General features: G+C 40.0%; 4 protein-coding genes across 18 annotated transcripts in view; 1 reads left to right on the forward strand and 3 right to left on the reverse strand.

Moving 5' to 3' along the window:
* Positions 1-9,569, reverse strand: part of HECA (hdc homolog, cell cycle regulator) — a 23,795-nt gene extending 14,226 nt beyond the window's left edge. The window contains exon 1 of the mRNA XM_065833831.2: positions 8,888-9,569. Coding sequence (XP_065689903.1) covers positions 8,888-9,119 — 232 coding nt within the window. The 5' untranslated portion in view covers positions 9,120-9,569. The remainder of the gene's footprint in view (positions 1-8,887) is intronic.
* Positions 9,570-29,696: 20,127 nt separating this feature from the next.
* Positions 29,697-41,483, reverse strand: ABRACL (ABRA C-terminal like). 4 transcript variants are annotated; one of them, XM_065834573.2, is made up of 3 exons: positions 41,145-41,483; positions 31,358-31,424; positions 29,697-30,242 (listed from the first exon to the last, which is right to left on the reverse strand). In XM_065834573.2, the coding sequence occupies exons 2-3, from the start codon at positions 31,416-31,418 to the stop codon at positions 30,058-30,060; spliced, it is 246 nt and encodes an 81-aa protein (XP_065690645.1). In that variant the 5' UTR covers positions 31,419-31,424; positions 41,145-41,483; the 3' UTR covers positions 29,697-30,057. The 4 variants fall into 4 exon arrangements, with proteins under 4 accessions (XP_065690645.1, XP_071662580.1, XP_065690646.1 ...); XM_071806479.1 differs by lacking the exon at positions 41,145-41,483 and adding an exon at positions 36,710-36,862; XM_065834574.2 differs by lacking the exon at positions 41,145-41,483 and adding an exon at positions 33,808-33,960.
* Positions 41,484-54,683: 13,200 nt separating this feature from the next.
* On the forward strand, positions 54,684-121,119 carry REPS1 (RALBP1 associated Eps domain containing 1). Of its 9 annotated transcripts, none has more exons than XM_065834293.2 (20): positions 54,684-55,033; positions 69,687-69,810; positions 75,732-75,928; positions 85,194-85,347; positions 92,188-92,315; positions 92,798-92,960; positions 93,261-93,324; positions 94,180-94,334; positions 96,197-96,318; positions 100,768-100,848; positions 103,735-103,822; positions 104,396-104,497; positions 107,103-107,175; positions 109,452-109,570; positions 110,316-110,380; positions 113,138-113,323; positions 114,774-114,869; positions 115,475-115,623; positions 116,245-116,350; positions 117,692-121,119. In XM_065834293.2, the coding sequence occupies exons 1-20, from the start codon at positions 54,881-54,883 to the stop codon at positions 117,758-117,760; spliced, it is 2,394 nt and encodes a 797-aa protein (XP_065690365.1). In that variant the 5' UTR covers positions 54,684-54,880; the 3' UTR covers positions 117,761-121,119. The 9 variants fall into 9 exon arrangements, with proteins under 9 accessions (XP_065690365.1, XP_065690366.1, XP_071662582.1 ...); XM_065834294.2 differs by having other exon boundaries at positions 107,106-107,175; XM_071806481.1 differs by having other exon boundaries at positions 100,771-100,848.
* Positions 121,120-135,842: 14,723 nt separating this feature from the next.
* Positions 135,843-143,498, reverse strand: CCDC28A (coiled-coil domain containing 28A). 4 transcript variants are annotated; one of them, XM_065835847.2, is made up of 6 exons: positions 143,343-143,490; positions 142,315-142,509; positions 139,271-139,434; positions 138,168-138,322; positions 137,570-137,592; positions 135,843-136,555 (listed from the first exon to the last, which is right to left on the reverse strand). In XM_065835847.2, exons 2-6 carry the CDS (start codon positions 142,470-142,472, stop codon positions 136,501-136,503), a joined length of 555 nt encoding a protein of 184 aa, XP_065691919.1. In that variant the 5' UTR covers positions 142,473-142,509; positions 143,343-143,490; the 3' UTR covers positions 135,843-136,500. The 4 variants fall into 4 exon arrangements, with proteins under 4 accessions (XP_065691919.1, XP_071662587.1, XP_071662589.1 ...); XM_071806486.1 differs by lacking the exon at positions 143,343-143,490 and adding an exon at positions 142,972-143,238; XM_071806488.1 differs by lacking the exon at positions 143,343-143,490 and adding an exon at positions 140,313-140,457 and having other exon boundaries at positions 142,315-142,427.
* Positions 143,499-144,069: the final 571 nt, after the last annotated feature.

Consider the following 144,069-nt stretch of genomic DNA (forward strand, 5'->3'; position numbering starts at 1 on the left):
GCCATCAGTATAGTTTTATTTTAATTGAAATCATACAATATTATCATCCTAACACTGCAACGCAGCTGTAGAAAATTAACCACCGCCGCAACAAAACAGACTGAACTGAAAACTTGTGTTAACTGTCCAATGTGTTTACTTTGGTGAACCCTGGAATACAATCTAATACTCAAAAGATAACTAAGACGTGACAAAATGGTATTGCCATACACATAACTAGCTAAACAGTACAAAAAAATATGGTAATACAGAAATGATCAGCCACCTTCCTAAGAGCCTGAATGCAACGAGAAAAAAATGTTTCAGAAGTGGATCCAAAAGGCAAGCCTGGATCTTCACTGCAGCAACAACAACAACAAATAACAGCTGACAAACAGTGAGAGAAATCTTTCAAAACAGCTCAGCTCATGGCTTATATATTGATAACACTCAGTGATGATGACTGATGTCTCTCTAAAACTTCTTAAGCAATCTTCATGGACTGCTCAAGATGAAAGTTTTCAGTCATTCTCCAGAGGGCAGAGGAAAAAGACAAGACAGTACTACCTGGTAAGCTGCGTAAAACACAGGTTTTCTCCTGCGTCATGAGACTCCCTGTCATGTTCTTGGAAAGAGAAGACAACACCAGTAACCCATCGTCACTGAGCCACGGACAGAGCTCGGGCTGGTATGACACCCAGCACAGACCTACGTGAACCACCCTGGAGGAGCCATCGACTCCAAGCAATTCCTCATCACAAGAGGAGTCTGGCTGATGGCTTTGCACATGTGAGCACCTACAGATTGACACCTACATGCCAGTCTGGAGCTCAATCCTACCTCCAAGGACCAAGTAGCTGCAGTCAATGTTTAATGCTCAGAAGGGCAAGGTATCACTAGTTTTATTAGAAGAGTAGTCACATGAAGTGATCATTTTTCCCTAGAAAAGACTTCAGGTAACTTGGAGCTGCTAAACCATAGTTTACCTGGGAATTCAGATGGCAGGACTCCTGGAGGGCTCAGTAGGTGCTAGAACGATCTCCATGCACTTTCACTTAGTTGACTTCACACTTGGTCTCTAAGGGAGTCTCTTTGTTCACAGAAAACAAAACCAAACCAAAACAAAAAACACCACTACCACCACCACAACACCAAGAAAGGCCTAGCAACTACACAGCAGTGGGGAGATGCCATATAAATCATGAAAGCTTAACTCATACCTGCCATGTTAACACCTCCTAACTTACGGCAGAGTCAGAGCTGGTGCCTGTTTATGAAATCGACAAGTAGCACGTGGCTCTCACTCAACCACCCACTCCCAGCTCAGCCATTACCTCACCAAAGTAAGCCAGAAAGTCAAGAGCAAAACTGTACAAACTAAGGGGGACAGGCATTTCCATGTGCACAGCAGCTTCACGGTTTGTATACACAGCCATCTGTGCACCAAGCTGGACTGACTGCCTACACAGCTGAAACCCGTCATGAGAATTCACACAGTCATGTAGAAGTCACCATAATCTGTACAGTTATCATCATTTAATACCTGTCATCCAAACACAGAGAACAACTCAAGTCACCAGCTTTGGCTTTTGCTTAGGATGTAGAGACCCTCCCTGCATTGAAGAAATCTTGCCATGGCTGCACTGTAATACACTCAGTCCAACTGAAAATATCACCAGTTCACCACACCAAAGAGAACAGGCCTGAGCTTCTACCTGTATCAGCACCAAGACAACCAATTCCAACACACTCCTGATAATCCCATGTGAATTTTGAATCGGCTTAACCAGATCAGGCAACGATGGGTCCTCCGTGCCACAAGCAATCGCACCTGGGCCAGGAAGACTCCTCACACTCCTCGGCGCAGGGTGGATTCTTCTAATGACCTCTACTGTGGTGAATGCAGAGATCAGTGACTATGTCAAGACCGGTGGGCATTAACACATTTTGAACACTGGTTGTTGCTTTGTCCGCACATAAATTGTCCTCACAGAAAAGCATTTCCACCATTCAATTATCTCACTGTAGCCTTCCAATAGTTTTAATACCTTGAACTGTTACAGAAAACTAAACGTGGTACTTCAAGAAATAGATGTCCTAATAACTAAAGCAGACTCTAATACACCTGCCCCAGCAAGTTTTCAGTGGCAAATTCCAAGTCATGCTGGTAATAAAGAGATAACTGTGGCAAGCAGTAGATGCCCTAACAAGCACAGATGTAAACACTGCAGGCTGGACTTGCCAGATTCAGAGCCAGCTATCCACCAGACGCAGTCCAAAAGCACAAGAAGGGAAGAGAAAAAAAAAAAAGAGAGAAAAGTGGCATCAGCACCTCTTTTAGTTTCAAGTCAAGCGATGTTTGTATGATTGGTCTATCCTTCCCAATTTTCAATGTGACAGACAGTATTTTTATTTCCTGTGCTAAAGACTAGAGAAGCTGGTAGAAACTCAGTGGGAAAGGTGAGATGCAGTCACTCCTAGCTGCAGTACCTGGCATCTCTGCAAGACAGCAGCTCCTGAGTGTGGAGCTCTCGGTTCCAGTGGACGCCCCTGGGCTGCTTTTGGCATCTGTGCAGAACACAGAGACCTCAACTGTGCATGGCTCCTGAAATCGGTACCGGTAGCACAGAAATGGAGACAGGGAGTGCCTGGTACACTTAACAGCCAGGCTTTGATTGAAGCTCCCTCCTCTCCCAGCAGGCTTTTAAGACAGAATCATAGAATCACAAAATAGTTTGGGTTGGAAAGGACCTTCAAAGGTCATCTAGTGCACCCCCCTGCAATGAGCAGGGACATCTTCAACTAGATCAGATTGCTCAGAGCCCCGTCCAGCCTGGTCTGGAATGTCTCCAGGGATCTACCGCCTCTCTGGGCAACCTGTGCCAGTGTTTCACCACTCTCATTGTAAAAGATTTCCTCCTCAGGTCTAGCCTGAGTCTCCTTTAGTTTAAAACCCCTTGTCCTGTTGTAACAGGCCCTGCTAAAAACACATAGTAGAAGTGTGCTCTAGTTACCTAAATATACTTTTTTCAAAGATACTGAGCACAGTGTGGTAGTTTGAATAGATTACAAAGACTAAAATATATTTGCCGGCCAGGAACAACAGCAATATCCTTCTCGAGCCCTAGAAAGAGGACTGATAGACTCCACCATTGCAGGAAAGACAGAAGGAAAGAGATAAAGGTTAAAGTGAATGTTCTCAACACAAATGTCACTGAAGTCTACCAGGTAATGCCTTGCTCCACTCAAAATCCTGCAAGCTTTCAAAACAGAATTACCCACTCCAGTAACTAGATTACTGCTTCAAGAGGCCTCTTTGAAATTATTTGAATTTCTATCAAAACTGTTTAAAGGAAGCCCATGCCCTACTAATGCCGTTGTAATTTAGACATCCTGAAGAATAGCTTGAGTGTTTTACCGTGAGCTGGATTCAAGGTTTACCTCTGTTTTTTCCCCTCACATACACTGCAAGAAGAAAAGCAGAGGATGGATATCTGCCAGTCACCACAGCACTTTAATATCAAAGGATGTCACAATATGCAAGGTTGTAAGTGAGGTTGAAAAAAACTCACAAATGTATCCAAGGACTAGAAATCATTTTGTCACTACTTGTTAGAGGGAGGAAAATACAGGATGAGTACAGATGAAGTAAAGCAATCAGTTCAAAAACAGTATTTCCTCATACGAAACAAACATCAAGCCCAACCACTACTCATGCAGATGCTACACTTAAGCAAATGACTAATCACATGAACACAGAATGCCATCAGGGCACAGATAACCATTTTGATAGAAAATAACTTAAAAAAAATGTGTACTTGCATGCATGAAAGGATATTATTTATTTTATTCAGTAATACCACAGACGTGATTCCATTTGCAAAGATTTGCAGAACATGGATTGCATTTGCTACAAAAGCATCTAACTGCATACTCTCAAAAATCCTAAAACAAACATTCAGGTCCTTTCGAACCTGATTTGCATTGATAGAGACAGTGAAATTTGCATTCAATTGATTTCTGCTGTTAGAAGAACTCAATGGAGTTATGAAGCAAAATGGTTTTCCTTTAGAAAATTAACAGGTATTAAATTCTGTACTCACTGGAACAGAATAGAAACTTAATTTTCCAGGTGGTCTCACTGATATCAATGGGACTTCCTCAAGCTAAGTAATAAGAAGGTGCCAATACTGAACATCACTAGAGTGCCAAACTAGAATTGGATGTTATATGCAGCAGGGAACATTTGACAGCAAATATAAATTCATGCTTAAACACTGTGGCAATTAACGCTCTAAAAATACATTTTCAAATTAAATATTGCACTGACAAATTTTCTGGCCCTCTTTAACTATCCCACCTCCAGGATTTTTTTTTTTTTTCTGTAAATCTTAATTGTTGGCCAGTCACAGCTTTCAGTATGTTAATCACTGTTGTGCTGACTGATTTTCTTCTTCATACAGTCGTCCTACATTAGCATTTTTATTGGAAAGTAAATCAGTCTTACAAATTTGTGAAACCCAGGTGAAGAGCAGGCAAAAGCACAGCTGGCCATTTCAGACCCTGGTAACTACAGAGGAGTTCAGAGCGCGGCCAGCGCGGCGGGCACTGCTCACACAGCCCCTCAGCTGCTGGGGCAGGGAACTCCATCCCTGCAAAACCACCCTCCACTGAGACCTACAGCACCTACCTCCACCAGTTCCCCTGCAGCCTTTTTTTTCCCCCAGACTCTCATGCCCCTGTACAAATCTGACCTCCGGCAACTCCACCTGACAACTCTCAACTCGCCAGTTCTGCCATTTTTGCAGTTCAAGGACTCACCTATGCCAGAATGGAAAAACTATGGTCTTAAAACACACGGTCAACACACCATAAGAGAGCAATTTAGAGACAGCTATGCCAATTTTTTTAGCTCAATTTAGCCGGCTATAATGAACCCCATGTTAAAGGAGAAAAGCACAGATAAGGAGAGTTAGCTTCTACTTTCCTGTCATCTTCTCACAGCACCGATGCTGGAGAGACTAGAGTGACAAGAACAAGGGGATGAAGCAGCAAGACGCTGGGACAGCAATCATCAAGAGCAGGAAGAGGGCTTGGGTCTACTGGACAGTGAGACCAAGAATGGAAACAAGGCAAAGAAAATGGATGGAGGAAAAAATTTTAGGGTCAGAAAGAACTGTATGTGGAGACCAGAGTGAGACGTTTATAGGATAAAGGGATAAAATGGCTGGAGCTGATGGTGTAAAAGCACCCAGGCTCAACGAGGCAGAAACAGAGAAGGAATTTGCACTCAGAGCCCTCATACGTGAAGCAAACCCTGTGGACATTCCTCTTCTGCTGCTCAGGCCAAAGTATGCTCAAAATGTCTTGCCCCCTCACACTCTTCTATATCTGCAGACAAAGATAACCAACTATCGCCATTAGGAACACTGGTGATCCATAAGGCTGGACTCAGTGGGGTAAGTGCACAATTCCATGGAGCTGCTGGTATCATTTTAAGTGATGACAGTGCAGATATTCCAGTTTGGTTAAGTAATCCAGAAAATCAGCTAAAAAAATAGAAATGTATTCGGAATATCATTCAACCACTCTGAAGATGGGGACTTTCAGAAATGAGGCTTTTTGTGACATCACATTTCAGTTTCCCTGTGCACTGCGATACTCTTACATTAGTCAGTCCGCCCCACCCATGTGGGGCCTTATTCAGCGTAGAAGAAGGATGTACTTTGGCCAAAAAAGATTAATCTATCACATACAGAATTCCTACTTGGTCTGATGGAAGACACAGAAAAGGAAGGCACAGCTAGAGAATGTGAATCCTCCTTGTGAGCATCATCCCAATACCTGCTGAAAAGTGACAGTGCAAGATGGAGAAAAGCCATCACATCTGGTCAGTGGTTGTACTCTCCACTTCCCTGGTTCCCTCATGGGAGTCTAGAATCCCACCGAAAAAAAAAAGCATAAAAAGATGCCCTTTGGGGCATCAATCATCATGCCAAAAATTGACTGACACTTTGAGGGAAAATTGTGCAGGGATTGAAGCTAAATTTGTCAAAATGTAAAAGGGAACAACATCTTCCCAATGTAAAGGAGTGCTATAATGACAGTTCCGTATTACATGGCACCGCTAGTCAGAGCTGCACAGAGAAGCCCAGAGGAGATTAAAAATTCTGTTTCATTATGGCATGTGGATGGGGGGCAGAAACAATATATGGATCACATAATGAACTGTGAAGACTTAAAAAAAAAAAAAATTTGAACCACTATCCTTTCACTGAATGCAGCAGACTCCTGATGGAACTGCGTAATTAGACTGTCATATTGACATCATGATGCAAAGCCAAGGTTTGCACAGACAATCTTAATTTTGCAATTATTAAATATGCTGCTTTCATCTCTGCATACTTCTATCTTGTCATATTAATGAAAGAAAACAGGTTATGTTATTATTATCACCTACTGCTTTTCCAGGGTAAAGATAGAGTAGGAGAGCAATAATACCAGACACATGCAAATTACTCTAGAACAACATTCGGTGATGCTGCAGGAGAGCAGAGTGAGCCCGGGGACGACAGACCCACAGGACCAGGGAACCTGGGCAGCACGAGTCACAGAATGCAGCTGCACGGCCTGAAAGCAGCACAGCGAAGTGCTTCCCTGCACCCAGCACACTTAATCTGTAACCCAGATAATCTCCCATGAATAATCGAGAGTTGACTGTGTGCAGAAGAACTCTATTAACCTCACAACTCACTGCAGCAGGCCACGTCCTCCATAAACTGCTTAGTAACAAGTACCCACAAGTGCACGGACTCTTACAAACATCTTGAGTCTAGTAATGGGACACTTGCCTCCAAGACCCTGGCTATACTGCACAGCTTAATTTCAGATTTTACGGGCTGGAAGACTTAGGGGAATCTATTATCATCATCTCATCTTTTCCTTGCACATGAGAGCTGGATTCCCAGCTCTGTAGCACGACAGGAGCAGTTTCTCCTTTCATCTCCTGAACCAAAGCTGTTGAAAGCTTTGGACTTATCAGTGAGAACACAATTTATGAAACTTCCAGCTCAAGATTATCTGATGGGCAGCAGTCAGTGTAAAATAATGCTAGCAACCACATCCACTCCTCCAGTTATCTGAAATGAAAGATATGACTAGATGTGACGATCCTGACAAGAAAAAGATCAGGTGTGCTGACCAGCCACTTACAGCAAATCCCAAAGCCAATGTTGTATGTCCGTTGTGAGGGGGGAAAAAAAGGGGAGAGCAGGGGCTGTTGACAAAAGAGGTGAGGATATTTCTGACCACTGAAGTCATACGGAAGCAGGGAGCAAGAGAAGAAAGAAGCATCTCAGAAAGGCAGCCTCAGCTTCCGAGGAAGCCGACCAGCGCAGAGGAAGGACACGTAAGGTATCCGGGACACACAGTCTTACAGCTGAAGAAGAATGACAACCTGTCCAGCGAACAAGCTGCACCACTACCAGTGCTCACAGGCATCACCTTCTGTGGCATCCGCAGGAGGAACAACGCTTCATTATCCCCATGCAAAACAGCCACAGCAGAAACGCGCCTCTGCTTTCACGTGAAAAAAAATGAAAACGCTTTTTCTCCCTGCCTCAAAAATTAAATACAAGCCAACAGTGCCATGCACCTGCAAAGCAAATGTCATGCATGTCATATTGCTCAAGTCATGATAAAAGTGCTCTAAACATTCTCTAACTCCTGCTGATCTGTTGTGGTTTTTTTTTTCCTTGTTCACTCACTTAGAACAAATAGTGAAAAAAAGGAAATTCTGAGCATTCCCCATGATTCTCTGGAGTAAGTAACACTCCTATAAAAGTAGTCTGGCAAACACTTTGTGAGCTAAAGGGATTCACAACTAATTGCTAATATTTCTAAGGAAAAGTTTCCATCAAATAACACACAGGCATCAGACATCTTGAAAACCAAACGAACTACCTTTGGCTAACAGCAGCCAGGCGAAACTATCGTCACAAAGCATAAAACCAGTTGTAGCTACCCTCCCACTTTTTCCAAAGCATGGAGAGTAAAAAGCTGAAGTCCAGCTTGGGAGGGGAAAAAAAAGAGTCTGCGCTGCAGTCTGTAAATCTAGCAGCAGACCTAAGATGTAGAGGGTTTTGGTTTAGCAAGAAGTGTAATAAAATCCTAGTCTACCTTTAGTTTTAGCCTGAAATACCATTTTGCAGCAAGACTTCCTGCAAACATGGACAGAAATGCAAGTTTCTGCAAGAAAACCCCATACCAAAATTGCTCTGAACCAAAAACCAGCCCACCGACCAATGGCAACATAAAATGGTTGATGAAAAGCGAGTGTATTACCCTCACAAAACCAAGTGCTGGAAAACGACAAATAAAACGGACGGAAAAGTAGGACTCCATTTTTAATTGTGCCGGAATAAAGCCGGGATTTTTCAACGAAGCACAGAACAAGCCGAGACGCGGCAGGAGCCGGTGGGCGCTGCGCCTCCCACCCGCCTCCGGGGATGCGCTCTGCCCCCTGACCGCGCTCCCGGGCGGGCCGCCGCCCCCCACCCGCAGCTACGGCAGCCGGGTGCTGCGGGCCAGGGAGGCTCACGCCACTTTCGGCACCGCCGCGGCGGAGGGCCCCGCGCTCCGGTGGGTCACCGGCCGGGGACACCCTGGCGAGCAGCTCCCCCCGCCCCGCCGCGCATCTCGGGGAGACCCCGGCAGCGCAAAGCCCCGGGCAGCAGCCGCCCCTCTCATCCCCGGCCCCGCCGCCGTCCCTAGGCGCACGCCCGTACAGCCCCTCTCACCGGGCGCTCCTCCGCCCCGCCGGGCCCACCCGCACCGCCCACACGCCCCCCAGCCGCCGCCTGCGCCACCGCGGGCCCCGGGAGGCCGCGGGGCCCGGCCCGTCGCTCACCGCTCTTGACGTCTCCGGGCGCCGCGCCGCCTGCGCCCGCCGCGCCGCCCGCTCCGCCGGCTGCCCCGCTGCCGCTGCCCGCCGCCGCCGCTCCGGCTCCGCCGCCAGCCGCGGCGCCGCCGCCCGCCGCCGCCGCGGCGCCACCGCTCGCCGCCGCCCCGTTCTCTTGCTCGTCGCCGCTGCTGTTGGCGCGCTTGTTCTTCTTGCCCTTGCCGCCCTTCTGGTTCGGCATCGCGGGCCCAGCCGCCGCCGCAGCGGAGCGGGCGGGCGGCGGCGGCTGCGAAAGGCGCCGCCGCCGCTACCTCCGGCTCATGGCGGGGCCGCGACGGCCGCGCTGCGCTGCGCCGCGCCCGCGGTAGGCGGTAGGGCCCAGGGGGCCGGGACGGGGAGGGCGAAAGGCGTGTCCCGCTCGGCCGGCGGTCGCCGCCGCCCCGCTTCCTCCCGGAGCAGGCGCGGGCGCTGGCGGCAGCGGCAAGCGGAGCGCTTGTTGGTGGGGGGGCGGGGAGCAGCTGGGGCAGAGCCAGGCAGGAGGAGCGGGAGGGGCTTATCGGGAGCGGGAAAGGCCCGCTCCCGCAGGCACCGGGCGAGGAGCTGCCACTGCTGGCACGGGGGCGGGAGGGGGCAAAGCGCGCCCCGTCGCCGGGAGCCGGAGCGGGAAGCGGAGTTGGAGCCGCCCCCCCCCGCAGCCGGGGCGGGGCGGGCGGCCGTGCCGGGAAGCTGCCGCTGTGAGCCGTACCGCGCCCCGGGCGTAGGGCGGGGGCAGCGCGGGGCCCCGCGGGTGTCAGGGGGTTTCCGTACGCGTTTCTTGGCGGAGCCCCGGTCCGTACGGTCAGGGCTGGGCTCTCTCCTCGGCATCCCGAGCGGTGTGGATGTCCGAACAGCGGGGAATAGCTGGAAAATGTCACCTGAGGGTGCAGGAATAAAAGAGGTGGGGGGAAGTAATCAAAATAATGCAGTCTCGTGTTTTGGGGGGTGGGTTAAGCAGCAAAAATCCTTGCAACATTACAGCTCTGACTTGAGATTTTTCATCTCGTGTAGTTACTGGCAGAGGTAGGTCTGTGAGTGGCAGATAGCTGGGGTGAACCTTGAGGACAGAAGTTAGATGACGGCTGTCAAACTGCTGCACACACCTGGAGCAGAGCTGGAAGCCACTGCGCCTCGATAGAGGCGTTGTGGAGGGGCTGCAGTCTCAGCTTCTGCAGGAGTTCGGGCTCGGTGGGGGTCACTGGAAAACTGGTAACAAATATCCACGGGATTCCCGCACCTAGGGAGGTGAGGTGCTGACAGTTGGCTGCAAAATAGCAGCAGTCGTGACATCCCTTTGCCTCCCCCAGCAGCGGCTCCCCACTTGTAAATGTCCCTGCTGGTGTGTTCACCTTGGTACCTATGAGTTTATCCAACTTGAGAATAAAAAATACAACCTATCCTGTTGGCACACCAACTTCCAGCCTGAGCAGTTATTCTAAGCCTGGCAAGCTTTTCCTTGCACGTAAATTACTTTTTTTCCTTCTGACCCAGATCCTACTGATTAGGTTTCCATGAATTCCTTATGCAAGAAGGACACAGGCGTGCAAGAACGCGCCTTCTTAGAGCAGCTATAGTTAGTGGTCTGTGACTGGTCCAAGCTGGGAGGACAAGAGCTTATATGAGCTGTATGGGCTCTAGAGGTCAAGTCAAAGTGGGAAGGTCAAAACCTGTAATCAGTGAGGTCTATCTGACAGGGAGGTGCCACATTTTGTAAGTTATAGTTTATCTATAGCAACTGGCCAAACTGTTTGCCAAATTGTTCCCAAATTTCTTCCTATTGGAAACTGGATATAGGTCCTGGATCATCTTGTACCTGTCTCCAAGGCCTTAGTTTTCCAATAAAATTAGCCACTGTATTTTCAAATACTCTCGAAGCAGCTATCACAAGAAGTTTCAAGTCACATGGCCTAGATTCTTTGCCTGCAGACATCAACATTTTAGAGAGACTTTAAAGCAGTTTCTTGTGTTGGCGTAAACCTTCTGAAATGATGTATGTTTCATTCCCATAGCTAAATGTCCTACCTACCTTAGTTCACAGCTTTGAGGCTTCTAAATTGCATTTCTTTCTGGAAACCAGAGGAACAGAGAAAGAGCGGCTGATTTCTGAGGCAGCAAGTTTGGGCAAATCCTGATCCCAGCCATTTCAAGTACAGAATTTCCATTTGTTTTGGCAAGACTAGATTTCATCCCTTATTCTTTAGGTTTCCAAGACCAAAGAATCCTTTCCACTACTATGCTCAGAAGCTCATAAATGTCCTTACCTGCAGTAACAGGGGTCAAACCTTAAGGAAAATCCTTTAAAGTCTTCATGTTCCTATAAAACAGTCAAAACCTCATGGACGCAAAATAGGGGCCTGATTCTCATGTCTGGAGTAGGTATGGGCTGTTGGATTAAATGGTACGGTTTGAGCCAAGAAAGCAGCTCCTTACCATGATGCATCAGGGGAGCTGGAGGACTAACTGCTTAAATGCCATGGCTGGATACAAGAGTGTCATGTCTCAAACATGATTTTTGCAAAATTTAATCTTCCTGGTTTGCAAAGTCAAATCTTGGTGATGTCCGGTCAGCTTTTACACTCTATGAGGGTTATGATGTGTAGGTGAGACCTTCTCGGGGTGAAATCATAGAAATATGTGTGGAGATCAAGTAATTCATGGCAGGTCAGTAGTCATGGAGATCTACCTTACTGTTCAGTGGGGTGAAAAAAGTCTTCCACAAGTGTGGCAAGTACCTGCTGGCTCATGCAGAAGACGTGTCTGCCTCTTGGGCTTTCCTTGTTCAGATCTACTTAATGGAGTAGTAACAAGCTCTGTGTAGGTACAAAGCACCATTATTAAATGCATATCTGGATGAAAGGCCTCTTGTTAACATTTGTGAGGACAGATATGTAACTGTGTGGCAAAACTTACTGAACCAAAGGTCTGTGACAATTAACAAAAGGCAGAAGGCTTGTAAGCAGCAGCGGGAGGACTGAAAGGGGGTCTTAGGTAATCACACCAAGGTGAAATTTCCTCTCTGAAGTGGTAGGATGTCTCCAAGCTGACTCGATGAAAATGGTTCAAATAAGCAATATATTTTGGGTTTACAGGTATTGACCAGTATTTCATTCTTGGTATAGTCTCCTTTGAGGTTAAAAAATGAGCTTTTAAACACCAGTAATAGAAGTAAATGACTGCACGTTAGTAGTGTGATGGTATAGGAACAAATGAGACTTTCTCAATAGATACAGACTAGATACTTGAAATCAGGGTCATATTTTGAAGAGACTCAATTGACAAGAAATGCGAGTAGATAAAACAGTCCCATTTTACTTAAATTGCTGACAGAGTGTGAGCCATATTCCACTCCCTGGCTGTCAAAAAGTATGAGAGGGAGGTTATGAATAATTTTGGGATCTTCCCTTCTGAAATATTTAATACAAATATGGTGTATTATAAACTTTCTATTTAGGTACTTTCATGGAAGTGTAGGGTTAAAAAGAAATAATTTTATTAAAACAGTGAAAACTCAAACTCAGACCTCTGCAGTTCTGCTGCACAACTTTAAAACATTTCATTCAAATCCAGTTTCAGGCTGATCAAATGGAACTACCCATAACCAAGAAATAAAAATAAAACATCCTTTGTGGAAGACAAAATAGAGTACTTTGACCAGTTTATTTTATAGCTAGCTATTACTGTCACGTCTCCAGATAGCACCCAGCTACTTAAGATGACTAAAAACTCACCTCTAGGCTCCCGTTGTCTTTCAAAAATAGCTTCTTAGAAGACAGATGAGTCCCATGTCCTCTCCATCTCCGGTCCCCATCTGTGGTTTCACCTGGTGCTGCAATGGTGTCTCACCTCCCGTCCCCTGTTACTAAATCCCTGAGCTGAGTTCCCAGGAACATCTGCTGCAGCTTCCTGATCCTCAATGGCTTTGGCTGAAACTCAGAAAGCGAAGGATGAAGTGGCTTTGGTTCTTCAGCCCACTCTCTCTAAGTAGTTTTGGTCCTATAAGTCACTTACGATTTTTTCCAAGTAATGTTATATGAATCCTTCCAGTTTTTAAGTCAATAAAAGCTGGGTTTCCCAAAGCATCTTTCTCTGTCCTTAATGTGGAATAATGGCAAGCAGGCTGTTCTCGTCACAGTTGGTCAGTGAAGTTTGCAGGGGAAAGTGGTTTAATCAGAAAAAATTGAGCTTCTCAGCTCAGAAATTATTTGTGGCAAGTGGCTGAATGCAGACTCTTGCAAAGCCCTGAGTATTTTTCAAGTCCTGGGAGCTTCAGTTCCAGAGCAGTACCTTCAAAGTTTTGCAACTACTGAGGAAAAATTGGTGGCAGTTTTTACTCTCACTGCTGCTATTCAGAAGTGGGTAGGTGATGAAGTTAAAAGAAATCATAACCATTTCACATAGTTACTGCTGAGATGACCAGCAGTGCACAGATTTTCCAAGGGAATATCATGCTTCTGTGAAAAATACCTGTTTTGTGGGGAGTTGCAAAACACAAACCTATCCACAACCTGAAAATTTTTCCACTTCTCCAGTGCTTTCTGCAAAGAAGTTGTTGGCATTTCTTCCAAGCATTTCTTAACAAAAAAAAAAAAAAAAAAAAAAAGAAGGAAACACAACATGTAATCTGTGAGCTGTTACTCATTCTTTGAATAATGGGGGCTATTTTTTGCAAAGGCCCCAAGTGACGCACAGGCAAGTTTACTCGGCATCTGTAGGAAGGTGGTATAGCAACAGTTGTTGAAGGAGAAGGGATGGAGAAGTCTTTGTATCACTTTTGAAAAACTGGATTGAGTTTCCAAACATCCAATGGGGAAATGTTTGCTGTCCCTGGGATCTGTCTTCTGCATTGAGCAATGTAACAGGCAGGGGATTGGTCTCCTGCTATCACTAGCTATGTGTAAATGCCTGGGTTTGGGGATTTATAATGAGATCTCAGGAGACAGGTTCTGCTATTACTAATTGGTATTACTCATTTGAATGGGAAGATTGGTTTAGACATCTGTGGTGGGGAAACCACAAAGAACATGAATTTAAGGAAAGTGGTGTTGTGTGCGGTCCCTCGTGCTCAAGTGTGTTTTGAGTGCTAACGATCAGAGTTGAAGGCCCTGACTCCAGCAAAGCATGAGCGTGACGTTGAGCTTGTGCTAAAACCTGTTCTTCCTTCCCCAGCCCTTATTCCCCAGTGCTGGGACCAGGGCAGATGCAGCTGCAGGGTTTCTCCAGCCCCCTGAGTACAGCCAGGCTTCCCTGTCCTTCCCCAGTCACAAGGTGAAGCCCTGCATGGTGCTAATGGTCAGTTATTCCATATTCCATGTCTGAAGACATCACTGGTGTTTGTAATAATTGCATATGTCCTTGGTTGTAAGCAGCAGGGCACACTGAGTTCAGCACTTGATGTTGTCTCACCATCCTGGCTCTTACAAACAGATGGGCCTCGTGTACAAGTCATGTCTCAGTTGCATTTAGCTAACAAAAGCAACAATCAAAATCATCACTTCATCCACAAAGAATAAGGAGGATTAGAGTCTCGTCCAGTGTGCCAGGAGGCTCATTTGCATTCCCTGATCTGGCTATTCCTCATTTTTCCATTTTACAAAAGGACCCCCCCAATGTCTTTCTGTCCCTAAGACAAGAGGGCTAAAAAGCTTTCGTTGATGGGAAGAGAGGAAGATCATGTTCATCACATCTCCTTTATACACAATCCTTATATATCATACACTTCTGCCACAATTATAATTCAATTTATGCCTCTCCAGAAGAATACACCAATCGTCTCTGTGGTCACCCTGTTTATCATCTCCGGCTGCGGGAACTGGTCCCGGCCAGGTGCCGGGACAATGGCCAGCCCTTCAGTGCTGTGCACCAGCTGTTTCCCTCAGCATGCACCCAGGCTGGGTCCTGCTGATGACAACTCTGTTATGGTGGCTGCTGCTGTGAATTTGATTTTATTTTAAGAGCTAATCCAGACTGATCATTCTGAGAATAATGTGCCTAAGTATAGCGAAGGGTAAGTATATTTTACAGAAAGGCATATTCCAGGCTTTAAATCTGTCATAGAGTAGCTTATAGATGTATGATGTTTTGAGGAGAGAAGAGGAGGGGAGGAGAGGGGATGGAAGGGGAGGGGAGAAGAGGGGAGGGGAGGGGAGGGGAGGGTGGAGGTGGGGGGGAGAGGGGAGGGGAGAAGAGGGGAGGGGAGAAAAGGGGAGGGGAGGGGAGGAGAGGGGAGGGGGGGAGAAGGGAGGAGAGGGAGAGAGGGGAGGGGAGGAGAGGAGAGGAGGGGACGGGAGGAGTGGAGGAGAGGGGAGGGGAGGGGAGAGGAGCGGACGGGAGGGGAGGGGAGGGGAGTGCTTGTTCATGCCGTAACATAGGCTTGGTTTTACCTCCTCCCTCTCGAGTACGTGGGTCCTCCCGGGCTGCTTGCACAGCAGCACTGTGTCCAGGCAGCCAGGGTTGCACCTTGAGGTCGCTCCCCAAGCCCCCGCTGCTGGGCACAGTATCAAATTAACAGAGTCCGCCTCAGGTAATTTCAGAGAAAAGTTGAAAAAAAGCTCTCAGGGCAATCTGAAAGCTCAAGAAGGAGAAGATAAGAGAAACCCCGATGTACTTTCTTCAACATAGAAAAATACCATCAATGTGAGGGTGTTTGTTACTCTGGGCCTGGCTGCTGCTTTGAACATCTGAGACTGGTGATTTTCAGATGCACACTCCATTAGGTACACTTCTCCCACAATAATTAGTTGGGATGACGTGGGCAGGATGGGGATAGGCAAAGGTGATAAATAACTCAACACAAAGGTGGTACACAGATGTCAACAGCATCTCCGCTTGGCACAGCCATCACTGCCAGACTCAACCTCCTCACTATTCCCGCCACAGGCTGAAAGGTCTCTCTTGATGCAAGAAGTAGAAGTCTTTTCTTCAACGCCCAAAGGAAATGTGGATTGTGCATCACAGACTCTCACACCAGGAAACATGCATGAGCTCAGTGTAAATGATAATGAAATTGTAGTATATACATAATTTCCAGCAGCAAAAAATCTGCTACCAGTCAGGAAGGAGTAACTAGAAAAAAAATTGAGAGGTCTTTTTCATTATCTAATTTTCCTTGATTTCTTCAAGTGGGGTTGTGGGCTCTGGGTTAGATCGTTAAGACTCCTTCCTTCTTTTCTGTAGTATAAACCTTTGCACTACAGAAAAGAGAAGCTAGTGTTGGAACCTGTAGGCATGCTGTGAGCTCCAGCAATTCTAGCGAATCCATAGAGAATTTATGGAGAATAGCCTCAGGCACATGATCAAAAGAGCAGAGAGAGTGAAGGTAATGTTCAGTCTTCGGAAATACTGAGAATAGCTGAAGTGTCTTGGAAGAGCTGAGCTGTTTTGTGGTTTTGGTTCATTTTTTTCTCTAAGTTTCCTCATCTCTAATGAGCAAGAGTACTTCTGTCAGGTATTGAGTTTAGATTTAGGTTGCAGTGTTGTTCACTACTCTGTTAAAAAAGTAAAATAGATTTAACATCCAGACTGGTAAATCCTTTGCAGTGACACAGGAGAAAAAATGAAGTTACAGAATGAAGACCAGTTAATGGGAGTGTACACATGAATGGCTTGTAGGGTTTTCTCATTAACTGCTGTGCTGATTTATATTGTTGTCATCAGAATCTTTTTGTATTATGTTTCATTATATTCAAAGAACATTGTTACAATTAGATTTAAATTTGTCTTCCTGGGAGGCACTGCCCTCACTGAAGGACAAGCGTTGATATGGCTGAGCAATGTGTCATGCAACTGGCCACCTCCAGCTGCCTGCTCATGTCCACTGCATCTTCACTGCCCTGCACAGGGCCAGCCCACAACCTGGGGAATGGTAAACAAGGTGATTTCAAAACACACACAATCTCCACTAAGCCTTCAGGTAAAAGGGAAACAACCACCTTTGTGTGGGACTGAGGAAGGGGAAACCCAGGCACATTCCTCCCTCGTTCAGGAAGAGTTGGAAGCAGCTGGGTCTGCCGAGGTTCGTGCTCACAACACCAAGAGCAGCCCAAAGACAGCCAGCCTGGGGGCATGTGTGCATGCATTGCAACTAATTGCACTCTGTACATCAGACTGCAAAAACAAAGATCAATTAATCACCTTGCACCTTGCCAGGTAAGTAAATATGTGCACCCTCATCTTACACATAGGAAAAACATCAAACTGTTGCAGAAAGAGCTGGGGCCAGTGCCAGGAGCAGGAAACAGGTATCCACACTCTCCGGTGTCCTAGCTGTCGTCCAGCTTCACTCAGGCAACAAAGTGGATCTCCCGTGGAGTCAGACCTGAGCCAACTCCTCCGGACAGGGTGAGGCAGCAGCCAGCCTGTCCTGATGTCCCACGGACTGTCTGGGGCAGCCAGACCCTGCTCTTTGCCAGGAGTATGTTATACTTCTTAACTTTTGGCTTCTTGTAACTTTGTTGAGAGAAACTGGGGTCTCAAGGACCACCATACGGTAGTTCTATAGGCTTCTGGTTGCTTCTGTAGTAGCAAAATAACAGGCACAAAAATAACTGACAAGCTTTGAAAGCCGGCTAATGTTTCATTTCCATTTAATTTCAACATTTCATATGTGTGCAAACAAACACAGGTGCAGATTAAAAGCTTCTCATTAAAAAACAAATGCAGAGGCATCATGGTAGATGATGCCCATAGCTGACCATCCTTTTCAAAGGCAGACCAATGCAAACTTCTTACTCCTGTTGTTATACCTCAGTTCCTCCTATAGATTCGCCACTTGTAGGCCCATGAGACTGCATGTCTTGCAATAAGTACGTAAGTACTGTTCAGCTTGCAGCTCTTTCCTCTCACAACAGAACAAAGAAATAAATAATAAATAAATAAATGTTTTTTGAAAAAACAACATAAAACTTAACAGAGAAAACAAGATACTTGGCCAAAACTAATTCTCCGGGGGAGCTGCCAGTTGATTTATCTTACTAACACATCAGTAATTCTCTGTGCTACAGAAGAACTATGTGGTTCATCTTTGTTTGCTCTCGGGGTTGGTGCTGAAATCCCCTAGCCATAGACTCAGGAATGGATCTTTTTATCAAAAAAACCTTTGCTCTTTGCACCACAAGTATTGTATGCAGCTGATATTGCCCTCCCACTATACCCTTGAGTCAGAGTGACTCTAGTGATGGGGCAGCGATGTGTTGACAGCAACATGTAGTCCCAGTTTGATGGGATAAGGCAAACACACAGGTTTTGGCACTTATATTCCAGAGAGCTCTGTGGCCATTACTAGCTCAGTGGCAAAACTTTGCTGATCCAAATTCAAGAGACTACTCTCAAGGAGGACACTGAATTTGGATGCTAGGAGAAAAGGAAAGAAGGGTTCAGAGGCTGAAGTCACTGGCTCAGCAGCAGCAATTAGATCTCACTGTAGTTCTGAGATTACTTTACCAGCAAGGACTCCAGCTGTATGGGGAAAAGAAAGTGTGGTAGAGCAAAAGAGACAAGGATTTGAACCTGGCTGGAAGAGTCCATCTCCAGACAGACCCAGCGTGAATGAATGTGGTGCCTATGTGCACGAGAGTAGAAGGGACAGAGTTTGTGCTTGTAGCTGGTTAGGGAAGGCAATAAGCTCTGCCTTTTTCTATCTGGAAAGCAAAAGGACAGCCTGTTCTGCATTTAAAAAAAAAAAAAAAAAATAGAAAACAGGACAAGTTCCACACTGGACTGTTCTTGCTCCACCTGTGCAAATACCTTGTATCCACTGGCAACGAATCTGGAAGGTCCATTTGCTTTCAACCAATACACCAACACCCACTGACCTAACTTTACCTGCTCTTACTCTCTGTCCCCTCATTTTACCGGATCACAGAAAAGGAGAAGGAGGGAGAAATCCAGTGGTTTTACTCTAATCGCTGAATGCAGCTTTGGATCTCTTTTGTATGGTCTCAGGGCCATGCCCTTGTCTGTGTAAAAAATACCTTCATGCTGAACAGGTGATTCTGTACAGCCCGTGGAGAAGAAAAAGGAGACAAGAAAGGGTAGTGAGAAATAGAGACAGTGTATAGTTTAGGCAAGCATAATATAATAGTGGCAGAGTTCGCTTTTTATGCCAAAAAAAATCCCACCGGTTTTCTTGGTTTTTTTTACTAGAACTTGATGAAGAGGCAGAGAGAATAATTTTACCAACTCTAATGCATTTGGCCAAATGATATAGCAAAAAGCTTGAGAAATACCTTTCACATTCAAATGTACAAAATAATACATCTTGTGGTTTGCATCAGCCTGTCTTTCTACATGCCTAGGATTTAAATGTAAGTCCTTGCCCAACAAAAGGAGTTTTTAAGGGTGTTAATCACAAAGCCCTTTTACAGTGTGCAAAGTGATTTGAAATCATCAGAGAGCATTAATACCTTGCGGGGAGAGTCCAAAATTAGAAGACTGCAGTTTGCAGCACTGTTAAGACACATAAATCACTTCAGCCAAAGTGGAATGTGATGATTTGAAACCATCGGGTTTGGAAATGGAAAAAAGACGTGATCCTGAAACATTCAAATCTCTTTGAATATGCTGAGCCCAGTCCTATAGCTCTGATTGAGACATATTCAACAAACATCAAAGTAAAAGCTGCAAGATCAAATACTTTCTGCTGGAAAATTTCCAGTATAACTCACCCTTTCTAGCTCTGTGTATATTTAGAAACACTGGGCCTAACTGTACAGCAGTTTGCACTTGGCATAATCACCTGCTGTTGTGCAAACTGAACACAAACACCTTTTCTGATCAAGTAATAATTGTGCATCATTTTGTTGTCATTGTGAAGTACAAAGCCACAGTGAATGAATGCTTTGTTCTGCAAGGAGAAAGAAGTTGGAGAGACAATTTTCTTGCTTCCATTAGATTGCCAGGCTATAAAGAGCAGAAAAAGATGGAGAGATGAAGGACATCTGTAAAATTGTGAAAGTTACATAAAATGGAAGCAGAAAAAGAATGGAAGTGCAGCAGCTTAATTCCTAAAAGCAACATCAGCCAGAGAGCAGGAAAACATCGTAATTTTTACCATCTTGTCCTCTAGTCTTGCTCACAGGCAGTCTTGAGAACTGCAGGGAAAACACAGCTTGCACCCAGTTTACGTATTATTTGTGCTGGACCTGCACTGTCTGAGACCTAGTACTGTGCTAATAGGAAATGTTAAGAAAGGAAAGCGCTGAAAAGGATCTAGGAACAAACAGCTGTCAATTGGCAATGCTCGGTAAGATGTAATTAGTGACACTGGATCAGACAGGATGTGTCTAAACATTACACTTGCTTCTGAAAGCCATTGTGTATCCACAGAGAAAAGAATAAAACACATTTCTAAGTTTACCCAATTTCTAAATATACAAAAATCATTCTTCTGAAGAGGAAGTTTCCCTTGCCTGTTTCCATGGTTTAGTTCAGCAGTAGAGATGACATGAGAGAGCAAACTGGACTTTTATGCGCAGGTTGTCAGGAGTTACACATTTAGCTTGATTAATATTTGCTATTGCAAAAGATATCTGCCTTTTTTGTAGGCGCTCACTTGCTACTTCTGCCTCGCAGCAAGCCTTTGCAAGTTTGGAGGGGAGTGGTGACCAGGGCTCTGCCTGCCTTCCATGGAGCTCCATTCAAGCTTGCATGAAAACCAGCATTTTTCAGGTTGCTGTTGACCTGCCATCTGCATTTGCACCACCAAGATCCCGCCAAAATAACTGAGCATGAGCTCTACCGAAGGGGAAGGATGGAGTGTGCTACCAGGATAAACTCATTCATGGATCCAGAGTGAGACCCTGCTTATCTGTCTTCCTCACAGAGACCTTATATGTATAAATGCTTATCAATATAGAGATAATGCTTATCAATATGTATCTATGCTTGTACATACAGCATTTACATAATATGCTCTAAACTGAGGTTAAATACTCTAGAATTATAAATAACACCTTCCGTGCAGCTTTAAGTCAGTCCTTTGTGTATGTGCAATGGGAGATAACCTTTAATTAAATGTTCTTTTTTTCTTCTGTTTTTCTTCTTTTACCACAGGGATCTTGTCATATGGTGAGAACAGCAATAATAAAAAGAAGGAAGATTGGAAAGTAATGAGGCTCCTTGCTTCATTTGCCCCACTGTGAAAGAAATGAAACTTCTGCAAAGAGCAAAGGCAAGAGACTGAAGGAGAGAGGATCTCTTTTGGAATAAAACAAGTGACTATTACAAAATAAAACTCAGTCATGTCCCTGCCAGCTGCTGCAGACTTACTCCCTGACTGTAACCACAGTTCCCTCAGTCTGCTTCACGAACAGTGAATTCACAGTTTAGACACGACAGCGTGGAAAAGGAGTGTGCAGATCAGTGTAACATGGGCCAAGATTGAGAGTGCCTGGCAGCTTTGAAAAAACAGAAAAGACCAAATCTTTGTAAGAATAGGAAGGCACAGAAACAGGACACAATGCTCAGCAGGGTTAGGTACCTACTAATATCCTAACTCTATGTGATATGATGTAGTTCTTCTGTAACAGAAAATTTGCATTTAGAAAAATTCCCCTTGGGACAGTTTTTAAGCTCTAGTCCAACATGTGAAACACCCAAGTTTTCAGAAAGACCAGTTACTGTGCTTGAAAACAACAACAGAAAGTACTTCCCCGATTTTCCTTCCCATTACCGATGGCACATTAAATGACTTTATTTCGGAGGACAGCCAAGGAGAAGCTTAGCAGCTTGTTAGAAGGAATAAACTGAAAATTTGAAAGCATCTGTGTTGTTATCCTGACCAGGAGACCGCTGTGTATCGAGGAGTTGGTCACCCACACTGCAGCAAACTTGAGCAGTCCCAGGCCCATCCTGTGCCACACACCCAGTGTGGCCTCCAGCCTGCCATGTGCTGCATAGGCCCCTGGGCCACAGGACAAACTCGGCCACCTCCTCGTAACAGAGGAGCCTGCGGGCAGCTCCCGCTTGGTACCAGCAAGTATGGTACCCACCTGCAAACACCCTTTAGGAACAGAGTTGTTATTGAATTATTGAATAACTTGAAGGACCAAAAAGGAGGAACCTCTTCTTGGAGGGATCTGCCACAGGAAAATCTATGGGGCTTGCCTGGTTCTGTGCAAACATGAGTTGCCCAGCACCTGAAGGGACATAAGAATTTCACACTACTTATGTTTCTCGCTTCATTCTATCTTATTAAAATGTTTGTCTTATTAATCTATTTGGTTTTGGGCCTTTCTTATAGGGATCCAGAAGGAGCCTTGCACCATCTCTCTCTGTCCACTTCTCTCATCTGATCACCACCCCTGGTGCAAAACAATGCCTTATATGGATTTTTTAAAAAACTTTTTGTTCTATTTGTGGGAAACAAACTCTGACCAAAAAAAAAAAAAAAAATTGAAAAGCTACTAAATAAGTTTAGATGATATTATCATTTGCACCATTGCATCAGTAAAGCAGATGTTCCAGTCAGGACCAGGTTAGTGGTACATAACATGTGTGGACAAATTCAAAGGAACAATACTTACTCTGGAGGCTTTCCACCAAAAAGCTCTGGTGCTAGCTTGAAAGCTACAGGGATGGGCTCCATGATCAGCTGCCTTTAAATGAGCTTTTTCTAGGATTTGTGGGCTAAAAGGTCTCAAAAGGTTACCTTGTCTACCCGTTATGCAAAGACGGAGACATTTTGCAATATAACAGGTAGGCATATGCTGCTTGGGCTTTAGGGGAGGGAAGAGAACAAGGAGGCATGTAATTCTGTTTAATTTAAATGTTTACCCTAGAGATAAAAACGAAACCAAAAAATCAGACTTGTAAAATGGACTGCTGTTGTTACAGAGACACAAACTCACACTTTACCTTCTCCAGCAATGGCAGAGATAGTCACCCTTTTGGATAGTCACCCAAAAAGCCGCATCTCAGAGCAGTGGCAGGTGGAGGTGAGGCAGCATGCACACCGCTCCTGCTGCAGACCACCAAGCGAGGAGGAGCTGGGTGGGTGTTGCCCAGGTGGGACACTTGCAAAAATAAAGGTCCTGTAAAATGCAGAAACATTCTTAGAAACTTGATGCAAAAGATGTATTTCTCTTGTGGCCTCACCTTAACCATAGAATACCCTCAGATTTTAGTTTTAATAAAAACCTTGCCCTTGTACTGTAGACAGTGGCTTGGAAATATGATCCATTCACAGACAGAAGAAAGGGAGAAAAAGAGAAAGCACCTTGAATATTCTTTACTAAAGAACTTTCCAAAACCTCATCTTTACATCAACTTCTCGGTATTTTCACAGCATGACTCATAAAATGTTGAGTGTGTGTGGGAGAGGCAGAGTGGGAGTGAAGGGATGGCACTGCCATTTTAAAAATGATTAAAAATAGATAAAATGCCAACTGTCTGCACTTTACCCTCAAGGTATCATTAACTGGCCAACTATAGCTAATAATGCAAAGATGATTAGTTTTGTTTCCTACATTTAAAAGAGAGTGTCATAAGACTTGACAGCAACACCTGCAGCTTGCAAGGTACAGTGATGTTTCTTTTCTTGTTTAAAATGTAGATTATCAACATTGCAATTTAAAATATGTGCCTGCGTGATCACTAGCAGTCTGCAATGAGATAAAACAAAATGTGCAGTATCATGTACTTTGCATTGTTTATGCCATTTACTTCCTCTTGTTTCTGCTGAAGCACATTGGTTTTGTTTTCCCTTCTGCAGAAGCCAAGGGCGCGTTTCACCGTGGGGCTGTCACCCACTGCCACATCCTGCCAGCACTGGGACCGCAGACGGTGGAGGGGATCTTGGAGCTCCAAATGCCAAGCCTGCTGTCTTTGGCTGTTTTGAAAATGTAAGGGAAGCATGTTGGGTACAGGCCTAAACTTTGTGAAGACAGTATTGCCACTTTTTTTAACCCTTAGTTTTCTGGGCTGCATATTATTATACTTTTAAGATGAGATGTGTTCAGTGACACTAACAAAGCTGTCAGGACACTTACTAGGGTGCACATCTATGGATGGGGTCCCAAGCATGATTGGGAACTCCTCACTGTGGAAGGTATTTGAGAGGGAACCAAGCTAATGTGTGCTGCAAACTTACGAGTCGCTTCCAACTTGAGATATTCTATTATTCTATAAACTACCAACTGTGTTTATAGAGAAGAAAACAATTCTGAGAAGTCCCACTACAGCAGTTCCCCACTATCGGGCCAGCTGGCTGGGCCTGCTCGAGTGTAATACAATACATGTGTAAGCACATGAGGTGTGCATCATTTTCTACAACAGGTTAGGGAATCCCACTCAGGGCTCTGAGCAAAACATCCAACATCAGTGTTGCCAACACAGAAGCACAGACCGACTTCCCAAGGAGCCCAAGGTGAAGCTTTTTACACAGTGATTTCACCTGCTGACGTTTCCCAGCACACCAGGTGCCATGCAGTGGGTCAGCATGCAGGGCCCAGCAGAGTGACCTGCACCCACCTGCTGCAGATGCTCCCGTCCCCTTCCAGCCAGAACCATTTGCCAAGATAATGAAAGGTCTCTTAGTGGACTCCTAAGAAGAAAATTCCAGATTTTCTTTACAGAGCTGAGGACTACTCAGTGTCTGTGCCTCCCAGCATGGATCCTGGGGGAGTTCAGGCATGAGCGTGTGCTGATCTCCTGTGGACATCAGTCTGGGACAGGGACCTTGGTGTTCAGCATAGACAAGGTGGAAGCGCCTCTGGGTATATGGTGGCTCGCATGATTTTATGTCCCCAGCAAACTTTTCCAGTAAAATCTTAGATGTTTGTGGACTTGGAACTACGTGAGTACCTTGCAGATGTTATTAATCACACACTTAAATTTAGGTACTTGAAAGCCACCTAAGGTACCAATAATGCAATTATTTCCATCTTCAGATGTTGACTTCTGTGTCAATTGCTATATAGTGTTAAATTCCTGCTGAATGGTGGTGTCTTCAACTGCTGTTGCCTTTATGTCCTTTTTTTTTTCCTAAGAAAATTGAAAGCAGATTTCCAAGAAAATCATACTGTGCTCCAAAATACAACTTTATAAAGGAAGCTTTTTAGAACATTAGCTACAGAGACAGACAAAAGCCTCTGGATTAATAAAGACCTGGGAATAAAATGTCTTCTATCATGAAAGCCTTACAAAAGACCTAATTCTGCAAGATACAAACTCTCAGTTACTCTAATGGGATCTTCTGTGGCATTTAGCAGACTTAGCAAAGACTAGAAAATGCAGCTTACTGTATTCCCATTTAAACATAATTGTCACTTACTGACTGTATTCCCATTGGGAAAAAAATAGTCAGGTTTTGAGTACATGTTGTACAAATAGCTATGCATAATATGCATATACAGGTACATGGTACACACTATTGTCCTCTCTGGAGAACAGCTTTAAGGATGGTGAGGTGGCCGTAGGACACTCAGTATCACTCAGCTTGCTGTGGTTGTGCAGGAAGGAGCTCCGAAAAGGAGCAAAGTCATGGACATAATGCTGCTGTATTTATGAAAATGCTGTACTGGAAAACACCCAGGTCTGACTCTAAGCATCTCTCTGAAAGGAAGTTTGATCTGGATCTGGTCTGACAGGACTCTGGAGCATGTTTGTAGGTCACACTGCTCCCTCCCCAGGTACCAGCCTGGAATTTAACCTCTGCAACTTGCTCAGGTGCTCTGGCGGAGATAAACATAATTTGCAATGACATCTAGGCTACACCACAAGTTAATGCTTCTTCTGGTGCATTATTCAAAATACCTGCCAGGAGACAGGCTTCAGCTGCCTGAATACGCATCTACAGTGCATTTGTGGCTAAAGCTGTACCCAGAGTAGCAGAACTAAACTGAACTGCCACCCTCAGGAAAACTTTATTAGAACAATTTCACATGAAGCAGCTTACGTAACTAGTTCTTAAATACACTGGCTTCTTAGAAACACTGTCAAGCACTTATCCTTAACTAATTCATCCAATTTTTTTTTTTTTTTTAAAGGAGTACCTGGAAATATTGACTATACAGATTTCTTGAAATCATTGCATTGGAGCAACTCTTCAAATTGCTATCAATTTTCTTTAAGAAAGCAATTTCAGATCAAAAATGCTGAAGACGTCTTGCCTTGAAAATCAAACCTATAGGAGATCTAAGTTGGTGTGGGTGCTGGACCTCTGAGCAAAGGCAGACCATTGTTTTTTAGCATCACCAACAACATTAACAGTCTTGACTTGGATTCTGTCTGCATGTTTTGGAGAGCACTAAACAGCTCTTTTGTCCTTGCCTTTTTCTCTGGTACAAAATAAATACAGGAAAGGGGACAGTTTGGGTCTTCATCATAAGCTTAATGCATGGTTTCCAAAGTAAAAACTGACTGGTATGTAGGGAAGCAGGAAAAAAAAAAATCCAGAATATTTGGGCATATATCGTATTTTGGGTTGCAAAACAAAGTATGTCATACTAACTTTTGTCCTGACAGGTATTCAGGCTTAAATATGTGACTGGGTCACCAAACTCATATTCTTCAACCCAGCCAGATCACCTCTTCCAAATAGCTGTCAGAACACTGAAACATATTTTGTGGTGTAGGAGTTCATTTTCCTTCAAACTGCTTTCTTCATATCTAGCTCTACCCTTTGTGGTTGACTTTGGAATTAATTGCTTTCTTATATATCAGGAAAAAAAATCCATTACAGAGCAAACATCTCATATTTGCTTGAGAAGGACATGAACAAGAACATGAATTTTGCAAAATTATTGACATTTCCAGTTTCCAAACAAAATGCATGTTGGGTGGTTTTTTTTGCCTTTTTTTTTCTCAAGTCCTCGAAACCATGATCCCCATCATACAATTATAAGACCACAGAATTCCAGGCAATACCAAACATGAATTATGCTGCAGTAGACCAATCCTTCAGGACTGTTCTTTTATACCAGGTGGCAGTGACACAAAGGTGTCATTAATTGTTACTGGTTTGATATGGAACCATACAGTCAGTCCTGTGGCATTCACTGGTTCATGCTGCGCCATCTTAGCAAAGGCTCTGCAACTGTTTCAACATGCTTAATAGTCACTTTGTGCTCCTGGAGTAGAAGAGAATCTCAGCCTATTTCTGAAACATGCAACTATTTCTAAATAAAACTGCTAAGTATCAGTGGCAACACAACCAGTTTTCGGCATGTAAGAACTTCCTGCTCCTCTTAGTCTTGTTCTTTCATTCAAGTGTTGTGGGTTTTTTGTGACAAATAAACTAAATAAAGATAACCAACTTCACACAGATATGCATGGCAAAAGTGACACTGCTGTCAGTGGAAGAAATCCCTTGAAGTGGAAAGAACACCTCCAGCAAAGCTTTGGAGGGGAGATGAGAAACAAGAAAAATGCAACATGCGTTTTCAAAATTCATTCCAACACAAGAGGCATGGAAAAGATAATATCACATGCATTTCAACCCTCCTTTTGCTCAAGTTCCCAGCAAAAACTGATGCTCACAAGGGAAATAGCTGTGAAGTTTAAGATGTTACCGTCACTCACCAGAGGTTACACAAACCTGCACCTCAGCACTTTCACAGCTTAGTCAAAGCCACTTTGAAAAGCACATTTATCTCCAGTCACTGGATTTTGCGTGGAAACAGCTGTGAGGTGAGGTGAGTGCCTACGCTGCACTCCATCGGTTTCTCTAATAGTCCCTGCTGAAGACACACACCGGTAACATCTCACATTGTACCAGGTAGATTTGCCTGGAGCTCATCTAACCTCTCTTCAGGGTTCCACCAAGCTCCCAGATCTCACGTAGATGAAGACAGAATTAGCTAAGCTACTCCTTCACTGATTTCCCAGCATAATTATAGGCAGGTAACCACCCTACTGAACAACACTTTTATGCTGTTGTTGAAGATCTCTGTACCTTCCCACTTCCCATCAATCAGGAGAATGTCTCCCTATTTTGGAATCACCGGTGCTCCTGGCTGACCTACAAACTTCCTTCAGACCCATGGCTGGCAAGGTCCCCATCACAGGGGACTTCTGACTGCCCTACTGTTTTCAAAAAGAGGTAATGCCTTCCCCAAAGTTAGCTTTTCTATCATTGTGTCAAGTGCTCCAGGAACTCCATCTTGTGCCCAGGTCATTTGCTGTGGTAATTATTTCCTTCACAGAGGTGTGGCTCCACACATGTGAAGTAATGTTTGTGTTTGATTTTCTCTGAAAAAAAAACATTTAGAAACAAAGTAGTCAGTGCTTGTAAATAACCTGAAGAAGCCCACACAATTCTGGGACCTGCAGATAAACTGAGGTCAAGGCCTTGAATATACAACCTTGTACACGTTGTTCCTCTTCTGCTCTCAGCAACAGAGTGAAAACGAATCTCAACTCTCATGAGCCCTACATGGTCACACTCTCTTCCGGCTGATACAAATTTGTTTCAATGCCAAGTTTCTCTGCGTCTTACTACACCGCATTCTCAGAAGCCCCGAATACATTCATCAGCACTGTTAAGAGGATAAATCCAAAACAAGAGAGACAAAGGTCTCTTCATAGTCCCATCTCAGCAACAACCCTTAAATTTACTGGTACCTGAATTTTCAAGGTGGAGACCCCTTCAGTGCTTTAAGAGCTGTTGTGAACACAGAGAACTATATCCTGGTTGGGCAGGCTGGTACCCTCCTGTACCAAAAGCAGACAATCACAAAGCACCCGGTATCTGTCAGCATAGTCAGGCTGTCCTGTGAACCCAGACAATGACTCAGGCTGCCAACAAAACACAGGCAGAGGAAAAAACAACTGTGGTTATCTGGTAACGCAGAGCTGTCTGGTCTCACCCCTAATGCAGAAGGTCTGGGTCTCAGTCCTCCTTCTTTCCACCTCTGGGGCACAGGCACTTGTCAGGTCTCGGCTGGAAGCAAAAGAGCTGCATTTGAGTGACGGGGCACTGGGAGCCAGTAAGCTGTGCTGAGCTCCTGCTCTGCTTCTTTAGTCCAGCTGGCTTGGACCCAGACAGCTCAAGTTTCTCTGCTTATCTGCTCTCCAGATCCTGGGCCAGCACAGGCAGAGGCAGCCCAGATCTGTTTGCACACAGGATTTAAGTTGTTTTGCTGTTGCATGAGGCAGTGCAAACAAAGATGAAAGGGGCAGCAGCTGGAATTACACAGCTTTGTAGAGATTCCGTAACTATGCATGCATTTCCCATGTCTGGAAACAAGGAGACACTTCTCAAGCATTTCGACATGTAAAAGGCTGCAAAGTAAAAGGAAATTCAGTCATCCTGCAACTTTAAGAGCTGCAGCTGCAAAGCGGAAGTACCAGAGCACTAAGCAGTTTGCTTACCCACTGCTGCTTTCCCCAAGCCACTCTTTCTCCCTGCTGGAGGGAGCATTTTTACCTGCTAAGAATTACTATTAAGCTAGAAAAAAGAACAAGAGGGCTCTTTTTTCTTTCCCTCACACTTCGTGCCTGGAGTGATTTAGAGAAAGTATGATTTCTGTGAGGAAAATAATCACAATCTGAAGCTGCTGTACCATCTTCTGGTTAAGACTGCATGAAAGCATTCAGGAAACTCCTCACCCACTTCCTTCAAAAGTCTAGAGGACAAAACAATGAAAGCGTATTATACTGCCAGAGATGAATGAGGTACATCTATCATTTGTGGCTTTTTATGCACAATCTGGTCACTCCAAAGGAGTGCTGCAAAACTATTTCTACCTCACTGTCATGCTTTCTGTACAGTTACTTAACCACGCTCCTTACAGAAATTCAGTTTGCTTTCATTTCAGATTGCAAATAAAAAGAGAAACAATAAGAATTGCATAAATTTAGTTATGTGTTTTAATTTTGTACTTTCATAGCACATTTTGATTTGTAAACATCAAATTACCAGTCCCCTTCTTCATATGTTGAAAATAACCACTAGACATTTGAGAGCATATACCTGAGATTTAAAAAAAAAATTTTAAAAAAGCACAATCTGGCATCTTTTACCTTACATACAGTACCATTTTAGGAAGAATTAGAAAAGGGAATATTTTCCAAAATACGATAGTTTCCTTTTGACTATAAAGACATAGAAAATACATCAAAACACCTTAGAATGATCAGCCTTATTCAGAGGATGTTGCAAGTCATTGTCTCAAACAATTCTATTAATGCGTAGCTGAAACACTACATCAGTCCTGTAGTAGCATGATGTCAACATTGTCGTGAACACCTTGTAAAAGTAGCTCCCCTGGATAAGTGACAATCTTCCGTCGTTTTGCTGCTTTAAGAGTTCCTACAAGGGCTTCAAAGAGGTTGGCACACTTCTCATCAGCGAAGAGCACACCAAATTTCACGCTCACTTGTCCATCAGCATCTAAATCAAAGGTATAACATGAAAACACATGCAGATTTTCTTTCAGTTAGAAGATTACTGGGGAAACAAAGTGACACATAGTAAGAACATTGAAAGTAAACTCCAAGGTGTACCCCCAGTTTATTGCAGGACATATTACGAATGCTGATGATAAACAGTAGGCAAAACTCCTGCCTGGTATGACTTTCCCTTTTTTTCCAGAGACTCCTATCAAGGACCATATATCTGCTACATCTATTTTTACTGATGACTTTCTGAAACCTATGTCCAGAACAGGCTACTGAACCTCTTCAAGGCATAAGGAATTGTTAGAATTTTTTTTACAAATATATTTTTTCACTTACTAATATTTATTCATATTTAAGGCTCACATGGAAAAAAGTGCAATGTGAATTCACTTCTCACACAAAGGAAGAATTTTAAAATACACGTTAAGGTTAGTTAGGCTATTCCTAAAAAGTAGATGCAGTCACACAAAATACAAGATGTGTATATTCATTTATACTTTGAAAACCAAATGGAACTGAACAAAATTCATCAGAACCAAAATATATGAGCAGGTAGCACATCCACAAGTTGCATAAATATTTGTAAAGAAAGATGAACTTTAGCAATGAGAAAAAACCTTCAGGGAACAGGCTACCTTCTAAGCAAGTTTAAGGAAGGTTTGGATAACACCTATAGCTCCTGGATTAGTTTTAGGCATACAGATCAATTCCTTCCATGACTAACAGAACTGAAGTGTATGAACTCTGAAGTTCCAAAGTTACCAAGGAAGGAGTGAAAGGAAAAGGCACAACTTTCTTCTTTGATGGCTGAACTGGGGACCCTAAAGAAAAGGGTAATTTTGCAGTTAATGTTAGTGGGAGCAGCATTTCAGGCCTATGCCCTCTGTGCTGCAGAGGCTTAAATGTTTAACTCCATAACAGAACCACAGGGAGTACCATACAGTCCAACATTAAGTATATATGCAAGTTTTCAGGTTATCTGAGCCAGCTTAATTAAATTTGCCAAGTTCATAGGTTGATATAACATGATTGTATGACATGCATGTCATACACATACATGTATGTACAACATGACATCTGTACAGTCAGAGATATTACAATACTTACTTTTGGTTCCCAACCGCCTAATCTCCTCAACTAAGAGGCTAATTTCATGTTCCACGTTCATTGTGGTCTAAAAAGTAAAATAAATTTTGAAAAAGTTATTAGGAGACCTGTAAATCCTTTGCACCATCCTGTCCTGTTGTCAGTACATCAGGAATGTCACAACACTTTGTAAATCCCAGTCACCTGGTGACACATGGCTACAGGATAATCTGATATTTCAGTCTTGAAAGGATAAAGAGCCTTCACACCTCCAAATCTGAGGGGAAGTAAAGAGAAAATACAACCTCGGTACACTCTTAACACAAATATAGGGAGCTACTCTCAAAATATGAAAAACGTGGGATGGTTGCAGCAAGAGGTGTGTGTGTTTTGCTTTAAAGAATGCGCTTAGACCTCCATGAATCAGAGCATCCTGGTAACACCAGAGGTCTCCAGCGGTTTTGCATCTTTCTCTCAATGCCCTCAACAAAAATTAGAACATCTTCCTTTAAATTCCTCTCTGGGATATGGGATATGTGGTAGATCTGGGTTTTTTAAACCAGACCACAGCTTTCCACTTACCCTGGCAAGACACTGTGGGCATCCAGATGGTTACGGCACGTCTATGCACATGGTGTCTAAAAGGACAGCAGCTACCCCAAGCCCGCGACCGGAAGCAGAACTGAACCAGAGCCAAACTACACAAGCATCCCAAGAAGTTCAACATTTATTCCCATCATAGTGATCCCATATCCTGTGCTGTGAAACAGCAACTTCCACCAGTGTGCACCAATGCCTTGAAACAATTTAGCCATACACAGCTTAGTAGATGGCAATGCTACAGTCACACAAAATGCTATTTAGCCACAAAGCATACATCCATCCATTCATAACTGCAGGCACCTGAAAGGTGTTTTGGGATCTACGCTATGCAAAACATCATCCAACACAATAAAACCTTTAAATGTGAAACTCCTTAAGCAAAAACTGGCATCAGGGTAAGCATAAGAAACCGGGCCCCACAGACAAAGCAAAGTGTTGAATGCAGCTTCCACGTGCACCAACAATGCAGCCTGGAACAAAAGCCATCGAGAGAGCTGCTGGAGCTCAGCACTGTCCAAACCAGGCTCAGTGAGCACTGAGACAGTACCTATTGTTCAAGAAACCAGGGTTTCTGCACAGATCTGGTAAGTTAGCAGAGTTAAAAACTTGACATCTGGATGCGTGATTAACTCTTCCTAAGAGGAAAGCTTCCCCTCTTCTCCTTTTTTTTTTGAGTTAAAATAGTAAGTGACACAGGTCCACCTCCTGAGCCCCCACGATTTATCCAGGAGGCAAAACCTCTTTGTAACAGAGGCTGATTTTCAAATCCCAAATTCACTTGCAAAAATCTGTATTTTTAACATGCAATACTGAGCAAGCATCATATCAGCAGGGGTTTCACGCAAAGGCCCAGCCAAACCCCTGCTGCATTCCTAATGCCGGGAAACAACAAACACTCAGGTGGACATTAGCAGACTGATCTCTAACATTGCAACAGGATGCGCTGCCTTGGTACCACTGCCTTAGATGAGTTCTACAAACTTTTACCTTTAGTTTAACTGAGCACTAGATATATTGCTACAAGTCATCGAGGAAAATATGACCAGCCTACCAAAAAGCTTACACCATCATTATTAATTTGTCAAACTGCCAATTTTATTATTGATCATTACAATTGGATAATTAGCTTCCCTTAGAAGATGTTCTTTTAACTTTAAAAGTTTTTGTTTGTTTGTTTTTACTTTAACTTTTAACTGTTTAAATGTATGTAAATTTAAAATTCTTTTCTCTCACACACACACTTCCAATTTAAATAGCAACACTTAGAATTCAAAAAATATATGTTCTACATTATTATGCAACGCTTTCGAGACCAGAGAACCGCGGCTGTGTAAGGAAGAAGGGATTGTAGGCATTTTAGGCACACTTAAATATTTACTTTATATTGTCATACACTCAATGGATCAACTATGAAAAGTGCACGCCAACTATTTAGTATTTCAGATGCGATTACATTGCTGGAAGCCAGCACGACTTTTCAGTACGTACTACAAAAGCTAAACTTCCCTTTATTGGCTGAAAATTCACTTAACAGTTATCTAGCACAAATGTATCTTCCCAACCCACAGCACCGACCTCCCCCGCTGCAGGCACCGCGGACACCTGAGAACATGGCTCCTCGGCGCGGTCCCTCTGCCTTCCAGAGGCACCCCCGGCAGGAGCCCTCGCCCCCCGGGCTCTGTCGGGGCACAGCCGGGCCGGGGCTCCCACCGCCGCCTGCGCAGGGCGCACCGGGAAACGGGTGCGAGGGGCCCCGGCAGCCGCCCCCGCCCGCCACTGCCCGGGCCGCACCTCTCTCCCCGGGAGCGGAGGGAAGGGCGCTCCCTCTGCCGCGGCACCCCCGGCCCGCTCCCCGCCCCGCCACTCACCCGCTGCTGCCGCCGCTCTCGCCGGGAGATGCCGCCGGCGGGAGCCGCGTCAGGGAGCTCAGGGGCGGCGGGGCAGGCGGCGGAAGGGGGGGGCAGGGCGAGGGGGCGGGCGGTGGCTACGCGGCCTCCGCTGGGGCCAGGCCGCCTCCCGGCGCAGGGCTCCCCGCCGCCCCGGTGCGGCGCCCTTGGCCGCGCTGATTGCTGCTGTCGCTCGGTGCAGCGGGAGTCTCCCTGCTCTGACGGGATTCCTCTCCCCGTGGCGTGCGAGGGCTGCCGGGCGGCAGCGTCCTGCGGGCACCGCGTCCCTGGCGCCAGGCCCGGCTCTCCCTCGGGCCCTGGCGAGGGCCTGGGCCGGCGTTCCCAGTGGAAGCACCGTTCTCCCGCTGTGAGGACCTCGCTCTTTTCCACATCGGCGACTCCCAACTTTGTGCTATCTGCAGATTTCACCAGCACACCTTGTTCTTTTTGTGGCAAAGCTTTGTTAGGTGAGGTGCCTTCCAAGGCCAGCCCTTCAGTAACTCCCACTGTTCCAGGAGAGTTACTGTAAACACACTCTGCTCCTTCAGTCATTTTCTGATACCGTACCTGGCTCATACTCTCCATCTCCAATGGCTTCCGCAGGTGACACCATGCCACATTCTCATGCTCCACACATTCCGTAGAATCATTTTGGTTGGAAGAGACCCTTAAGATCATTGAGTCCAACCATAACCTAACTTTAGGACTAAACTACAATCCTAAGAACCTCATCTAAACACCTCCAGGGATGGTGACTGCACCACTTCCTTGGACAGCCTGTTCCAGTGCTTCACAAACCTTTCTGTGAATATTTTTTTTCCTAATATCCACTCTAAACCTCCCCTGGTGCAACTTTAGGCCATTTCCTCTTGTCCTATCACTTCCTACTTGGGAGAAGAGACCAACACCCTCCATGCTACAACCTCCTTTCAGGTAGTTGTAGACAGCAATAAGGTCTCCCCTCAGCCTCTTTTCCTCCGGTCTAAACCGCCCCAGTTCTCTCAGCCACTCCTCATCAGACTTGTGTCACAGGCCCCTCACCATCCTCTTCTGCAGTCTCTCCAGCATCTCAACGTCTTTCCTGTAGAGAGGGGCCCAAAACTGAACACAGTATTTGAGGTGCAGCCTCACCAGTGCCGAGTACAGGGGAATTTCACAGTATCACAGTATGTTTGGGATTGGAAGGGACCTCAAAAGATCATCTAGTCCAATCGCCCTGCTGGAGCAGGAACGCCTAGGTGAGGTCGCACAGGAATGTGTCCAGGCGGGCTTTGAATGTCTCCAGGGAAGGAGACTCCACAACTTCCCTGGGTAGCCTGTGCCAGTGCTCTGTTACCCTCACTGAGAAGAAGTTCTTTCTCAAATTTAAGTGGAACCTCTTGTGTTCCAGCTTGATCCCATTGCCCCTTGTCCTATCATTGTTTGCCACTGAGAAGAGCCTGACTCCATCCTCGTGGCACTCACCCTTTATATATTTCTAAACATTAATAAGGTCACCCCTCAGTCTCCTCTTCTCCAAACTAAAGAGCCCCAGCTCCCTCAGCCTTTCTTCATAAGGGAGATGCTCCACTCCCTTAATCATCTTTGTTGCCCTACGCTGGACCCTCTCCAGCAGTTCCCTGTCCTTCTTGAACTGAGGGGCCCAGAACTGGACACAATACTCCAGATGGGGTCTCACCAGGGCGGAGTAGAGGGGAAGGAGGACCTCTCTCGATCTACTGACCACCCCCCTTGTAATACACCCAAGGATGCCATTGGCCTTCCTGGCCACAAGGGCACAGTGCTGGCTCATGGTCATCCTGTTGTCCACCAGGACCCCCAGGTCCCTTTCCCCTACACTGCTCTCTAATAGGTCATGCCCCAACCTATACTGGAACTTGGGATTGTTCCTGCCCAGATGCAGGACTCTACACTTTCCCTTGTTAAATTCCATCAGGTTATCCCCCGCCCAACTCTCCAGCCTGTCCAGGTCCCGCTGGATGGCAGCACAGCCTTCTGGCGTGTCAGCCACTCCTCCCAGCTTAGTGTCATCAGCAAACTTGCTGATGGTACACTCAATTCCCTTGTCTAAATCATTAATGAATATATTGAATAATATTGGCCCCAGTACTGACCCCTGAGGCACTCCACTAGATACTGGCCTCCAACTGGACTCCGCACCATTGACCACCACTCTCTGGCTTCTCTCTTTAAGCCAGTTTGCAACCCACCTCACTACTCTATTGTCTAGACCACACCTCCTCAATTTAGCTGTGAGGATGCTGTGAGGGACTGTGTCAAAGGCTTTACTGAAGTCAAGGTAGACCACATCCACCGCTCTGCCATCATCCATCCACCTTGTTACATTCTCATAAAAGGCTATGAGGTTGGTCAAGCATGACTTACCCTTGGTAAAGCCATGCTGACTGCCCCTAATGACCCTCTTATCCCTGATGTGCCTTGAGATGACACCAAGGATAAGCTGTTCCATTACTTTCCCAGGGACAGAGGTGAGGCTGACCGGTCTATAATTACCCGGGTCCTCCTTCTTGCCCTTTTTGAAGACTGGAGTGACATTTGCTTTCCTCCAATCCTCGGGCACCTCTCCCGTTTCCCAAGACTTGGCAAAAATGATGGATAGCGGTCTAGCAATGACTTCAGCCAGCTCCCTCAGCACCCGCGGATGCATCCCATCTGGACCCATGGATTTATGGACGTCCAGACTATTTAATTGTTCCCTAACCCAGTCCTCATCGACTAAAGCAAACTCCTCCATTAACCTGGCTTCATCCAGGGTCTCAGGGGTACAGGGTTCCCCAGGACAGCCTCCAGCGGAGTAGACATCTTCTTACAAAAGTGGTTCTCTTTCCAGAGAGAGAGAATGAGCCAGGTGAGGATCATTTACCTTCAATAAAGTCATGCTGCAGTTTATCTAATTTTTCATTCAGTGCCATGTCTTTGTGCAGAGAATGCAATCTCATTTTTTCCATCTTGCATCTTGGTATTTGCTACTGCTCTTGTCTTTCTTGCTTCCTCTTCATCTCACAGAAGTGTTTACATCTTCTCTCAAGGACGCAGGCATTAAAACTGAGAGCTGCATTAACTCCTACAAAGCAAGGAGGCTGCCACCAACCCACTAGTCAGAGGCATGGCTCACACCAGATGTCTCCAGAAAATTCTCACTCTCACAGCTCAAGGCATTGCCATTCCCAGCTGTCTCTCCCACCTCCTTATCAGGCGTCACTGCCCGTAGAGCAGAGCTGGTGTGAGAAGCTATTTCCACCTCTTGCAATTCACATTTTCATGCATTAGCTTCCTCAGACTGTGAGCCGTGGCAGTTGGCTCTGGGTCCTTACTACTTTCTCCCATCCCCGGTGTAAGGACGAATAAATAGCTCATGGCCTCTTAAAACACTAGAGCAAGCTCTTCTAGGGTTCATTTGGCAGAAGCTGCAGCTAGAGAATAGATTTGCACAGTGGAAATGATGCCAAGATCATAACATTTTATCACTTCAGGGATATACAACTGGAGCCCAAGCTCTTTGCTTTTCTGAGGGATTTTTTTTTATGTTGGTGTTTTTATTAAAGATTTAATAAAAGATTAATTTTTCCTTAGAATAATCACTATTTATCAGTAACAGAATCTTTAGTTAGTAAAAAAAAAAAATCCCATGCTGGTTTCTGCACAAGGAGCTATATAGTCAGCAGATGATAGCACATCAAAGCATTTTCCTGAACAGATTAGCTGTATTTTTAACATCAGTAAGTGGTGCTCTTTCCAGAAAACAAACCCTGATAGTTAGGAAAACATTCTTAAGTCAATAATTAAATTAATGACACTTAAATCTTCTGAACTGAATCAAAAAACAGTGGAGAACTCTCAGAAAAATGTAATATCTGAAGAGTATTGATGCTCTGTGCATATGATGGCCTGTGTGCTTATATTAAGGCATATTGCTTTTCCTAAGATCTTTGTTTCGTTGGCCAACACAATGTTAAATACTACAATAAAAAGAAGAGACTTGTAAGGAAAATCTGATACAAAGCTTTTAAAGGACAATCTATTTAGTATGTCAGCAAATACGGAAAATATTCCAGTTATTTAGCAGTATAGAATAAAAGTGCTTATCTTCTATTTTTGTTGTTAACAACATGCTTTCAGTTGTGTCATGTGCATACTCCAGATTTCTTGATCATCAGAACACCATTATATTTGAATAAATAATGTAGGCCCTTGCTTGGCATAATGTGATTGTTGTAATGGAAAATTTATGTTTGATCAAGTAATAGTTAGGGACTTTTCAGACCAAATTTATTATTATTATTACTATCGTCATCATCTTCATCATTGTATCTATTTTAGAGATTATTTTTCAAGTCTGTTTTGAATCATAGCCACTAATTTATAAGAAGATCAACTATTTATCTGATAAAGTTGAACAAAACCCAGTAATTCTTTATCTGTTTTATTTTAACCTCTTTTTTTGGAGGAAGTGCATTTATTTTATTTTTTTTTTATTCCTGCCTTTTGAAAAGAAAGTGTTATGCACACTGTTAAGTATTGGTTCCCAGGAACACACCAGGAGATCATTGAAACACCGTATGCTTTCATTACAATTTATTTAATCGTCCTTCCTTGTCATGTAATGTTAAAAAAATTCTAGGAAAATAAGTAATCAAAACCATCTGTTACCATGACAATTAACAGAGCAATGATGCTGCCAAAGTATGAAAATGAGCTGGCCAGTGCCAGGACCAAGTGATTGATGATGTCCTTACAGAGGCAGTGGCAGAGAGCAGGAAATGTGAAAATTAGAGAGATCACAGTTTTCAGTTATTCTGCTTCCACAAATGATACTTGGAAAAAAAAAAAAAGTGCAGAATTGTCCTTTACAAGCTCACATGAAAGACACGGAAATATTGCTCCTACCTATTTTATATCACTGGCTAAGGTCGTCACTGGACTCATGATTCATTATGCATTTTAGACACATTTACTAAGAGTGCTCCCCAAAAGTCATAAGAACCTGTTCTAAACCAGATTATTCTAATTTGACCTTCCTTGGCACCTTACTGTATTGTTACTTTCCCCCCAGATACACATTTTAACATGAAGGCAGCCAAACAGGGAAATTATGCAACACAAGATTAGAAAAAAGCATAGCTTGAGAACACCTCAGTAAATTTACTAGATCTGATCAAACAATCAATTTAACCCAACATTTTGCCTTCAGCAATGACCAAAAACAGGCATTTGGAAAACAGTATAATCAACAAAAACTATTGTTTGATCCCCTGGTATTTCTCCTGGCTCCCGACACTTATTGGAGCAAGTAATTATTCCATCTTGTCTCTTCTCCATCACATTCCTGCCTATAGCTTTCCTATCACTCATCTTATTTTCAAGCTGAAGAGCCCTAGTTTTATTTACTCTCATGTAAGATGAATGCCTTTCCATGTTGCTCATCCTCCTTGTTTCTTTATAGTTTTTCAAATAACTCCATGTTCTTTTCTGGGATAGAATGAGTAGAACTGTCAGCATTATTCAGCATGTGGGTATAGCATATACAAAGACATAATGATATTTTTCTGTTTTGTTCTTACTCCTAATAATTCCAAGCATTTAACCTGTCTTTTTGAAAAGTGCTGAGCACTACCCACAGTGGTTTCAAAATCTATTTCCAAAGTGATAATAATTAATAGTTCTGTTACAGATAATTAAGATTATTTTCCTCCAAGTATACTACTTTGCCCTTTTCAGTACCATGGGCTGTTTTATGCTATGATTTCAAATAGGATGACACGAACTTTGTCACCTCTTTACCCATGTCATCAACGACAGTTTTGAACAATAGAGATGAATAGAGAGCTTTGAACAAACAGAGATGGTCTAAGAGCACCCTAGTAAACTTCCTGCCGCATGAAACTCAACAATCAGCTCTACCTCTTTGTCTCCTCCTGTCTTCTTACCTCATAAGAAATTAGTTTTGAAAAAGAATATCATGTTTACAGTAAACATATTGTAAGCACATCTGTTGTAAGAGGTTTCTCCAAAGACAGCACAGGCTAAGCCTGAAAAACATAGCAGAAAGTTACAAGGTCATTTGCTGAGTAATGACCATTTTTTCTATTTTCCAGCATATATATTTCTGTTGAGATCCTCCCCAGCTATGAACCATTAGAACTGCAACCAGGATTTGTAGATTTCACTGCTAGACTTCTTACTTAGTCCAGGTCTTACTTTGTTCTTTCAATGCACTTTTGTTTGACTTGCTGCTTGAGTAGAAACATGAGTTCCTGCCACGTGTGCCTGCGTCTCATCCCTTTAACACCAGCAACTTAGAGCTGTGCAAAGTGCCAGAGATTCTCCTTACTGTGTCCAAAGGTGGAACAGAAACTACAATGGTGTGAGTCAATCAGGAGCGTGCATATGTGTCTTGATCTAGCCCACTCCCATCACGTATCTGCGCCGTCGACCTGCCGTGAGTCACTTCTCAACATGGGTGTGGTGTAGTCTGCAACCCGCTGTAGGGTTATGACTCAACATGAAATTGTAAAGCCACTTCAGCCCAGGCCAAAACAGGTCTTTAAAATATGTCTTTGCATGATATAAAGATCACAAGTGGTAGAGAATCCACTACATTCCTTATTCCTGTGGACTTGGTAACACCACAGGAAAAGTAAGATATCTTTTCCTAGAACAAGACAGAGTCCTTGGTTGCAATGCAAAATTAAAAACCACAGCAAGTCAATGCTGTTATAGAAATCTGAGGAGAGCAAGCAATATTCAGAGAGTATGGTTTTTAGAGATAGTCAGAAGAACAACTATCTTCTTTGAGACAAGCCAATCAACCAGGAAAAGAGCACTCTATCTTCTTATGAACTCCATATCCAAAGCATGTTCATCATTCTTGGACCAATCATTAGTCTTACTTGGCTGCTCTGTCTTAAGTCAGCAGTTGTTTCAAGGGAGAAAATTATTTTATCAAAATAAAAAGCATAGTGATGGTCTGTAAAACTTTCCAATAATTTTCCTGTAGAGCTGTGTTTTAAAACATTAATTGTATGGGCTCTAAACTTTACTTTTTCTATAATGACCACAAAAGCCCAAACCAAAAAATAACAACGAAAAACCCCACACTCTCTTTCTCTCTTTCAGCAAGTTGAAAAAGTAACCTAACAAAATATACACATTTATTTTAATGTAAAAGCAAACATGATGGACCAGCCTCAGAACAAGAGAGACTATAAGTACAAGCACAGTGACTAATGACGGTCTTGGCACTTCAGTGAACACTTCTGTTGAGGTAAATGAAGCGATTCACTTACACTGTTACTCACCTATGTCTGTCCAGGAGAGGAAACTCATTTCAGAAATGGCCTCAGGGCATCAGACACTTCTTGTTATCCACTAGGTGCCTCAAACAATGGAATACTGCTTCTTCCTAAATTAAACATGCACATCTTTACCACAGTTGAATAGAAAAGAGAAGTACTTAAAATCTTGCTGTAGATCACCAAAGTGACTTGCTCTACCCCTAACTCAAGAGTAAACCTCTGTATGTAATGACAGAAAGGTGCTGTATTAGTGCAGGCTAAAAGACTGGGCCCATAACATAAGTTATACATTATAAAAAGAAATACAGGGTGACCCTAGTCATGTGCCTAAGAGTAGTTACTTGAAAATGGTAAGACTGAACTCAAAAAGAACTCCCTAAATATGCACAAAGTCAGAATTAGTAGGGGGTGTATTTTGAGCTTGGGTGATGCTTTTCTACACAAGAGGATGTGAAGTAAAGAGGATGTGCAGTAATGTCTTCAGGAAGCAGAGTATCAAAAAGTGTTTGGAGACAGTTTAAAAAAAGAAGTATATAAATAGCTGATTGTATTTAGTGTGTTATATAGTGTTCTTTGCTGTAACAGCTGAATTATTTGAGAGAGATGAACATGAAGACTTATTATTTTCTCAGATTCCTGCTATCAAAAAATCTCTTGTGGCAAGGAAACAGCAGTATATCTCCTGATCTCCAGACAGCATGGTAACAACTGAATCATCCAGTCCCTCTGTCCTCTTGTTTGGTATGCATAATGAAAAAAAAATCACCTTCTCTTCTCCCTTTCCCTCTACACATATGCATACTGACATTTTGGGGGCTTTTTTTTTGAAAACCAACTGGCTTTGCATAAAGATGTCAAATAATTGTAGCAGAGATGACAGTTACATTAATATAAAATTACTATTCACATCCACATCAAATACAGCTCTAGGTGTAATATCTTTATCTATTAGTTTCATATAAATTTCCTTGCTAAGGCATTTATAATGACTCATAACAGAAGTACATCAAATCTTTTCCTGAAGGAAATCTTACTGAAATGGAACTGTGGACTGACATTTGTCAGAATACATTTACTTAACATATGAAATCTTGTCATGGCAAAAGTCATTATTTTTTTTTTTTTTAGTGAAATGTTAAGACCTCCTGCTGGCCATGCAAGCATGGTTCACAGAAGCTTATAGTTGGCTAAAAAACATAAGAAAACTTTATCACTGGGTTAATGACAGTTAATAATCATTTAATGTAACAATCCTGTTTATAAGCATTTTTAGGGATAAACCTGTAATTTTGCTAGTCTACATTCCAGGTTCTCTACTTAAAAACAGTGCTTAAGATGCACATTGGATCATTTGAATCTGATAATCTTTACAATTACACTGAATTTATGCTGTATTTTGAAGTCAAGTACAGGAGCACTCTATTAGTTCCTGCATATGAGGAAGTGTAGTTTTAGGGTCAAGTTTTTATATAAACTAGCTTTTAAGAATTCTTTTATGGTTTCAAGATGCAATGCTAGCTCTAAAATCCAAATGAGGTTCAAATTTGTAACTGATCAAATTTTATTAATTTCACTGGCACTGCAGCTACAAGTCTTTTGATCTTAAATCATTTGATTTCATGCTGTTTGAAACTACAACACAGAACAATGATCAGACTCAATGCAGCTTCCCACAGAGCACTGTTAATGGTCTCACCTAATGACCTAATAGCCTAGAAGGCTATTTCTGTCATGAGGTAGATGGTAAAACTGTATGCTGATTTCAAATAGTAGAAAAATTTCTACCAGGGAGGTACTATGAGAACATCAAATTAATTTGTGCTTTCAAACACACCATATGGTTTGGTTACAAATGATGTGCCAGTTTTCTTCTTCATCCAACACCTAAGTTTTATGAATCTTCATTAAGTTTTCATCTGCAAAATTAATTGTAATTGTGAATCCCAAACTTCCGGGATAAGTCTTACGATTTTTTATTTTTCCTCAAGGAAATGTTGTCCAATCATCTCTGATGTGATGGAGAAGCTTAGAAACACAGTTAAGAAAATTAAGTACAACCATCTTCTTGTTTGGTTCATTGTTATCCTACGTAATTGCTTCTCAAGGTATTGTGACATCATATTTTGAAGCAAATATTATTTGTTCTCTGTCATACAAATGGCAGAAATGAATCTCACTTCGCTTGTGTTTACCAAAGGAAGCACAAAAGCTGTCTTGCATACAGACACGTGTTTTCTTTGTGAACTGTTACAGAAACTTCCCAATGCACTTTCTCTGAATCCAAGTCTTCCTTACATAAGTTTAGACCAGCTTCAACTTCCGTCCGCTATTAGGAACCAGCACATTAATCCATTTTTAAAAAGTTCATCTCCATTTTGAGTTTAATAGAAACTTATACAATAATATTAGATGACATGAAAGTGTGTTTCTGAAGGTCTGCAAATTTGGCAGAAACAATGAGGGAGGTGGGGCTGATGATTCCAGAATTTATATATGTATTTCTGCTCTAAAAACCATAAATAACTGTAATTACAGTGCCAACAGGAAACAGGGATGGGAGGGGTAGCTTTATTTTTATTTAGACAATTAGTTGCATCACAGACTAAGCAAAGTAAGTCAGCGTAGGAGAGGAATGTCCCAGCTCCATAAACAAGGTATGCATGTCCATCTGAGGGAAAAGTACATGTGGGCACAGGTAAACCATTCGAGATAAAGTACAGAGGAAATACTACCCATCTTCCTCAGGAGCACATTCAGGAGAGGTGGGGTCTTAAAATGGAAATAAAAAACAGAACAGGGACTTATTCTCAGTTATTTCACAGACTCATATAGCTGGAGCTGTAAATAGACAATTGACAGAAGTTCTCTGGGTGGAGGAAAACTGGAGAAACAGTCTCTAAAATGGAGGCAACTGATCATTAGGTAAATCAGTGGGTCGGTTCTGTCGAGTACTAGGGAGACATACAAAGCCAAAGACTCCAGCCAGCCAACTTTCCCTCCTTCCTCCTATTGAATTATTTCACTTGCCAGGGGAAGCAAAGGAGAAAAGAGATCTGATGGGAAAATGTAGTGAGAGCCTAACCTCTTTTTTCTCCCTAAAAGAGAAGGTTGTGACCTTTCATGCTCTAATTCCTCAGAAGACCTCTCTTTACCTCAGCTGACATTTTCTTCTGAAAGATGCCCTGACTATGATGCACACTGTTTAAAATGACTGGTGTTGCAGTAGGATGTACATCAGCCATGGAAAACTGTTTATCTGCAGGTGCTAGGAAAGTAGGACTGTTGTGAACTGTGTAGAGAGCAATTAACAATCTCCCTCAAAAGTCAGTGGGCATTTAAGAAATCATTGGGTAAAGTGTAGTGGCTAAGATTTTGAGTGGGAGTTGAAAGATCCCTAACTTTCAGTCAGGCTTTTAAATTGTATTACTTGTGGGTAAATCTTACCTTGGTATTCATCTCACCAGATTTTAGCTACCTGAAAGTAAGGTGTCTATTTTAAGTTAGTTACTTGACTAACTCTCTGTATGTATACATAGTTATGTCTTTATAGTAAAGAAGAGAGATAAAGACCTCACCTTCCAAAAAGCACCACTATAGGGAGAGCTTCAATAAGCAGGTCAGAGATGACAACTGACTTTTAGACAGCTAAAGACACATGGAACAAATAATAGTTCTTCAGTCACAGCTGTACACTAAGAGACATAGAAACTACAGTACCAAGGCTGTATTGTTGACCCCACTCTACCAATTAACAAAAGGTTCTCTAAGCAAACACGCAAATTATCCTCAGTAGCATATAGTCATCAGTAAAGACTTGGTACATCAGCTAATTGTTTACTACAGATCAGAATGTTTCCATCACAGAGGCAAACAGGCAATGGAAAGACTTGTATCTCATACCAGAAGAAACATGGTCATTTTTTCATTCACTTACTTTCTAAGGAATACATATCCTTCATTTAGTTACTGGGAAACAGAGTTTGTATGTGTTCCCAAGCTAAAAACTGACTGTACAGGCTATTTTTCTCACAGGTCAGATGTGAGGAAACAGAGCCATTTCACTTCCTTCAAATTCTCTATATAAAGAGAAAAGGAAAATGGGACCAGACCTATTGTTCTTACAGTTTCCTGCCTCCTTTTTCACTATGCCTCATTTGAAAAAGCAAAGGTCTGCCACTTTGAGTGCATCATCTCTATTTAGTGTATTTGTATACCTAGTAATACATAAATGGCTCTCATAGTACACAGAAAATATCAGAAGAGACTTTATTGATAAAAAAGTTGTACGTCAAAGGTAGCTGCTGCCTCTGTTTTTCTTTCATATAAAATACAGTAGCTCTTCATTCAAAGTGTTGTCTCTCTTCCAAGAGAATAAGATCAAACCATACAAATAAATAACCTGCCCACAAGACCTCAATAAACTATTTGGGGTTTATTTTTCTCGACTGTTTTTCCTATGTCTTCAGTCCTTCAAATGGATGGATTATGATGATCAAATACAAACAAGAGAGAGGTTTGAGTTATGAAGTACGTTTGCCCAGTCTTGGCTACCCTAGTCCTAGGCTTTTTGCCAGCATTGCAACAATTCCCATTGGAATGAACTGGGAAGCAGTACAAGAAGTTTCTGCTCTCTTTCAGTGACTAACTGTAAGTGAAGATCTGGGAAGGCAAGCATGAGCCCAGTGCGCACTCCCAGCAGGCCCCGCTTTGCTCTCCAGTGCTATTTCTTCTCTCTATACAAGACCCTCTGTAAAGCAATTGCGGGGATCGTGCCGGAGGCTTATCCTCTCTCAGCCTCTCAGTCATTTGTAAGACACCTATGAAAAGAAGCACTACCCAGACATCTCCTTAAGCTGGCCAAGAAGAAACCTACTAGTACATCTCTCTGGGTCAGGAGAGGAAGAGGGGAATGAGAGAGCCTGCTACTTTCTAGCACCTGTTCGAGCTAGATGTGGGCTGCTACCTTAGCCAGGTAACAGCAGCACTTGGACTCCTGGAAAGAATCAGCATTGCCTTTAATCACGACCGCTGTTTGATCTGTCGGCAGCTACAGAAGAGATACCCATTTGGGACGCAGCCTTTCAATCAGAGCGGTGACTATTCTATTCCGTTCTCAATTAAATTATTTTCTCTATAAGAGAGCCACACTGCTCTTAGCCTGAAAGAAAAGGCACATGGGAGGAGTAAAGATGCAAAGAGCTGCTTTTCTTCACCTTTTTTTTTCACCCTCCAGTAAAAGAGAGATACACGCATCATGCGCTCGGAGTATTCTCTTGCCTCCGTCACAGACACAAAATGGCAAAGGACTTTGATGGGACGCACACACAGGGGCACACACAAGTTAACAGTTATATGACAAAATGTGTGGATAGCAAAAGATGCAATTGCTTCTCTATGCACATAAATTCATTCCATCCTGCCAATTTCTGATATGCTTGTTTCATAATTAATTTGAAGAACTGTAAGATCTGAACCTTTTTCTAGAAGGAACAGGGAGAAATAAAGTCCTTGGCAATGATTCCACTTAAAGTCAGAAAGCTGTAGCACTGTGTAGGCTTAGCCCTAATTCTACCCAATATAGTTCCTCTAAAATGACTGGAACAGAACATGATGTTTCAAAAATAAAGAAATGTAATTTCTTTAGAACATTTGACTATGTGTTAATTAAGTATATTTCCACTCTGCTCAAATAATAGGTTTAGTTCAAATAACATTTATTGATTTTACATTACAGGACCGTCATTAGCATTTGCTAACTGAGTCAAGTTTAACAGGAAGTTACAATGGTAAGAGCTTTGCTTCAGAAATTATTTATATACTAACAGGAAAACTACATCTTCTCTGACACCTTGAGTCTCTTAATGCAAACAGAAGATGTTTCAGTTCTTTGTATGTTGTATATATCTTACTGTTGGACTCAGAAAAACGGTGTTTCTGTGAATGAGAATGGAAATACCATGAGAATGCTACCATATTTCAAAACCAATTTTTGCTCTCAAGTAGACTAATGTAAATGCAAAGTTGTACTCCTCAATGTGGTGGAATTATTCTAGCTTTTACAACAACAGGTGTAAGCTGGGGACATGGAGGTGAGGTCCATCACTTCAAGGTAAGCGGGGGTTTGGCTGCGGGGTCAGGGCCAGCTGCGAGCTGGCTGCTGGAGGGGCAGCCACAGCCGGGGCCCACCTCACCCCATGGGAGCTGCCTTCAGCTGAAGCTCTGCCATGGGGCCCACCCAGAGCTGCAGCCCCACGGCACCGCAGCTCTGCCTGCCCGTGGCCATGGGCCACTGGTCCAGACCTGCTGGCCCTAGCCTGTGCCCTGGCAGGGGTGACGGGATGGGAGTTTAGTTGGCAAAGTGTCATTATGCTCAGCTCTAGGCTTCCCTTGCTTATCTCTGACAATAAATGTGGATAAAGAGATGTAATTGGAAATAGATCTTAAAAATAAATCAAGATGTTTGGAAGAAAAAAAAAAAAAGACACAACAGGAAAAAATAACATAAAAGTTAAAAGTGTGACGAAATGAGAGTCTATGTATAGCAAAGCTATACATAGAGAGAGGCCTTTAATTATTAGACTCCTTACAGCCACCACAGATGGAGCGTACAGTGTTCTTAATATCTCTTCTATACAGAATCACAGAATGTTAGGGATTAGAAGAGATCTCAAAAGATCATCTAGTCCAATGCCACTGCCAGAGCAGGCACACTTAGATGAGGTTACACAGGAAGGCGTCCAGGCGGGTTTTGAATGTCTCCAGAGAAGGAGACTCCACAGCCTCCCTGGGCAGCCTATACCTGACTCAAACATCAGAGAAATGTCATTATAACAGTGTTGTTTTTAACAAAAGCAGCAGATTTGAAAGCATGTTGGGGTGTTTTTGATGTAGAGGACTTCAACAACAAGAAATAAACTAGATTATTGCTATCTTAAATATACGACACAGAGGGAGTTTTGCATTTTATTTATCTTCACATATCAAGAGCAACCTACATCACCATGGAGAAAAAGGAAGCAATTAAAATCCTTGGTAAATTGATCTTAATGAAAAACAGCTAAAAGAACAGGCTGAGTCAAATTCTGACCAAGAGGCAGAACTACCCCGGTGAAATAAAGTGGAGAATCCAGAATAGACAAGGTACCAAACCACAAGGAAAAGGTGAGTTGGAGTACAAATCTCAAGACTGTCAATATTGTGGAGGATTGTATTGCTAATGTGAAGAAGAAATATGTAGAAATAAAGGTTAAAGGACGAAATCAAAATCCTTGAGTAACTGATTATGACTTAAAACTGTTAAGGAAAAAATAGTATGATGGAAACTAAAATCTACAAGAAATGGAAAAGGAGAGATATATTTATACACACAGATAAAAACAGAGAATAGGAAAGGGAAGGAAGGGTCAGAATGTGTGTAATATAGGAAACAGAGATGTGAAATCTTGCTTTCAGCACTTCTTCCCACATCGTAATCAATTTCTGACAAATTCAGTAATCTGCCAGAAATTTCCTGAAGTGGCCATTAATGACGCTCCCAGATGGAGATCATTATTCAATGGACTAATGATGCATGAGGAAGGGATAACATCCTCTTCCATCAGCAAGTTACAGTCCACTTCCACATGCAGGGAGCAAGAGGAAAGAGTAAGAAACACAAGAACAATGAGAACTGCTCAAGAATCCAGGGAGATGGAAGCCAACTAAATAAAGGTAGTGAAGGAGGTATAAGACTGTTTTCAGACCGGACGGGTCTTCAGTAATGTAAATTTTAGAGCTTCAAAACAAAGATACATATTAAGTGTGGTGATTAGAAACGACGTACACCGGGATGCAGACAGAGATGCACGCATAGACAGAGATCTTGTTCAGGAAGGAGTGCCAAGCAGAGCAGCGAGCTAAGCTAGGTTGAGCCCTTCTTTATTAGTCAGTGACAATTTATAGGATTTACAGATATGGACCTGGACTAAGATGTTACACAAGATGTTTTTCCAATAATTGTTATTAAAAACACACCACACTGATGTTATCTTTGTTTCAGTTACGTTCCCACTCATTCACAGACCAGAGCCAAGGACATTCACACATCATACATATAGGGGCAGTTTTCCGACCTGAGATATCATTCTCACTGGCCTGGGATATCACTTCTTACACTCATAAAAACCATACTTCTGTATAATCCGTCCAAGGCCCTTTAGCTGGAACTGCTGTTCCCACAATTGAGTGCCTACAAAGGTAACACACATAATTAAGAAAAAGTAATTTGAATATAACCTTATCATACTTCAAGGCAGTTATTATCAATACATAAATAACTTTATAAAGAATAATACGTATGTTAGTGCCAAAAAGTACAAAGAAAAGTTAAACTATCTTACTCCTCCTCACTCTACAAAATTATAGAGAATATATTTATAAAGGAGGATGTAGACACTGTCATAAATAATCTGTAAATAAATACAGCGGAAAGACCAGATGGCTTTATAGTTAAATGTTGAAAAGATCTAAAAGGAGTTTTAATTTCTATAAGAGACTTGATAGTACCATGCAAGCAGGGGACATCCTCTCCTTTTGGAAGGAACAAGGATAGTTTTAAGATCCAAAGAGAGGTGGGATTTGACCAGCTGCTTGGGCTTTTGAGGTCCTGAGGTAAATTTGAAAAGTCACTCTCCCTTCAGTTAATTCTGTAAAGGAATTCCTCCCTGGAACCTACCAAACATATACAGCTGTGCTGGGGTGAGGGTAGCTGTACCCCACTTTTTGAGATGCAGAAATGAAATTTCATTTAGCAATCTGCCAAAATCATAAAGGATTAAAGGTTTCTCATTTCCAGTATCTTCTGCTTCGATTTTTTTAATCAAAGAAGTTTTCCTTTAGAGGCTTTAATTTTACTGCTTACTCCTTTCAATCAATTGACATATTTGGATGAAAGAGAAAAGGGAGCAATTTTTTAAATATGTGCAACTTTTACAAGAATATATATATATATGAATTAAAAGCTTAAAGGAGACAGGGTGTAAAACAGAGCAGGCACAATGGTGAACGACATGGGAAAGGTACTATTCATTCTCCATTGAGGAAATTTACACAGATAAATATTATTAAATACTCCACAGGTAGCATATGTCTCCAGCCAGGATCCCATGCATATTTCCCTGGTGACACAACAAACCAGGAAGGCTGCTGAGAAAGAAGCTATTATTTCCCCTTACGGGACGTGCCTGCACAGAGGTACAGGAGGGACCAGAATGACCACATTGTGGTGAGTAACAACATTGCTTTAGATCCACCATTCGCTTGCTGAATGCTCCTTGCTTCTTTTACAGAAGGAGAAAAAACAATACCTCCCTTGTTGTTACTGTCTGCTGTGTAGCTCTGTGTGCAAAGGAGTTTTTCATCTACCATGGAAAATTTCATAGCCTTACACGTGGGATGCCCTTTTGATGGAGAAACAATCCCAGAGGGACTGGTAGAACAGAGAGTAGGTTCTTTGAAGCACAGATGCCATTTTGTAGAAGGTAAAATCCGCAGCAGGTGAAACCTGATCATATGACAAAACTGCAAGAATATAAACATCAAGGTTGGAAAGAGGTTGTAAACACAAAACATACATGTAAGTGTTAACACCATTCTCAAAATATTCTTCTGTCTGGGAATAAAGTACCTTACCGCCAAAGGTATCTTCTTTTTTGGAAAAGATCAAGCAGTAACAATAAACCAGCTCTGAAGTCTGAAACAGTAGGTTTTTTTAAACATCTCCCATTCATTTCTAGCCTTAATCTACTTGTCTTTCCACTAAAGAATCAGGATAGAACAAGTTCCCATAATTCCTGATGAGCTGCAAGCAAAGGAGTATATTGGCAGGCTTTGTAAAACCTGTTCCACAGCACTATCTATGTGGAAGAATTCAGAAAGGCAATGACAAATAACCTCAGGGCCATTTTTCTAAACTTGGGGGAACCAAGTGCAAGACAGAAAGTGGACTCAAACACATACTTTATGAGGCTGAATATTATTTGAAGGTGTTTTAATAAATAAAAACATGATCATATAACTTACTTTAATGCAAATAATGTCGTACATGAGACCCACTAACTGTAATAAGAACTCAAAGATTCAGAGGCCCAACAAAAGTAGGTAGACCCTAGACATGGCACTCTCACGACACTTGATGAAGACTAGACCCTGCATATGAGTTATATTTATTTTTAGAAAGTAGTCTCAGCATGTGTAACAACTAGTTTGAAGTTGCATGAAGTTGTAAAAGTATTCCTTTCCTAAAAAAAAAAAAATGTTTTATTGATGGATAATTTGGCTCTAAGAGTTGTTACGGGCAGCAAAATAACCTTGCACTTCCTTCCATCTGGGTCATTAGATTTGGCTTTCTTATGATGGTAATTTTCTCTGACTTTGATCTTTTAAAGGGATGACTGCTTTGGTATCAATATATGTAATCTAATAGCTGCTTCACAGGAAATAAAATACAGTAAAATTAGGTACCATGTGGAGAATGGCTTAACTCTTAGCTATTCAGAGCTGTGAATTCTAAGAAGATACATTAAGGAAAGAGATTAAAAGGTATGATACCTAAAAAGCCAAGAAAAGTTCCTCTTCTTGCTCTGTTTAAATCATAATTCAAGGCTGTTAAATCAGGCTTTACATGTACCAAAGGCTGAGTCTGCTATATCATAAATGTGTCACTAATTATACATTTTGGGGGGTATTTTGCCATAAACCTTATTCTTTGCATATCTACTATAAGCTCTGGGAAATGCTGGGATACAGATCTTTCCAAACAAACAAACAAAAACCACTCTAAAAATAGAAATATGGTTTCATTGTTTGGGTCAGTTGCACTTAAAATGCAAATACACAGAAGTCAATATACCTTACAAACATGCAGGAACACTGTTTTTCTCAGTTCACCCTGTAGCAAACAGCATATTCTCCAGACAAACAAAACAAATCCTCATAAAGAATCCACTGAAAATATTTTTTTTTAGTCTCAGTAGATGCTAGGTGTAGCTTGATGGGAATAGGTAATGTTCTGAGCAGCAGATCCCTCCTTGTCCTGGAGGTTTGCAAGGGGCTGATGGGGAGGAAGGGAGACCCCACAGCCAAACACAGAAACGTTGTACTGGGTCTCTCTGGGGCAAAGACAGTTTCCCCACATTTAAGTCTTGGAATTAGAAATTTATTTGCTACATGTCATGCCATTCTTATTCTTTCTGTTCAGTCTTTTAACTAGCACTAAGCTAGAAGGTAAGTTTATGGTACAAGAGTTGGAAATGAGACTCAACAAGCTGTTTTCCAAAATAGTGACCTGAACGGCTTCAGAGTGGTGCTACACACAGTGACAAGGCCGGCATATTTCCCCAAATCATTCAACTCTCCAGTAAGCACTGACGTGACATTTTCACATGACACATCATGGTTTTAGTGAAATAAACAGCTATTAAGCTTACTTCAGAATAGTTTGGCATCTGGACATGTGGTAATAGTCCATTCTACAGAACCTCCTCCCTGTATTGCTCTTTCTGTCTTGCACAAACTGTTGCAGCCAAGTGATCCCCATTAATGTTAAAAGAGTGCTCTGACTGCAAAAATGCAAAGAATAAAATAGCAGCTAAATTAAAATACTAAGAGGTTCGGATTACTTTCAGACATAAAACTAAATTATCTTGACAATAAAAGTATTTTGGGATCCTTACTCTAAGTTATGAAGAACTTTGTAGCTATGGATAGATATATACATTAATCTTTCAAACTCCAGTGCCCAAACTAGCATACAATCACTGAACGTGTAAGAAGCAAAGGCACTTGACCCCAATCATCTGCTAATAAGTGATTTTAAAACCTCTTCTACAAATAGCTCTGTATAATTAATAGAATTGCAGTATGCAATTTTGCTGTGGAGCAAAGGTTACATTAGTTTCACTTGCAGAGATGCTGATGTGACAATAGCTCCAATTAAGTGATCTATGATGCTAAGTTGGCTTTATCTAAGTCTACAATCATAACTAGATACAATATATATAAAAGTTAATTATTTCTTCAATATAGCCTAATTTGAGGAATTTTAACTAACTGAGAAATGTGATCAGTCTGTGTGATTTCATCATTGATATAATTTTGGTTGCAAAAGCTTGATAATGGTACATTTCTGGGAAGTTCCTTTTGTCTTTTAACTATAAGCTAACATATTAGTGGTTTTCAGGAACTTTAGTTAGCAGCAAAAGGATATACCGTTCCAAATGGCAAGAAAGATGAATCTCTGCTTTAAGTTCAGAATATAACTATCTTAAGAGGCAAAAAGGATGAGGTGCGTACAGGAAGTTGAGCAGTTGGCAACAGCAATCTGGAAAAACTGGAAGAGTTGTGAAGTGGGAAAAGGGAAGAAGGAAAAATTAGAAATGAGAGTATGAAGTACCGGGCTGCCACCTCAGCGGGACTTAAATCAGGTAGCAAAATGTGTCTAGCAGGAGAACATGGCATTCTGTATAGGCCCTTTATTCTGTCAAGGGCGTTAGGCTCCCTCCAGAAGCCAAAGTAGCTTGGAGAGAACTAACTTTCTTAGTGTACTGCAGCTCAAGAATAGACTGCTACAGGGAAACATGTAATCCAGGAAACACATCGAAGAGAGACTTGTGGAGCAAGAGCTCTGGCTGAAGAAATAAGTAAGCTCTTGCCTTTTCTTTCAAGACTGATGTACGGTGTTACTATTCAGGCCACTTCTGTTTCTGTGTTACGTGTTGCTGCTACATAACGTATGGACAGCGTGAAGACACAGCGTGCTGAGAAGGGCAGTTATTCACAGCAAGGCCCTCCTCCAGTCACCAGGAGTACCCGTGCCAACGCCGAGAGCCCCGGGCAGGCAGGCCCAGCAGCCGCTCAGCGCCGTCTGAGCGCCTCACGGGCCGGGCCGCGGCGCATCCCCGTGTCACCTACTGAGGCGCTCCCTGGGGGCCGGTGCAGCGGGGGCTGCGCGCAGTCACGGCCAAGCCAGAGAGCAGGACACCAGCAGCGCTGTCTCGAGGAAAACGTGGTTCCCCGCGGGCAGCCCGGCGCGGCAGGCCCGGCACCCCGCGGAGAGCTCAAGGGCTTCCCGAGGCGAGTGCTCAGTGCTGAGCCGCGGCCGCCACCCGGCCCGGCCCAGGCTGTCTCTTCACACCGCCACACCCATAGGGGGCGCTGCCGCTCACGGCCGCACCGCACATCCGGGTTCCAGGAAGGAGGAGGTGCACCCGAGCCGCTATCACAGCCCCTCCCTCGGGGGCGCTGCCGGTGGCGTCGGCACTGTGACGCGAGGAGGGGACGGGCCCGCAGGCGGCGGGCAACGCTGTTGGCCCTTTTCCCCGGTAACCCCGCCCCGCTTCGGCCTGGCGCTTCCGCCGCCGTTCGCGCAGAGGGGGCGGCTCCCCGCGGCGCTGGGCGCTCTCTCCCCCGCCTGCCTCTGCGGGGCGCGCGCTCGCCGCACGGTGGGCGCAGGCGCGGAGGCAGGCGCGCAGGCGCGCCGCCGTGTGGGCGGGAAGGCGGGGGCGGGTGGGCGGCTGGTGGGGGAAGGTGTGAGCAGGCGCTCGCGCGCGGCGTCTCCGTCCCGCCGCCACCCCCGGGACGGGCCGGACCCGGCGGCGCGAGGCAGCCCCACTCGCTCTCCGCCGCGCCCCCCGCCGGCCGGGCCGCCGCCGTTGGATGCGGGGCGGCAGCAGCAGCAGCGCCGCGCGGAGCCGGGGCGTAAGATGGAGGGCCTGACGCTGAGCGAGGCGGAGCAGCGCTACTACTGCGACCTCTTCTCGTACTGCGACACCGAGAGCACCAAGAAGGTGGCGTCCAACGGGCGGGTCCTGGAGCTCTTCCGCGCGGCACAGCTGCCCAACGACGTGGTCATGCAGGTAGCTGCTGCGGACCCCGGGGGGCGGCGGGCCAGGGCACCGCCCCGCCGTTAGTGCCCGCGGGGACACAGCCCCGACCCGTGCTGTCGCCCCTCCCCTCTGCCGCGCCTGACTCGGCCCTCGCCCCCTTGCCCGCCCGGCAGCTCCGTGGCGGGGTCCTCCAGTCGGCGGTGGCGGGCCCGGGCGGGGAGGCCGGAGCGGAACACGCCTGGAGGCTCGGGAGCTATTGTCCGAACCAGAGCCGGCCACCTGAGCCCCGGCAGGAGGGGGAGGCCGAGTCTCTCGGACGGGGGTGCTGCGCTGAGCATGCCTGTAAGCAGGCCCCTGCTTATGAACTTGTGGGGCCTCTGACTAGAAGACGAGAAAGGGGCTGTTGATCATGTCTGCTGGCGATGCCCAGCAACTGGTAAGAAAGTGTCTGGTTTGTTTCATGTCGGCAGAGGCCACCCAAAGGATGAGAACCCAAAGCGTTTTGGGGATGTGAGGGAGGTTGGTGATGAAGAGCAACACAGAAGGAGGTCTGGGTTTGTATTGTTGGACGCTACTGACACTAATCCACTTCACCGAAGCCATGCAGTCCTTTCTGGACATCAGTTCCTGGCAGGTATTAACTTACCTGTCTGTAGTCACCAAAACATTTCTGACAATGAAAAATACAGTATTAAGAATTACAGCGGCCCTTACCTGCAACATGTATGTGCAGAGTTTGAGCACCTACTTCCTTGTCTAGGTTACTTCTAAAAGGTGTAACAATATTGCGGAGTTACATATGCAGAAAAGGGAAAGTCTGCTCTGATTAGTCTGGTTCACTGGGAATACTTTCCACAAATAATTACACAATTCTTATGAAGAACTATTTGTAATAATTTGCTGCTTCTGCAGTTCCCTTTCTCATTGTTTAATGCATTAAAGTTTCTGTAGTGTTTTGAGCTGTTGTGGGCAAAACTAAAAAGCCATGCTGCCTTTTACGCAGTTTCATCCTCAGCCTAGTGAGATAAGGAGCCCTTTTAACGAAGCATTGAAGTTACTGTAGCTGGAAATACAGTATGTGAATTTCAGCATTCTGCAATTCAGTACCAGATTTCAGGAGAATACTTATGCTTAACTAGAGTTACTGTTGATGTGTTTCGGCTTGTAAGAGCAACCTGGTTAGTTAAAATGAGTTTAAGATGCAAAAGAAGTGGAATAGAGCTGAATAAGAAATGTTTCCTACTGGTAAAACTAGTAATCTCATATTTGATGACTTGCTAGACTGGAGTTAATGGTAAGAGAGTTTGCATGCTCAGTAATATGAGTAAGGTTTCTGAAGGGCCACCCACTGCTGCTTTTTTGTGTGTGGCCAGCTGATTTCAGAAAGATCATCCCAGGAAGGTCAGTGTTTACATGTGTGTTGCATTTAAAAATTTATTTGCCGTAAAACTTGTCTTGATCAAGTAGGCTAGTGCTAGAGGTTTTGTTTTATGCAGGGTTTTGGTGCAAGAACTTGAAAAGACATGAAAGTACTTGGAATTTTCAATACAATTGGCCATGGATTATATCCCTATCTGTTGCAGAGGAGGTCAGATATTTTCTTGCGAAGTAGATTGTATCTGAAGAAGAGAAGCTACTCAGGCATCATTCTGTGGGTTCTAAATAAATTGACTCAAGAAGCAGACCTGGCTTATCACTGTAGTGATCTCAAGGAAAACCTTGTGCTTAAAAGGGCAGATGAGATATTAGATTGCCTGAGGAATGAGACAGTAAATAGTACAAAGAAAGTAAAAATGTCCTTGGCAGTTTGACCCATTACATACCTCGTGCAATCCGTGTCTGTCACGTATGAAGTACCTTGTACTTGTGAAGGAGAGAATCTAGCTGTTTTCTTATTTTATGTTCTTCTTGAAGTATGGCTGTACCTCAGGTTAACACAGGCAGGAATACATTGGATGGAGGTTCTTCCAAGGGAAATTGCATTTAATGCTTCAGAAGCTGTGACTGTAACTAAAATGTCAAGATGATATAGCTTAAGAAATAAGGAAGCCCTGTGAAGGAGAGGGAATTTTCTTTTGAACATGTGGTGCTGTGTTCTTACCTGCTCATCTGAAGCACCTGGTGCTTGTTGGGAAAGGAATTTGATTTAGTTACCCCAATCTTGTATAATCCTGGAATGCAATTGGAGTGCTAATCACATGAATGCTAAGTACCTTCCTAGGTGTGCAAAACATAGTACAAAATAACTACTCTTCGAACTCATGTGGCCCAAGTAGTCCTGAGGAACTACCTCAGAGTTTTTCCTCTTTAGTAGTACAGATCTGTGGATACCTTTGAATAATTTGGAATTGGTTATGTTGGAAATGAAAATGTGTGACAGTCGCATTTTCAGACCCATAACTTGTCTTACTTGAAAATCTGTTGTTTAAAGGCTGGATATATATGCAGTCTTTCCTGCAAAGAGTTAGGTTTATGTGACATACATGTCTTGCAGCAGGAAGAGTTAATACATGTGGCTAATTGTTCCTAATAATTGTCATTTCTGCCTCTAAAGGACCCTGTCAACTGCCTATTAAATGTGAATAAAAAAGCAACAAAGCACTGAAAAAGCTCTGTGTCCACTTACTACACATCTACAGAAGGACAGCCTTATTAGCAGAACAAGAATACCACACCAAAGGTGTTAGAACTGTAACTGCACATATGAGAACACCAACCTTTATTATCCCATAGTTCTGCCTTTTTGTGCATGTCCTTGGCATTCACATTAAGGTAGAAGATTTGCATAAAACAATGAATAAAAGTGTGTTGGTGTAACAAGTCCAGCTACTTCACGACAGTTACCAGAGTCTTTACATTTTTCTCAGGGTGTGGTTTCACATTGCAGCCAAACCAATCTATTGGTGAGTTGCCACTGAAGAAGGTGGTTCAGTCATCCCCTTTCCCCTAACCATGTGCTTCTGCTGCTGCTTCTCCTTGCAAAGACACTAATGTCTGCCTGATGCTGTTGTATGCTGACATCGGAGGCTATGCAGACAGAAAAAATAATGATGTTGTTGTTGTTGATTTTAACTCTGTATCAGCTAACAGTGGGATTGAATGAATGTTGGTGCTGACACAAGGGAGGAGGTGGGAAAACCATTTGCCAATGGAGGGGAGGAGAACTTTACTCTTTCGAGAGCAATGAGGTATTTCAGGTGTGACCTAGTATGGGTTTCATGGTAACTTAAACCACTAGAAGCTGGAACTGCCTTAATGCTGATGCTGACATTCATTTGAACAGACACTGAGCAGGTTCAGGGAGCTTGTTCAGGCAAAAGTTGGGGCTTTTTGTCAAGTTATTTTTCCCTTGACTCAGCTGCCTGAGCTCACAGCTTAGTCTCGTGTGCATCAGTGTTTGTATTATCAAGTAGTATGATACAACACATGCTGAGGAACTGCCATCCACCATGTATATGTATTTCAGAAGTTTTGTATATTTATTTCAGAACTTTGATCAAGTTCTGGCCTGATCCCGTAGACCAAATGTTGCCTGGGATTCATTAGGTGTGCTCCTAGGGTGTATCTTCTAGGTTAGCTTTGGACAAAAGAAATCTAGTTGCCTGTTGTGGAATGGTTGCACAGTATGAACTGGAGCAGTGAGGGTGATCAGGATTGGACTTCAAAAGCACATTTCACATCTGACCTAAAATGCTAATGGAGATGTGCTGTTTAAATCAGTTCTTGATGCCTCTCTGCTGGTGGTGAAGTTGCTTGCAAAAGCTACAGTCAGCCAAAAAATGTGTTGTGAAGTTCATTACTTGTGCATGCGATTAATATAATAGCCGTCTCATTTGCTCAATTTACAGAATTCTTATTTATATGATTTAATCACAAAAAGTTTATGAACTTGCACTTTTTTCTTTCAGTATGAATCATAGAAACATCACAAGACAAGAAGCAAAATTGGTTGTGTGTATGATACCCATCTGAAATTAATGAGTCAAGGCATCTTGCTTTAAAGTGCAACATTACTATAAAACAACAAATATAGGAGTATTTGTATGTACTTTTTCTAAAATGAATAAATTGTCATCTTCAGTGTTGGCGATGTCCAGCAATGTTACATGTCTTCTAATTTAGTGTTAGAAAGTATTTGAAATGATTGATGCAATTATTCCCAGTTTCCTCAATTACAATATGCTTGTATTAGCCCATTGAAAACCCAATGTAAAGCCTATTTTTGTTATTGTTAGCCAACTTCAAGCTTGCTTCTTTTTTTTTTTCCTTCTCAATTCTAAGGAGTCTTTACAGATAGGTTAGTTTTCATTGTTCTTGTGTTGCTGATGGAAAAAAATACTGGCTCTGTTGTTTACATGAGCTCTCTGTCAGAGTTTGCTGCCTTTGCATCAAAAGTTGTAAGAAAGTGCAGACCTATGATGCAGCTGCTTCGTTGTGAAGTCCAGACTTATTGTAAAGCCTCATTCATCAGCTACAGTTTCTGTGGTGTGCAGAAAACAGCAAGGTGCAGGCATGTGCTGTCTTCTCTTGTTCTTGGGGTGATAGCTTTTGGCAGACATAGGGAAAACATGGAATGGTGCTTTCACAGAACCACAGGATGGTTGGGGTTGAAAGGGCCCTCTGGAGGCCATCTAGTCCAACCCACCTGCTAAAGCAGGTTCACCAGAGCAGATCACGCAGAAATGTGTCCAGGTGGGTTTTGAATGTCTTCAGAGAAGGAGACTCCACAGCCTCTCTGGGCAGCCTGTTCCAGTGCTCTGGCAGCCTGAAAGTAAAGAAATTTTTCCTCATATTCAGGTGAAGCCTCCTGTGCTTCATTCTGTGCCCATTGCCCCTCATCCTGTCGTTGAGCACCACTGAAAGGAGTCTGGTCTCATCCTCTTGACACCCACCCTAGAGATATTTATAAACATTGATGAGATCCCCTCTCAGCCTTCTCTTCTCCAGGCTGAACAGACCCAGCTCTCTCAGTCTCTCCTCATAAGAAAGGTGCTCTAGGCCCCTTATCATCTTTGTGCCCTCTGCTGGACTCCTTCCAGTAATTCCTTGTCCTTCTTAAACTGGCGAGCCCAGAACTGGATGCGGTACTCCAGATGCAGCCTCACCCTCAGATGCCAGATGTGGCATGTGATGCAATTATAATTGGAATTATAAGACATAGGCAAAAAGTGTCAAAATAAAATTGCAGGTTCTTGATTTAAAATATTGGCGTCTTTGTTGGAGAACAGATACAGAGAGAAAGGGATCTAAGAAAATAAAAAATTATTCACAGTGATTTTATTGTTGCAGTTAGTATTTTGGTTTCCTTTGCAAAAACTGCCTGTTTATCATATCAGTGAAATTTACTAAATACCAACTGCAAATGGAAGCTGAGCCAGTGCATGCTTGGGATTATCTGTGTGGTAGAGACATGCAGAAGACTCAACCATGTTCTTGTTAATTTGCTGAATTTATTATTAATATCTTTTCAGAACTGGTGGGGTAAGAAGTTAGAATTCCTTATGCAATGCAAATGTCATGCCTTCTTTCAGTGATTTGGAATAAATTTAAAAATATATAACATCTTCAGATCATTTAAAAAAAATGTAGGCTGTGTAAAAAGATTTCTTCGAACACTTACTTTTACCTAATCTGCAAACAAGCCCAAATTTTAAAAAGAAATCACTTAATTGAGTCCAGACCATACATTTTGGGTTTATATTTTTAGTTTTAAAGCTTTCAGCTTTTCTACGTGACATTTTAAAATAAAGCTAGTTTTGATGTCTTCTAAGGCAACATTCACAACATGTCCTTATTAAGGCATTCTTTGAGTGTAGAAATGTATAACTATGACATTTTTCGTACTCATTCTTAATGTTTTGTTAACCTGAGCACCATAAAGTTAATGAGTCTGTAGCCTTTTAGGATTATAATTGTATATAATTTGTGTATAACAATTATACAAAATTTTTTTATATTTAAGGAATGTTTGTACATACACTATATATCTTAGTTCTTTTTTGGGAAATAAGACTTGTTAGAAATCTGTTGTAAATACAGACATTGCCTGGATCCATGGTTAAGAATATCCAATTTGTGAATTACGTATTTTTTTCCCCTCAATTGTTATTGTAACAGAGTATTTTTCTTTCCTCTCAGCTGAGCAGTAGTTTAGTTCTGTTTCTCTGTAATGATGAGATGTATAAGCAGTCTACTCGCTGTTAGTGCCAGAAGTGGCTCTTAGTCTGCTTTGTATCCTTTAAATTGTGCTTTGAGTTTTCTGCAGTATTCTGGTAAAAATGTTTACTATAATGATGTTACTTTCACAGAGACTACAATGGGCTGCAGATTGTTTTCTCTTTGCAGTTAATTAGTTTGAGTGGTCTCATATCTCAGTAGCCTTTAGTCAGAGAATAATCATCGTTTTTGAAACCAAAGGCAGGCAGTTAATGGCAAAACTTTGGGAGTGTAGATTAGGTCTATTAGACTTACATTTGTTTTCCACTGATTTCTCAGTGTAATTGACTGACATTCATACTTAAACATTAAATAATTCCTTCATAATTCTGTATGCCAGCACAGTGCTCAGGTGATTTCAAGTATTACAGCTCAGCTTTGAAAACAGTTTTTTTTCTTTTTAAATGTGCCATCAGTTGACAGCAGGTATGGTTAATATCCATTCTGACATGACTGGATGGAATTCCAAACATCTTCAGAAATATCACGGCCTTTGGCAAATGCAGCTGTCTTAGAGTCAAGTCAAGTGTACGAAATTATGTGTTGTAAACTTGATCTTTTTCATGTAAATATCATTCTTTTGTATGAGAAGTTGTGAGCACTTCATCTGCTGTCTGTGAAAAATTGCAAACATTGTCCTTATCTTAGTCTCATCTTCAATAAATATTACTGCAGAAGTTGTGAAATTATAGGACTTAACTGGTACTCTCTGTGACTTCTCAATTATATTTGCTAACTTTCAAAATATTAGTCCTTATGGACAAGTTTCACACCGATTAGGTCATAAGAATTTGCTGTTTAGATGAGGGTTTTTTATAGAATTTATAGACTTCAAATTGAAGTTCTGCTCTTTGCTTAAATGGGTTTGAAGTCAGAAGTTAGTGTGGGAGCAATATCTTGACTATCAGACTTTTTCACTGGAGTTCCAGTAATGATTAGTGTAAGAATGTATTTCCCACTTGTTATTTTTCCTTTACCATTTCTTTAGACCATAGGGATATTATTCAGTCAGTGTCATTCTTTTGAAACAGAGTTGGCTGATCATGTTTGACTTGATTATTTTTCCAACTGAGGTTGGTGTCTAAAGAGTTACATTATCCCCTGCATTTCTTATACAAGAAAGGCATTTATAACTTAGGCATGCCTGTCTGTGTGTAGTGATATGTTAAAGGACTTGGAAAAGATGACAATCTGACCTGAATTTCTGGAATGATTGACTTCTGACATCTAAAATACTCCTGAAGTACGGTGACAGACCTAATTAGTAGACTCAGTTCCAAATATGTCTTTCAGCTTTAGTAATCCCAGAATAAGGTGATCAGGACTGAGCTAGAAGTCTGTTCTTACTACAGTTGTGTGTATGACTTATTTTTTTCTAAATTAAAATTTCTTAACTCATTTAAAACCTAATGTTAGCAAGCTATGTTCTGAGTCTCAAATGTAGCTCCATAAGCATGCAGTGTTTAGAATTTTAACTGAGGTTTGTTTAAATTTTGATAGACACATTGTTAAGACTTGTAAAGGCCGTATTGAGCAAAGGAGAGCAGTGCAAAGTAACTAATTAACACTGCTCACATTGCTGAGAGGAAAACATTGAGATGGGAAAGCAGTGTAAAGTAATGGGCACAGTGTCTTCAGGTAGACTTGTGTAGGAGTGCTCAGGAATAGCAACACCAGATCTGAGCGGTCTTATTTGGCCAGGCCACAGCATGACCACTAATGCTGGGATCAGAGAATGCCTTAATCTTCATTTTACATTAGCAAAAAGCCAGAAGCTTGTCTTCGTTCTTTGAGGCTTTTCTGTCTTTCTTTTGTTCTGGTATATTGATAAAAGGTGATGTGAAGAGAAAATATTAAAATCAAAAAAGAAAATAAGTATTACCGAGGAATATCAATCACTCGAACGCTTCCATTATAAAGGAGGTCTGAAAGGTATCAAAATGTCGATATAAATGCTGCCCTTTTCAACATTTAGCACTTAAGTAGAAGTTTTGCAGGAAGAACATTCAACTTAATGCTGCATGGCAGAAACATCCACAATTAGAACATCCATGTGACTTCCCTTGCACTATTTATTACTGGAGTAATATTTTGAAATCGTAAATAAATTATTGCAATAAATATCTCTACCTCCTGAAGCTAGATGCTTTCTTGGTGCTTGTACAGATACTTTGGCTGCTACCATTTGTTCCAGAACATACAATCACTTGAGTGTTATAGAATCATCCTGGAGTCTCAAATTGTCACAGACTGGCGCAGGCATTGCACATTCTTGTTTCTTTGTCTCCTATTGCTTGAACTCTTCACAGCACCACCAGGAGAAAGGAGACACTCTTGTTCTGAGAGCAGTTCTTAGCAGCCCGATATGTGAACATATCTTTCCCTTCTAAGGAGGGTTTCTTTGAGTAAGTCAAAGAAGTTGGAGTTGCAAGTGCTCTTGATGTGACATTCTGTTCAGTTGCATCATTTCAACCTTTTCTGCTCCTCTTAAATGCAAAGCACACTACTTTCTTTAGGCTGCAGCCTTAGGAGAAATTTAGAGTAAAATAAACAAACTATTGCTACCAACCACTTGTTCCTGTGTGTATTGTAGCTGCTGAGGTGTTCCTGGATTGTACGGTAGACAGACTCAGTTTCATGAAAGACCGGAGAACTTAATGCAGCAACTTATTGCTGGCTTATTGAGTGGAGTAATTACACCGTGTGATCAGATAGATGAGCAGCAGTTAGTGCTCAGGAATGGGGAACTGTGTAGCTGAGAGCAAAGGAAGGAAGAGCTATTTAGGTTAAGCAGTAATGTAAAGCTGCATAGGAAGAGGAGACAGGTATGTGAAATATCTCCTTTTAAAAGAACCTCTTTTTATGCATCAAGAATTAAAAATGGTTCTTGTAGCTCCCCAGGCTGTTTTTTGTTGCTTCACATTTTTTTAATTTCCAATTCTTCTTGCTGCTTCGTTACCATTACTGCTCCTAAGATACCTTTGTCATGAGCACCTACTCTGCCAGAAGAGCAGCGGTAGAGAGAACCTTAATGCAAGCAAAGAGCAACTCTGCCTTGAGGTCTTCCAGCTGTGACTTTTTACTTGGGAGGACAGTAGTTGCTGTCTAAGTAAGTGTTCATCTGTCTGTCTGGATTTTCCTTTGTTGGGGCTATTGACCGTGTCATAAAGGAATATGGTTATTTATTCTGTCCTCTTTTTGAGGGTATTTGGCAATAATTTGTTGATGATTTATAGTCAAGTAGGGCAGGCTGTGGCTCTAGATGTTTGGAGAAATGGTCCCTCTAGAATCAGTATCTTGAACATTTTTGTATTAGGTTGTTGCAAAAGTAATTGCAGTTTTGGACTGTAAATTTTAAATCCTTATAACTAGGCTCAGACACATCTTTATTAATCAAAATAGGAAACATGACAATCTGCACATTTTTGCCAATGAGAGATAAGTTTGTATATTCTTGTAGTGTAAAAATCCCTGCTTTAGGATTCGGTGAACTCTTGGAAAGCATTTTCTGCATCCAGCTGGTTGTGGAAGCATTTTCCCTGCAAAAAGTTGTCAAGAGGCTTGAAGAAGTGGCAGTTGGTTGGTGAGAGGTCTGGTCAGCAAAACTTTGTAGCTCAATTGCCTCACCTTTTGAAGCACTGGTTGTGTGATGTGCAGTCAGGCATTGTTGTGGAGAAGACTTGGGCCCTTTCCGTTGATAGATGCTGGCTGCAGGCGTTGCAGGTTTTGGTGCATCTCATTGATTTGCTGAGCATACTTCTCAGGTGTCATGATCTCACTGGGATGAGCAGGGGGAGTGGATCATCTCCAGAGAACCTTTCCAAGCTCAACTATTCTGTGGTTCTACATAGGATTTCTTTGTGTTTTTAATGTTTTTAAAAGTCTTACACCAACAATATCAACATGAAAATTCCTGCCAAGTCACAGTAGGACTGCTAGAATACCTCAAATTAATAATGCATTAATAAAATCAGGGCCAAAATGTATATTCTGAATCACAGTTCTTTTTTCTTTGTATCAGTATGGGATTTTTTTTTTAAGTGGATAAACTTGTATTAATGTCCTAGTTCAAATGAGGTGATATGAAAGGTGGTCTTCTGAATTTGTTCACTCACCCCTGCCTGTCAGCATACCCAGTGTGTGTTATAATTTCAGCCTTCAAAAGCTGCCTTGAAGTCTTGCCTCTTACCACTCTCTGGTATGGAACAGTAGGTACTTTAGTAACTCTCCAAGCAGATGAAATATTTTTATCTTTACTAGGTAGGTGGCATGCATGTTACTTCATTGACTGTTTTACCATTGAGGTCATCCCTGCTTAAATGCTGTTGTACTTTTGCATTAATAATGTTTAGAGATAATGGGTTTGATTTGCCTTGTAGAAGAACCTGGGGGCAGGGGGACTGGGATATTCTTGAAGACTCTCTCAGAGAGGTTTTCTGAATTCAGCAATGTGCGTTTCACCTCATTTGACAGAGATATGATTTGTTTCAACTCATCTGGAATTTTTAAAGGTTCTCACGTCTTAGGTTTTCTTGGTTCGTAAACCTTTCCAAGTTCAAGGACCTCTTATTTGTAACCTGCAAGAGTTCTAGAAGATGTTAGAAATGGTGCCCTTTGTCAACATATTGCTTCCCATGTATGTCTCATCTCTGCCAGCTCCTGATATTGTTGATGCTGCTGTTACTACTTTGCAGTGTGATGACTAAGCATGCAATTTCATCATTTACAGCTACTGCACTGAGTTTTGTGGTTCTGTTTTGGTTGGGTGTGGGGGAGAGTTGTTTTTTGTTTTGTTTTTTTGTTTTTGTTTGTCCGTGTTGTGTTTTGTTTTGTTTTGGGAGTTTTTTTGTATCAACAGCTTCCAGCAATTCTGGAGTTTCACAGAATTGTTGGCCTTAATCTGGTTAATTGCGGTAGTGTGACCTCAGTGTCTTCATATCTAAGGAGATTAAAACAATCATGGAGCATTTAGTGTTGAAGATGGCTCTGCATTCCTTGACAAATTTAAGGAAATTCCTTGTTCTCTCTCTTCCTAAGAAGATGAAATCTCTAAACATAAATCTCAGAGGACCAATCCCTTGATGATTTTTTTAAAATTATTATTCTGCCCCCTTCGTTATTATAGCTTATTACCTGTTGAATGTGTAAATCCTTATTCAAGGAGATTATAGGAGGCTGTTTTGATTATGTTCAAGAGTGCTGCCAGTCAGCAGAGCAGTCTCCACTAAATGGTTGCATTTAATGATTTTACTCAACCTTCAGTCATATTTCTGTTTGTGTTATATTCAGCCTTTGAAATAAAGGACTCCTTTAATTATCTGTGGGTGGATTCGACAGAAACTTTTTCAGCAGCATACGGGCATTCTTTTTTTTTTTTTTTTTTTTTAAATCCTTAACATTTTCCTTTTCTTATATGTCTGGTGTATTTTCTACATTTATATCTATTCACTTTGAATTCATACTTGTATTTCCTTTCTAATACTTATCTGCCATGGTAGCTTAATTATTAATGCAGTTTTTAACTGAAAGTTTTTTCAACCTGGGAGTACCGACTAGCTCCAAACAAGATAATCTCTAGTCCAGGACTGGTTTTGAGATTGCCTAAGGCCATTGCTGCTTAATGGTTCCATAGGCTCCAAATGTCTATGTCAGTTACTTCTCTAAGAAGCTTTTCCAGAGTCTGCTCAGTTATTCGTCTGTCAGTGCTAGGCTACTGGATCCACAGGCTTTTTCTGTGTTAGGTGTAGTCAAGTACATGGATGTTCATCATTCTTCCAGAATGCAATGCTTTAAAAAAAGGAATTACTCTTGCTGTTGCCCTGGTTTGAGTTGCTAGCTGTCTCTTGAATCTCCACTGCTTTAGTTCTGCTAGTTATTTAAACATAGCATAATTATTTTTGGCATTAGCTTGGGTATAGGCAATTTGGTTTAGACGTTGATGCCTCAAAGTTTTTCTTGTTTGAATTATCACCTGTCGATTTAGACTCATTTCTTTCCTTGTAGCACTTTCTGTAGTCCAACCAACTTATTGAAACTAATGTATTGTATTCAACTGTATTGAATTATTTTATCTTAGTTAATGAACTTCAGAATGTACCCTGACTTCTGTCCAGACATGATGCTGCAGGAATATTATAATTGGAAAATGCAAATAACACAGGTGCTGTAGGACAATGTGGGAAGTGTATTGAAGACATAGCCAAGTGATTTAATGCAACTAGCTTCTCTCTAGCAGGATTTGAGCTGCATGCACAGCCCTAGATCTGCTGGTCCTCTTAGGACTTCTTTGAGACAAAGTGTTTTTCAACTTCTCACACCTTCATGTGACAGGTTTTACAACAGCTTATTTTCAGGAGGTCCTAGGATCCTGGTGCAGCTTTTTGTAAGCAATATCTAGCTTAGCTATAGGTAATAAGCCCATCCATTTGCCTGATTGTATGGAGTTACCAAAGGCTGTTTCCTGTTTCAGCAGTGTTGAAGCATACAGACTAATTCCTTGTGAGTCATGTGGTTCAGTTGCTGATATGTGAAAATGTAGTTGACTTTTTCAGTTGGAGCTTGCCTAAAAGTGGGGCTCTTCCGCCTTCCAGAACTGTGATCTCTGAAAACTGGGAAGTCTTTTAGGACAGCTTTCTCTAAGCCCAGTAATGGTCCATCCCACTAGTTAGGAAAATTAGCAAATGTGTTAGGAGACCAGATTTGCCAAACAGGGACCTTATGGCTGAGCTGTGAGGAGAGAAATTGGCAGCCATGGATGTAGATGAGGCTAAGATTCTCAGTGCCTTCACTGCATTGATCTTCAAAGATAAGGTCTCATGGGCTTTTGTAGCTGGACATGGGATTGAAGGAGGAGAGAAACTAGTAGTACCACAAGAAGATTGATGGATCTTTTGAGAAATATCAAGTTCATGGGATTAGATGAGATACTTCTGAGGGTGCTGAGAGAGCTAACTCGTATCATTGCAAGCCACCCTTCTCATTGAATAGTTGTGGGGATCAGGGCTGGGCCTCTGACTAAAGACAAATGTTGCAGCCATCTTCAGGAAGGGTGCGAAGGTTGATTTGAGGAACTGCAAACTGATCAGCTGCAACTTGGTCTCTGAGAAATTGTGAAGCAAATCTGCTTGGAAGCCATTTCTAGGCATATGAAGGTGAAAATAGTAATTAGAAGCATGGAATTACCAAGGGTACTTGTCAACCAGATTGTCTGCTGTGATGTGCAAGACTAGAACTGTGGTTGAAGAATGAAAAGTAGTGATGTAATCTACCTTGACTTCAGTAAAGCTTTCACCATGGTGTCCAAGTGTATCCTTGTGTCTCATTAGGAACGTTACAGTCTGGATGAGACTGCTAGGTACATGAAAAGACAATCTGGATCATTGAACTTGGAGAGTCTGATTTGTGTTGTGTTGTGCTTAGTATCTTATTAGTGACCTGGCACAAGCAGGAATGCACCCTCAGCAAGATTGCAGGCTTTCAGTGTGGAGGAGTGTACAGTCAGTATGTTTGAATACTGCTGTCTGGAGGGGCCAGAATTTCTCAAAATTCATAACAAAGGGCAAAAGCACCTTTCCGTTTTATAGAACACCAGGGGAAGAAAGGGAATAAGATAACACGACTTTGTTGTACTTCTTAAACTAAATAGCATCTGTGGTGGTGTTTGGAGAACCTGAAGTTCTGTACTCTTCAGTGCTGAAATCCATGCTTGTGTGAATACTTCTTTGTGTTCTGAATGAGTGCTTTATAGGATTGTTTCATAAGCTAAATGTTGAGCTATAGCAAGCCTAAATCAGAAAAGGCTGGAAGGTATAATTTGCAGTTGTCTAGCTTTTTCGCTTTTTATAAATTCTAATCTCTCATTGAAACTCTTCAGGGAGATATTTGGGAGCAGACCGTTAAACTAACTTGATTAGTAACACACTGTTCAATTTTGTCTGGGAATTATTTGGAAGTCTTAATTTTGTGTTTCTGGGTTACATTTGACAATATAATGTTAAAAATGTTGAATGCTATTCCTTCTCTGTTGCAGTTGCTGCAGACAGACAATATAGCTGCTAATGGAATAGTTAATCATGACATAGGATGTTTATTATGTGCTTTCTTGGTGCTTTTGGGGGGATGTTTGGCTTTTTTTGTTGTTTTGTTTTTTCAAAAGAGCATGATCCCGTTTACTCTCTTACTGTGTCTCATATCAATTCTGTAGAAGCATAGGTGAAAGACAAGGTGGGTAATTGGGAAAAAATTCAAGTTTTAGACTTGGTGCTTTTGCTGACTGTGAGGAATCACATACTCTGACTCATTTCACATAATATTTAAAGACTACATGTGAAGTTGTTACTGAAATATTGTATAGAGGAAGATGTGAGCATTTAGTGCAAGGCATGCTGCTCTTAAATGTATAAAATCACCTTGGTAGATCTGCTCGTGTTTTAAGTTTCTTTGTGTAAGTAACTGTGTTCTGTTTCAGATTATGGAGCTCTGTGGTGCAACAAGACTTGGCTATTTTGGAAGAAGTCAATTTTACATTGCTTTGAAACTTGTCGCTGTGGCCCAATCTGGTCTCCCTCTAAGAGTGGAAAGCTTAAATACAGGTAAATCACAGGATCAGGGCAGGAGTGGGAGTTGCAATTCAGTTGCTAAGCAGAATTATTATACTTGACTCACAGATTCTTGTAGAGTAACCTTGTAAATTAGTGTGGTATGTCTTTTTATACATGCTGCTTACTTAAAAAAAATTGTGGAGAGACTACGAAGGAGGGTATTCCTACTGTGTAATAAATACAAGGTGAAACACCTTACCGATACCTGTTGAATAAGTGTTGTGTTCATCACGGGGTAAATGAACTACTACTGACTGTTGTGTAGGTACAAGTTCATTCTATAGATTACTAACGTGAGAACTTGTGTGCCGTATCGTCTGAATAAAGTACTAATAGGACTAATGTGAGTTGGAAGGAAAAGAATGCAATGTTTGCAGGCTTTTGTAGTTGCTGAGTTTGGGAAGCCTTGATTGCAACAAGTGAAGGGTCATATTTTCTGAAGTCAAATTCCTTCACACTTGGCTTGACAATTTTCTCCCTTCTTAGTGCAGATGTGAGGATTAGTGGTTTAAGATTTTTCTAGTGAAAAACTTGACCTGTAAAAGATTTTTGAAGTCTTATCAACCAAAACACCTGTTATCCTACTTTCAAAGGTCAGCTGTGGTGTGGGCGGTGAAATAGGAAAAAAAGCTTACTCTGGCAAGACAATTCAGAACAGCAGGAAGAGTTTTGATATAAGGCTCTACTGTAGCTTTTTGAGTGACATGATTGGCTCCATGTCAGTGTTGCTTTGTAAGATGAAAAGAGACTTGGGAAGGTGAAGTACTGAGTTTTTAGCCACTGCAGCCTTTTGCAGTATAGTACACAACTCAAAATTAAAAAATATCTTTGGAGCACAGCTTTGCATTAAGGTGACTTCCCTGGTAGATTCTATGTCAATAGAATACATGTTATGATATAACTTATATATTCTAGTAATTAAAAGAAAGCTTAGGAGTTTTTTGTGTCTAAAGGATATAGATTAAACAGAGTAGTTAGGGAAACTGTTAAAAACAATCTGGTATGACTGAAGTATTTGAGAAAGCTACACAAAAGTAAAGGAATCATTGTATATACTTTTACAGTTATGTTTATTGTAGGCTCGTACAGACTGCTTTTGTGGGTTTTTTTGTAGCTTTCTGGAAAAGTGCAGGGTTTCAGTCAACATTTTGCTAGTATTCAAGTTCCTTTCTGCTCACAAGCCACCCTGTGTTTATAAACAGTTTTCCTAGTTTTCCTGATGAGTGTTCACAAATCTAGAGGTTCAGCAAGTTGTAGCAGAATGCTACAGAATAGGAAAGTTGGGAAAGGAACTTTCAACTCTTAACATCTGATAGAAACTGGGACTTAATATGTTATGGAATTTCTCATCAAATGCCTGTTGAAGAAGGCAAAGGTTAAAATCTGTGTATGTAGCTTTTTCCAGGGTTTTGTATGCTTGGTTTTATTTTAATGAAAAATACCTTAACTGGAAGGAACGTTTCTATTAAAACAAAGGGGAAGGAGGGGAGAAATTTGAAGGAAGGAGTGAAAATGAAGATACAGAATTAATTCCAAAATACAGAATATGTTGCTGTAAAAATAGCAGCTATTGGATCTTCAATAATGGAATACATTTCCTTGATGCATGACAGTACTAGAAATACTTGCGATGGTTTCTGGACTTCGAGGAAGAATTTTCTGTAACTGGTTCCAAACCTACTAAATACAAGTACAATTGACAGAACATTTATTTTTACCCTAACTGTTTTTAGCTTTAGTTGTCTGTTGCCTTGGTTGCAGTGGTTCCAGTTCTGTCTATTAAGTCTCTGCTCCTAGGATGATTCAAGTGTTGTAGTGGCTACTAAACAGCTAAAGTACAGCAGGCTGAATACTCAATGATTTTGAGCTTGGTTACCCTCCTTGGAAAACTGGGGTCAGCAACCTGGCCAGCTGGGTTCTGCCCACAGTCCATCTCCAAGAGGTCTTCTAGAGGAACTGTTAAAACCAACCCAAACTAATCCATTTACTCTTTCTCTCTTCAAAGTAAAACACTGAAAATTAGTTAAAGCTTACTTTTTAGGACATCTGCTTTTCAGCTCTGCATTCTCTGCATGTTTTATTCAGTGACTGGCATAATGTTTTTCATTCTTTTATCTTGGTATTTTCTCTCTACTGCTGTGTTTCTTTTGCTCTTTGGTTCATTTTGTGTCTTCAGTAGATAGGAAACTTTCTTTATGCGAGATGCCGAGTTGAGATTACAATCAAATTTTGATTACTGAGTCCATCCAGCACAAGTGTCATCCAGTTGATTCTTAGTTAACTAAGTGCTTTTGTGACTACTGAGATTTGCAGTGTAGTGAAAATACTGACTTTAGTTATTATGCTACAAGCTTCTAAATCTGTTGTCCTTTTGCTGTCCCAGGAAATTTTCCTTCCAGGAAGGTAAATTAGTCATAGAATGTCCTGATTTGGAAGGGATACTTAAGGATCATCAGGTCCAACTACTGTCCCTGCATATGACAACCCCACAGTTCACACCGTGTGTCTGAAGGTCTTGTCCAGTCTCTCCTGGAACAGTGTCAGGCTTGGGGCTGTGACACCTCCCTGGGGAGCCTGTTCCAGTGCTCCACCACCCTCTGGATGAAGAACCTTTTCCTAATGTCCAATCTGAACCTCCCCTGGCACATCTTCCTGCCAGTCCCTCGGGTTCTGTCATAGGTCACTAAAGAGCAGAGTTCGGCACCTGCCCCTCCTCCTCCCCTGGTGAGGAAGCTGTAGACAATGATGAGGTCTCCCCTTAGTCTCCTCTTCTCCAGGCTGAACAAACCCAGTGACCTTAGCTGCTCCTCATACAGCTTCCCCTCCAAACCCTTCACCAACTTCGTGGGCCTCTTCTGGACACTCTCCAGTAGCTTAATATCTTTTTTTATCCTGTGGTGCGCAGAACTGCACACAGTGCTGCAGGTGCAGAGCAGAGCGGGACAATCACCTGCCTCGTCCGGCTGGTAATGCTGTGCTTGCTGCACCCCAGGACATGGCTGGCCCTCTTGGCTGCCAGGGCACACTGTTGGCACATGATCAACTTGCTGTTGACCGGAACCCCAGAATACTGAGGAATTAATATTGAGAAATTAATGAGCAATGACTATTTCGAAGTAATGTTTGTTTTCTAAATATGGAGTATGGTTTTTGTTGAAAGTAAATGTTAACAAGGATGCAAACATACAGGTATGGAGAAGTTTCAGATTTATTCAATATCAAGATTTAATTCCATTCATAACAGCTATTGTATTTATAACTGAGGGATTTCTGAATAGTAACAAATGTTGTAGTGTTAAAATTAGTATTTTCTGCTGTTATGGAGGAAAGACAGAAGAGAGAGGTAAACATGGTTGATTTCACTTGGCTGTGTAGAAACTTAATACAGCGAAACAAACCTACATTTATCTAGTCTTGTTGTTAAAGAAGACTATAATAGAGATTTTTTTTGGTCTCCTTTTAGAGCTTTCTATATTATTTTGTTAAATAGTGCTAGACATCTCATGGCAAAGCCTCATGTTGAAACAACTGATTGCCCTGTGTCAGTTGGATGTTCTAGTATCTGTATCATCATGTTTTGGAGGGATACAAGTTCTCACTTTTATGTAATGACTTTTTAACTTTTTGGCTCGTTGTAGTTCACTGTTTAGCTATGTGAATAATGTTCCTACTACAATATGGGGTACAATGCTAATGTGAAAATGGATGTCTAGGAATGAGGAAAGCATCAGGATTTGCTTTAACAGCATTTCCGCATGATGGATAACCATAACTTTTGCAAAGAGGTTGTGTTGCATGCTCCTTACCTGTGGTGAAAGCTGTTTGGTGCTTTGAATTGTGCTGAGTGACAGAGACTTAAGTAAAGAATTTATGTTCTTAGTGGAGTGATGTTCTTTAATATTGGATACATAAAGATGTCTATAGTTGGATACTATGGATTCAAATGACACTCTTCTAATAGAAATCGCTTTAATCTTTAGTTTCTATACAGTAAACTGTGTGCGATTTCATCTCATATTTTAATACAGTTGGTAGTACCACTGACTCATTTTCAGTATCAAAAGTAATCAATGTAAGCCATCAACAAGAGGAACTAAATTTGAGCCATGCTTCTGAATTTGCTTTGTGCTGGAAATATAATTTCCAAGCAGGCTGTACAGCAAATTTGCAATTTATTTGTATTCACAGTGGACCAATAAAGTTGTGGCTGCGTTCAGAAAAATGATAGAAATCTTTCAGTGAAAAATTGAAGACTTATGCAGTCTCATTTTTCTGTCAGACTATTCTGAACCATGGTATATAAAGCTGAGGACCTCTTAGCATTTTCTAGAAATTTTACTTTAGAAGTGTTTGTTACAAAGTGAAGAGATATTGGAATGCTCCTCATTGTATCCCAGTAAAACAGCTAATTTAGCTTCTGTTGTAGAAACGTGTGCACAGATGTGTTAAAGGAATAGTTGCAGTTTTTGCAGTAAGACTAGATTATATTATTTCTTGTAAATATAAACATGCAATCAGCTCACTAGAAGATGATGTTGAATATACTGCAGTATTTTAGCATTTTTGCTCATGAACTATTCTGTATGAAGACATGCTAATTCTATGTATGTGCTAGAGATGGTAGATAAATTTTGAAAATTACATTTCAATAATTAAGTGTTGGCAAAACTAAGAGAAAGTGAGCTAAATCCAGGTTATCTGGTTGCTACTGCATTTAGTGCAGAGTAGTAGTGTAAAACTTAGGGAGCTGTCCTCTTTGTATACCAAAACTACAAGTGCGGTAGCAGATTCATGAAGTATAATTCAGAAAGGGCATTTGTTCTTTTCTAACTGGCAAGTTCTGTTTAATCTCTTTATCAATGATCTCGATGAGGGGATTGAGTGTACCCTTAGTAAGTTTGCAGATTACATCAATTTGTTGGGAGTGTTGATCTGCTGGAGAGTAGGAAGGCCATACAGAGAGATCTGGACCACCTGGATCATTGGCCTGAGGCCAGTTGTATGGGGCTTAACAAGACCAAGTACCAGGTCCTACACTTGGGTCACAACAACCCCAGGCAGTGCTACAGGCTCAGAGAAAAGTGGCTGGAAAGCTGCCTGGCAGAGAGGAATCTGGGGGTGTTGATTGACAGCTGGCTGGATACGAGCCAGCAGTGTGCCCAGGTGGCCAAAAAGGCCAACAGCATCCTGACTTGTATCAGAAATAGTGTGGCCAGCAGGACTAGAGAAGTGATTGTGCCACTGTACTCGGCACTGGTGAGGCCCCACCTTGAATACTGTGTTCAGTTTTGGGCCCCTCATCATAAGAAAGACATTGAGGTGCTGGAGAGAGTGCAGAGGAAGGCAATGAAGCTGGTGAGGGGCCAGCAACACAAGTCCCATGAGGAGCAGCTGAGGGAGCTGGGGCTGTTTAGCCTGGAGAAAAGGAGGCTGAGGGGAGACCTTACCGCTGTCTACAGCTACCTGAAAGGAGGTTGTAGTATGGAAGGTGTTGGTGTCTTCTCCAAAGTAGCAAGTGATAGGACAAGAGGAAATAGCCTCAAGTTGTGCAAGGGGAGGTTTAGATTGGATATTAGGAAATAATTCTTCATGGAAAGGGTTGTCAGGCATTGGAACAGGCTCCCCAGGGAAGTGGTGCAGTCACCATCCCTGGAGATGTTTAAAAGACGTTTAGATGTGGTTCTTAGAGATGTGGTTTAGTGCTAGAGTTGGTTAGGTTATGGTTGGACTCGATCCTGAGGGTCTCTTCCAACCGAAACAATTCTATGACTATAGCAGCAGTCTGTTTTTAAGTAATTAATGCAAGGGTGTAATTTTAACTGCAAAATAGAACTACATTTTTATTTTTAAGCATTGTACTTCTGTGTAGTAAATGACTTGCTCTACCTTTTCTTTTTTTTTTTTTAAAACAGTAAAGGACCTTCCTCTTCCCAGATTTGTTATGTCAAAGAATGAACAAGAATCAAGACACACAGCCTTGTATTCTTCAGATGCTGATAACCCAGCTTCATATTCAGGTGTGATTCCTCCACCACCTGGCAGGATACAAGTCAAAAAAGGCTCTGTGAGCCATGATGCAGTTCAGCAACGTACATCAGCTGATCAACAGGTAAATTAACTTAGAAAATTAAATCAGGCTGCTAACCACTGCTTTGCTGCATAGGTGTCAGTTTGATAGGGCCTCTAAGCTTTGTTGATTCAATATAGTTTCATTTAAAAAAAAAATCATACTATTCTATATTATACATGAAGACCACATATTCTTCTGAAATACTTGCATGTAGGAGACATTTTTTTATGATGTCTTGTAATCTTGTGTTTAAAATATCAGTGGTAATAGGCAAAGAATTGACAAAAGAAAATCAGTGTGTAAGGTATGATAGAAAATATCAAGTTGAATTCATTATTGTGTTAATAACTCATTTATTAGGTAGTTCACATTGGATTCCTGGTCATTGGAACAGTGATAGTGAATGCTATGGAAGACTGGGTTTCTAGGCCTTCAGCATACTCCAATACCTTTAAATCTGAAATACTTTATTTAGAATTTGTTTTTAAATCTTGGTTATTTTCTCTGCCTTACATTTTTATTGTTCAGCTATGTAATTGTTAAGTAGAGACAATAAGAACCAGAAATAATAGACAGAAGTTTTCACGTTTTTTATTGTGCTGTAATGATGAGGAAATGAATTTTCTTTTACTTGCTGGTTCTTTCGTCTTCAGCTACATAATATCTGAATAAATAAAAAATGTAAAGGCTTACAACTCTGTGCCTCCTCATAGTTCCTTGGTTTTTGTAGTGCTTACACTCTCTTTCTGTGGGGAAATACTTTCTGATTGTCTTTTCTACAAGCAAAAACACTGAGTGCAAATATTAAATTTTGCTGCATGAACATATGTCTGTGCATAACTGTTGAATGGCTCATTTTCTTCTCCATAGTATACTGTTCTCTGGGCTTGTTTTGTAAAGAATCGAGGAACTTGCAGATGTCCTTTAATCTTTCTGGGAATCAAGGAGTCACTAGTAAACATTTATTAATCTCTCTGGGAATAGCCCAGGCTGATCCAATATAAAGAAAAAGCAAATTAGCAGAGGCCATCCAAAATCAGTGTTTGGCTGCCACTTCCGGTCTCCCAAGCTGGGGATGGTAACTGTAATGAAAGGAGGGCTGGCACCAGATCTGAAGAGAGCTTGTTGTTGTCTAGTTTTTGAGATAGCTCTCAAGTGCTTCATGAAGAAATCACCAATTGCAGATCTTGATCTGATGATGGGGTTTTAGTTTGGTTGAATAGTGTTTTGTGTGCTTCCAACATGGTGTTGAATCTATTTAGTGAACAGCTTTATTTTGATGTAGCAATCTGTACTGGTCCAACTTTAAAATGACAAAAAAGAAAAAAAATCTGGTCTTTGAGATCTTCAAGTTCTGGATAAAGAAGCTGTATGTTTACAAATGTGTATAGACATCCAAATTTCATTTCTCCATTGTGGCTGATAGAAGCAAGTTGGTATCTCTCACTGAAGTCTGTATGGAATCATCAGAATAAAGGAACTGTATGTAAGTCCTTTGAGAGATCTGGCCCAGAAAACAGATTGGAGCAAATGTAACAGACAACACATCATGGAGTCCAGAAGTTTTAAGCTGCATTCTTGGTCTAAAACATCAGAGAAGTACTGTCTGATTTTTTGCACCCTGTTGTAAAACTAGTTTTCTGTGGCTGGCTCTACATGTACAATGAATCCATTTAAGCAGCCTTCTTGTCCCAGTCTAATATTTATTGATTCAGACACTGTGTTAAAAAAGCTGAGAATTTCAGTCCCCTTAGGCTGAGAACAGGCCCTGAGCCCAGGCTTCTCACTTAACTCAATTAGAATATTTATGTGGTTATTTCCCATAAGATAGATGCAACTTTTAGCTATGTTCATGTAGAAATTGCTGATCCAGTTGTCTTTACCTAGAGATACGGCTCAGATTTATAAAATCGAGAGAGAGGTTCAGACTGTGAATCCTCATTATATGCCACCTCTTTCAGTGATGAGAAGAACTGATGTCTGAGAAGTAGATGACAGCATGTCATTTTCCTAGGGATCACTGTTCTTTCTGGAGGAATTTGAGTGTCAAAGTTAAGCTTGGATATGTCACTCTTAGATCTTGTCATATAGCTGTTACATACTCCATTAGTGAGTTTGGGGTTTTAATTTTTTTTTTTTTTCTTAAACTGTTTACTGGACTTGATAATATGTCTGGCACTTCAAAATATATTAGATTTATTTCATTAAATGCTCTGGCTGAGATCTTATATTTATATGAAATCACAAGATATTTTAATCCTCCTCTTTAAAACCTTGGTTCATTCATGTGCAGCTTTCCATATTGGTGAGATTTATCATGCATAGATTAACATCTTGTAATTACAATTAATTTCTGTTAAGGAATTTATATTAGAGTGTTCTCTACTGAAACGTCCTAGCTAAAACTATTTATCAATGCATTATTTTGGCAGTTCCCCTCAATGAGTTTTACTTGGATGCAGGTTGTCAGGAAATGGCAATCGCATTATGTTTCCAAAGAGCAGCTATAAATGAGGTCATCTTTTAAAGTAAGCATGAGCTAAGTTCAGTAATGTCCTTTTTCTATCTCCAACCATTTCTGTGGTGGCACTTTCAGTTTATAATGGCTAAGTATTATATAAATATAGCACTGGCCAGAATTTTATGTATTTTTACTATTGTTAGTGTTACTAGAGGATGACTGAAGTCACAACCAGCTCTCATGGAAGCTGCAGAACTGATTCTAGGAGCCATGCCAAATAACAAGAGGTGCCTTTACTCACTAGATGGCATGTTGACTGCACGTGCTGGTGGAGATAAAACATTGGGGGAAAATATTTTTTTCTGCTCATCTTCCTAGAAAATAGAGGCTAAGTAGGTTTGAAAACTTGTGTTGACAATGTGCCATCTGTATGAGCACTTGTGTTGACATAATGTGTGTTAACCACAGTGTGTATACATATCTCTGTGCCTTAGTAGCAGCAGATATACTATTGAAAATATCAGTTTCGGCTAATCTTGAGAAGCTAGATTCTGTTGAGTTCTTGTGCTTTTTAAAAATAAATCTTCCTAGAAGAATTAGGATCTGTCATTGCAAATGGAAGCTTTTTATTTCATAAAGGAATTGAATTAAGACAAAGGTACTAAAAGCAGTTTCTTAGAAGCAGCAGCCATGTTGAGATTATGAGGTATTTTCTGTCTTCCGAAGGTAGTTTTCAAGAGACTACATGTTCTCAGTATCAGTCTGTTATATGCTACCTTTGAATGTTTTGTGTTTTGTTGTTAAAGCTAAAAAGCAAATACTTTTTCCAGTATCTTTAAATGTGATCCGGATGTTGATCTGGTACTGCTTTACCGATTTACCCGCTTTTCTGTGGAAGGGGAGTAGCTTGTTTCAGTAGCTGTTCAGGCTCTAACAGTTGAAAAACGTGTTTGTTGCAAATGCTTATAGGCTGAACCTTGTTATATGCAGGTGAATATAAAGTATTAATCTACTTCAGTTATGCTTCAAGCATAATACTGACACTCTAGATTATATTGATTCATTGCCGTATCAGTGCAGCTTCAGGAGGGAAAACTCAAATTTGGTGCCTGTAGCAGTCAATCTGATCATTTCATCTTTTAACAATATGAGAATTTGTGACTTTCTTTTAAGGTTTTGCCAGTAGTCCATTTCTGTTCCCTTCTGTTTTGCAGATTGAAGAGGTAATTCCAAGTAAAATACATAGGGTATTAAATAAATTGTTTATGAGTGCAGAGCTGGAAAAGACCTCATGTCATTCAGTCTAGCTCTCTGTTATCTTGATAAATTGTATTAGCTAATGAGTTATTAAAAAAAAAAAAAGTTTCTCTCTTGAACTTGCAACCTTTTGTCCATAATGGCCACATTGGGGAAAACTATTGTAGAGCCTTTGTAGGAATATAGTGAGATACTTTTGGGAATATGGTCGGAATTTCCACTTCCCTTACATCAGGCAATACCTGTTCTTTTAACAACTTTTTTCTTAGTATTTGCTGCAGAACACCACCAGTATTTACTAGAAAACCATTGTGTTCCCCCTTAGCTTTGTTTTGTTTGACAAAAGAATCCATAGTCTCAGTTTTGTCTCAAAGTAGTTACCAGTAATCCTCACAATCCTTCTCTGCCTTTGATTCAATTTGAAGTTGTTCTTATTGAAAACATATAGTAGATCTGTATTCCTAGTTCCAAATGAAATCTCATCAGGATCGATACTATTTTGTAGGGTACTTCCCTGCTTCTGCTTGATATATTGCTTGATATCATAATGGTCTGATAGTTGACCTGTGCATCCAGTCTTCCATTTTCAGCTGATTGATTCTCATTATGCACTTTGGTATTAATTTCCATTATGCAAGAATCTGTATTTTATATTTTAAAACTTGGTTGTTTACTGTTACCCTACATCCTGTCTGATGCCTCCTTACATTTGTTACCAGAATTCATCAGCATGCTATTTAGTGTGCATGAACAGTAACCTGAAGTATCAAATTAGGTCATTCCCCAAATCAGTCCTTCAGGAGCATTATTAGAAACTTCCTTTCAACTCCATAGTTCCCATTCTAATACAATCCGTCTTTGCTCCTTTGGTGGCCAGTTCTTTTGCACTTATGATTCTTGTATTGGTCTCCACATTGAAGTTATCTTGTGTGGTACCTCACTCAAGTATGCTGAGATTCAGGTTAAATGTAGCACAGTTCTTTTGTCTAGAAAAATCACAAAAGTAATATCAGCCAACTTAAGTAAAATTTCCCATGCTGTGATTGATCCCTTTTCCATTTGTGTCTGTGTTTTTAATTTTTTTTTTTTTTTTTTTTCCACAGCCTAGTCTAAAACTTTTCAAACTGTTGAGGTCAGACTAAGAAGTTTGTAATTGGGGGAACCACCCCTCCACTGCCATCCTCTAAATATGTGTAGTGCTGCATGTGGAGAAGTTCACATAGAACCTTGGACTGTTTTGTTCTTCAGTATGAATGCTATTTGATTACAAAAACATGGGTTCTGCGATGCAATTACCATCTCTAGCATAATCTTTCTTCATGATGGATCTGTTCCCTGACTCTTATGCAGGCTGTGTGATATCAGGACCTGGATCACAACACCCTTAGAGCTACCCTTCGGATACCATGTCTGGCTTCATTGTCTCTGGAATTCTCCTTAGGAGGCTTTCTTCTGGCCTGAAGTGTGAGATCCAGGAAAAGGTTTATCATCTCATTTGACTCATGTATGCTTGCAATGCTCTTTTGAGGTTGAGCTCCCTCCAGAGTTGCTTTAGCACAGTATTGTGTTGCCGTACGCCAGTTTGTTTGACTTATCTTCACTAAGATTCTTCTTTAAGAGCCATAGATTGTATCACCTTTTTAATTAACATACTGTTTCTAGTAGGTATTTGTCAGTCCAAAAAAGCCCAAGTTCTGAGTCCTTCGTAGCGTCTTGGTTTTGTAATTCCAGTTTGACAAAAGTCATTCTTTTTAACAACTTTTTTAATGTTGGGTTTGTTTTTTTTTTTTTCCAGTTAAGATGGATTACTTAATTTTTGCCTTTTAGATGTAACATTAATTAGTGATTGAGAAGAATGTTCTCAGCAGTTAGATTTAATATGAAAGTGTTAAACAATTATTAACTATGTCAACATGCTTTTATTTAAATAACTTTTCTGGAATAATGTAAAGAGGAAGGATAAATGTATTCAGATAGTGAAAACCAGAACATCATAATTGTTGTAATTTTTATTGAGTTTTGTTTGGAGATAAATTAAAAGGTAGTGTTTTAAATGTTTGAATATTGCATTGGAAGTGCTAGAACAGTTTCTCAAGATAGGATTTTAATAGTAGCTGATCTCATAAGTGATACGTCAACTACTGTATGCAGATGATGAGTAAAATAGTCAAAGTTCCTGAAGAGATTAGGTGGACAACTTCTGTTAAAATTGGTGAAACTCAAAATATCTGAGTTATTGGTAACCCAAATTAGGCAAATTCTAGTAGTTGTTCCATGTTAGGATTTTGAAGAGCAATTAAGTTAGGTTCTTTACCCTGATACTCTCATAAAAATCTAATCCTGGATATTTCAGGCTTTCAGAATGATTTTATTTTATTAATAGATAGAACAGATAAACAGCCTTGCTTCCTCAGCTGCAACATACACTCAAACTCTTAAAACACACCCAGTTTATGAGAGTGCATGTTGCAGTTGAGGAACAGATGTGGTCCTAATGGATACGCAGCCTCTGTTTACTAAAATGTGAAGCTCAATGCAAAATTGAAGTGGAAACTTTGTACAACAAACCGTGTTTTCTGGCATGAGTATATGAAAATGACAATTTCTTACCCACTGTAAAGGCAGATTACATAGTTGATGTTAACCTATGTACAAGGGATGAATGAACTTGCATGTAATTACAGTTTCAATAGATTCCTGCTCATTGTGTTTTCCCATGATTGCCTTTGAATCTGAGTGAATGTTTCTACAGTTCTGCCTCCTCCTCAGTCTTTTCTGGCTTGCATCTTCCTTCTTTACGCTTGCATTGAGCCATCAGTATTTTGGCTAAGCCATTTTATATATATATATTTACATACACATAGACACACATATATTTGCGGGTGTGTATATAAAAACATATATACATATACATATTTTTTAAAAATAATCGAGTTTAGCTCTCCCAAGCTTCTAGTAAGTTAGATCAGTGGATGCCATGAGTCACATATGAGAGTTACTGGGATTGTACAGGGGCTAGTGCCACAGTAATGCCATCTCAGTTTGGTTTAAACTGTTCTGGGAATGTGTGTACTGTAATAACAGTGAAGCTGAAGATGTGGCTTGTCACTCTTCCGGAAGCTTTTTGACTTCAGAGTTGATGACACACTTTCACTGTTTAACAGATCACTTTTGCTGTAAACTGAAGCTTCAAATCAACTGTAGGAAATCTCTTAAGTGTTTGGAATTCTGATATAACATTGATTGGAACATTGAGAACCAAATTATTTATTATGCCTGTACTTCTGATTATCTGTTTATCATTATTACATGCTTGACAGAATCACATGAACTTCATCTAAAGTAAATATTTAGAAGAATTGAAGTTAAGGATCAAATTTACAGTTTGTTCCTATGTGGTTAGTATAAGGCCAGATGTTAGATGGAGGCTCCCTGAATAGTGACAGCTGTCAGCTTTGGTAGGGCAAGGCTGCTTCTTGAGGACTATGTATCAAGAGTTTTAATGTTCAGATGCAATTACTAGAAGTAGTGAGTGGTTTCCTGCAGGTAGACAATCATATGTTTGTCTGCCTCAGGTTTTCTTCTGTATCTTTCTGGACCATCTGATTTGTCAAGAGTAGGAGTACTGGAGTAAATGAATAGTATCTGTGACCAAGCATGGCTTTCCCTAGATCTACACATGGTATTTTGTCTTAAAATTCAAACATCCTGCAAATCTTTGTTTGATAAAAGATGGCTTGTATGAAAGGCAGCGGAAGAGGAAGTTTTTCAATTGATTTCTGTGATGCATCAACGTGGTTCTCCTAGCACCTGTTGCACTGCATATGCTAAGCGGGCACTAACCATTCAACCTCAGTTCTAGCTTCCAGCCTGCAAGTGGCACTCTGGATACCCTTGCTCCTTCCCCTCTTGCCCCAATGTACCTGTAAGGGTAAGAATGTACTGTCATCTAAAATAAATTTCTTGCCAAGTAAGATGTTAAGAGGAGGAATCTTCAGGCAAATTTCAAAAGAGCGTGTAACTGCCACAAAAAAGTCTCGAACTGGTGGGAAGTACTGTGTATAAACAGTGACTTTAACTGTGCAATCAGCTGGTCCTGGAATTAAAAGTTGAAGTGAATTAATACTACTCCCAGCCATTTTGTAATACTTTTTGCCAATACCTGTGAGCATCAGTTAAATGCTTTGAATGGAAGGTTCAAAATGTGGCCTAGGAACTTAAATCTGACTCAATAGTCAGAACTTTCAGAAAGTACTTCAGTCTCAGAATCAACCAGGCTGGCCCTATACCCTACCAAATATGAAAATCAGGGTCGGGGCGGGGGGGGAGGCAGGAAGTAAAAGTTTACAGCAATGCATTAGAAAGTAACCAGTCATCATAGCCCTGAAACTATTGTTAGGATGCACATAGTTTTAGTATGTACTTGGCTTGGAGAAAAGCTTGTTTATGACCCTTTTTCATTGACTTTTAGACTTTTGCAGATGTAATATTGATTAAAAGGCAAAATGATGTTTGAATATTTGGCAAAGTAAACCAGTTCACTTTTGGGAATTGTGGAAGCCTACAGTCAGTCTGGCTGTTGGTACTTGATACTATGTTAACAGTTGTTAACATTGAGTACCAAACTTTTTTATTATTTTAATCTATTGCTGGGAGAGATTTTGAGCCTTTTAGCTTTGTTTTTACTTTTCAGGAAACTTGGAGTTCAAGCTTTGCTTTTTTGTTTTACTTGTTTTCAGTACTACAGTTTAGTTTTAATTGGGAGATCAGGCAAACAGCAATGTCAAAAGATGTAGGTAGAGGAAGGAAATTATTTTCTACTGTATAAATACTTCGCTTTGTACAATGTAAATTATTTTTCCTTTGTATTTTTTTTTGAAGTGGAATAATCTGGTAATCTGAATGTCTCATGAAACAGGTAGAAATTGCACATGTGATTGTCTGTTTTCCTAGCTGTTCAGGGAGGATAATATTTTACAATGTAGAATTGAAGGGAAACTTGAGCCTTAAAATCAGGGAAAAACTACTTTGTAATTTGTACAGCAGGAAAGTATATCCTAGGTGGCATCATTTTTTGAAAAAATTACATCTATGTTTTTGCATTTAAAAAAAAATGTGGCCTGTCTAGTGATTGTTTTCCCCCCAATGTTTATTTCTGGTTTGTTTTTTAAATGAAAGTAACTGATTGTGAATCACTTGATGAAAATTAGGTGTAATAAGAAGTTATATAGTAAGTAATCTTCCATTTTGAGACCTGGGTTCAAATGTAATTTCTATCACAAGTGAAAGTGAGTCTTATAATCTAATTTCTTTTGAAGCCAAGTCATTTAACTTGACATTGCTGCTGTCTTAAGAATGCAAAGTTAAAAATATTAGATTACGTTGTTTGAAGTGAATGTGTCTAGTGCCAGTTGCAACATACCTGGCTTTTCCTGTTCAGTCGTTTTAATAGGTACTAAAATTTTCAATTTCTAAAATGAGACTTTACCTGCAGTGATGGTTGTTCCTAGAAATAATGGTGTTAGATAGGCTTTTATGCATTTAGTTATTTAGTAAAAAACTTAAAAGGTTCCTTTGTTTCATTAGGAGTCCACATCTCCAGTTGTTTCACCACAGCAATCCCCACCAACCTCTCCACATACATGGAGGAAGCACAACCGCCATCCCAGCGGAGGGAATAATGAACGACCTCTTGCTGGACCTGGGCCTTTTTGGGCTCCATTTAGTGAAGCACAACCAGGTATAAATGTCTTCTGTTATGCTTCAGCTGTAACCCAAAGTTGTGGAATTCGTAAATATATTGAGTTAGTTTAGGGCAGTTTATCTTTGTATTTTCCAATCCTGGAAACTTTCTTGCAGATTCAAATGTTTGCGTTGATGGCAACACTGGAATCTGTGATCTCGCACATGGCAGATCCATTTCTTACTGTGGTATGGGAAATGCTTAAAGTTTGGAGGGAGGGAGAGTTTGAAAGTTTCCCAGTGGAAAATTTTCTAATACAAAACTGTCATCCTATTGAAATTGTGCAGGAACAGTCAGTATACCCAAAGACGTGGGAAGCTCAAGGGAAAGCAGCGGATAATGCATTGTTTGTTTGAATTATGTTTCTGGTAGATTAGATGAATTGTGAGAACAACTAATTCTCTTAACGTTTTATTATTTTCTTTAAAGTTTATGTAAACATAACTGAAGCTACTGTATCTCCAGTCTGTCAAGGTAGAGCCACTTGTTTCAGTACAGCTTTTCATTCTTTATTGTTCTTCATTTAACATGAAGACCCTCCCTGTTGTTGGATCACCGTGTTCAGATTTAAAAAGCTTTCCACCTTAATATGTCGTATTTCATAGAGTTCTGTTTTCTTTTCTGATATTCGATAGACAATTCTAATTCAGGCTCTGTTTTTCATGATACTGCTAAATAATATGTTGCATTTTGCAAGCTGTAGTTTCAGATTGAACTGTGGTTGATTGCTTTATTTCAGTTGTGATGTTCCAAAATTGATCTGTTACCTTTCAATCTGTCATCATTCTGAGGACCAGGGATTCTGTTGTTAGAATTGGTTGAATAAGGAAACAAAACATATTTTAGAAGTTAAATGAATTTTATACAGATGTTTATGCAAGTGTCATGAATGTTGTTTGCTAGTAAGTGCCAGTCGATTTAGAATAAAAAATAAATATTATTAGTCTGGTCATTACATGTATAATAATTTCTGTGGGTTTAGTCAGGGACTGTTTTTTCAGCAGTTTGACTGTTTTCTTGTGTAGTACAGCTGATTGGCTTTTCTTGCAAGCTGATATACAAGTTTGTCTGGTAGCTGATTTCTAACTTGTGAAGTTTTTCTGACTTACAAAGTCAAGGACTCCAGGAGAATGTGTAAACTGTTCCTACTGTTGAAGAGTTCAATATTGTCCTCTTACTAATAAAGTTATAATCCCATGTTAATATTTCAGTTTGGCAGTGCTTACCCTGTGATGGCTAATGGATAAATTTTTCAGTAGTTGTCTGAAAACATTTCTGAACTAGTTCAATCTTCATCAATTTTGTATTCCATACTGAAACATGTTCTTAGTGTGTTTAAAGTAATTTGGAGATACTGTTACAGAAGGATTGTCTGTTCTGTCAATGCTGAACATAGAGTGGATTTTCATATATTAATTTAACAAAAAATTGTCATGCTTATTCACTGTGGGTGATCCTTTGCGCTGCAGATGATTAATTATTCCTCTGAATTTCAGCTGTTGTAGACATTAGTCATTCTTTTTCCCCTCTCTTGAGCCTACTATTTAAGTACAGTATTTTGTATAACAGAAAAATGATGTTCTGCTCACATCTAGGTAAAACCAGATAAGCTGTTGTTTATTTTTCTTAAAATCAATGTTGCAAGCTCATCTTGATACTGATACAAGATGTTCTTGGAAAAACTGGGTAATTTGCCAGTACATTATATTTTTTTAGTAAGACTTATGGCAGGACTATGCCATTTCACTTGTGATCCAAGAAAAATAAGAACCCAGGTCTCTGCTTGTATTTCACATTATGTGAAACATTGTTTGAGGGTAATGGGGTTGTCAAGTAAAAGCATGGCACCTGAACTGTGAAAATGTTTCTGATGGATCTAATAATAAATAGCATGTTGTCTTAAACCACAAGGACAAAAATCAAAACTTTTTGTTGTTGTTTGGAGAAGGATATGTGTAAACAGGTTCTGAGTTATGCATAGTAAAGACACTTCATTGCATCATCATATTTCCACCGTGAACAAACTAAATAGTGCTTTCTGTATCCGATTCAGCCATATGATAATTATTAGATAATGACTCAGGTTTTTTTTTTTTAAATCTTGCACCTTATCTTGCATCAGAAGGTTTAAGCATAGCTTGTAGCTGTAGTTTTTAATTTCTAGAGGGAGAAAACCTGTTCTCATCTCAACAGAGCAAAATAATTTGGATTTTACAGATTTTTTTGCCACTGTATTGTCCAGTAATTCAGTTAGGATAGTGTTACTAATGCTTATATCTAGTCGGACTCTGAGGCACTGTCATGATTAAGTCAGTGTGCTTATACATATGAAATCAGAAGCCAAGGCTAGTTACCATCTTTCTTCCAGACTTTTTGTAAAGAGAGCCCTAAAGGGTACATGTATTTTACTTTAATATCAGGAATTAAAAGTTCGGTGACAGATGTTTATCACCAGTGTAGAATGAAGTTTATAGTCAGTTCAGGTGTCACCCTTAAATGTCAGAGTCAATTCTGTTCAAACCTGAGTCTCTCAAGTCTTCTAGATGGCTTTGATTTAACAGTTTAAGATGAAACTGTTCAAAAATAATGTTGTTGTATCTCAGTTCTGGATTGCATCTCTGATCTGGATCAGTTCCTATAGTTACAAGAGAAAAAACTACTTCATACTCCTACGTTTACCTTTTCCACTCATTTTGCACCACAGCTACAGTTGCCAGAAGGATGCTGTCTGTGACGAGCTTGGTAGAAAAACCCCTTCCCCGCTTCAAATGGTTGTTCAGTGGCATGTCAGCATACAGGCTAGAAATTTTTATTTTATTACCTTGTAGTCTGTTTGGACCAGAAGCAAAGCACAGCATTTATGTTGGTAGTATGCAAATAGTGATTTCAAACTGGTAAAAAAAATCTGAAGTCTTCTGTTCAGTCATAGGATACCTATTAGCTTTTTTTGGCATTACATCGAAGTTCTGTTTTGATGTCTGCATATACATGAGAACTTGCAGCCCTAAACCACAATTCTTTCTTTATCTCATGAGGAGAGATTTTGCTGCAGTTCATGAAATAAAGAACTGAAAACTTCATGGACAGAAGTGGAATGTGTTTACTGTACTAACAGTTCACTTGTGTCTTTAGAGTCCTGAGATATTTACTGTGCTTGCAGAGTACTGAATAGTCCTTTGTCATCAAGTTAATGCTGCAGTAACTCTTGATAATTTGCCTTGTTGCAAGTTAATGATTATTCTTATCTGGACATGATTATTAAGGAAGTGAAGAGCTCTACAGCATTTTATCTTATTGTCAAAATTGTACTCACCTTCTGGTTTTACTTCATCACAAATAGGTGATAAGATGAGCTCTTGCTAGTTTACAAAGTTAGTTGAAAATTTAGTTCTCTGTAACTAAACCCACATTTGTGTAGTTAATAAGAAGTATGAGCTACTCAGATGTTATCTAGATAGACTATTTCTTACATTTTTAGCTTAAAGTGAAGGGTTAACTTTTCTCCCCTGGGAAATGCAACCATTTTCCACAACTTATCAATGTGTTGGTAAGAGATTCAAGCTAGAGTAAAAGGATATAGAGCAGCCACAGGAATTCCACTTAAGTCTTCATACTAAACACAGTGCATTAGACTTCACCAGCAAGTTCAAGTGTGATAACTGGTCTTAGGCTTACTCTTTGTTCAAAGTCCTGTTAATGGTGGTCTCACTCATGGAAATGCAGAAACCATTGGAGCTTGTTTCTTCTTTGAGTTACGTATTGTAAGATTAAAAATACACTGAATGTCTTAGTCTTCTGTATGACCCAGTTTTCTTCCACCTTCCCTCTACTTCAGTGTTCAGTTTGGTTTTGTACTTAGAGAAGAAAGTGAGGGGTAACTGTCCCTAATTCAAATGTCAGATGTAGTTTTAATGATTGAGAATTGAGTTAGTGGCTGGTGGCAGTCCATGAATATGTGTGTAGATACATGTGTCCACAGTTACTATGAAAGTAATCTTTCTCCTGTGTTCTCCAACCTTCCCATTCTGTTTCCTAAAACGTTACATTGCAGAGTGAATAATAGGAACAGAAAGGCAAGACTATTCCTGTTAGGACTATTTGAACAAGGGAGAAAGGAAATGGTTCTTGTAATACTTGTAAAGTACTGGGAAGGTATGACAATTTGGGGCCACTGGCGTCTCCATCACTGTCAGAGAACTGCTTTGGAACAGATGCTGTGCTAAGTGGGGGGGGGGGGGGGTGTTACCAATTGAACTGTAGTAAGACAAGTTGTTGGGAGAAGTAAAGGCAGAGTAATTGTATGTAAGGTTAGTGGTAAAAATGTCAGTGCCTGAGGGGCAGAGGGGAGAGAACCATTGTGTCAGAAGTAAAATTAGAATGTAACATATCCACAGGAGAGCTGGGAAGGACTTGTCTGAATCTTACAGTCTGTTAGCTCTGTGCTGAGAGAGACCAAGTGGAGAAAGACTGAGCTTTTCTACACATTTCTTCTGAGTGTTTTAGAGTTAGGCCAGCTATTGAAGAATAACTCCAAGGCAAAAAGCATTGTAAAACTCATTGCTGTTATTCTCAGCAATTTTGGATAAAGTTGCTAGGAACTCCAGGCCACATCAGGAGCTTCCAGGAGTGGAGAACAAATTTGGGAACAAAAGGACTAAGTTATTAGTGGGTTTTTATACTAGTAAAACAAACTTAAAAACAAAAACAAACAAAACAACCAACAAAACAACAACTTTTCAATGTTGTATATTTGACTTATTTCCTCTTTCAAAAGATCTTTCTCCTCATAGAAATCTCCATTTTTATTCTATGTAGTGCAAGATTAAATGTGTTGTGCACAGTTATGGCTATTGTATGTAGGAGAAGAGCAATGATAAAGCAGTTCTAAGCATTTCTCTCATTACTTTCTCCTAGGAAAAAGTAATTTATGGAATGAAAGAGTAATTGCATACTGGCAGATATCAAATAGTGATTTTGTGTACTAACAATGTTTCTGTCACTTTACATGTTAGTCTCAGTGTGCCTCGCTGATTCTCAGATTTCCTTCACTCTGTTTACTGCAGATTGTTTACTAGTAGTGTCATCAGTCTCCAAGAACCTGAAACTGTTGATACTTTTCAGCTTTGTAAATAGATTACTCATATAGAAATGAACTTCTTATAGCGATATTTTTAGTCAGCATCTAGACAGTAAATTCTTGGGTTTTATCGCTTCAGTTTAGTGGCAGGTTTAAAATTATGACATTAGTGTCTTATTTCTTGTTTGTGGGTTGTGCAGAGGGCTTACAGAAACTCACAAGAAGTTGACCTGTCTTTAAAGAGGAAGTGTAGTTCTATATATGAAGCAGAAATTCCTATCTAAGTATGATTTTATTTAACATATATCAAGAGAAAAGCATTTAGTTGCGCAAGAAGAGTAGATTGAAGCAATCAGTTTCACAACTGCTGTTTGGATTTAAGAAGTTCCACATTTCTTCTAGGAGTCAAGGAGAAGAATGGAATCCTGGGATTCTTCTAGACTTGCTCTAGGTGGCTTGTTTTCCCTCTGGTTTGAGTTCCTTAAATTTTTAATTTGCAACTACAATTTAAGATAATTTTGAGGGTTTTGCACGTAGAGCAGTGGGTGACCAAATCTTATTATAGTTGCTTCATTGTTATTTTAATATTAAGACACTGAACATCGACAGTACTTCAGAAGTAGATTATAACAAGGCACTGGGTGAATCGCAATTAGTGTGTTCCAGATAGTTAATACATAGCAGATGTCAGCACTCTGTATGGATGCCTTTTATTATTCTTGGTCTGTTTTTAAGCAACTGACTTAGTCTAGAAATAATTTAGAAAAAAAAAATTATCTGTGTCAAAAAGCCTAATTCTTAAGAGGCACTTTCAAGGCTTTGTTCTTTGCAAACTAAGACCTAAAGAATAAGAGTTTAACAATAATGATAAAGTTGCAACTGTTGGGACAAGTCCAGAGGAGGACCATGAAGATGATCAAAGGACTGGAGCACCTCTCCTATGCGAACAGGCTGAGAGAGTTAGACTTGTTCAGCCTGGAGAAGAAAAGGCTCCAGGGAGACCTTATTGCAGCCTTCCAGTACCTAAAAGGTGACCTACAAGAAAGCTCAAGAGGCACTTTTTGGCAGGGTGTGTTGCAATAGGACAAAGGGTAATGGCTTTAAACTGAGAGTAGATTTAAATTAGATATCAGGAAGAAATTCTTCACCATGAGTGTGGTGAGGCACCGGAGCAGGCTGCCCAGAGAAGCTGTGGATGCCCCATCCGTGGGAGTGTTCATGGCCAGGTTGAATGGGGCTTTGAGCAACCTACTCTAGTGGAAGGTGTCCCTGCCCATGGCAGCGGGGTTGGAACTAGATGATCTCTGAGGTCCCTTCCAACCCAAACTGTTCTGAGATTCTGTGCTGATACCATATGCCACTTTTAAATAGCTGTTAGCCCAAACAAGTGTTTCTCATTTCAATTAACTTGAAATGTGGAGTATTAATTCATTCATTCAAAACTCATTAAATGCATAAAACCCAATTCAAATATTACACATGTTGCAATAACCTTGTTCCTCAACTCTGTCTCCTTAGTACAGATCTAAACTGACCTAATGTAACAATCTACAGGAGTGAGTTGTCAGAAGGTAAACTGTTACCTTGGTACAAGTTGGCATTTTCTTCACCATTCTACAACTGTATCTCTCTGCCAGGAGCATGTGGTTCAGGATTTCTATTTTTTTTTTTTTTTTTTTTTTTACTGCTTTCCATATCCATAGTTCTTACGCAGTTTTCAAGGTTGTCTTTTAAAAAGGAAATGTTTGTTCTACTTCCAGGCTCATCTGCTTCTAGTGATCCCATATGGTCTGGCCATTCACCACCACCCCATCAAGAAAATTGGGTCAGTTTTGCAGATACTCCACCAACCAGTGCTCTTTTAGCCATGCATCCTGCTTCTGTCCAGGTGTGACACTTTATTGGTATTTGATTTGCTTCATTCAAATTGATGTTGCAGTCCTTTTTTTTTTTTTCTTTTTTAGAATTTTCGTTACAGATGTTTACTGTCTATCTGTCCTGTAGTCTGTTCAGTGCTATTTACCCAACAGATACTTGTTTTATTGAGTTTACTTCATTTGGAATGACTAACTGAAAGCCACTAATTTAAAAAATGTCAACAATTATGACTTTAAAACATTTGTGTTTAGCTTTTTTGCATATGTGCCATACTTTTTTTTTTCCTGCTTACATACCTGCAGTCATTCCTGTCCATATGTATCTGTGCCAAAACACCCTGTCATTATCCTGTTGATGCAATCTACTGATAGTTTCCTGCAGTTTTTGAACTACTGCATGATTTAACTATGCTTTATTTTTTGAAGGCAAGAAGTTGAGAATTCCTAGAAGCATTTTAGGTAGATAATACTGAGGAAAAATATTTCATTTCAGGACCAGACAACAGTACGAACTGTAGCATCAGCTGCAACAACAAATGAAATTCGTAGGCAATCAAGTAGTTATGATGACCCCTGGAAAATAACTGATGAACAAAGGCAATATTATGTTAATCAGTTTAAAACCATTCAACCTGATCTAAATGGATTTATACCAGGTAAGTTACCCTTTAAAAATAGAACTGTGGGCACAGCGGTTCTGTTACAAAGGCTTTGTTGTGTACTTAGGTTTGCATACCATTTGGAAGAAAGTTCTGCATCTTACTCATAATGTTCTGGTAAATGCTAATGTAATTCAAGAAAGAGCTTGAAACCAATTTGCTTTTTTCCTTCATTTAACCCTAATAATTAGTACAATTTTTCCCAAAACTTTTGATAAGTAGCTTTTCTCCTTTACCATAAGTCTAAGCCTTCTAATGATTTAACTTGTATTAAAAACTATTGTTGTAATTTTTCAGGATCTGCAGCTAAAGAGTTTTTCACTAAGTCAAAACTCCCTATTCTTGAGCTTTCTCATATTTGGTAAGTGTTTTGGGATAATTATTTAGAAAGATGACAGCTATCTGGCAGTGATAATCTGCTGACTAGAACGTATTACAGAGTAAAATTTGAGTAGTACTCTACTGTGTTCGGCTCTATTCACATTTATGCCAATTTTACTTTAGTGGGCTTTAATGGATTTAGGCTGGCACTACTTATAAGGCATTTTGAGATTTTGAAGAAATTCCAAACACTTCAGAATAAGAAGTAATCCATATGAGGTTTTTATTGTTCAAGATGCATTTCTATTTAATTCGTTCCTTATCTATACTTATTTAAGTCTAAGTAAGTTTAAATGAAATGTACAGATGCAAGTGTTTTTAAATACACTTAGTGGGACTTGATGACAAATATAGCTTTGACTTGGTGCAAAGCTTGTATTTCACTGTGTTCTGGAATTTGTACTGCCTTCTTGCATGCTATCATTAAATGACTTGCCTTGGCATGTTTGATCTTTCAGTGTAATGATTTCTTATTCAGGTATTTTCCCATTTAAAATAAATCACGGTGTCTCAACCAGCACTATTGTTATTTTAGTATACTTTGCCAAAACTCCGAGACCAATAATATTGTGTAGTACTGTATTAAATTAGTTAAAAAACAGGTGAGATAAAAGTAGGTTTAAGTGATTGTTAAGTTCTAAGAAATGTTATTAATGAAGGCTCATCTTGTTTGAAGAGTAAACACGTAATTCTAATATGAAGTATTTAGTAGGGTAAAATGAACTATAAACCGTGTTCTTTCATCTTCTAAGTAGCACAACAGAAGGATTTTAGAACTCTTTTAGAAGTAAAATAAACTTGAGAAAGTCTATTTATACTAAGTTTTCCTTTTTAGGGAACTGTCAGATTTTGATAAAGATGGTGCACTGACATTGGACGAGTTCTGTGCTGCATTTCATCTGGTGGTTGCTAGGAAGAATGGGTATGATTTGCCAGAAAAGTTGCCTGAAAGTTTAATGCCCAAACTGATTGATTTGGAAGACTCGACAGGTAAGACATGCTTCAACAAGATTTCACAGTTTTAGAATTATGATATAGTTGTTACACTATATCAGCAGATATTTATAGGTTTCTATGGGCATAGCCCATTAGTAGGAACTAAAGCGATGTGCAGTTTTTAGAAATTTTTTTATCAGTAGTCAGAGCTAATCTGAGCACACATGAATTTCTGTTATTTAGGAACAGTAGACATATTGACTATTACATTTGGAAATAATACCTGTGCGCTCTAAACATTAAGGAAAACAAAATTGTCACAGTATGAATTCTATTAATGATCAGCTGCTGTATTCCATATTTCCAATCCAGCTATACTTCAGACTTGATTTCAAATGACTATGCTTTCTGTTCACCCTCATTTCTGAAAATACAGCTTGGTTTTCTACATTTTGAAGGTACTTAGAAAATATTCCCGGATTCAATGCTATAAGTAGGACTATGCAGTTTAAAAGTACAAGATCAGTAGGACAGATTGTTTTTTCTTAATTATACTCCTGACTTGACATCAGGGTTTATCCCCCATCGCTTTGTCACCTTGTCTTTCTGTGCATAGTCCTTTACCTTTGAGTGCTCCTAGATAAACCATTGAATGTATGAATTCTGCTTGTTAATATGTGCCAAAAAGCCAGTCCCATAACTGAAAAGCAAACTAGTGTAAAAGTGATGTTTAAAAACAGGATGTTTGCAACCATCTTCTAATTTTATTTTAAAACAGATAAAGGAAACTGAATATTTTAAAACTGCTTTAGATTAATTTTAACAAGTGGTCTTTGCTTGTAAAGTCAGGTTGTACTCTGGGTGCACACGTAACTATGATTTCCTAGAATTTTTTTCTTTTACTTTTTAAATTTCTTTTTACTTTCGTCTGACAATTACTGATGTGTTCTTAAACTTAATACTGTGACTCTTACTACCTCTGCTTTAACAATTAAACCATTTTTTGTGGGAGTAGCTTGGCTCCTCAGAGAAGCTTTCCAACAGCAATCAGCTGCAACCGAAGTGTTTTCAGGATGAGTAAGCATTTTGCTATGACAAAGACATTCATAAGAAATAGCTACAATCAATTAGGTGAATACCTAGCAAGTGTCTAAAGCGAACTCATTCTTTCTATGTTTGTGTTAAGGTAATGGCCAAGCAAAAATTTTGATAGGAAATGGAGAAATATTTATTTGTATAAACCATTTTCATTAAAAAAACCACCAACAACTGTATCTGTACCTGATCTTCTACTGCCTTTATTTGTAGTAGATTTCAAGGTTTTATGACTTAACTGAAGTTGTCTGGAAACTTTATATATTGGACATGAAACCAAAAAGTGTTGTGTATGTTTATTTTTCTTATTTTACAGGCAACTTTGTTTGAGGAGTAATCGAAGGGAATTTGTTTCTCATCTCTCTTCATTTTTTTTTGTTTGTATTTGCACTGATATACTGGGTTTGCTTTAACCTTTCATATAAGGAAGTGTTTTATTCTGCAAGATAAACTCCTCAGTGCTGTATTTGATGTTGTATACATTAGTGTGAATTTATTTTCTCATATTATAAGAAAGAATTATATTTGTCTGCATGTAATAAAAATCTAAAAATTCCATTTAAAAGCCAGCAAACAAGTAGATGGTGTGGTACAGAGTAATCTTTAAAGTCCAGTTTTCAGAAAGATCCTCAAAATAAGGGTAGCACCTGATAAGTATTATATTTTACTCGAATAAATGCTTTTTGTCTGCTGCTAAGTATTTACTTGGAAAACATGAAAACAAAGGTTCTCTGCACTTTCCATGAGATGTGAACAGTTCTTCTAAGAATAAATTGAATGCCATTCATGATTTTAGTTTATAGTGATTCCTGTCATTTCAGAAGTTGGGGAACAGACTGGTGAGGTAGGTTACTCCAGCTCTCCAGCAGAAGCACCTCCAAGCAAGTCTCCATCAATGCCATCCCTAAACCAGACCTGGCCAGAATTGAATCAGAGCAGTGAGGTTAGCACTTTTATTTAAGAGTTATTTCATTGCCAGTTAATAACTAAATTGTGTATGCATCCATAATTCATCATAAGTGGATTGTTGACCACAAATTGTGAAAAAATTAGCAGGACAATAGACACAGGAAGGTTCTATATGTGAAATTGTAAAAAAGGTAATGGCTTCCTTCTGATTTTTCTGTCTCATTGTAAGATGAGCTAATATTTAAAATATCATTAATGGTTCTTAAGCATGATATTTATCACGAAATTATCTCATAGCATTTGTTCAAAAAGTTGAATTCATTCCTGACTTTTGTTTTTTCGCTTAGGGTGGGTCTTTGATTGGGGCTTTTTCTTACCTCTGAAGGACCAGTATAGGCAGTATTTTTGCAAAACTTCAAAATAAATTTTTGATGGATCTGGACATGGAGACTCTTTTCTGGAGGTGATCTTACCCTGAAATGTAAAATATCTCACCAGTAATGTAGAGAAGTCATAGCTCTGGGCTTGTTTCAGAAGCAAAGAGATAAAGTTGAATCTGAAGTCAAACATTAGCTAAATGTGTTTAAGTTTTCAATTTTTGCTGTTATGTACTGCTGTGATATCATCCTTTACCATGCATATTTGCTGTATAAGGAGTCTTACACAGTGAAGCTGTATTTTGTCAGAGTTTTAAACTGAAGTTACCGAACAAGTTTTGGTTTGGTGTTTTTTCTTTACAAATGTCCATTGTTTAAAAAACTTGTAAGGGATTGATTCCTGTAGTTTTTCTTATTGCTCTGTTTTAACATTTTTTACTGAAAATAAACCAGTGTTTTATTATAATGGCTACTTCAGAGACTCAAATGAGTTTGTGACTGCAACCATACTACAAAGATAATGTAGGCTTATTTTTCATTATAAGGGGAAAAAAGGGAAACATGTTGAAATTATTTTTGGAAAAGTCTTCTCATTTAATAATCTGAGACTCTCAAGAAAAATCTAAAACTTGGTTTGAATATCTAAGATAGTTCTGTCACTAGCTGAGTATTGTATTACCTGTTCTTAGTGAAAGAGCTTTTTGTGGCTTTCTTCTTTCTTCGTTAGACTTCAAGTGAATGAGAAGATTGGTAGTAAAATATTTAGACAAGGCAAAGGACAGTTAATATGAAACAGAAAATAAGCAAGTTTTTAGGATTAAAGTTAGGAGCAGAGGAAACTCCGTCTCTCAATAGGAAGGACTTAAAGTCTGCTGATCCTCTTAAGTGACAGTGATGTCCTTACCAAATAAAAATGTAGGGAATGATTTAATGATTATTAGTTGTTCTGTCTGATGGAGTGGCTCTTACACTGCTGGTAGGAAGCTAGGAAGGAGGTGAGCAGATATTCAGTTATTGTTAAAAAGCTGTAACTGTTTGCAACTGCATTAAAAATTACATTCATACATTATCTTACTTGCAATAAAGATTTAATTAAGCTAATAATTTGATAAGCTGCATTGTAGCTGAGCAGATTACTTCGGTGTCCAGTGCAACTCAAACCCATTTGTCAGGGTAGTTACACTAATGGAACAAAGTTAATGACAGTTCTCTCTCAGCCAAAAATCTTGTCTTACAAAATTGATGTTGTCCATTCAGATAGATAATGTGTGGGGTTTTTTCTGAAAATCTGCTAAAACCTTAAGTGGTTTGGAGAAGTTCTCACACTAAATATACTACCAGTTACTAACTATACTAAAATGAGAGTTGAACATTTATTAAATGTTAAGAATCATTTATTCTAACACAAAGGAGTTTCTCATTTTTTTCAGCTATATTGCTGTGCATGCTTCTTGCTCCTGAGCATTTTTTCTTCAGCATGAATCAAGTCAAAGTCCTCAAAGTTTTAATGCCATGAAAAAATTTCTGGTATTACTGCAGGCACCAGTCAAATTGTTTCCTCTTTGAACCTCTTATAACTGTCATCATCAAATGAATTGCTTGCAAAATCTGTGCATCTTTGGATCAGCTGCCTTTCCAGGCAGTTTCATCCCCGTTAGTATCAAAACTGTTGGTTACTCTGTTCTTTCTAGCTCATAGTTGACTTTTAGACTCCAGTTGCCAGGCTCAGGCACAAATGTGGACCAAGGCATCAATCTCAAACTTCAGAATAAAGAGCACGATGACAATCCACCTAACTTTGGATATTACATGCTTCACATTCTCATCACTTCACTTCTCCCTTCTTTCTCACTTCAGATGTCTTTTCCATCCAGTCTCAAGGCTGAACACCAGGTTCTGAGAGCTTAAAAAAAAGAAAAGCTTACTAAATTTTTATTGAAAACAGTCCAGTGTCGTGGTCCTATTAGCTTTGACACAGATACGGAGATTTGCTTTTGAGGTCACAACTGTTACACCTTGTGTCAAGTGTCTTGGTGCTCTTTTAGTAATGGCTGATGTGAGTTTTAGTTTTTAGTCGTTAACATTTTGAAAGTATTTTTGAAACATTTTCACAAGTCTGAAGCATTTTAGTTTCAGCTAATAGGAGTGTTACCCTAGCAAATCAGTTGTTTTGTCCATGCTCTTAAAACTTGCACAGATTTTGAAAAGCAGTCTGTTAGAGCCTTATATATATTAGCTTTCTTTTAACCAGGGAATTAGCAATAACTGTTTTCGGGTAGTAGGTCAGGATGCAGCACAAACAACATATTCCCCAGAGCATTCAGGAGGTGTTGGTGCTCATTTGGCTGCCCAGCCAGGAAGCTTGAGGACAAGTAATAAATGTTCTGTAGTTTGGTTTCAGAGGAGCAGAACATGAGGTAAATTCAACATCCATCTCTAAACTAATATTTTAGCATTGATCTTAACTATAACATCAATGTTCTATGCCTTTCTGGAAGTTTTGAAAAATTAAAAAAAATATTTCTGTAATCAAATTTGCCAGTCTCAGTGGTAACTTTGAAGCCACTGGTCAAATCAAATTTAAAATAGTAGTGGTAGTCCTAAAATAAATATTAATGCACGTTTCATGAAAATGAGCAGCCGTGTAAATGCAAGAGGCCAAATTAGGGGAAAGGCTGGCAGAACTTGGCCATTAAGTTTCTGGCTTACTAAAAAGTGGCTCAGTCAACAGGTTCGTATAGCTCCAAAGTGCTCACAATGCTGCCGCTTCATGAAGGGCTGGAGTGACACTGAGATTAACTGTTTAATACAGGGAGTGGGACAGAGCAGTTAGAAAGGGGAACCTCACATCCTTACTAAAAAGGATACACTAGATTCTGTCCATCAAGGGGGTAGTTCTGTGTATTTACAAACAAACAAACAAAAAAAAACAAACACCACCAACAAAACAAAAAACTGTCCCCCCCCACCAAAAAAAACTCTGCCTTAATTTGAAGTTTGAAATGAGGAGAGAAGATTTCTGAAATAACTGGCTTAGACTAGGTTAACATACAGGCCATTCACTAGACGTAGCTCAATGTAGAGGAGCACATGAGTTTAAGTTGACTAACACCCTATAACTTGTCCTGTATCCTCTGGAATAATTTACATTTATTTGCCTACAGATATGGGACAAGAATATTGATTTGTTTTCACAACTATACTAACGGAATTTTTGTCAAATTTTCTGAGCACTAAAAATTTTGCATTTGTATTTTTTGTTGTAGTGTTTGAAACATGGTTAGTATTTGTGTTATTTTACCAAAATATAACAAGTTTAGAATTCCTGTTATGATTCATAGTCTGGTTTCTGAATCACAGACTAATTTATGTACTTTGGTACTTTACTGTTCCAGTTGTAGTTTGACTTACTAAACATGAGGACTCTTGACAAACATCTATTGATACAGCATGCCTATATCTTGTAAAATTGTTTAGAGATTGACTTATACTGTTGATTGCTAAAAGCAAATATTTGAATTTAATTCTTTGCCTTGTCAGTGATTTAGACTTGTAAAAATCCTCTTTTACAGCATAGAATCACTTCTCAGGGGTTGCACTGTAGGCTGAACTGGTGTAGTTGGAGTACTCGGTGTTCATTTGTCTGGGATTTTGTAAGAAAATCATCATTTCTGAAATACGTTTGAAACTCGGCAGCTACAAAGCCAAGGAAACTTTCTGTGGATTTTATAATTACAAATGCACACAACATGTGGCAGTGATTTTTCTTTACAGTATTTGAATGGCTTAACCATTTTTTTTACTTGTGATTTTAATTGGCAAACATGAACTCTGAAGATACTTCTGTGTTGACTGTGCACCTGTATCTTCATTATGAAATGTGTATTTAAAGATTGATATCGAGGGGTAACAAACTTGGTTGCACAACAATCTCAGACTGAAGTAGAAATACTTAACGTGTATCAGTGTGCTTCCCAAGTCAAGTACTGTCCAGTGCAAATATAGTACTTTCCAGTGCAACCTCTGAACTACTGTGCTAAATCTCCTCAGTGATCTTTTACTCCCATCTTTCTCATCGTGCTGACTTCTCTCCTCTGTCTGTTCAGCAGTGGGAGACATTTAGCGAACGCTCCTCAAGCTCACAAACTCTGACCCAATTTGATTCTAACATTGCACCAGCTGATCCTGTAAGTCAATCACTTAGCTTGCTTGTTTGAAATTAATTTTATTAACACTGAATTTCCATTCATTGTATTTAGCTGTTATGCATGATTCCATTGACTGCTTTCTGGGGAATGGTGGCAGGCTTCTTAATTTTTTTCCTTATTTTCGGAATATAAATTTTCTAGTATGGCTCATATTTAATATCTGAATGCAAACAATGTTTTTTTCCCTTGATTTTGATGTAATACCTTCAAAACCTGTATTACACAAAGTAGCAAAATTTGTGGATTTTTTTTTTTTTACTATAAGTCAACACAAGGGCCACTCCGAGTGATAAACCAGTTCCATTTTAGATTTTTGTCTTCAGCGTTATTTTATTTTTTTCATGTTGCAGAGCTGGGTTTGCACAAACTCTTAGGAGCTGACAATGCCAACTTCACTAAAGAAAAACTGCTGGGCCTTAGTGGGTGTGGTGTTTCATACTTCTAGGAGTTTTCATCAAGTTACTTGATTAATAAGGCTTTTAGTAATTCTCCAGCTAAATCTGTGCTGTTCTAATGCTTTACTCAGTGAGGAGTGCTCTGAAGGATTATGTAATCAAATATTTTGCCAAGTTTGGGAGCCAGAAATTCACTACAGTGTTTCCAGTTCTGCTGGTTTTAAACTTCACAGCATGTGACATCAAAGCAGTCCTGAAATGCATTAAAATTAATTCAGTATTTAGCTGCTGCTTACGTCCTGCTTTTCTTAGGTATTTAATTACCACTGTTAGTGTCCATTTTAATTCAATTAATTACAGTGTTGGTGTCCATTTGATTACATAACAAAATGTATTAGGTGTACGTAATTCACACTTACCTGCTTTTTCAGATCACTTCTGAAAAAAATATAAAACGGAAATATACATGTATTTTAAATACATCAGTGGTCCACTTTCAGAGTTAACACTGCTATTTCTTTAGAAACAGCATTTCAAGGTGCTGGAAGCTAGAACTCAATCTGCACTGTTCCCTGTACTCAGAATTGCCCTTAGTAAAAATTCAAACCAAATGAAAATGTCATACTTCAAGTGAAAACCAGCCCTTTTTAATTTGAGAGAGACACTTTTGGTTTATATGAACTGTATTTTTATATTTTAATGAAGTAAATGTGATGAAAAACAGTTTAGAATTGTTTCTTACTGTGTCTTGTTGCTTGACAGTAGAGAGCTATCATTATCTTCTTTCCACAATAAGATAGTAATTCATTTTTACACATAATTAGTAAATGACAGAAATCTGGTTTGAAATTTTTTCCCATATGTTGATAAGCTAAATAGCAGTTTTCCATTATCATCACTGTCCTACTATATAGCCATATATATGTGTGTGCATGTATGTATAAACAGAAATACAGTAGAAATACAAAAATATACTGAGATCACATTCTTGAGTCATTTTCTTAGTCTTAATTTTCATAGAAAATAAAAACAAATTACAGCAATTTTTTAGTAGCAGTGTGCAGACTTCTTATTTTAGTACCAACAGTGATGCATAGGACTGAGATGCTGAACAACTTCTGCTTTCCCAAAGGACAGAATCGGCTTTCTCAAGCAGTTGCTAATAACTAACTATAAACTAAACTCATAGACCAGTTCTTTTGTCTTTTTGTTGGAAAAGCAGCTGCTTTTGGGGTAGAAGATAAGTGGAAAGAATAACAGTGCATTCCTCCCCTGGTATGGGAGCAATAATTGCCTATTTTAAGTGAAAGTTGGTAACATATTAAGTTGGCTTGTGTAAAATTAGATTAATTGTCTGAATTAATATGTTATATGAAAGTCAATTAAACAATTTGAGAGAGGTTTTTTTTGTAGTAGCTGCACATTAGATTACAGCAGAGGGCTGAAGTAGCTACAGCAAGAGTGACCGTGGCATGATGATCCCTTTATGGGATAGAAGCAGGGGGTGCAATATATTTTGAAGTTATAAGTATTCTTAAAATCCCAGTACAACAAGAGTGTTTGGCCTGTGCCTAGGAAGTGGGTTTAAAAGCTTGCAACAAGAGTAGTACAAGTCAGTTTAAACAGTTTTAGAAAATATTAATGAAAATGCACTATGCTTGGTGAAATTGATCTACTTGAGTGGTCAGAACAGATTAAATTTCTGATACAAAACTTTGAAACCTCATGTTATTTATAGGGACAGAATATAATCTGGGAATTTTTTTGAGCTGTCCTTGTCCCACCAATTCTTAAATTCTGAATATAGATGACAGTAAAAAAAATATCAGACAGCTGTGTCCATATTTCTAGGTTACTTGTGAACAAAGTTTTGAGATTTTTTTTTTTAAGCTGCCTACACAAATTCTCTAAAACAGGTGGAAAGGGCTGTCTGTAAAATACACTAAAATGATGTCTCTTGTCTGAACTATAAGGAAAATGCTGAAGTGTAAGTTCAACATCTGTCTACTATTTAAAGAGGCCATAACTTTCTGAGGCATTGTAAGTAAAGTCAGTGAGTGGGGTTTTGAAACTGTAGCTTTTTTGGTTTTGGGGTTTATTTTGTTTGTATGGGTGTATTTGGGGTTGGTTTGTTTGTAAGATGTACTCCAAGTAACAGATATCTAGTAGGCCAAAAATGGTGGAAAGCTGGTAAAATTCATGTCCTGTTTACAACACAGTTATCTATTGAAACATTTCTAGTACCCTTTTTAAAGTAGTATGCTAGATTAGACCTTGTAAACTGTAGAGAAACTTCATCTTATACAGCTTCGGGTTTATGGGTTTATTCTGTTCCCTGGAACTGTCTAAAAAAATAAATTCATGAAATTATGCTTAGAAATTACAATTTGCATGGTGTCAGAGACTCTTAATAGAACAAATTAAAACCAGATTAACATCACTTACTACTTAACTCTGATCTCGTTCTCAGGACACTGCAATTGTGCACCCGGTTCCCATAAGAATGACTCCAAGCAAAATCCACATGCAGGAAATGGAGCTTAAAAGAACTGGAAGTGGTAGGATATTTTTGCTTGCTACGGAGGAAGGTTTTGTACAATTATAGCTGGCTTTACTTCCTTGAACATGCTGATTTTTTTTTCTTCTGCTTAAATGAATGTATCTGGAGTTAAAAATTAGACTACTGTTCAGAGAGCTGGGGAGTTTGAATTGACCATTTGCTACAGTGAGCATCTGTAGGAGATCATTGGGTGGAGTAGTTCAGAAACATCATGATATAGATTTGATTTGAGCCTCCAGGAGAATGTCCAGATTTCCTTATTAAATACTGAAGGAGACTATGAAGATGGAGAATATAGCCTGCATTGATAAAGCTGTTCTGCTGTGGTCAGAAATACTGAGTTTATTATTTTGAAATGTGACACCATTTGGGAGTGTTGACAGGCCTTTTTAAATTTTTTAATGCTCTGGTCAATAATAAGCAGTGTGGTTTGGTAATTTTCCTTGAGGAACAGTGGAGTCTCAATTCATAGATGTGTCCCAATATACTAGTATTTCCTGAAATCATGTAGATCATGTACAGAAGTAAAGGCTAGTTTGAATACATTTATTTACACTTGTTTTCCATCCAGATCATGGTAACCCTACTAGTCCACTACTTGTGAAACCACCTGATCTCCCAGAAGAAAACAAAATGAGTTCATCTGTAAAATTTACATCTGGAAATACAGTTAGTAAGTATCAAAGTACTTTCTGATCTCATTTTTTACATTACACAAAATGTAGATCTGATACATTCTTTAGTGAATGAAAACTTGCTAGATAGGATATGTTTAACTCAGAGTTTCTGCTAAGAATAGAGGTATTTCTGATATTTATCTCTTAGAAGTAGTAGCCTCTGGAGATGCTTTCATGCCATATGTTCAAAAAAGTTCATTTTTCTCAGCTTGTTTCCATCTTCTGTTTTCTCTTTTTAATCTTAGGATGAGAAATCAAAATATCTGGGAATTGGAATTGACTAAGTAGTATTTGATTCTGGTTCCTCAGAACTGTGTAACAAAATGTTTTCTGAAGAGCGAAAGCCTGTTGACCACAATTTTCAGGCAGTTCTCATCTGGTTTAGCTACTAAGAAAATGCAGTAGTTTTCTAGATTTCGTTTTTAGGTACAGCTTTTCAATTGTTTATTTGGTTCTTAATAACCTTTTTGATTTTCAGTGTCTCCTGTGTCCAAAATATCTTGTATTATTTTGATTTAATTAGTCTACTTGTCTAATATTGAGAGAGGTCCCAGATTATATGTAACCTGGATGAATCTGTGGAGTCTGTTTCTGAGATTTTTGTTTTCTTGAAGAAGGGATCTTTTCTTCAGTAAAACTAAGGCTTGAAGAAGAACTCATTACCCTGAGTCCTTTGCATTATAAAGACAGAAGTTTTTTGGTTGGTTTGCAATACAGGAGTAATTTAGAAAGTGCCTGTTTGTAATGTGTTTTGCGTTCCTTGTGGACTGTTCCAGTGCCATTCTTCATGCTGAGCAATGTCTTGAACCTGTCTTTTTCTTTTCAAGCAGAGTTCTGTTTTTACCAGGTAGTCTTCTGATGCAAAAGAAAAAATGAGGAAGCATGGTCTTTTGATGGGGAGACTACTACTATATGTAGGATCTAAGAGCCCTTCTGTACTCCCTTTTCCTTATTTGAGTATAGCTTAACCTTCGATAAAGGGCCTGCAACTGTTAATTATAAGTAGTAGTGTTATTCCTTCAGAGGAAGAATGTAGTAAAATAGAAAAAAACCTCATTGCAGTGTAACAAAGCCACCTTGTAGTATCTCAAACGGTGGTTTTCATGGGATGCCCATCCCTTTTCTGAAGAAACGGTTCTTGTCGATATTGTAACAATTTTCGTGGTTAACACCTTTCAGGTGGATCCTGAAGAAATCACGTAGTACAAGCTAACTCTAGAAAATAAACTTCTGATGCTTAAAAAAACACTGTAAATATAACAAGATTTCTTTTGTACAGACTTACTATCTTGGTAATTGCGTTTCTTAACATTCTTTAGTGTCTTCAGTAGTGTATCTCGACACCTGTGCTAAATCAGCGACAGTGTCTGTAGCGCACTTCCTCGAGCTGTTGGGCTGGACTTATTTTTCAGTATTTGCTTTAGTGGATAGTTTTTGTTTAGCTGTGCCAGAATTCATTCGAGAATAGGGAGTCTTCATCTTAATTTAAGCAATAACTTTTCTAAGTGGGTATGTTGTTCGTTTGTTTGTTTTGTTTTTTCGATGTATCACTGTTTTGTAAGTGTTGTTTCATGAAAAAATGTTCCTAAGAATATCCATTTAAGAATATTTTCTTCATAGGTTCATATGCTTTTTTCTGCATATGAAGTAATAGGCAAGGGCATTCCTTGCTGAACAGGAAAATCGTCTCTGCAAGATTCTCATCTCTGGGTCCCAGTTGATGTGTCTTAACACTTTCAGAAAACTATAGTGCGCTAGGAGGTTAAGGTGGTCCTTTGACAGTCCTTTCAGAAAAATTTTGATGTTCTTGAGTAGGCTTTTCCTCTTTACTTATAAGCAGTCAGGTGAGTCTCATTGCTCCGGTGACTTTCCACCTTGAACTGTGCTTTAGCAGGTGCTCTGGAATCATCTCTTGTGATAAATTATTCTGAGCGCCATATTTGTCTGCCTTCATTCCAGACAAATCTTGTGATTTTGGTGAGATGGGTAAGGGTGTCCTTAAGCAAACTGTATGTGATGCTGTTATAGCATATTTCATTTTTATAGGTTGCCTTAAGCAAAAGCTGAAAGCTTTTAAAAAGATTTACTCCAAAACAGAAATGACTGCCAGCCTTGAAGGTACACAAGATACAGTGGTAGCAAAGCTGCCGGGTTCATCTGGGTACTATACATATATATATCAAGCAATATCAAGCATGTCCTACTCCTTGCCTTTTTTTTTTGTTTTCGTTTTAGTTGTCCCTTACTTTTGTTGGCTGGATTGAAGTGATAGAATGTCAAGTGTTTAAAAATTATTGCTTATGAAAAATTCTGTAGCTTAAATGCAACATTATTGTCATTGTTTATTCTTCAGTACATCCTAGTATTAACAACAACTTAAAGTATTGAGTGAGGGGAGTTGGTTTGCATTGGATCCTTCAGTTATTCAAACTCAAGGATTTTGATTCCTGCCCATATCATGCTGTACAAGGAAGCAATAGAAGGACATAAGTCTTTTTAAAAATAAAAATTTCATCTTTGACATTATGTATTACCTATATCTTTTAGGGTATGTAATGATGGTAGTGATGGAATATGAAACTTTGTACTTTCTTTTACCAGCAGATGGTTACAGCAGTTCCGACTCCTATGCTTCAGATCCAGAGCAAATTGGAAACACAGTAACACGGCAACGGTCAGTAGAGCAGCAACTGAAACAAACAAACAAAAGATGTTTAAAGAAGCCTGTTCTAAGCTTCTGGTTTTTTGACAACTAGCTTGTAAATGATGCCTAAATAGATTTTTAACTTAAACACTCAGGAATCTGGAGGCAGTCTGTTTTCTAATGCATTAACAATGTATGCTGTTCCCGTTAATGTGTGAAGTGAAAATTAAAAAAATAACGTGGTCTAAATTTAGGATTTGGCCAATCAAATTAAGCTCCACAATGTCAAATCTTGATAAAGGCTTTCTCCTTAAACACAAGGGAATATAAGCACAAGAGATCATGATGTTACTTGAAACCAATTTTCTGTATTTTTTAAAATATCCATTAGGCATTAATGGAGAAGCACCTTGTGACTTTGTAGCATAAAAGAAAAATAAAATATAAATTAGAAATATCACAGCAATAATACAATCTCTTTTAATAATGGGCTTTTATAAAATTAAGGGCAATCATCTGCCCAACATAAATTTAGAGATTGGAGGAAGCTATGCAAGCACATAACCAACAACTGAATCATTTGACATAAGAGAATGTGCTGTACTAGCTGGTGCTAATTGTTCCCATTAAATCTGCCTGAATAGGATTAAAAACCAGCTACGCCATTAACCATCTTACAATCACTTTCAGAGGTAAGTTTCAAAACAAAAATAATTAGGATGATTTCACTAGCAAAGAAAGATTTGCAATTCCCTCTCAGTACAGCAGCTTGAAAACTTTTCTTCCATTGTAACTTAACGGCAAATTTGATTCTGTCCTGCTTCTATGTATGTTTTTGCACTATCAGCATGGTGGTTTCAACTTGTTCTTTTCACATCTGATTTTGGGTTGGATTCTCTTGCTGAACTTGTGTAGACGAGTGAAGCTTTCTGATGAGTTGCTACATTATGGTACAGACAGCTTCTGTCCAAATCTGGCAGTTCTGGCAGTGCCCACCCAGGAGTTTTTTCTCCCGCTTACTCTTTTACTTCTGTCCACTGGTATCCTATAATATCAATTGCAACTTTATCTGTAGAGGTGACGTTATCCTTAGCCCTACCATTAGTCCAGAGTACATTTTGTGTTTTCAGAAAGTAAAAGCTGACAAGGCTACATCAGATAATGATGCTGTAAGAGTGTCCTTAAACCACTTGCTCCCCTTTTTAATCCTACTTGTGCCTTTTATACTGGATTAACTAGAGGGATGACCATAGGAGTCAGTGTAATTAAATTTGTATTATGTCAGCTAGAGGGTTATGTAGTGTTACAGAAGTGTTGTCCTGGAAAGTATATTAAGAAAGCAAATATTTCCATTGCAGTAACTTAATTTGCTGTTTGGACTTATGCATTTAGGAATTCCAGGTGTTGTCTGAAACTTAGAAAGCTAGGAAAGGTAAAATATACCTATCTTATGATGTAGAAGAATGTTACAGCAGTCAGTCACAGAGAATATTTTATCACATTTATGAGTCGAATGAAAGAGTAGCCGTATTCATGTCAGTGATTCAGTATATCTGTCTTGCTCAAATTGGACTAGTTAGGAAGGTTCTGCAAGCTGTTTTTAAATGGAAGCTGTGCAAAATTTCTCTATACAGTAAATCCCAGTTAAATGGCACTTAATGCAGTACTTTGTCCTTCTAGCCTTTCTGAATGTGTGCTTGATGAACCTACAACAGGTATCCACTAGATGGTGATCCTACCTAAGAACAAGTTAAAATTTCTGAATATGCCACCACATACATAGATTTGGAAAATTTCAGGCAGAGAATTAAATAGCTGTCTTGTAAACTGGGATACTCAATCTCAATTTACATGGGAGGCAGGTCCAACAGGAACTTCTTCAGTGACATGGAACTTAACCTGTTTAAAGCCTGATCAGGATGTTGACTACGTCTTACATAGTTTGCAAATTGTAATGACTGCCGTCTGGACGGAATTACCATATTTAGGATTCTCTGTTCCTGAACTATCATTAATGAGTTTGGGATGTGTGTCAAACTATTGGTTTCTCAAAGATAAATTACTTGTGGTAATGTAAGAATAATTTGGATAATGGAGATTTAAGTAAATAGAAATATACAAACAATTGTGAAATCAAAGAATACCAGAAGTCTAAAACTGATTTTGCAATCTTTGAAATCAATGGCAATCAGGCTCTTTTCCATCTGTCAAACTTGATTTTTTGATTGCATACTTTTTAAGAACTTTTGAGTTTTATTTCTGTTGTAGCTGCCTAAAATCACTACAGAAGCTTGTATGTTTTGCAGATCACATTCAGGAACATCTCCAGATAACACTGCGCCGCCGCCACCCCCTCCAAGGCCTCATCCTTCTCATTCTCGATCATCATCTTTAGATATGAACAGATCCTTTTCAGTTACCCCAGGTAGATATACTGTGTTCCTAGTGGCTGTTCTTTTTCAGCACTTATATTCCTGAGGCAGACTTGTTTTTTGCCTCTGAAGAAAGAGTTAGTGTGTCTTTAAAATATTTTTTCTGAATGAAAAAGCTGAAGATTTTCTAACTCTTCCTGTTTGTATAAAAATTTGTACTCTGCTTTGCTTAAACAGATAATTTCAAAATAAACTCTGAATGCTGGCATTGTAGTCCTCAGGGGAAGCAAAGTCAGGAAATAACCTTTTGGTAGTGCACCCACATGCAATGAATTGCATCTGCCAGTAAATTTTCAAGAGCAGTTCTTTTGGTATCACATGTATTAGAGATGGGTGTTTAGTGTTTTGCTTCAGAGAAAACAATTAAAGGTGACTTCTGATGCTATGTGTAAGGGTTTTCTTTGTACTTCTTACCTTTCAGTACTTTTCAATTCAGGATCACGAAGTAGAGGAAGTGTTAAAAGTGTATAATCAGGGTCAAAGGAAAAAAGAGCTAAGACAGAAAAGTATGACCGTGTCTGTACTTTGAGATGGAAAAATGTACAAGATCCATGTTCTCCTTCCTTGTTTTGTCTGTTTGCCAATTTGAAAGGAGATGACATTAGTTATGGTCCACAATATGACAGGTTAATATGTAGGCAAAATGCAAGATTTCTTCATATTGAGAAGTCAGAAAATGAGACAGCACTGTAATGTAAAGAGTAACAGCCTTGGCCAAACATGATGCTTCTTTTACAGGACAGCAACAGACTGGAGTTGTTGCCTATCCCCCTGCAGTGCCTCCAAGACCACAGCCTTCACAGGTGATGTTGTCACTTCTGAAAAATCACACTCTTAACTTGGTGCATCATTTTAATCTGACTCTGAATTTAACTTATCTCTAAGATGAGTAGTATTGCATGGTAGTGTTTGAAACTGCCAGGATGTTAATAATGGCAGAACCTAGACTATAGCCAAATGTTAACCTTTACTGAATAAAGAATTGCTTCTGGTGGAACCCTGGGAAGGGATTAAAGTAGAGATTGAGAGGGAATGAGAGGCTCTGGAGCTCTGAGTTGTAAGAAAGAGAGGAACGTTACACTTGCACATTTCTTTACCTGTCCCTATATAGCTAATAAGCCATAACACAAACTGAGAGCAATCTTTTGAAGTTTCGTAAAATAAGTGTTTGTCTTTCATTAGTGTCTAGCACAGAGGGTATATTTTTACATAACATGCCTGCTCCCAAAAGCAGTCATCCCATTTCTTCCTGTGACATAGACTTGGTGATCTTTGCAATCCTGATCTGAGTCAGTTCAATCAGCTGATGTGGTACAAAACAGGTCCTGCAAATGTTTTTCTTTGTCTCAACCAGCTGAATCCTCCAACTGCTGTGCAGATCTGAGATGGGGTAGATGAAGCTGCTTTTCAGTTGTTTTTCAGCAGTGGCTACTTGTTAGAATCTGAGTTACCAGCAACTGAAGTCAATCATTGGATCCAGAAATAGTCTGCAGGGAAAGAGGGTACAATGGCAGATGTATTCCATGCAGTGCGGTCACATAAGCATGTTTCCGTATGAAACTAGGCTAAAAATCTGTATTGAGTGTGACAGAGCCAAGCTGGACTGTACTGCAGCAGAAACAACTTTGTTTAATGAGTCAATGAGGACTGGGTTAGGGAGCAATTAAGTAGTCTGGACATCCATAAATCCAAGGGTCCAGATGAGGTGCACCCACGGGTGCTGAGGGAGCTGGCTGAAGTCATTGCTAGACTGCTCTCCATCATCTTTGCCAAGTCTTGGGAAACGGGAGAGGTGCCCGAGGATTGGAGGAAAGCAAATGTCACTCCAGTCTTCAGAAAGGACAAGAAGGAGGACCTGGGTAATTATAGACGGGTCAGCCTCACCTCCGTCCCTGGGAAAGTAATGGAACGGCTTGTCCTTGGTGCCATCTCAAGGCATATCAAGGATAAGAGGATTATTAGGGGCAGTCAGCATGGCTTTACTAAGGGTAAGTCATGCTTGACCAACCTCATAGCCTTTTATGAGGATGTAACAAGGTGGATGGATGATGGCAGAGCGGTGGATGTGGTCTACCTTGACTTCAGCAAAGCGTTTGACACAGTCTCCCATAGCATCCTAGTTGCTAAGCTGAGGAGGTGTGGTCTGGACAACAGAGTAGTGAGGTGGATTGCAAACTGGCTTAAGGAGAGAAGCCAGAGAGTGGTGGTCAATGGTGCTGTGCTGTGCTGCCATCCAGCAGGATCTGGACACGCTGGAGAATGACCTATCAGAGAGCAGCGTAGGGGGAAGGGGACCTGGGGGTCCTGGTGGACAACAGGATGACCATGAGCCAGCACTGTGCCCTTGTGGCCAGGAAGGCCAATGGCATCCTGGGGTGTATTAGAAGGGGGGTGGTTAGCATCATCAGTTGCAAAAGTACCTATGGTGCTTTAAAGTTCTCCCCATTATCAGCAACATGGTCTTGCTTCCCTTAGTCAGGAAGGTCAGTGCTGTAGAACCATCTGAGCACTCTCTGTACCTCATTACAAAAACAGCTGTGTTAGCTTAAGCTGCTGCTGAAAACTGCTTAAGTTAAGCTTGCTGATTGTTGTGCACTGAGGTGGATGGGGAACAGTTGCGTTGTGTTCCATTGAAGAGATTAACCTTTGGCAGTAAGAAATAGAAAGTGGTGGTAATGTAACAGCAGAAACAGTTGTAGCAGTTTTATCATCAGGTTCTCCTTCCCCTCTACTCTGCCCTGGTGAGACCCCCTCTGGAGTATTGTGTCCAGTTCTGGGCCCCTCAGTTCAAGAAGGACGGGGAACTGCTGGAGAGAGTCCAGTGTAGGGCAACAAAGATGATTAAGGGAGTGGAGCATCTCGCTTATGAAGAAAGGCTGAGGGAGCTGGGGCTCTTTAGTTTGGAGAAGAGGAGACTAAGGTGGGACCTTTTTAATATCTATAATTATATAAAAGGTGAGTGCCATGAGGATGGAGCCAGGCTCTTCTCAGTGGCAAACAATGATAGGACAGGGGGTAATGGGATCAAGCTGGAACACAAGAGGTTCCACTTAAATTTGAGAAGAAACTTCTTCTCAGTGAGGGTGACAGAGCACTGGAACAGGCTGCCCAGGGAGGTTGTGGAGTCTCCTTCTCTGGAGACATTCAAAACCCACCTGGACATGTTCCTGTGTGACCTCATCTAGGCGTTCCTGCTCTGGCAGGGGGATTGGCCTAGGTGATCTTCTGAGGTCCCTTCCAATCCCAAACATACTGTGATACTATGAGTCTTGATAGTCCTGTGATGCATACGTCTTTGACCTCATTCTCTGGATAATAGCACATCTGATTGAACTTTATTTTCTCTTAAATATTTCTCTATTTTTATAAATAGGGTGAGTGGTCTGTCTGTGTCTTGGATGAGATGCACTTTGTCCTACTGACAGAACATAAATAGTTGTCCACTAAAAATGCTAATAATCTTTAACCTTCTGTCACAAACTGTTGTTTGGCAAGATTCTTTGCATCAGATAACTCTGTTAAGAACAATGTCACTAAGTGTTCTTGTTCTTTTATTGCAGGGTCCAGGTCCTCATGTGCATCGCCCAGTAGATGCAGAAGGCCTAATAGCTCATACCAGTACCTCACCTCAACAAATACCAGAACAGCCAAATTTCGCAGACTTTAGCCAGTTTGAGGCATTTGCTGTTTCAGGTGTAAACAAAGAGGAGGAAGATGAAATTGAAACACACTCAGAAGTCTTGCAGGTGAGCAGAAGTGAAGATCTTGTCAATTGCTTAATAATACCAGCAGTTATGAGACTGTTAAAACCTATCTCTGCTGTTTGAATTCAGTGAGGTTTTTTTATGGAGTCCCAATCCATTGCTAGAAAGCAATTAAAATATACACTGCTATGCTTGTTTAATAGCTGCCAGACACCTAGGCAGAATTCTTTTATTCCCTCTTCTTGACTGTAATTCAGAAGATTTCGTCTTTATTAGCGTATGTGTGCACATACATAATCGTGTTTGTGCATTTAGGACTTGGCACAAGCAAAACTTTCCTTCTGCTCACTCTTGCTAGCTTTCCAAATGACTTACTGGTAAGTTTTAAAGTAGTCTGTCTTAGTAAATGAAATGACTGTGAAGTATTGTAAACATCTGCTAGAACTCCCTTAATTTGGTTTTGTTCAAAGCCATCTAACAAACAGCTGGAGTAATTAGAGCTCTGACATCCTTCTGTAATAGATCTTTAGTTGTTTATGAAACCTTGTTTCCTACCACAGACACAGAACTGGAAGTTTGGAAGCCTTAGGGTTTATTCCTATTAATGTCATAACACCTTATTGCTATTACATGAATTATTTCATATTTTCCTTTCCTAATTTGTAGACTGCATCCAGATTGTAAGTTCTCTGGAGCACTTCTTGCATCCTCAGTTGCAAAAGTACCTGTGGTGCTTTAAAGTTCTCCCCATTATCAGCAACATGGTCTTGCTTCCCTTAGTCAGGAAGGTCAGTGCTGTAGAACCATCTGAGCACTCTCTGTACCTCTTTACAAAAACAGCTGTGTTAGCTTAAGCTGCTGCTGAAAACTGCTTAAGTTAAGCTTGCTGATTGTTGTGCACTGAGGTGGATGGGGAACAGTTGTGTTGTGTTCCATTGAAGAGATTAACCTTTGGCAGTAAGAAATAGAAAGTGGTGGTAATGTAATAGCAGAAACAGTTGTAGCAGTTTTATCATCAGGCCGCAGCCTTTTTTGTACTATACTGTGCCTCATAACGTTGGGGATTTGACTTTATTCAGAGATCTTCCAACATCCACAGTACAGTGCTTGAGAGCAGAGGACTTTCAAGTAACTATTTCATCTTCTTTTCCTGCGGATTTTAGATGCTGTATTGAATCTTCATTTCGGTATCAAAAGACAGGTCTGACTATCGATTCTGGAAGTACAGTTTTTTTACTTATGTGCCTTTTCTGTGAGCTGTTCCCAGCCCAAAACGGTGTTAGTGACCAAGATGATTCTAGATGGTTTTGCCCCTAAGCAGGTGTTGTTGTTGGATACCTGCTTGTGCTTCTGAAGAAGACTTGAACTGGAATTTTAGGTGTTAACTGCATTCATGTATCAGGAACACAGCATACTTGTATTTATTCCAGATGTTGCCAAATGAAATACTTGTTAAGAAGTAGTTTTCTAAATATAGTTTATATCCCTGTAGGTTGAAAAGCCCTCTGATTCTGCAAGTTCTCTTAGAGTTGCCAAAGCAGATGGAAGAGTTGAAGACAAAGCACCTGCTAATGTCCCCACTAGTGCGGTATGCAAAGTAGACTTGGAGAGCGCAGTTGTCTTGATGTATATGAAATTATATGTCTGATTTGCAACAGCAACTTTATACGCTTCCACTTGAACCCAGTTTTCTTAAGTCCAGTATGTGCTTGAAATAGGTGCTGAATTCTTGCATCAGAAGATGTTCATGATTAGCTTTATTCCCAAGAGAGCAGAAAATTAAGATACTTGTAAGTGTTCAAATTTTTGAAACAGAGCAAAACTTTTAGTGCAGAACTTGATTAACCATAGCTTTTTTTCGTTACACATCATTCCTGGAGGGGGGGAAGTGTGCTCTGAGATGTTGCGCATTTGCTATTGTTAGTTGTACCATGATGTTTCTGCTTGCACAGTTCTTTGTCAGTGTGTAGCAATTTACTGCCCTTTCACCAGGGGTAGGATTTAATACTTAAAGGTTTTTTTCCCAGATTATATGAGAATGCAGCTAGATGCCCATCAAAAAATATTTGATGGGTTGTAAATTCAGTTAGCTCATAACTGATTTTAAGAATATGTAACACAAACAAGTTATCAGGTTATAATCCAAGTAAAATGTAGTTTGTGAGAATTAATAGGTTCTGTTTTCCTCTTCAGGGTAAAGGCACTACCCCACTCGCCCCGCCACCAAAGCCTATTCGCAGAAGATTAAAATCAGAAGATGAGCTGAGACCCGAAGCTGAGGAACATGCACAGAAAACAGGTGTCATAGCTGCTGTTCTTGCTTCACAGCCATCTATTCCTAGGTAACCCAAGAAGTGTATAAATACATCTGTTACTGGAAAGTTTACATTTAAACAGCATACATACTTTCTGTTCCAGGAGTTGCAAACAATTTCAGTGTCTTTGAATTAGATTAATTTAACCGTTTAAATACTTTTGTTTTGTAAACAAGATCATCCTGAAGCCTCTACTGTTGGGAGGCTTTTTAGAGATCTTGAATTTGTAGTGTGAACTCTTGAACTTCTGCAAGTGTGTGGGAAATAAGTGGTGGAAGTATTAAGAAGTAGTGTTTAGATTTAAATAATGGTTGCTGTGAACAGTCCAAAATGTGCAGTTTTTATGTCCTAGCCTGGCAGTAGACTATTACATTAGTCACTTTGGGGTAAATGAATGTGGTGCAGTGTTGGGACTTCAGAAAATTGATTATGACAAGTTTTCAAAATTTGCTGCTTGCTGTTTCATTAAAAACAAGTATGTATGGTTTCCATGCAAACAAGGTTCATCAAACTGGGCGGAAGAGGGAAAATTAACAGTGTAACAAGTAAAAAAAAAAGTTTCTACTCATTGGAAAAAGAGGGACTATAAATGAGATACTCACCTAAGCTGCTAAATTACTTATTACAATGCTTCTAATATATTCTCAGATCAGTGGGGAAAGACAAGAAGGCAATTCAGGCATCAATCAGACGTAACAAGGAAACCAACACTGTTTTGGCCAGATTGAATAGTGAACTACAGCAGCAACTAAAGGTAATTCCATAATCCCTGTTTGTTTATGAGAAGTGCTTGATGACAAAACAGCTACGCTCCAACAATCACTACTAGAACCTGAGAAGCCACCAAACTCCAGGCTGAAATGTGGCTGCTTTAGCCCTTGGGCCTGGTGGTTCCATTCCACTACCAAAACCTTCCCACATAAACCAGATACACGCAATTAACTCCATCTGAATCACTCTCTCTTAGTCCTTCATCCACCATGTGTGCCCAGAAAATTTCATCTCTCAGATGGTCTTAAGTTATTGCTTACTCATTTCCCATGAGAAACATAACGTAAACAAAGAGGGCAAGATGTTAGTGATGCACTGTAACAGCCATCTCTGCAAATCAAAGATATATTAGAGGATATTGATAGAAAATATTTTGGTTTTGTAGATCATACAATATACCTAATTGTGACAAACCTTGTGAAATTATAAAGGACACTTTTACTACTACAAAATGCATTTTTCAATGTATTGATTTGTTTCCAGCTATGCTAAAAATAAAACCCTGAAATCTTAACTTCATATTAATCATTTGAGGTAGCTGTTGTGGTCATCAGGTACTTTAGAAACAGTATTGAGAACAGCAGCTGAAGTGGCTTGCCTTCTTCTGAAGGAAAAACCTTAAAGTTATAATAAAATGAGAAATATTTTTAAACAAATATAATCTGGAATACAAAACTTGCAGCTGAATGAGAACAACAGTAGTCCTCTGTTTATTTAGGTCAGCTATTATTGTTTTGGATTTATCTGTAGGCACCACCTTAACATCTTTCTCTTGCCATCTTTCTTACCTTAAGGTGTCTAATTTTAATTATCAAGTTAATTTTAAAAAATCTTGAATTTAAACATTAATGTGGTAGTGTCTACACTGGAAGATAGGTCATTTTTAAAACTATCAAGCCTGTATTTCACTTGTTACTGTGTGTGAGAGTCAAGGTGCATAAAATCCACACAAGAGGGAAAACTGAGGGGAGAAAAAATGTGAGATTCCAATCCTTTAACTGAGATGAGTGCTCACCACCTTACCATTGTATACTTCAATTGGAAAAATATTATAGTTGGGTTTGCAGCTGGTTGCAACTTTGTGGATTTGGGTGATTTGAAAGAAATTATGAAATAGTAAATGGCTTTGCCTTTGAGAATAGTATTGATTTTCATTCATGAGCTAGCCAATCTTGTATTCAGATAATGGGAAGAGTTCTCCAGATTCTAGAAAAAAATGTTAGTTCTCAAAGCTGAAGCTGACATTTACCAGTTTTGATTGCATGAGTAAATTTTTAATATTCATTCTTTGTGGACATTCAATAGAAAAATCTTCCTCTTGTAGGATGTTCTTGAAGAGAGAATCTCCCTGGAAGTCCAACTGGAACAACTTCGACCCTTCTCTCACCTCTAAGCCTACTGCCGTTAACTGTGAATTTACTAATTTTGAAAGGGGTGTTGGTTTCAAAGCCTATTTAAAGATCCATGCATCTAGCTCAGTGCACTCTATTCTACATTAAATGTTGTGGTTCTGTTTTGTCAGTTTGTCCACTTTTGTATTTAAGTATTTTAATTTCAGTACAGAGGAAAAAAAAAAACACAACTTTTCCTCAAATGTGACACTGCCTCTCACATCATTTTCTGTGGGCATCCATGATCTTTGTTGGACTTGAGTTTGCAGAGTTTGCCGCCAAAATTTCCAACTGGAATTTTTTTATGGTTTCTTTTTTTTCCCATTGAAACATCTTTGCAGAAGAGTATTGCTAATCAGTTGACTTTAAGCACATAAACTCTTCTTTCACTATGGCATTTATTTTATTGTGACAGAAAAGAGAAAAACTAGTAATCTGTCATCAACCACTGTTACTTCCCAAGCTGCCTTTCACAATTGGAGAGTTTTTCACAATTCTAGAAAGTCTGCCTCTTTGCAATAAATCACCTTTTTTTGGATTGACAGAGTTCTTGCAGACTGTTTGCCATATCAACTGGATCTGATTTTTTTGTTGTTTTGTTGCATACATTATAGAGTATGTAACCACAGATTGCCAGGTGTTCACATTTTATCCATTCATTATCCTGATGCAGCCACATGCATATAAAGATTTATGGTACAACTGGTAGTCTGTCAAACAGACCTCTTTCTCTTTTAGTCCTCCCTTTTGTGAAGTGTTGGGTGTAAATCCCCAATGTATTAATTACACGTTACCTAAGCGCCACCTGTAATTGCATGTTTCACACATTACCTTTTAATAACAGATCACTTCCACCAGTCTTCACTATAACAAACTGTATTGTCAAGTAATGTGTCAATATTTCTATGAACTTCTAATTCCCAGAAAAAAAAAAAAAAAAAAGAAAAAAATAAAGTCAAAAAATGAACAGTTTGCTTCTTAGGATTTTTGGGGTACCTTCTGTCATCTTGTTTCCAGGCCTTATTTCTCTGGCATATAGACAGGCTTCACTATTAACAGAGTTCCCTGAGTGTATCCTGCTATTCAGGTTGATGTACTGTATTAGGATTTGTTGTATATTGTACGATACACACCTTTTGATCTCATATGTAAATTTGCATTAATTGCTGACTAACAGCAGATATTCTATTTAATGGCTTCTTCTGGCTGTGGGATCATAGATGTTTAACTGCATGGATGTATCTCTGCAGAATCAGAACTAGCAGTTGTGTGATTTTTACACCAATAAAACAGCACAATATTTTAATTTTGTTGATTCATCTTTACCTGGGAATTGAAACTAATTTAAATAAGGGGAGGGTTTTGTTACAGGTCTGCAGGGAATTTTTTGGGATTTTATGGCAAGTACAAGAAACAGTTGATCATAATCCCTTGACCGTTTTTTTTCCTCTCATTTTTTAGCTGTTTGTCAGAAATGATCAAATTCTCTTGGTAATCTGTGGCTATACTCATTTTGTATCCTCCTATAGTCAAATCTAATATACTTGTAACTTCTGAAAGTAAATGCTAGTACAGACTTGGTTCAAAGTAATGTGTAGTTCTTCAGTCTTCATTTCTGGTTTGATTTTCTTGAGAGTACCTTTCCAAATTAAAACTAAATGGATTGCCTGTTAGCAGTCCTTATCCTCTCACAGTCTCACTTAAATGAAACTCTTTTAACATCTACTTCCCTTACAAAATGGTAGCTCACGTCAGATTTTTCCACTGAATATGTTGTTTGTTACAGTGAAAAAGATGTATTTATCTTTTTTGGTTAATATATACAGACTGGATAATCATGGTTAATTCTTACTACTGTAACTACTCCAACATTTTTTCACGTGTCATGGAAGTGTTGCACATAGTTTATATATATAATCCAAAGCAAGATTCACTGGTATGAAAGACATGAATGTCGTCATTGCATGAAAGATGGTACTTTCTATTTGCATGTAAAGGGATTAAGACACGATAGCTAAATGGGCACAAAGGTTACATATATATTATATTTCAACGATGTCTTGCCAATTAGTAGATAAAGTGCAAGATTATTACTTCAAGAAAAAGATACAGCTAGAGAAATTAAAAAAAAAAAAGGCTAAGCAAAATGAAAATGGAAAAAAAACAACTTTAAAGTTGATGGACTAATCACTTCAATTATAACTGCCAAGTAGCAAGAACAGTGTTTAAAAAACTGGGAAAAGTGGGTCACTTACTGTCGTCAAAGATTGTTGATTTTGAACCAACTGTATCTTGTCCATAGTTTATTTTAAAGTTAAAAATACATTTTTAAAATAGAACTATTTTCATATTAATATTTAAGTATTAAGCTTATGTTTATAGCAGCAAGATTCTTAAATCAGAATTTAACATTTTAAGCATAAATGTAAAAAACCTTTTACATTCAATGTGACATGTACATATGAATTTCTGTAACATTCATATCTTTCTAGTAGAATGAGAAGTTAGGGACTCAAGTGAAGAACTTGGGCAATGTAAACATTTTTGTGTCTTGCCAACAAGTGTATTTCTAAGAATTTTTGAGGATTACTGTTAATGCATCATTCAGTACATTTAAACCAGTTTTTCATGGTCAGAAGAGCTTCTAACTGAAAAATCAGTTGTCTTAAGAGCATCACTGCCAGTGATGTTCAGAAGTTACCTCACTTAACATAACCCAACTTTAATCCCTTATAAAGTTACTTCCCGGTCTTCTCCATTTGTTTGATCTTGGTCCAACTACTGGCATTCTTTTTTATGAATTCAGATTGTGAGCTCTTTGGGGCAAGGGATTATGTACTGTACAAGAGTTGTGCTCTCTATATTGCAAGTATAAATGTAGACTACTAAATAATGTGGAATGTGATTCCTGTACCCAGCTGGGATGGATGGACAACAGCAGGCGTTTCTGAAACACCTGCAAAATGTGTTTCTTTGGACTTTGTGACTGGAGAACTGTCTCTTATCTCATTTGATTTGCCTTTCCATTGTTTCTTGTACTAATGTCCCTCTCTCTTCATTCCACCTGCTTTGGAGTTGCTTTTTTTCTCCGTTGCCTGTCTTTGGACTGCAGAGACGATTTTCAAAATGCAAAGGTAAAAAGCTGAAAATCCACTTTTTTTTGAGCAGTATTTTGAGTCTACCAAATGTAAGCTAGTATTTTCAATTTATTTTGTATTTCACATGCCCCTCATTTTACTTGCAATTGTATGGTACATGAACTAAAGGATCTCTTATTACTGAAAATGTCTTATGTGGGATAAACAAAGTTGAGGTTATAAAAACTTAAGAAAATAAATTTGCAGCATTGTTTCTTGTGTGAGATGTCTTTGTCCCTTATGGATGGGCTGTGCCGCTCTACAGTTAGGGCAAAGATGAGTTACTCTCCTGGGTTCAGCTGTGCACGAAGTTTGTCTCTAAATGCAACTTTATGGATGACCCAATCTGAATCACTTTTTCCTAAAAGAAAAAAAACCAAACAACTGCTTCTTAACTCATTCTGGTCTTAGTTTCTAGTAGAATGTAGTTTCATGAAAATGCAATATGTTACAAAAGGGAGTCCTAACAATGCAATTCTTACTTTGTGTGGAAGATGAAAAACTTGTGTGTTTTAAACATATTTGCATGCTTAAGTTGCTTAAATGTTTTACAAAGGAATCAATGTGCAGTTGAGCATTCAGCTGTACTCCCCAAAGTTCTGGGTTTTGAGTCATGCACCATCATTTCATAAGCAGAGTTCCAGTATGTTTTACCATACATAGTGATATACTAATAATTTATGTTACAGCTCTCTAGAAGAAAACACATGAAAACCAAGGACTTTATTCTTTAATTAGCACAGTTATGTTCTCTTATTAGCCTTTGAAAACAACTAATGGGTGGTTGTGTAGGAACAATGTTAAAAATGTCTATATGCTAATAACCAAATGAGACTATAGTGTTGTCCTGACAACTAGTACCCAAGCAAAATATAGGCTGCTTTTTTAAATTAATGGCTTTTCAAAATCCAGTTACGTGTCTAGGGGAGAAGGTTTAATACTGCGTAATTTCCTTTCAGTAATATTTCTTTAAATTGGCAAAATGGGTTTTAAATGTACAACTCCTGCTTTAAAGCTGGATTGTACACTAATTGTACCTAAACTGTACACTGCTGCTTGTACTCTGGCCGTACCTGGTTGTACACTGGTGGTGTACTCCAAAGTGATTTTACAGTGCTTTTTTTTCCAGCTTAATGATATATAGTTATTCAGTGTCTTGCATTTGAATTATTGTTGGAAAGAGCCCTTGTTTCATGTAATATTCACAAATTCAGAGTTGTAACTCTATGAAATACTAAGTTTTTGATCTCACAGGTTATATACAGAATTTTAAGATGACTATTACTACTGTTTATCACGCTTCTGACAGCATGCTGTAGCACAAAAAGCTACATGAATTCTCTTCCATCTCTGGTAGAATATGTTCTTGACACCTCATTCTTACAGGTATTAAGAATGCATCCAGTCTGGAAGCCGTTGAACTTACTGTCTTTTTGACTGGTCTTGATTGTGAGTGACCTGGGAAATGAACAAAATGTCATAAATAGTGAAAGCAATTTAAACTGACATTCAGTAGTATATTGATGAAAAAACAAGTTCTAGCAGTACTGCTCTTGAACCTTACACGATGGAAGTACTTGTCTCCCAGTCCACCGAGGAGCTCATAGAGATGGAGATACTATCCTACTCTACAACGTGTGTAAACTCTTTGATATATCCCCTATAGCAGCAATGGTGGCTTTTGCGCTGTGTCATGTAACTGCAGAGCTCTAACTATTTCTCTCTCTGGCTCAAATAAGACTGCATTTAAACTGACAGAAGAGGGCCTGGTCCACAGGCTGGACCAAGTTAAATGTAAGAAACAGCACTTTGAATCAAGAATGTCTTCCACAAGGAGTCTGTTATCTTTGGTGTCCATTCAAAAGGCAAATAAGACACAGTAGCACTTGAAATAACAATTGCATGTTGAGAAAGGAGGCACCAAAATCCATGATTTGCCCAGAGCTGCAGTTGGGGAAGCGGGGAGTGGAGTCAGCATGGCAGCAGTTGTTGTAAACACTTGTGTATATGAACAACTGTTGGGGCATTCTGAAGGTTCAGCACATGTGACTGGCTGTGTTAGAATCAGCAAAGAGGTATTGTATGGAAGGCAGTGTCAGCAATACATGATTTCTCAGTAGAAGTTGAAGGAAATATTTTGGGAACCCCTCTGGTATCTTAGTAGTGTGTTCCATTAAACTGCTGCGGAATCTAGCACTCTGTACTAGGTGCTCTTTTGCCTTATTTTGCAGATCTTGAACTGGTACAAAGCTTGAATTCAGTCTAAGTATGAAAATACAGTATGTATTTCAATAAAAAGATTATTAAAGGAATTTATAGGAAGCTGTAATTCAATGTATTCTACCAGAAAATGCAAAAGTGATGTGCCTTCAACTTTAACTTGTTTTTTGTGTTATGAATCCCTGCCTTTGAAGGAGAGTGTTGTGATTTACAACAAACCCTTCTCCTAGAGCTTCAATCCTGTTGTCTTTCACTGCCCTCGTCACCTGCTTTCTGATCAGAAGGAACTGAGAGGTTGTAGAAGAATCAAGATATCCTTTTGCTGTAGAAAGGTACTTAAAAGGGATATGTTCCTTGGTTTGTTCTGCACTATGTCTATGGGGATGAAGTAGTCTTGAAGCAAGAAAATTACCGTGGAAAAGCAGTATTACTTCACGTCATTTTATCAAAATTAAGAGGCTGATCATTTTGATGGTTTACATGGTTTTCACCACGTTACTTCCATAGGTTGACTCACTAAGAAACACACTAAAATTGACAATCTCTTAAAACGTCTCATACCAAAAGTATCAAGTGTTACGTTGGGAATGGTTTCTTATGCTCTTATTCCGTGGCCTTTTCAAACAATAGAATCCTTTCAAGTTTCGTGGGAAAAAAATTCTATCTATTGATTTTAAGTGGGGTTGGATTTGAACTGTAACAACTCAAGACTGTCCTGGCCTGAATTAATACAGAGTGAGTACAGCCAAAAAATGAACTGAGATATGATGTTGATTCCAAGCTAGAATTTTGGGTTTGAATTTTGGGTTTAAATTTTGATAGAGGGCATTATGATGTATTATTTTATATTTCTGTTTTCACACTTTAATACCAACACTAAAGGTAAAAGAAAAAATCCAGTTTGAATGCTGGATCTGGAGGAAGCTTGCAACTGTGTGTATTTATATCTGTAGATGTAGTGCTATGGTCCAGCTCTGGTACTTGATACTATGTGCTTAATTATGTCTGAATATGTATTTACCTAGTATTTAATTAGGTAGGAAGGGGGTTGAGATTTGTGATAATAGGCTCTTGCATAATAGCATATGATTTTATGCTGCATCCACATGTTTGGATGATCAAGCTGGTAATTTCAAGATGAACTTATTGAGTGAGCTTTTTGGTGAATTTCTGTGTACTCCTCACTTGGGTACACAAATTTACCAATAGTCACCTGAGCTCGTGCATGTGTGCATCTTGCTTTCTGAGCAAGTCTGTATTCTAAGTGTGTTCCTGAAACTCTGAGGTGAAAGTACAGCCTGATGCAAACTCATCTAGTTGCTGTGAAGCTGCGTAAAGTTAATGGTCTCGATACAGAATTCATTCTTGCTTCATGTGGATTTACAGTCTGCTTGTAGTTGTCTTTCAGTCCTGACAGGGGATCCTGTGGAATCAAACCTTTGTTCAAATTAACTCTGCTACCAAACAAGCTGTGAGAAGTTCCTTTTCCTTTCTGACATGGTAAATGTGTGGGATTCCATTGTCAAGCTCGACTTCACCCTGCAAACTACTGAGTCTGCAGGATACAGGGTGTTGCTGAGGAAGTTTGTACATGTTTGAAGGGGTAGGCTGAACTTAATTTGCTTAAGGTCTGGACTGACTTCACTCTGGAAATGTTTATGTGAAAACATCTAAGGTCTGTGTAAGTTTCAAATGAGAACAAAAGAGTGTTATCCTGTAAAATATGAGTTCTTTGGGCTTTTTGGAACTAATTTTATTAAACTAAAAATACTTCCAGCCTACTTTGTCTTTCTAGACTGGTGTTTAACATATGTTTGTAGTATTAAGACTAGTTACTCTTTTTCGTTCTTGAGTTAGGAGCTAACACAGTGAGAGGTTTCTGGTTTTATTGTTAAGATACTCAGGATCTCTATGAATTCAAGATACTTCAGAAATGTAGAGCTTTGATATCAGATCTTGTTTGATTTCGTAGCCTGTTCAGTCCCTTCCTACTTCTCTGAAAGCATTAAGATGCTTAAAACTTTTAGCCAGTACAAAGTAAGAAAAAAGCCTTTTCTCAACTAGGTTGCATATTCTGTCTTGTAAAACCAGTAAAAGTTGAAGTGGGTCTGCCATTTGGAACCAGCTGAACTGACGATTTTTAAAACTGAAATAAGAAATACCTAGTTATTTTTTCATGTAGTTTCTGTGAGGTTTTTTTATTTTACATTAAACTAAATTGAAAACCCTGACACAGAAATTGAAACCATTTTTCTTTGTTGAATTATTTTAACCTGGAATGCTGATTTTCTGCATTTTCTTCTAGTATACCCCTCTCTTCTTTCACAGGTGTGTTGCAATTTTAGGGGTTCCATACAAATGATTTTGTATTGCCACATGCTGAACTGTTAGACTGTATTTGTTCTAGTATTTTGAAATGTTCAGTCTTTTCAGTATTCTGGCCTGTGGCTTAGTGCTGCAATATTGCATTGATCACAGTGGTCAGGTTATTTGCAAACTCCTCTTTTTCTTTTGTTTGCTCTGGTCCCAGGCTTCCAGTTTGTGGCAAAACTTAGCTTGTTCTCCGTTGGTTTATGTTCTGTTTTTTATTGTTTTGATGCTATTAAAGACCTACAAGTTTGAGATCTCATACTAATCTCGGTATTTCCAAACAGGAGGGGAAAAAATTGTGATCTATTGCAATGATTAACTTTTTAAGGTTCAAAATTTAGGTCTAATGTCAGCCATTAGAAGTGTCACAAGGAGGTGGGGTTTGTTTTACTTAGAACAGAGAGATTTACAGCTCTCACGGAAGCGTGGCCCAAGTCTCTGTGCAAAGCCTTATTTCAACTGAGTTACGTGCTAATATGCACATCTGCCACATCAGGCCACAGCACAGAATCCGTCTTTCAGTCACTTCTGAAATATCAGAGCTCTTGACTGGTGTTGTCTTCTGCTGTTACAGATTGTCGTTAAACAAAAACAAGCACCTTTCAGGGACGGGGGTGTGAAAAGCCGGCAATATGAGCAACATTGGGGTTACGGCTCCCAGCTCAGTCCAGTGCCCCAGGCAGCATTGCAGCTGCCAGTCACACATGAGGATGGACAGATAGTATCACAGCAGCTCTTTGGAGCAGATTCTTGCTTGCCTTAGTTGCAAGGGCACACGTAGTCCTTTTTAAGATCTTGATATAGGAGAAGATTGCTTGAATGTTAATGTGACTTGGGATGCTGCTTTCCATGGCATAAAATAAGCCACCTTCTCAATTTCTAGTGTTTGCACATAGCTCTTCTCATGTGCAAACAGCTCCCTGGCAAGCTTGGGTCATGTCTGCTGTGTCTTCACCCTAAAAATCCAAGTCGGTTGTTTGACACAGAAACTTCAAAATAGGTCTGTGACTGGTGGAGGTTTAGTACAATACACTTAAGGGAATAAAACAGACAATTGTTTTACACAACCTGAGAAGAAAACTTTTTTTTTAACATTTGCATAACTGTGTAACAGAAGGGTGATGGCCTCATAACTGAAAAGGTGTCCTGCAGTTATTCAGATTTCATGCTGAGATCCTGAAAAAAGCTTATATCCTTTATTAAGTAAAATACGGAGCAACCTGTCAGATCAGCAGCCTAAACTTGAGTTTAAAACTGCACAGCAGCCCTGGCCACCAGTGAAATATTTTTTATTAAAATATTTTAAATTTTATTTTAGGATAGTTCAGAAGTTGTTCTGAAAATGTAGTGTTAATGGTGTGTGAAGGAACATGTATTTTCTGTATTCCTGCATGGAACAGGACTTCTCACTCTGAGGCTGGATAAAATTTTGGTGCTTTTAACTCAGTAGTGTTAAAGTTCTGTTCTGTTAGGGACTAATAGCTGAGATGCAGCACCACCTCAAGTGTCACTTTGTTCTGATGATGGTTTAAACAACAAATTTATTTTAAAAACATATTTGTGCTCTATAATATCTATAGGTTTGGTGGTGGTTTTTTTTTTTTCTTTTGATCAGAGGACAAGAACAAGAGAATTGAATTCAAGGCAAGCATTATTTGTTGATAAAAGTACACAAATCAAAGTTATGTATTCATTGAGGCATTCAGCTCTGAATTCTGCTTGCAAATTCCAAAATAAAAATGGTCTCTAAGCACCTGCTTAGTAAAAATGAGCACTTGCTACAGAAATAGTGGTATGTGCATTTCTATGTCTGTTTTCCTGATCATTCTCATCTTCTAGCATTGATATAGTCAGCTACAGCTTTAAGAGATAGAGAAAACAACGTGAAATAATTTTACTATATACAGACCATATCTGGGGTTTTACACACTGTTCTTATTAATCCTGTAGTTACTCCTGTGATTCAGAGATATGTTATTTTCTGTGATATGTTTGAGAATTAAATAGAAACCTTTTTGCCTTTGAGTAAGAAATACGTTGTTTGAAGTATTTACTTGCATTAGGCTTTTAAAATTATTCATTGGTCTAGCTACTATAGTTTCTGTCAACCTTTCTGAGTGGCAGAAGTCTTGAATATTTGTTACAATGATTATGGTTATAAAGATTCTAGTAAAAGCTTTTAAAGTACATATTAGCAGTGCAGTTGAACTTGCTGCAGTAACAAGCTCCGGAGAAAATGCTTTCAAAGACTGCACATCCCCAGCCGTAGGTGTCTGAATTCATCCTGAGTGATAGATTGTAGTTCCAGGCAGCAGACTCGGCTCACAGACCTTCAGGCCACCTTTTCCTGCAAGAGCCCAGCGCCAATCTGTGTTTCGCTTTGGCCCCGCTCCAGCCTGAGCAGTGCTTTTCTGACAGAGGTGTGGATGTCCTTTAAGAGAACATACAGCAAGGCATTGAAAACTCGCCTGGACACAGGTGCCCTGTGCGATCTGCTCTAAGTCAACCTGCTTTAGTAGGTGAGTTGGACCAGATGATCTCCAGAGGGCCCTTCCAACCCCAACCATTCTGTGGTTTAACCTAAAACAGACACTGAAGCAAAACCCCTGGACCTGCCAGGCAGGTGGATGAATTGATGGGGTAGCCTCTGGGTGCACATTACACTAAAGAGAGCAGCACACCTGAAGGGATGGACCAGGTCACACTCCATGCAGGGATAACTTCTGAGCTCCCTGTATGTTGTAATTGTGTAGCAGGGGGGAAAAGCAACTACTAATTGGTTTTCTTTATTAGCCAACAAGAAGGTAACTGTTTTCTTTATCCATGAGCAAGTTGATTTGGTACTTAATAACACTATTTAAAAAAAAAAAAAAAGTTCCAAATTATTGTAATAGATGTTTGTTTATTTTGGGACTTTGAAAACTAAAGCATTTAAAGCAATTGTTTGGCTACTCAAAAACAGACAATGCAAGAACTGTTGTATAAACCTCGTTTTGGGTCAAAATTAAAAACCAAGCTAAAAATTATCATATCAAAACTAAACTGATCCTTAAGGGAATGAAGTAGCATGATAGGGATCTGCAGCTATTCCAGAATCTGAGACCTGCTTAAACAAATATTGAAGTACACTGTTATTACACGAAATTAATATTTATTGTATTAAATGTGGTTGTCCTTAGTTCCTTAGTAAATGTTACAAAAATATGTCACTGTTTTTCAAAACCTGAGAAGGATCATTAGGAGAAATATTAAATTACAACTGATTTTCTTGGCTGTAGGTCATGAACTGCAGCTTTCATTTTTATTGTTCTTCAGGATCCAGACATCATGCACTTAGAGAACAAAACCCTCAATCAAAGGGTATGTGTGCCTGGAGTGTGCCATTCACTGGGGAGCAGATGGATGCCTTTTGGAATGTTTAATGATGTTGTTAGTTTTAAAAAGAAAAATCTGAGTTTGCTTGCACAGGAATTCAGGCTCAGTTTTATTTAAGGCCTTTTTTACAGAAAAATGCTAAGAATTGCCCGTTGAGAATCCCTTTTTATCCTGTCTTGCAGCTTGGCAATATAAGCTCCAGTGCTACTCTGGCTGGAGCATTATCTTTCACAGACAGATCTGACCAGAAGAAAAATCTTTGTAAGCGATAGCAGGCAGTCTCTGCAAGTCATTTCTGTATTCAGCAGCTACTCATCACAAGTCACTAGTAATAAGGATTCCAGTATGGGCTCTTGTCATGGTCCATTCGGCGATGGACTCATGATGGTTCTTTTACCTTGATCTCAGAGCACAAAATTAAGGCGACCAAAATGCCAAGGGGTTATAATTCAATCAAGCAGTGTTACTTTATGAATTTGCCCGTAAAGCAGCATGCGATAGAGACAGTAAGAAAAAGAAAGGGGAAAGAAACGGGGAAAAGTAAAGGTAAAGATGAGAAATGAGGTTGTGTTTATCACCAGTCCAGTTCCAGAAGCGTTCCTCTGGTCTCTGGGTCCTGTGGAGTCCTGCTGGTCCTCCGTTGTGGTTCGGGATCCTCTGGTGGGAAGATCTTCAGTGGTGTTCATTCTGGAGTAATTTTTTATGCTGCTTCACCCCACCTTGCTCCCATTGTTTTAGGCCAGTCTCCGCCTTGATTTTGCAATCCAGGCTCGTACTGGGCAGGCTCGAAAGATTAATGCTTTCTTTTCCCAATGCTTACGTGTCCAGCATTCAGGGGTCTTTCTCTGGTCCATTGGGTGACCTCAAGACCCTTGGTGAGCTTCTGGGCATGCTCCTTTTCGTTGGCAATTGTTTGGGGGAGCAGGTGAGGGACATGTGTAGCTGAGACTGCAGGTGAGAGCACATCTTCTGGATGGCAGCTATTGTCCCTGGGCCGAAGAGACCCTCATAACAATAGCTTTCAGGAGGCTGGGGCTCGTTTGGCTGAAGAAGCAGGCAAAGTCCACACAACAGCCATTGTTAGCAGGAGCCCCCCCATTTCGGAGAAAACAGTTCCACACAATGCTTCTCCTCGGGCCTCTCTCCAAGTCATTGTCCATCTGTTCTTTCGGTCAGGGCTTCAGTTCTCTAAGTTCTTGATGGCGATGTTCAGGCAAATACTACTCCATCTTTGGACTGACTCTCACAGCTCTGTAAGGGACTCTAGTGGTGGCAGTGTTGGGTTCCCTCCTGCCAGCACATTCATGCTGATTTTACACAGTTACTACTGAAGTGAGCTGGAGATAAGAGACAAATATAATTTCCCTGATACTGTCACCCTAGAGAAGGAGCTGTTTTAAAATTTGTGGGTTTTTTATATTTTTCAGATTCTGTATAAAGACAGTGCTTACCACTCTAAACGTACATCCATGCAAAACTGGTGTGATGATCATGTTGAAATGTTGGATGGTAACAAGGAACAACTTACTTCCATTCCTTACTCTATTTGAGGACATTTCATTTAAACACACCTTTCAAAAAAAGTGGTATAATACATTCCTAATTTAGTAGCGAAGCTTGAAAAATGAAACTTGAGGATTTTGAAAGTACGTGCTGTAGAGTTGCTTTCCAAGCAAACACGTAATAGAGTCAGTGCTTTACAAATCTACTGCTGTTACACCCTGCTGCTGTTTGTTAGACTTTTTCATTAGGGAGAGTGAGTAAGAGTTGGTAGCATCTTAATGTGCAAGATCGTAGCCCTGCCAGGCTGTTTTTATTCCCAGCACACACTATTTTTGGAGGCTTGAGAATGTTCCTGAAAACCTACCCAAACAGAGCCTTTAGGGTGGTTCTTCTACTCCCAGTTGAGCTTACCAGCAGTTATTTGGCTAAATATATTTACAGAAGTAGTAGTATGTTCTATTGTAACATGTTTTTCATTTGCTATTGGACACTTGACTTCTCTGGCAGAAAACCCAACTTCATTACCTAATAATGTGGGATTGCAGTTTTATAAACTTAGGCAGTTCAGCCACTTTGTTTATTTTAATACTGTGTCTTTGTGGATTTGATGGCAGAGAAAGCCTTGTCCAGTGCTCTTGTCACATGGGGAGCAGGGAGTTTAAACACATGCTTTTGATGTTTGTAAAGTACAAATTACTGGTAATAATTTTCCTTGTAAATTCACACTTGACACACTTTTCCCAAGGTAGATTTAGCCCAAGGGGCTACAACTTTCAAGTGTGTGCGATAAAAATTAAGATATGGCTATCAAGTTTTCCATTTCAGACTAGCAACTTCTTCAGTGCCAGGCAGTTTTGAGGGGACTGCTGTTGGTTTTTTTTCTGAATGCATGGCTGTAGGTTTAAATTACATCTGCTGAGTTAGTTTCATGAGCTTCTGAGAACCATTGTTCCAGACCAATCTGAAACTTCAAGTCTGGTACTTCCAGACATCGCTGTGCCTTCATAGGATCATTTCAGTCAGAAGAAACCCTCAGAAACCTAACTCTAGCACTAAACCATGTCTCTAAGAACCACATCTAAATGCCTTGTAAACACCGCTAGGGATGGTGACTCCACCACTTCCCTCGGCAGCCTGTTCCAATGCCTGACAACCCTTTCTGTCAAGACTTTTCAAAACCAAGTCTTCTGCCAACTTTGAATTTCAGTCACATTCTTAGGATAAAACTCTCATGGTTTCCATTAAATTAAAGACGTTGCATTTTACAGTGCATCGGCTGCAAGTACTTCTGGCACAGAAGACAACAGCCACTGCTGCGTAAGAAGGCAAAGATGTCTTAGCCAGCTACTTAGGATGGAGAGAGGTGAGGTCTTCCATTAAGGTGTTTGTGCACCAAAAGCCAAATCACGTGAGCACAGATATTTGCATTTTTGATGCTGTTTCTTATGTGCAGGATACTCTCTTGCCATTATCAATCATTATATTCTGAGAGTCAGTTTATATTTTGTGTTGAAATTATCTCCAGTAGCTCGAACATCTAGAGCACCAGTTCTTTAAGAGAGCTATACAATCAGTTTCTCTAGTGCCAGATTGAAAAATACATATCCTTTGTTTCTTAAAAGCAAAGCTGAAAGGGTGTGATTTGGAGCAGTATTTTTTTCCTGCAAGCTTTTAACTACTTTAAATAAATTATAAAGTATGGTGTAGCAATAGTAGCACATTCTCAAGAGCAAAGCAGCAAACATAAAACTAGCATGAAGTCTTTCTAGGTTAGCACCTACAAATTAAAACATGTCGGCTGATCTGCAGCTTGTTTGCACTGAGTGTAACACTCGGTAGCCTGTCTCAATGCCTCCCTATGAGCCAGCTGAAGCCCAGAACTGTGTTTAGATTGTTCTGCTTTACTGATGCAGGTCCAATAAAATTACCTCCTCTCTGTTTACAGTGCAGTGTTTACATGGGGACTGCTCTTGTGTCTGCTTCCTGCTATTGCATGTTTATGCTGCACCTGGTTGGCACTTCTGGGCAGTCAATTAAGGATTTGGTAGGTATTCATTCTTATTAAATACTCTATTTTTTATAGTGAGTGAACAGGGCTGTGATAAAGCCCATGTTTTCACAGAATCATAGAACAGTTTGGGTCAGAAGGGACCTTCAAAGGTCATCTAGTCCAACCCCCTGCAGTGAGCAGGGACATCTTCAACTGGATCAGGTTGTTCAGAGCCCCATCCAGCCTGGCCTGGAATGTCTCCAGGGATGGGGCATCTACCACCTCTCTGAGCAACCTGTGCTGCTGTGTCACCACCCTCATTGTAAAAAATGTCTTCCTCAGGTCTAGCCTGAATTTTGTGATGACAATAGTGAGATGTACAGGGCATGGATCACTGACGGTGAATGTGTTTGTAATTAAAAAGGAGTGTATTTCCAGTATTGGCTAAAACGTGTTGTGTGTTAATAACCCTGCATGGTCTCAGAGCTCAGTGTTTGCGTATGGCCAGAACTGGTTCATGCATGTGACATTTGACATGGCTTATCAGATCTGATTGCCTGATGAGCGATGAAATGTGGGTGCATTTAGAAGAAATGGCTCTAACACGCAGCAAGCCCACTTGTGCCCTTGGGTGCTTAGGAACAGTCTAAGCCAAATTTGCCTGCCATTGTCATTTCTAAGAAGTGAGCTCTGTGCACAACTTCCCATGTGGTAGATAAGCTCTTTTTGAAAAAACTGTACCCTCAAAGCACCTGTTGATATTTACAGAAGGGAAGAGTTATGGAATTTATCCACATAAGAGCAGGAATTTTGATTTCTCAAAAGAAGCTTGAGATTCTATGTGGACAAAGCATTCCCACATCTGCTCCTGTCCTAGGGGAAGAGTTGGGGTTTATTGCCTTTTATAGGATATGTATAATTTCCTTCATGTTTTATGTGAAAGATTAGAGTATAAGTCATGTAAAAATCATTAACCTGTTTGAAAAAACACAAAAAATAGTCATACTCAGTTCTCTGTCTGCTTTGAGAAAGTGAGGAAAGGAGAATGATGTAGCATTTTTAAATTTCTGTAATGACTAAAAGTAAAAATACATAATGTTTCAAGAGTTGAAGCATATGAAAAATGCTAAGCGTCATACACTGATGCCGCAGAATCGCTGAATACACTGTGTTAAAAGTGAAATACTTCCAATTCCAACATAACCATGATGAATTTGGATCAGTGGGGATACTGAGTAGGCATTAACCATCAATATCTGATATAAAATATAAAGAATGTGATGTAGTTGTGAAGTCTCAATATGTTGTGTGTGGTTTATAAGGCTCTAACGTGCCATTGAACTCCATAGTAAACACTCTTGATTTCTTACTGATAGAGCTAAACTTACAGGTCATGATCCAAATTTAACCACGCTGTTTTTATATATATATATATATACGTATATGTATATATACGTATATATATATAATTTTTTTTTTTTTTTACTTTGTTCTTATGCCTTTGCTCCTTGTATCTTTATGTTACTATAGTTGTAAAACACAACTCACAGAACACCGACAGCATCAGGTCAGTAGGCCTTGATAAATTTATATTTCTGTTCCTTTACACAAATGAGAAATTCAAGACAACTCAGCATGGATATGTTAGCATTTGTACACATCTGTCACTTTAATAAACTTACTGGAAAACAAACAAACAAAAACATTCTGTACCTATTTATGCTGAAAGTGATTTTCAGAGTTCAGTATATTTTCTAAACAAAAGAGATCTGCCTTACTAATTTGTCTTGCTATTTTCAAAGAAAGAGGCAGTTAATTTAATACCACTGACTCTCGTATCTTCTAAATCCTCTTTTCTTGGATACCTTCCTTTCCTCTTAGTTTTTCTTCCTAATCCTTATTTTCATTTTTAGTTCACTGAGGTTCCACAGATGTCTCTTGAAGTGAGGTGATCTAGATCTGTGACACAGGAAAGAGCATCTTCTTTCAAACTCTGTATCTGTTTATCAGTGTGCGATTAGACCGAGAAACACTGAGCGTTAATACACTTTCATCTCTATAAACAACTCTTCACGAAACAACAGAAAAGGAGCTAATTTTCTGTAGCCACTTATGTACTTTTATAATTAAAAAAGTGTCCACAAATACGTTACAGTAGCTTTTTCCTGTGAGAGCCTAGAAATGTGATTAGTTTATTACCACATAGAGAAGCTCAGTCTCTCAGAGATCTTGCTACAAAAATTTCTTGTATGAATCCAAAAGATAATGAGGATATGGCATTAAAAGCTTTTGTAAAAGACACAAAGTTGTATCCAGGGCAAGATAAGAGAATTTTAACTCCTTAATTACTTGAAATGCATGCACTGTGAGTTGTGATTGCCTGTGGGCTTAAGGTGGTTGAAGAAAAGGTGCTAATTCTTCTATAATTCTGAGCAGCTTCTTGAGAAAGGTATTTATGTCCATATCTCAAATTATACCTGTGCATTATGTACTTGCATAAATTGCTGCAGACATTAGAGATCAAGACATGCAACAGACCACACATTTGTAACTAATTTGAAATGTTTAAGGTCATAAGGCTAGGCAGTTAGATGGCAGAGCCCCAAAAGAATTATCAGGGTTGTAGAATAGCTTAAACTATGAAAACTCCTGGTTAAAAGTGGGGTTTGGGGACAGTACACATTACAATACTGCAATATACTGCACTGGCATAAGTTGCTAGTGAGGGTACAGGTCTCCTCCTGAATAAAGAATATCATTTTGCTGGTAGAAATGCAGCTCTACTAGTGACTTTTGCCACGATAATTGGCCTCACACCTTTATATACCTTGAGGCACAAGGCTAAAACGTACTGCTTTTTCGCTTGATGTTCAGAAATGAGGCCATAGTGCTGGTAGTGAGAAGTTACTGTGCAGAAAAGGGTAACAAAGGAGATAAATCATGTAAAGAAGAACATCCTAAAGGAAAAGCCCAACTGGTTTCCCTGCTGATTGATTAATCATTAAGGTTTGCCTAATAGGTGAGGCAGAGAATAACGGTGTTTGAGGCTGAATTTGTAGCCAGAGCACACTGGTGTTTCTGTGATCTTTCTGTCCCCAGCTGCAGACTTGGTGCTACCTGTGATTCTGAAAGGAGCTGGAGCTGATGGAATCCACAACTACATCTTGCAGCTAAAGCAGCATCTTCTCCAAAGCTGCCAAACAACAGGCCACTTCTGTTCCCTGGCCACACGACCGCTTCAGGCAGGTGAAAGCTTTGGCCTCAAGCAGAAGGATAAATATTTCATTCCTTGTGCAGTAAGTATACACAATACAGAATTTGAATGTGTTAAATAAATCTAGAGCGAAAGGCAAAGTTTGATGTACCAGGATAGAAATCTTGGATCTAAAACCAGCCTTATTTTACACCAATATGGAAGTTTTTCTCTGATTGTGAACACAAAGATGATACCAATTAATACCAGGCTATAACATAGGAATGACTACAAAATTGCACATACTGGATTTATTGAACAATAACTTCACTCAACTTTAGAATTTCACAATACTTGATCAAATTATGTGGACTGCTAGCATGCATGCTAGCTCTAAATCAGTGACACTTTATAAGTAGCCATGATAATGAAAAAAGTAAACTCTGCAAACATTCAGACCATGCAAGAATTTGTATCTTCTTAACACAGCTGAACAGGTAGTAACTTCTCTAAATATAATGTCATATATAATGTCATACTTAAAATGTTTTACTTTATTAACAATAAATTAATCGTGGCATCACTGATCAACAAAACACTATAGTATGCAGATTGTCTACATACTGATCAGAAAGGCAACATCCTCACTGCCTTCAGAAAAACCGGAGAAAAGCTAATGAACTTATATACATATATCATTTCCAACCATATGAACAACACTGAGCAGAAGAAATGTACTTGCACGTTTCCCCAATTTTTCTATTAAATAAGGCAATAATAAAACACACAGTATCACAACAACCTACTTGAAACTCTAGATACTGGATTTCCACTCTGATTCTTCATTTTGTAAAACTAAAAAACAAACAAAACCCCACAACTGTTCCAGATTCCACTGTCAGGAAAAACAAAAGAAAGACCTCTGGGAGAATCCAAATTGACCAAGCTGTTCTTTCAGCCTGTGGCACTATTTGGAATATCTTGAGCATCTGCTAAATGTAGCTTTTGGCTGATGCAAACTATTAAGGAAAAACATTTGCACATATAGAGAAGGTACAAACAAGATAGTGTTACACAAAACTAAGCTCAGTGCTGTGATGGGTATGCACCAGTCCAGATTAATGCAGTTCTATTAAGTCCTGTGCTAGTTCTCAACCAGTAGATTCATCTTCCTCAGTGAGACTTAAGCATTACATATCTCCAGAATTAGCTGGTGGATCAAGGGGGATGGCAGATTATTTTTATTACTATTATATGATATTATTATCACATTCCATTTGTGTGGTTATGAGACCAAGCCTTAAGCAGCTTTCGACAGACACAGAGCATGTATATACCACGTACAGCATCTTAAGTCCCAAACCAGAGTCTCACCCTCCCCAATGCATACAAAGTATGTAACATGAGAAATAACTAGACTGTAGTTTAAACCGAATGCAACACCCCTCAACTGTATTCTTAGCTTATCAAAAGTGTGATGCAAAAGACAAGCTGAGACATTGAGCTTTATTTTCTTCTGGATGGGCTAAGAGCACCCCTTTGTTACAAAGTATTTGACTCAATCATAATCTGACCCTAGAAACACAAAATTAGATCAGTCCACTATTCACAGTGATAAACAGCTGCATATATTTCTAGAGAAAACTAAAAGGTAATAGGATTCATTTATCGAAGTGACAGAACGCTTCTCAATACTATACAAGGAATATCATTCTGTTTGTTCCAGAATGTCTCAGCAAGACACATGTAGAAAGACTTTGCCACCGACTGCCAACACATTGTCTGAAGTGGAACATGCCAGCTAAAACAAGTCATCATGAAAAAACAGCCTGTAATTAAAAGTGTTAAGATCCAGCCATTTATGTATTGGAAGCACCTAAAATCCAGCACTAATTTAAAAGAAAGGATGTCATTGAAGCAACTTGACTCCGGTAAAGACACCAATTACTGGGGAAATATACTGTAATTTGATGACAGTTAACAGTAATTATAAAGGAAAATAGATATTTGAGAAAAAGGATACATAGATGAATTCAGTTCTTCTAGCTGCAATATAAATATAGAAAGTATGAGAAATGGCATTTCAGTTAGTCAAATGCAACGATTGTGCTGACAGGATGAAATAAATAGATTAAAACAATAAAGCAAATCACTAATAGTTTGGGCTGAAATCTACGATTTTGTTACAGAAAGCAAAGCAGACCTGCACTGAATTATATACCAACAGAGCCAAGTCCAAAATTAAATTTAAATCTGCCTGTTTCAGGAAATGTGAAGAAATTTTAACACTTTTGGGTTTTATGGAAATACACTAAAGGAAGGAGAAACTGAAAGCATAGAATATACAGTTCTAAATTCCTATTACACTGGCTGTCTCTAAGCAGGCTTACAGCCTCACACAGTTTATAGCCAGACTGCTCCACTCACCAAACAAGCAGCAGCCTATAAAAAAACAAGGTACTGTGTTTTCTCAAAACCAAGATGAGGGCAAAGCTTATGTCTTTGTTCATTCCAGAACCATGTTCTTCTCAACTGTAAAGCACTGCCCACCCAGTAGTGGTGTTTTCCTGAGCCAAGTGCTGTGGGTAAACTCCCATCTGTTCTGCCTTCCCAGTACTTACATCTGACAGCAGCCTGTCTAGGTTGGAGTCACTGGCTGGTTTTCTTTTATCTTCAGGAAGTTCTTCCAGCTCCCCATAGAGCTCCAGATTGAGGCGAGCAAGTTTCTCCTGCATACTCCGCACGTGCTCCATCTGCTCTATGGAACATTCATTTCCTAAGAGGATGAGCAACAGCTTTAGATAAAGAAACCTGAGAGAGCAGATGAAGATGTGAAGACACAGCATTTTACATCAGAGAGGATTAATTCAAACATCAAATTTACAAGTTAGTTTGCTTTCTCAATCATTTGTCCTTTTTTCACTACAGAAATTTGTCATCCTGTTTGGTGTTACGTTGTGCTGAACTTACAATAACCATCAAATGTACTAAACTTATTTTTAGAACATGTATGTTTTTTCCGTGCTCTGAATTTCTCTCAGATTTAGGAAGGCCCTATATTTTTAACTTTAAATATGATCACAATAAACCTTTCATATTTTGATAAATATTGGGGGCTTCTTTCTTGTAACTGATGCTCTTCTCAGATTCTCTTGTAAGATCAGTGTGGAACTAACATGACATGCTGACCTAACACTAAGTTTGCAAAAGCATGTATGCATCTTCCTACACAGTACAAGGAAAAAATGGATGAAGACTGTGATGGGGTTTTTTTGACACTTCCATCAGCTGTGAAGTAGTGAGAATAATAGGATGCTAAGACAGAAGAGTAAGATGGGTAAAATGCAACTTGCATTTATGGAAAAGTTTTTAACAACAGTTTAAAGTGTTAATATGCTGCAAAATCAGGTGCTAAGTACAGCTACTTATTGTTCTTATACTATCATAAATTAAGTGACTTTAAACTTAGTGCCTTGACTTATGGATGTAAGATACCGCCTTTGGTTTCCCATGCTGGAAGGAACAATGAAATGGTATTTGAATCATCTCCCACCAAAGGCAACCATACAATAGGACTATTATTTAAAAATGCAGTAAGATCTGTTATGTTAAACCTTATTTCATGTAGTAGAGATGAATATGACAAGCTGGTAGTCTGTTTACAAATGTTAGCATGGTACAGCTACGAAAACAATTATTGTATAGAAATAATTCATGCACTTACCAAATGCTTGAAGTTTGCCAGAGTGGAAGTCATTCAGGAGACTCAGAAGTCCCCTTTCCATTTCCTGGACATCGGATACATCCGTGAGAAAAGAATGTTGGATTGGTGCTGCCTGTGCCCCTTTTGCTTCACCTCCTGGAGGTCTGGCTTTCTCTTTTATTACACTAAAAACCCACAAACAAAAACAAAACATAAACAAACAAAAGAAACAAAAATATTACTTCCTGCTTTTACTCTGAGCATCTGAAATGTAAGGCAAGTGCACACGTGGGCTTCGCAAATGAAATGAAAAATATATAATACATATTTCCATCACTGCTTTTAAGTTGAAAAATGGATCAACAGTTTGCCTTAAGAATGAACATCATCACTACCTTGACAGTTTGATACTGCAAAATGAAAGATTCCAACAATTTGCTTTCCTGTTAAAAGTGGGAAACAAAGTAGCTCCTGTATGCAATGGTTATCTTAATTATCCCAAGAGGCCCATTCCCTAACAATTGTGCATGGGCATTATCTATGCAAAATCACCCAAACTCTCCTTAAGCAAGAGAGGGAAAACCCTCAACAATCATATGCTTCTCTTGTCACAAACACCGACAGAGTGCAACCAGTGTGGAAAACAACTTGTTATAACCTGTATAGGAAGGTGACCTTGCCTCCAGATAGATTTTCCTCGAGCTCCTTCCCATCTTCAGAGAACATCCCAATCTTGTAAAACTCACCATCAAAAGCAATCTTCCAGTCCTCTAACACATACTAAATGGAACATGGAACTAGTCCATGCCTGAACAAATGTTACACATCCAAAAAAAAAAAACTCTACAGCCCCCTCTGCAATAAAACCATCAAAATTCCTGGATCATTACATTTTTCTCTCAATGTAAAAGCTATACAGAACTGAGAAACTACACGAATGAAAATGAATAACCATTATAAATCCAAATGAACATGCAATCAATATGGAAGCTAAACACTCGGTTCCCAGTAAAAAGTAGCATATTCCAACTCTGACCTAGAGACAGACAGACTGCATCCTAACCTATTAGAATTCAGCAAAGGGGTTGTTGTCATCCCAGATTTGCCCATCCACGTATGCAGGCAGCCTTTTTCTCACATTGGCACAGCCGCTTCTGCAGCCTCATGGTGAGTCTGTTCAGAATTCGATTCAGTGAAAAATTTTGAGCCTAAAAATTAAAATTTGGAATACTATGGGTTATTAAAAAAAATAAATATCACAGCTTCTATAAAGAGTCTTTATTTAATTAGCGAAGATAATATGTTTTATAGCATAGTAAGCTCCACTCTTCCCTGGAATACTCCAATGCTCTGCAAAACTTAAATTCTCTCTTTCCTATGGGAAATAATCATTCTTTTTCCAGCCTAACAGCTTCTGTAGTCTCTAAACATTGTATAGACTACATAGTTCATAGTCTATATCCTAGAATGACTAATAGTCCAACAATTAGCATATCTGGTTCAGCTCAGAGCAACACACCTCAAATCAGGTTTAACTTCAGCTATTTCTGCGTCAATTTCAGACTTAAAGAAAGGTTTGTATGCCAGAAAGGTCATACATTTTTTCCGCCTGTATGTGAAGTTTAATACGACATATTACATATACTTTTCTACAATAAGGTTGGTAAAACACTGGCAACAGGTTGCCCAGAGAGGTGGTAGATGCCCTATCCCTGGAAACATTCCAGGCCAGGCTGGACAGGGCTCTGAGCAACCTGATCTAGTTAAAGATGTCCCTGCTCATTGCAGGGGGGTAGATGAGATGACATTTGAAGGTCTCTTCCAACCCAAACTACCCTATGATTCTATGATTACTGCTCCTGGAAAACTTATTTCATTAGATTCTTGTAGACGAAATGAAAATGAATTAAATACTTCTGCTGCACTATCATAACCACAGTTCATCCTCACGTTGTTACATCAGTTACCTCTCCTGCTTGAAGAGTTCAAGAAATAGTTTGTATTATCACTGCTTTGTAAGCTTCACTTAACAACTGAGCAAGAATTACCTTTTCCAAAACTTACAACAAAAAGGAAATTTTCTTCTCTAAACAATGTTGTGAGCTACAAGAAATCAATTTCTAGTACATTCCAGAATAGTGTTGAGCCTTAATAAACTATATGGTCAGCTGCAGGCACCACCAATTTATAGCACATTAGTATTTATTATTATTTCCCTCAAAATATTAACACATTTTCCCCAAAATGCATTATGTTTCCATTAGGCCAATACTGGCTCATTCAAACAGACTATCTGTGCCAAAAAGGACAGTTCATTTATTTAATCTTCAGCCAATACTTACAGATCAATAAACTCAGCTGCCTCTCTCTAGCTAACATTTCACTTTAAAATCCCTCTTCACTCATTTATCTATTGTATCTGCCACAATCAATATTTTCTAACATGCAGGAAAACTAACACTCTCAAGCTGAAATAGATGCACCATCAACAACCCACAAACTATTCCAAAATGATGCTTTCTGAAGAGCAGAATGCCTCCCTCTGCACGTGAGTACAGCCTGGGACCTACTGCTACCCCCATTATTAAGTTCCTAAACAAAAAACACCAGGAAATTCCAGTTCTAGCTCATCCTGTTCCATTTACATCCTTCATTTCCTGCCCTAATTTGTCGGTTCCAACCTTGCAGTCATGTGGTATTTTATTTGTTCCTCGCAGCTGTACAACTAGGCCTTTGCTATCTCCAATACAATACCTATATTTGATCACCCAGCTTTTGTCATTCACCAGTCACATCAGGCTATCATCTCTTCAGCGAAATTCTTATGAGTCTACACCACTGTGTAATGTTTTATAAAGCTTACAAGAAGAGCACTGTAAAATAACCATTATTTTGCACTAAACACAATTCACTTTGCTAAATAAAGATATGTCATTGAAAATCATCATGAGTCCGAAGCTTGCTCTTTTAACTCTCTCCCAGCAAAACACCTTTTAGACTGCCTGAGCATTGTTTGGTTTCCGGTTCTTACTTCCACTGAGCTTGCAAGATGCTCCCAAGCTTACCGTTTTAACTTTGGTTTTTGTACCGCAGGCTGTGGTGCAGGATTTGAAAAGGCTGTACTTTTACTGGCCGGCACTGAGCTTTTCTTGGAGTTAGAAACCTGGGCAGGGTGACTGGTAGATGATTTGGGGCTCCTCCTCTTGATTTTCCTTTCTTCCATTTCTTCCCGTTTACCACATCTAGACTAACTTCTTGTCCTCCAAAGAGAAGAAAAAAACCAGAAACAAACATCCATTGAAACATCCATTAAGACTAGCATTTACAATAAAAGCAAAGAAAAAAAACAGGTCATGGTGCATGGAAATACAGCTTCATAGTTCCTTCAAAGATGAGCAGCCATTCATTTCTTCAAACTAGAGAATCCAGTTTTCATGAGAAGCTGCCAATGCCTGCCTGATCAGCCAAACAGGCAAGAATTAGAATCTTCTGCATCAGCCTCAGTCAACAGGTCCTCAAAATTATCTCAAGCTTTGTGTGCCATGGATTATTACTAGAAAACACCAGGACTACCCAAGTCCACACCAATCAAAATACTGAGAAATGACGGTGGCATGAGGATTGCCAAATAACCTCCTCTGAAGGGAGAGGACACGGCCTTGTCAAAACTCAGATGATGCCGAGTCATTATTGCTATTATATGTGCTATCATTGGGTGCTACCTAATCATCTCCTCATCCGGGGAAAGGTCTCCTCTGAAAGGTCCCCCGCGGGGGGCGGCAAAGGGTACAGTGAGCACAGCTACGTAGGCTCCAGGTCGGCGCCTTTGGGACCCACTGAGGGGTCACTGCCCGCCCCGGGCCCACCGCCACCACCTCCGGAGGGACGACCCCTGCCCTTAGGCGCTGACAGCTCCTGTTGAGTGCTGCCATTTCATTAGCACAGACACTTGTCACGCCTCCTCCGCGGGGAGCGCATCCGCACGCTCCGACCCTTCGCCAACCACCGCCCCTTCCCCTCGCCGCACGTTAAACGGCCGCCGAAGCGCAGGCCCCGCCCCTTCCCCAGCCCCGCCCCCCCGACCGCGCACTACCTGCGGGGAGGCCCCGCCCCCAGAGCCGCGCGCGGACCCCCGGCCTCGCCGGCTCTCACTCCTCCCCTCGGGCACGGGCAAGCTCAGCCCCGCGCGCAGGTCACGCGAGGTGCATTGTGGGAGCCACACCCCCTGCCGGCGGCGGCGCGCCCGTGGCGGGCAAGGCGACTACGATTCCCAGAGCCCTCCGCGGCAAACGGCCGCCGCTCTGAGCGCGCACAGGGGACGTAAGTCGGTGCTGGGAGGGGCCGAGCGTTTCTCTGCGCATGCGTAAGAGCGGGGGCGGGTTGCGGGGTGGAGCGAGCCGGGGCAGTTATTAACGGCTGAAGGGTCGGGGTCGCTAGCTGCTTTTGAGGGGTGGTGGGTCTGTTTTGGCATAGCTGTTCCTGGGAGGGACAGTTGTCGCTGGCTACTGTGTATCCGCTGCCGGTACGGCGGGTAGCTGCGGGCTGTACCGCCGCCCTGGAGCCCTCCCGTTAGCCGCCTGCACGTGTGTTAGGCTTGTCACGGGAGCGTTGCTGACCGTGCTAGAAATGCTGGTAAAACATTCCATAGCTCTAATATGTGAAAAACTGAGAAGAGAGCAGAACGGTTCGAAACGGGGTTGTCGCCACCTCAGCAGTAGTGCGCTTCATGCCCCGTGGGACTTTGAAAGCTGTCTCTGTCACCTGCGGAAATGCAGCAGCTCGGACGTGAATGAGTTTTGTAGTTGGAAGCTCTAGTTTGG

Source organism: Patagioenas fasciata, chromosome 3 (assembly GCF_037038585.1).
Source record: "Patagioenas fasciata isolate bPatFas1 chromosome 3, bPatFas1.hap1, whole genome shotgun sequence".
NCBI classification, from domain to species: domain Eukaryota; kingdom Metazoa; phylum Chordata; class Aves; order Columbiformes; family Columbidae; genus Patagioenas; species Patagioenas fasciata.

Excerpts from the sequence above, each read along its gene's own strand:
- ABRACL (XM_071806479.1), bottom strand. Across the intron at positions 30,243-31,357 it reads TAGGCGGTTGGGAACCAAAA|ATGCTGATGGACAAGTGAGC; the intron begins GTAAGTATTGTA and ends CCTTTGATTTAG.
- REPS1 (XM_065834293.2), top strand. The coding sequence starts at position 54,881 with ATGGAGGGCCTGACGCTGAGCGAGGCGGAGCAGCGCTACTACTGCGAC. Across the intron at positions 75,929-85,193 it reads GTACATCAGCTGATCAACAG|GAGTCCACATCTCCAGTTGT; the intron begins GTAAATTAACTT and ends TTGTTTCATTAG. Across the intron at positions 107,176-109,451 it reads AACACAGTAACACGGCAACG|ATCACATTCAGGAACATCTC; the intron begins GTCAGTAGAGCA and ends TATGTTTTGCAG.
- CCDC28A (XM_065835847.2), bottom strand. The coding sequence starts at position 142,472 with ATGGAAGAAAGGAAAATCAAGAGGAGGAGCCCCAAATCATCTACCAGT. Across the intron at positions 139,435-142,314 it reads CAAAAACCAAAGTTAAAACG|TGTAATAAAAGAGAAAGCCA; the intron begins GTAAGCTTGGGA and ends GTGGGTTTTTAG. Across the intron at positions 136,556-137,569 it reads GAAGAACTGAATTCATCTAT|CCAAAAGCTACATTTAGCAG; the intron begins GTATCCTTTTTC and ends AGTTTGCATCAG.